General features: G+C 38.5%; 5 protein-coding genes and 4 pseudogenes across 5 annotated transcripts; 5 read left to right on the top strand and 4 right to left on the bottom strand.

Annotated features, from left to right (window-relative positions):
- Positions 1 to 36,935: 36,935 nt before the first annotated feature.
- On the top strand, positions 36,936 to 43,871 carry LOC107795781 (F-box/FBD/LRR-repeat protein At1g13570-like; annotated as a pseudogene).
- LOC107795784 (PHD finger protein MALE MEIOCYTE DEATH 1-like) lies at positions 43,036 to 74,875 on the top strand (annotated as a pseudogene).
- A 375-nt stretch (positions 74,876 to 75,250) lies between these two features.
- On the bottom strand, positions 75,251 to 76,178 carry LOC142168267 (auxin-responsive protein SAUR21-like). Its single transcript, XM_075228926.1, has 2 exons — positions 76,107 to 76,178; positions 75,251 to 75,553 (listed from the first exon to the last, which is right to left on the bottom strand). Exons 1-2 carry the CDS (start codon positions 76,176 to 76,178, stop codon positions 75,251 to 75,253), a joined length of 375 nt encoding a protein of 124 aa, XP_075085027.1.
- Positions 75,617 to 76,998, top strand: LOC142167879 (auxin-responsive protein SAUR66-like; annotated as a pseudogene).
- A 1,242-nt stretch (positions 76,999 to 78,240) lies between these two features.
- Positions 78,241 to 78,519, bottom strand: LOC142168266 (auxin-responsive protein SAUR21-like). Its single transcript, XM_075228925.1, has one exon. The coding sequence runs from the start codon at positions 78,517 to 78,519 to the stop codon at positions 78,241 to 78,243; it is 279 nt and encodes a 92-aa protein (XP_075085026.1).
- A 5,840-nt stretch (positions 78,520 to 84,359) lies between these two features.
- On the bottom strand, positions 84,360 to 86,462 carry LOC107795782 (peroxynitrite isomerase Rv2717c-like). The gene is made up of 4 exons (XM_016618473.2): positions 86,232 to 86,462; positions 85,494 to 85,634; positions 84,886 to 84,954; positions 84,360 to 84,656 (listed from the first exon to the last, which is right to left on the bottom strand). Exons 1-4 carry the CDS (start codon positions 86,403 to 86,405, stop codon positions 84,537 to 84,539), a joined length of 504 nt encoding a protein of 167 aa, XP_016473959.1. The 5' UTR covers positions 86,406 to 86,462; the 3' UTR covers positions 84,360 to 84,536.
- Positions 86,463 to 88,933: 2,471 nt separating this feature from the next.
- LOC107795786 (auxin-responsive protein SAUR68-like) lies at positions 88,934 to 89,380 on the top strand. Its single transcript, XM_016618478.2, has one exon. It carries the CDS (start codon positions 88,934 to 88,936, stop codon positions 89,378 to 89,380), a length of 447 nt encoding a protein of 148 aa, XP_016473964.1.
- A 3,340-nt stretch (positions 89,381 to 92,720) lies between these two features.
- LOC107795787 (auxin-responsive protein SAUR68-like) lies at positions 92,721 to 93,161 on the top strand. The gene has a single exon (XM_016618479.2). The coding sequence runs from the start codon at positions 92,721 to 92,723 to the stop codon at positions 93,159 to 93,161; it is 441 nt and encodes a 146-aa protein (XP_016473965.2).
- A 28,150-nt stretch (positions 93,162 to 121,311) lies between these two features.
- LOC107760869 (uncharacterized) overlaps positions 121,312 to 135,624 on the bottom strand; it is a 14,981-nt pseudogene continuing 668 nt past the window's right edge.

Here is a 135,624-nt window from a genome sequence, read left to right as displayed (position 1 = left end):
CTTTCAGTTAATGACCACGGAATAAGAAGGGAACAAAACTTCAGCTAAACAAATAGAGTAATTAGCAAGAAAATTGGTAAGGCAAATAGAACATGTAAAAATAGAATAATGATGAAGAATATAATATGATAAAATAACTCAATTAATACGTGACAGGAATCTACACAATTAAAGCCAGAATTTTTTACATTTAGCCTGTGTACACACTCGTCACCTTGTGTACATGGCTTTCACATATCACAACTTTCATAACAATACCAAATCCTAATGGGAATTTCCTCTACACAAGGTTAGACAAGTCATTTACCTCAAATCGTGCTATCTCAATCCAATAGTAGGTCTTTTCCTTGATTATCTAACTCTGAATGGATCGAATCTAGCCAAAATAATTTCATACTATAAATATAACCATAGGAAATTAATTCGAATGATAAAATCTACGATATTTATGAAGAAATTAAAAGGTCAACTCAGAAAGTCAACACGGGGCCCACGTCTCAAAATTTTCAAAAGTTATGAAATACGACCCCCATTCAACGACGAGCCTAACCAAACCAAGATTACTAAATTCCAATAACAAGTTGGACCTCAAATCATCAATCTTAACCTGAGGGATTTTTCAGAATTTTTCAACTTAAAATACCAATTAAATATTAAAACTAACAATGGATTCGGGTAATTTAACCCAAATTGAGTTAGAAATTCTTACCCCAATATTTTTCTTGAAAATCTCTCAAAAATCGCTTCACCCGAGCTCCAAAAATCGAAAAATGGAGGAATGAACATTGAACCCCCGACTTGGCTATTTTTCTGCCTAGGCTTTCGCACCTGCGGACAATCTGCCGCACCTGCAGAATTCCCATCACAGGTGCGACTATGTCTTACTCCTCACGCTCCGCTTCTGTGAGCAAATGGGCCGCACCAGCGGCGAAATGCATCTCACTTGCGACCATTGCTGCTCCTATGGTCCTCCCATCGCTGAAGCGAAGCCATTTATGCGAAAAGTATTTTCGCTTCTATGACCTTAGCTGGGCAGCCATTTTCTGCTTCTATGAGTCACAACTCGCTCGTGCGAGTCTGCACCTGCGGTCAATCCCTCCGCAGGTGCGATGACCCTAGAAGCTGGAAATTTCAGAATTTGCCTAAGTCCAAAAATTGATCCGATTTCGATCCGAATCACACTCGGGGTCCTCGGAACCCCGTCCGAATATACCAAATAGTTCCAAAACATATAACGGACTTCCTTGAGGCCAAGAATCACATCAAACAACATTGATTCTATGAATCGCAACCCAAATTCAAGCCTATGAACTTATAAATTTCTAACTTCTACATTCGATGCCGAAATCTATCAAATCAAGTCTAATTGACCTCAAATTTTGCATGCAATTCATAAATGACATTACAGACCTATTCCAACTTTCGAAATCAGATTTTGGCCCCGATATCAATAAAGTCAACTCTCGGTGAAACTTCTAACCTTCCATTTCCAACTTTCGCCAATTTATGTCGAGACGACCTACGGTCCTCCAAATCAACATCCGGTTGCGCTCCTAAGTGTAAAATCACCATACGAAACTATTAAAATCATCAAAACTCTATTTCAGAGTCGTCTATACAAAAGTCAAACTACGATCAACTCTTATAACTTAAACTTTCAACTTAGGAACTTTGTGTCCTATTTCACTCCAAAACCAAAACCAAAACCAAAACCAAACACCCTGCCAAGTTGCATAACCAAATTATAGCATATAGGAAGCATAATTTAGGGGATCGGGGTTAATATACTCAAAACGATCGGCCAGGTCATTATAGTTTTGGAGAAATGTTGAAGGTTTGGACCTTATATTATAATCTCCATGTCTTTTAGTATTTAGTCAGCTCAATATTCAGTCAATGCAGTAGTCAGTCAGTTCAGTATCCCAGTAGTTCAGTAATAATGTATTCATTCAGTTTAGTATGCAAGTGTTCATGAAATTTAACTTTTCACATGTTTCCACCATAACCGTTTAAGGTCCAGAGTTAGCTGTAGTTATAGTGAGGACAATCATTCGAGGACAAATAATCTCAAGGGGGAGATTATGTAACGCTTCGTAAATTTAAACTAGGTGTGAACATGTTAAATGAGTATTAATGTTACATCTTAGACATATGAACTCCAATAGGGATGATTATGGATGGAAATAGTTGTTTTGGAATTAAGACGGAGAGTGAAGTGCATAAGATTCGATAAAATCGACTAAGTTTATAGAATTTCTGTTTTCTAGCAGGATTTCATAACATTCCGTTAGGAATTTGGGAACACATAAAACATAAAAGTCGTAGCCCTTTTAAATACCTTTCGAATGATATATAATGGATCTCGAAAAGAACTCTGTGCAGTAAGTTATATGCAGTTTACTAGACAATGCACAGTATGCGCTCCCAGGTGTGTGCCCAGTTGTTCCCCTGCGCGGCCGCATGCTTGTGGCACTGCTACTTCCCTTGCTGCGTGTTCAGGTGGGCGGTTGGGCCTTCATCTGCATGGGAGAGCACCCGGGAAGCTGTTTTATAAGCCCTACTTCATCCCCCACACCCCAAAAACACAAAAACTTGCTCTAGAAAGTGAATCTCTCAAGAACCTAACTTCCTCCAAGGTCCCTCCATCATCCAATATATTCGATTGGGACATCATTGTTAAGAAAAGAAACCCTAAAACTCGAATTCAAGAGGATTAAATGTCAAAAGACTAAAGTTGAAAGGAGTGACGAATGTTGTATTACGCTCAAGTGCAGGAAGTTAAGGTATGTGAGGCTAACTCTCTATGTTTGCGAATGTTAATGATTCTCCCTACACTACTATATTTTACGATGTTACTAATTGCTCAGAAATATAGTTAAGCTTAGTTCCTTGAATAGTTGCAGAACTTTTATTCTCTAGCTTCATAACTCGTTCATGACTTTAATTCTGAACGTTGTGAGCTCAGTGCGTAATCAATATTGACTTGAGTTTGATGCCATGAGTCTCATTCTAGATTACTCAACATGTCATAAACAGTTCAAGTTTCAGTTTTCATAATCAGTTCATGAATACATGTCTCAGTCTAGTCTTATTCAGTATTCCAGTATCATGTAACTTAATACTTCCTCTGTTTCAATTTAGATGAGGTAGTTTGACTCGGCGCAGAGTTTAAGAAAGAAAAGAAGACTTTTAAAACTTGTGGTCTTAAAAGCTTAAGAGGTAAAGGCTTTGTGGAACCATGTCATTTGTGTGGTTATAAAAACTTCTCATTAAGGATAAAATGGGTAAAATAAAGAGTTTAAAGTTGAATTATTTCTAAATTTAGAAATATGTCATTTATTTTGGAAAAGACTAAAAAGCAAAGTACCTCATCTATTTTAAAACGGAGGTAGTATGATTCAGTATTTTAGCATCACATATTGCAGTATGATTCTCAGTCCCTTAATTTAAATCCCTGAATGTTGAACACATGTATTTGGGCCTGAAGCCGTAGTTTATGCTTTATGCATGCTTGGGCCTAAGGCCGTAGTTTATGCTTTATACATGTTTGGGCCTGAGACCGTAGTTATGTATATGTATACTTGGGCTTGAGGTCGTAGCTTGTCCACATATATATTGCGCCCGAGGCCGTAGTTTATTCAGATAAACAAGTGGTTCATCATTCAGAAGAGGCAGTATTCATATCCTTACTTCCTTTGTTCAGTTATAAGTTATCATTTCAGTTATTAGTTATCGTTTCAATTTCAATTTCAGCAGTTATCATTTCAGTTATCAGTTATCAATTCTCAGTTATAAGCTCAATTTCAGTTTCAGCATTTATAATTCTTTCTTTTAGTTATTTTATATACTAATGCAATTTAAATTTATTGATGTCCCTTTCGCCCGGGGTTTGCATCTCACGATGTAGGTAATTATTTACAGGTTGACGATCCAGAGCGCTAGGATTCTCGTACCAGCTATTTGGTGAGCCCCAGTTCTTTCGGGGCATTATTATTACTTTATAGTCTTCAGTATTTTTAGAGTCGGGGTTTTCAGTACTTCGTTAGAGGCTTCATAGACTAGAGTAACAGTTAGACAGTGTCACAGGCTTTTCAAGTTAAGCAATATTGCTAGAGATATGTTTCAGACTTATATTTGTGTTTTCGCACTTGATTTATATCATTCAAACTTTCAGTGTATTAGCTTGTGTTAGTTTATCTTCTGCATTCAGCATATTATGACATCACATGTTCATGGGGTACTCTGAGAGGGAAAAGGCTATGTGCTTATGGAGTTGGCCTCTAAACAGTTCTTTGTTACCAGGGATGTGGTATTCAGGGAATCAGAGTTCCCTTTTGCTTCCACACCACTAGCTTAATGTTCAATAGTTCCTTACCTGAGTATGTAGGATTCTCAAGACCTGCAATTGGATCCAATCTGTATTAGCAGTGACACAACCAACAATGATCTCATAGAGAATCATAATTGGCTACTGAGAGTCCCATAGAGCAGGTAGAAAAGACAACTTCCGATGGTGAGGGGGTACTGCCTGAAGAGTCATTACATGATCTGCATGCAGTCCTTACAGAGTTATTGCAGGACCAACAATCTCAAGCAACCACTATTCCAACATCAAATATACCTCTCAGAAAAAGTACAAGAGACTTTAAGGAACCTATATGGATGAAGGATTATGTATCTCCAAGTAAGGCATCTAGCAAATATCCCTTGGCTAACTACCTAACATATGAGTACACCACTCCATCTTACCATAACTGCCTAGCTAAATTTCTACTTTGGCAGAGCCACATACCTTCAAACAGGAAGCCAAGGATGAGAGGTGGATCAAAGCCATACAATAGGAGATTCAAGCCTTAGAAGACAACAAAACTTGGGAGGTGGTTGACTTGCCTACAGGAAAGAATATTGTAGGTTCTAAATGGGTATACAACATTAAGTATCAAGTCAATGATTAAGTTGAGAGGTTTAAGTCCAGACTTATTGCAAAAGATTATAGCCAACATGAAGGCCTTGATTATCATGACACATTCTCATCTGTTTCCAAAATGGTAACAGTGAGATGAGTGATTACCTTGGCTGTCTTGAAAAGCTGGACTCTATATCAAATGGATATTTATAATGCCTTCCTACAAGGTGATTTATGTGAGGATGTATACATGGAATTGTCAGAAGACTTTAGGAAGCAAGGAGAGAATAAGGTTTGCAGGCTGCTTAAGTCATTATATGGACTTAATCAAGCATCTAGGCAATGGAACATTAAGTTGACATATGCCTTACTAAAAGCAGGTTTTTCTCAAAGCAGTCATGACTACTCTTTTTTCACTCTGTGAAAATAGGCTGATATTGTGGTGATTTTGGTGTATGTGGATTATTTGATAATTACAGGAAGTAGTGAAAACTTAATTACTGAAGCAAAACAAGTTCTGCATCACAAGTTCAAACTCAAAGATTTGGGTGAGCTCAAATATTTCTTAGGCATTGAGGTCCTGAGGTCTAAGTCTGGAGATATCTTGAAGCAAAGGAAATATGTGCTTGAGCTGGTCTCTGAATTGGGTCTTAGTGGAGCCAAGCCTGCTATTACTCCTATAGAATCCAACTTAAGACTCACAACTGTAGAGCATGACAAGGTAACAGGTGCTAAGGGAGATTCACTGCTACCTGATGCTGGGCTTTATGAGAGGCTTATAGGGAAGCTCATGTATGTTACAATCACCAGACCTGACATCTGCTATGCTATTCAGACACTTAGTCAGTTCATGCAGTAACCAAAGAGGTCTCACTGGGAATCTGCTCTTTGTTGATACCCAATTTTGCCCTCATATTTTTAAACAATACGTATATATACTTTCAAAATATTATTTTGCATCATTATTTAATTTACAAGATTTATACAACCATTTTCTATAATTTTCCATAATTTGTAGAGCTTTAAAATTAATTTTCCTGCTTTCAAATTACTTGAATATTTATTAATTATCCCTTAAATTATTTTATGATTACTTAATCATCCAAAATTATCATTTTCATTCACATATATATTTCATAATATTTTTAATTCATTTATATAATTATATTTGTATCTTTAGGTTATTCGCAATTTTGCAATAATAGCCTATATTCTATACATAATTACATTATTTACACCAAAATAGCATTTTATATTCTTATAATGTTAGGTTATTATTTTCAATAATTTTACTACATAGGTAATATTTCTATTATTTATAAATTATTTTTTATAAATTATTTTATACATTTTCGTGTATTTTATTGTATAACCCAATATAGAGCTAATTTCGGACCAAAACCAGGCCCAAAAATAGCTGGCCCATCCCATTAAACCCTTCAGCAGCCTAAACCAAACAACCCCTTCGTTTAACCCGGTCATGACCCATTTTAAACAACCCGCCCCATTCTTTCTTTTATCCCAGTCGTTGATCTCAGAGATCAACGACCCACAAACCCCCACTCATTTTTAATTAACCCAACCCCAAACCCTAATCTTCATTCCCCACCTAATAGTCGCCCCAAACTTTCTCGGATGTTCTCTCATCTCTGAAAGAAAACATAACAGTCGCCTCTAATTCTCTCCGATTCCAACCTAAACATGGAGTCAATCCATGATTTACTTACCTATTTTGAGGTACTGCGATGGTGTATACGCGCTTGTGGTGTTACTTAAAGTTCTTGCATTATTTTTGGCAAGAACGATCTTCTGAGATTTAGCTTGGTCGACTCTGGTTTTGTGGGGATTTGGACGATGTCTCGTCTATATACATCATATAAGGAAGGATCCTTGATTCTTGGTCTGATTCTCATACGTCTGGACCCAACTAGGGTTCGAGAATTTCCTTTTCCTTTGCTAATTTTGATTGCATGTGATATATTCTTTCCTTTCTTGTGTTTGACTGATAATTTTCCATATTTATCTGCTTAATTTGAACACTATATAAGCCCATCCCCAATTTCCCCTTGGGACGGACCTCATTACTGCGATTACTCTCACTATTCTACTATTTCACTCGATCTGTTACACTCGAATATTTTCTAAAACTGTTGAATTCTTGGCCGGCTGAAAGGCAAGGCCATAATACTACTAAAGGACCTCCTCCAGTGCAAGCACTGCACGGAGCCTTTCTCGAGGCTCTTGTGAACTCTGAAGTACTGGGGGTTTTGAGGTTTTCACTGTCTTCCTTTAATTGATGCTGCTGAATCTGCTGATATTCTAAATTTCTCACTCTTTTGCTCGTTTATCTTTGTAACTGGTTAGTTTTCTTTACCTTTACAACTCAAATTACTCCCATCCTACATGATGATTGTGTGTACCACTATTGTTTGGCTCAGTTTCCCTGTTGTTTATGAGATTTTTAATGTTGTATTATTATCATATGTTCTTCTGACTGTCAGTATCGATGATGTTACTTTTACAATTCTGTGTGTTCTGATATTACCTAAGTCCAAAGCTTCTACATGGGTAGCTTGTTCTCCTCTAGGTGTAATAAAGTTCTGGCCCTCTTACATGTTACTTGAACTTCTGTGATCATTCTACTGTGCTACCTTTGTTTTCAGTCATGTTTGCGATTTAATGCCCTAATTCTATCTAGGTTCTACTCTTAGAATCATGAGTAGTTAACTAAGGTAATTCCTGCTCTTTGTATGTTTGCCTGGATCGAATGTTAAACTTGATCAATGCCTGGTGTGAGTATATCTTCATACTCTGCTTTGGATTCTTGTGTTAAAATTTATTAGTAATTCATATGTATTCTTCCCTCTTCGTGCTAAGTCACTCATATATACAACTCTCAACGTGCTCACTTTCTTAAAAGGATCATGCCTATTGAATATTGAACCTTTTAGACTGTATATTTCTATGCTACTTGCAAGCTTCAATATTTTACTATAGTTACATGTCTTACTACTATTTCGGTTGCCACAACATTATTTTATAGGCCACGCTTGCTAGTGCTAGTTTGTTCAGTTTCATGCTTGTTGTTATCCTTGGTATGTATAATGGAACTTGCTATAGACTTGCATTCTCAAAATTAGATACCTTCCTGCTAATTAGCTATTGTGCAGAATTTTCAATATTGCTGACCTTTAATTTCTTAATAGGTTTTCTCATAAATACTTTTGCTTGTCATAAACTGACCTACAAGTCTTAGTTATGTTTGCCCTACATGCTTATGTTAAGATTTTCTTGTGAAGTTTATTGTTGGTCCTTACCTCTAGAGTATGTCATTGCTACTTGTTAACCTTCTGGAAGATAAGTCATGACTCTGCTTGCTTTGAACTCTCATGCTTAACTCATCTGTTTGTGGATTCTTGTAATCAAATCATATGTATCCAAGAAACATGTTTGTTAATCTTTAAAACCCATGTATATGTCCAATCTATGTGCTTTGCATACTCTCTACATCTTATGTGTGCTTATGTGATGTTCAAGTGTGTATCTTACCCCCGGGACGTGTAAAATTCTTGATTTTGTTAGTTGTGGTATTAGGGTCCAAATGAGCATATGGTCCACCTTAGAATTTGAGCTATCTTAATTGATTTGGGGTTTATATGAGTTGTCATTCGTTGCTTTAATTATCTATAATGAGTAATGGATGGGCAAGAGAATTATTTTATTGTTGGGCCTGGGCTGCTGAACTGATTCTTGGTACTGTTGGTTTTGAGCACGCCAACTGCGCATGGAATATGGGCCTGTCCAAATTTTTTTAAGCCATTTGAAGGCCCAGATGCATCGCTGGGTTATTTTACATTTATGATTAGGCATGTATTTATTCCATTTTTGGGCTGTAATAATTTGTATAACATATTATGGGAAGATTATTAAAAAGGGGCTGGGGTATTATAATATTTGCATGAAAGGCTAGAAAACATGTTTATAGGGTCTCTGTGTCATATCTGTTATTTCAGCATACCTTGTTTGTTATTTTATTTGGTATGTTGCGCACTAATAGAGATCATGCCTATAGGAATTCAAACACTTTACTCACTCAACTTGTCTAATGCCCACACATTATCAGAAGTATGAGTTTAAGTGTTTTACCTGTTCACATGTCTACTCTTATGCGTTATTAGATAGCATGCCTATAGGAATCAAACATCAATAACTATTCGCTCAATTTGTGCAATTGCAGTATGCTTATTAGATAGCATGCCTATATGATCGTATTAATATATGCCTTTGTTAATACTCATCTAGATACCATGTCGAAGAACGTTTTGTTGAAGTTTTCAGAATAAAGTGATAGACAAAAATATTATCCGGAGAATAATAAGAGAGTAAATGAAGCATCATGAGTAAGATGTGATATATGGGTGATAACGGTAAATCAAAATATGACACGATGACAAAGTCTATAGTCAAGGGAAGTAAAAGATAAGAGGAGACATGCCTTGAAACAATAGAAGAGTATAAGCCAGAAAGTCATATCCTTCTTTCGAGAAATAAGTTGGTGACTCCAACGTGATTACCAGAAGGAAACGTTAGACCTCGGAGTAATAGAAATTAGTATGAGCTGGTGAACAAGATAAAATGAATATGAATTAGGGACCAAATGATTTGACAATAGTCGGCATCATGATAATTTTAGAGATCACGTTCCAGCGATAATAGAATGGACAACAGAATAATAACCTTTAAAGGTCATTCAGGAAGACGCTTCCCTAAAGCGAGCACTGTGAGCAAAGTTTAGTTTAAGGGACTAAGTGTGCAAGTTACACTAGGTGTTACCCTAGTGCGTAAGAACGTTAGTTATCCTTGGTACAAAAGGGTTACCGCAAGGCGGTATGATGTCAGTAAAGATGTGAAAATACGCCAAAGATGAAGAGGTAACTATGGAATAGTAAAGAAAGAATATGGTAAAAAGGTAAAAGGAATGAGATCACATTTATTCAGATTCTACAGATATGATACGACTCCAGAACATTATGCAAGCATGACTCCGGGGAGAGTCAGTAAGGATTCCGCACCAGATGATACTGATAAATAAGTGGGAATGAACACTCGATACATAAAGGGCCAGTACGAGAGGTAAGTTAAGACAAAGGACATAACTCAAGATGGGTTACGTAGAATATGGATATGAGAATGGACCAATGAGTAGTTTGTAGTGGATTCAGGAAGAGTCTAGTTATGGATAGACAAGAGGATACAAATAAATCAACAGATCGTGCAAGATAAACATAGTGAACCCCAACATAGGGAATCCAGTCTCGTAGATACGAGATCACAATTGTTGAAAAAATTTCAGATAGGAGTTGGAGTAGTTAAAGGTACTGTATAAGTGTTCCAGAAATAAAAGAGAGTGCCACTGTGGAGACATTCAAAATTTCAGTTCAGAAGCAACCCTACGAGCACAAAGGCGCGGGGGTATGTAACTAAGGATAATTATAGGTGAGTAAGAACATCAAAGATTCCTTCGGGTATGCGATGTAATAAGCTCGTAGCTTTACAGGAGTCAGAGGGTCTCCACTATGTACTAACCCGAAAGACTAGCTGAGGAAATAAGGAAGAAGGCTTCAACCTAAGCATAGTGACATAAAAAAGAGATGGTCTTGTAAAAATAGTCTCACTACAATATTGTATACACTCCATAAGAAAGTGGCACCATTGTGGCTAATGAATGGGAAGTGAAAATCAAAGGTGATATTTGAGATCATATGAGTTACAGGAAATTCCAGTATTCGTGGGCAACAAGATAAGCCAAGTATTCATGCAACATGTGGAAGAACGACCAGGAAAAGTAATTGCTTACATTTAAAGACAACTGAGAAGGAACGAAAGGAAATTTATGGTGCTAGCAATTTAAAGGAAGATTGCGAGTAGTATGAATAGATATGTGTAGGTCGCAAGCTAAAGTATGATAGAGTGGCAAGGTTTTAGGTAGACAAAAGTAAGGTTATGAAAAGGTGACGAGAAGAGGTAAGGCCTCGAGATTAATCCTATCAAAACAAGAGAGCTGATGGTTTTCATAAGTTATAGAAATGTCGGTACAGTCTAAAGGAACTCAGAGGAGTCAAAGAATATAAGCAATTAGAAGAGATGAAATGCTTCCCTGGAAGTATAATAAGGGTGTAATGGTGATAGATAAGAGGATGACGTTTAGGCTTTTGAATGAGTAATGATTTTAAGAAAAGGGATTTCATGAATTGCATAGGATTAGAATGCCCATATAAGATGAATCACGATGGGATGCTATGAAATACGGTTATTGAAGTATAGTATCACCCCTAGGAGGATAAGAAAAATCACTTCAGATGTTCCCCGATGAGACGTGAGTCCTAGTGATAATGTATTACGTAAGAGGTCTCAAGTTATCAGTGGTAGATATAGATCAACATTAAGGTGAATCAACAATAGATGGATAAAAATTCCAAAGTATAAGAGGAGGTTATGATGCCATTCTTTAGATGAACAGTAATAAGGAAGCATTAAAGGACTTAGATTTATACATATGGGATAAGCAGTGAGAGAGTAACCTGGAGTTGGGTAGCAGACCTTGGTAATAATAAATCGAAGCAAGTGTTATAGTACGGTATGACCTACCTAGATGCACTAAAGCCATAAGGACAGATAACCAAGGCTAGGAAGCAAAATATAGCAATAGTGGTACATTCAACAAAGTACCAAGCGAAAAACTTCAGTATACCTATAGATTCCCAGATGGACAACTTATTGTAGTCCTGTATATGTTCAAAAAGTGACGCCTAGAGATTGGCTAAAAGCTGGAAGAAAATGAGAGAAGAGTCGCATTGGCGCACATACAAGGACAAAGTCGTACAGACTGCATGATAAAAGGTAGCAATAGTTACGAGATTGGAAGAATTCTGACCACGAGTCGTGGCGTGAGAAAGAGGCCTAAATGGGGGGAATACCCTGGCCTTTGGATTTATTCATAGAACAGTTGCCTAGATGGCAAAAGACAATATTAAAGTAGTCATAAGAGCCGTAGGTTATGAGAATGATAAGCGCATTAGTCAAAATTCTAGGACGAATGTTCCAAAGTGGGAAATGATGTTACACCCCATGATTTTGTACGTAAAAGTATGTCGTAAGTCAATTGATGTAAGCTTGAAAATGAGATCCTCTTTGAAAGTATATAAAGTGGTTTAATGAAGTTATGTCCCATTTTTGCAAGCCTTTAAGAGTTATCATTCGGGGATAAATTTTTCTAAGGGGACATGTTGTTACACCCCGTACTTCAGACGTCACTGTCATTATAGGATTATCTAATATAAGCTCAAAAAGGATAAAATCCTTCTATAAGGATAAGAAAGGTTTACCGAAGTCTTAAGTAAGTTAAGATGAATACGAGACTTGTTAATCATGATTCAAATGAGTTTAAAGTCATTATATTACTATATATGATGTTTGGATATGAAATATAAAGTTTGCGAAAAATCAGATTTAAGTTGCGGAAAAATCGAGCTACGATTTGCCTTGTAACGAGCCGTTTTGAGAAATTAAATTCGTAAGTTTTATGATGTAATTTTGGGACATATATCATACAAAAATGAAGTTATTTGGACCTAGTTTCCATCGGTCCAAACCATTTATTCATACAATATCGGGGTAGAGAAATATGGATTTTTAAAGTATGGTTGCCAAGTCACGTCGCCACACTTCGGAGAAACTGGCAGGTTTATAGGCCAGGTTGGGAGGCTGTTTTCTCCCAATATATTTATAGTTACAGGGAGATATTTATATTGAATTAAATTTCCATGTATCTAGTTTCTAATGCTGTAAACCTTTCATCGATACGACGTCAGAGTAGATAGATATCCGCATTTTTGCGAGACTGCGCAAGCAGCTCAGTTGGAACCCACTTGAGATGGCCACCGGCCCTATGACTTTTAAAAGATGTTTCAGCCTCATTTCAGGTTATTTCTCACCTAAATTGCGTCCAAAAGCTCTCCAAAACCCTCCCTAACATATCCCAAGATCCCAAGAACCAAACTCAAGGGGAATCAACTCAAATCATCATCAAAGATGTTAAAGACTACAAGAGAATGCTTCTATGATATTGTGGTATGATTGAGGGCTATTGTGAGCTAAGTTGATATAGAGTTTTGAGTTGTAGCTGTTGTCCAAGGTATTTATAACATCTTATTGATTGTGCGTAAGGTTAATCTTGTGTTTGTTGTGTTGTTTGAGTGAAAAACCATAAGATAGCACTTGAAAGAACATGAGATATGATTGTCTTTTTGGTTGGACTGTTTTATGGCTAAATGTATGGTTTGTGGTGGCTGAAAATTGTAAGAAATAATTTGATAATGTTGTGGCTGCTGTTGTTAATCTTTTCTAGGTGTTAATTAAGTTTATTTAAGAAGAAAATATGAAAAACAAGTGATTGACGATAAGATTTAAGGTGCTAGATGTATGGGGCTATTTTGGAAGGCATTTTGTGGATGTTTTGAACTAGAAATAATATAGTACATATAAGTATGATGTTCTGAAGGTTTTAAAATAATTTATGGAATAAGATTTGGAATCAATTTATATCTTGTTATGAGTAAAAATGAGCTTGCCGCTCAATATGATTGTTAAGATAATCGGAGAAACTCATATTAGATTATATTATTGTTGTTGCTATTGTTGGTTATAGTATTTTTTGTTGGGATGTTGATGACCCTTAGTGGTCTTTGGGATGTATTAAAAATAGGGGAGTTGCTGCCCGATTTTCCTTAAGCCATACGACTAGCCAAATACGATGGTACGACACTATATGTTAACGACAATATCGTTTCATTTGTTGTATATGCAATAAGTTGTGTTGATCTTGGGTGAGTAATAAGGAAGAGATCATACAGGTATGTTAAGGCTATCTCTTCTTTCCTTTTGGCATGATCCATATGATACAACGAAACGAGCAATCACACCACTTTCACGAATGATTCTATTCCTAGAAATACTAAGGTTACCTATGTTCTTGATTCCCCATGTCCTATTATCATATCGTTTGTTCATTGGTCTCATGAAATTCTGAGAGATCTTATTGACTTATTTCATTATGCACTGTATTCATTTATACATGTATATTGACTCATGACCAGATGACATTATATACGCGTATATTATATGTATATGGGATGTGATAAAATGTTATGGCATTATATACGCACCACCACATGATCAGCTGGTATACATTGATGATTTCGCCCACAGTGGCTGAGATGATATGATGGGATGCCCTCAGAGGCTTGATGATGTTATGTACGCACTTACCTATGCATGGTATGGCATTTATACACACATGCATGACATTATAAATTTTTCATGATTCACAGAGCTATTCGGAGTTACAGGTTGAGTTATTTACTCCATGTTTCTTTCATGTCTTTTATATACTATTGTCATGCCTTACATAATCGGTACTTTATTTGTACTGACATCCCTTTTACCTGGGGATGCTGCGTTTCATGCCCGCAGGTCCCGATAGACAGGTTGAGAGTCCTCCTAGTAGGCTATCAACTCAGCAGAAGGTGTTGGTGCACTCCACTTGCTCCGGAGTTGCCTATCTGGTCAGTATGATTTGGACATTTATTGATTGGTATGGCGGAGCCATATCGCGAACTTTATGACATTTATGTACTCGTAGAGGCTTGTAGACAGATATCATGTATATGAATATTCGTATGGCCTTGCCGGCCTATGTTTTGAGTATACAAATGATCATGTCGGCCTTATAGGCCCGTATGTCGCATGCATAAGATTCTATATCATGTTTAGCCTATGTCGAGTATTCTCTTATGTTTAATTCTAGTTATCTCATGATGGACTTTCCGGTTCATTTACCCATGATAATATGATAAGAAGGATACGTTACGTTGGTACTCGGTTGAGTTAGGCACCGGGTGCCCGTCGTGGCCCTACGGTTTGGGTCGTGACATTATAAAAGTTTCATGATTCACAAACCTATTCAGACTCACAGGTTGAGTCATTTACTCCTTGTTTCTTTTATGTCTTTTACATACTACTTTCAATGCCTTACATACTCAGTACATTATTCATACTGACGCTCCTATTGCTTGAGGCCTGCATTTCATGTCCGCAGGTGCAGGTAGACAGGTTGATGGTCCCCTTTCTTAGGATCCTTGCTCAGCGAGAGTGGGTGTGCTCAAGTTGATCCGGAGCTACTATTGGGTTTTGGTATGATACTTTTGTATACATATATGAGTATGACTGGGCCCAGTTCTGTCCTTTATACAATTGTATACTCTATTAGAGGTCTATAGATAGTCATGTATAGTTGGATAGTATGGGGCATTGTCGGCTCGCCCTACCGTATAACATATATATATGTACATATGTCTTTTGGGCATATTTTCTCGCGTATGTTATTCACATGATTCAGTAGTTTATTGCCAGATTTTATGCATGACCTACACTTATTCCATGTTTTATCTTAGACCTATGCTTAGGGGTGTTCGACAGGTAGACTCGGGCACTCGTCATGGGCCATCGGTTGGGTCGTGACAAAAGTGGTATCAGAGTAGTTTTGTCCTAGGGTTGTCTACAACGTGTCTAGTAGAGTCTTATTTACGAGTGTGTTGTGCATAGCATTTATAAACATGAGGCTACAGGACATATAGAATGTTACCCTCCCTTCTTATCTTAGATCGTGCGATATAAAGATTCATTTTCCTAACGATATGTTATGTTTTTAGCGATGCCTAAGAAGGCTACAGCCGCCGAGAAGGGCAAGTCCGTGGATGATGAGACTACAAGTCGAGCGCCACTTGTTACCGAGGCTTGGGGAGAGTCATATAGTGAGACTCCATCTCAAACTTCACATACCCTACCCTCTACGGAGGAGATCCGAGGGGCCCCAGCTCCAGCGCCCGCCCTAGAACCTCCAGTTCCTCAGCCAGATGCCTCGGTTCAGAAGATGAGAGATGCTATTCAGCTATTGACTCGATTAATAACTGCACATGTTCAGCGCCAGGAGGCAGGTATTGGTCATGCAGATAGGGCCATCAGTGCGAGGGTTCGCGATTTTATTAATTTGGACCCTCCCGTATTCACTGGAGCAGATCCTAAGGAGGACCCTCAGGTATTTATCGATAGGATGTAGAGAACTTTGAGGGTAATGAAGGCCACTACAACTGAGTTAGTTGAGCTAGCTTCCTATAGGCTTCGAGATGTTGCAGTTAATTGGTACGAGTCTTGGGAGTTGTCCAGAGGTGAGGATGCCCTTCCAACAGTATGGCAGGAGTTTATAGAGGCTTTTCTTCGTCATTATTTGCCACCAGAGCTTAGACGGGCTAGAGTTGATAGATTCTCGACCCTTCGGCATGGTAATATGAGTGTTCGGGAGTGCAACCTTCAGTTTGATTCTTTGACTAGGTATGCTCCCACTATTGTAGCTAAGATGGAGGATCGAGTTCATCGGTTCGTGATGGGGTTGGAGCCGTACCTGCTTAATAATTGTATGTCGGTTTCACTTCAGCTAGGCATTGATATTTCTCGTATTCAGGCATACGCTTAGAGTGTAGAGGAGCGTAAGCAGAAGTAGAGGGCCGGTCGTGAGCATGATAGGGTATAGAGTATGAGAGCGAGATCTTCAGGCCATTCTGATGAGTTCCGAGGTGGTCAGAGACAGCCGAGGTATCCAGCCCAGCTGTCGGCTAGTGCACCCCCTCAGTTTGCCGATAGGAGATTTGATCGTTCCATATATTTAGGTCCTAGTCAGAATTCCAGGGCCTCTAATTCTCAGTATAGGGGTGAGTCGAGTCAGATGAGGCCGCCTTTGCCACGATGTGCTCAGTGTGGTAAGCAGCATGCTGGGCAGTGCCATGTAGGGTTGGATGTTTGTTATACTTGTGGTTATCCAGGCCACGTTATGAGAGATTATCAGACGAGAGGTGGTGCAGGTATAGTTCAGCCAACGAGATCTGTAGCTGGTTCATCATCATCAGTACCCCCCCCCCCCCGAGCAAGGATCAAAGGCACCAGCTGGTCGTGGCAGAGGTAGAAGTGGAGCATCTAGCTAGAGCGGTCCTCAGAACCGTATTTACGCATTAGCGGGTCGACAGGATCAAGAGTCATCACTCGATGTTATTATAGGTATATTATCAGTCTCCTTATATGATGTATATGTATTGATTGATCCAGGTTCCACCTTATCATACGTCACTCTGTTGGTTGCTAGTAAGTTTGGGATAGAACCTGAGTTGATTGAGCCTTTTGAGGTGTCTATACCTGTTGGGCATCCAGTGATAGCTAGACGGGTATATAAAGACTGTATAGTAGTAGTTCATAGTCGTTCTACAGTAGCAGACCTGATCAAGTTAGATATGGTGGAATTTGATGTTATAATGGGTATGGATTGGTTGGTTTCTTCTTATGTTTGCGTTGATTGTAGATCAAAGATGGTTCGGTTCCAGTTTCCAGGGGAGCCAGTTCTGAAGTGGAAAGGTAATATATCGCCGAAAGGTAGATTTATTTCATATATCAAGGAAAGGAAGATGATCAGAAAGAGCTATATTTATCACTTAGTTCGGGTACAAGATGTGAAAGCAGAGTCACCGACCCTTCAGTCTATCCTGGTGCTTAATGAGTTTCCCGATGAACTTCTAGGCCTTCCGCCAGAGCGGGAGATTGAATTTGCTATTGACATATTACCAGATACTCAGCCGATATCTATTCCTCCTTATAGAATGGAACCTGCAGAGCTAAGAGATTTGAAAGAACAACTGAGGGATTTGCTTGAAAAAGGCTTTATCAGACCTAGTACGTCACTGTGGGGAGCACCTATGTTATTTGTGAGAAATAAAGATGGTTCCTTGCGAATGTGTATTGATTATAGACAGTTGAATAAGGAGACGAACAAGAATAAGTACCCGCTCCCGAAGATTGATGATTTATTTGATCAGTTGCAGGGTGCCAGGTATTTCTCAAAGATAGACTTGAGGTGTGGGTACCATCAGGTAAGGGTTAAAAAGAAAGATATTCCGAAGACAACATTCAGGACCAGATACTGGCACTTTGAGTTACGAGTTATGTCGTTCGGGTTGACCAATGCCCCAGCAGTATTCATAGACTTGATGAACCGTGTGTTTAGACCCTTTCTAGATCATTTCGTGATTGTATTTATAGATGATATTTTTGTTTACTCCCATTCAGAGACTGAGCATGCAAATCATTTACGTACTGTGCTCAGAGTTTTACAAGAAATGAAGTTGTACGCAAAATTCTATAAATGTGAATTCTGGTTGAATTTTGTAGCTTTCCTTGGTCATTTTATTTCAGATGAAGGTATTCGGGTTGATACACAGAAGATTGAGGCAGTGAAGACGTGGCCAAGTCCCACAACACCAACGAAGGTTCGTAGCTTCCTGGGTTTGGTAGGTTATTACAGGAGATTTGTAGAGGGCTTTTCTTCTCTTTCAGCACTATTGACAAAGCTGACTCAGAAGGTAACTAAGTTTCAGTTGACTGATGCTTGTGAGCGGAGTTTCCAGGCGTTGAAGGACAAATTGACTTCAGCACCGGTTCTGACACTCCCAGAGGGGACCGATGGTTATGCTATCTATTGTGGCGCTTCGGGCATTGGATTGGGTTGTGTACTGATACATCATGGTAAGGTTGTAGCTTATGCTTCTAGACAACTAAGAAAGCACGAGAAGAATTACCCGACCCACGATTTAGAGGTAGCCGCGATAATTCATGAACTAAAGATGTGGAGGCACTATTTGTATGGCATTCATGTTGATATCTATACGGATAATAAGAGCCTTCAGTATGTCTTCAAGCAAAAGGAATTGAATTTTACGTCAGAGGTGATAGTTGGAGCTACTAAAGGACTATGATGTTGATATTTTATACCATCCGGGGAAGGCGAATGTAGTAGCCGATGCCCTCAGCTGTAGATCAATGGGTAGCCTATCATATTTACAGCCAAAGAAAAGTGAGATAGCCTATGAGATTCATCAGCTAGCCAACCTGGGAGTTTGATTACTAGATTCAGGTGATACCAGAGTTATTATTCAGGACACAACAACATCCTCTTTAGTAACTGAAGTAATTGAACGCCAGTATGAGGATCCTGTGCTAGCTCATTATAGGGATACAACGCCAGTAGACGGTCAGGCTGAGCGTACTATTCAGACACTTGAGGATATGCTATGGAATTATGTGATGGACTTCAGGGGTAGCTGGAATGAGCATCTTCCGCTTATTGAGTTCGCGTATAATAATAACTATCATTCTAGCATTCAGATGGCTCCATACGAAGCTCTTTACGGACGAAAGTGTAGGTCACATATCGAATGGTTCGAAGTTGGGAAAGCCAAGTTAGTAGGACCAAAGTTGGTACAACAGACAGTTTAGAATATTAAGCTTATACGGGAAAGGCTATTAGCAACTCAGAGTCATCAGAAGTCCTTTGCAGATAATCGATGACAAGACTTGGAGTTTCAGGTAGACGACTGGGTATTCCTAAAGGTATCACCGATGAAAGGCGTTATGAGATTCGGTAAGAAAGAAAAGCTTAGCCCTTGGTATATTGGACCTTATAATATTATACACAGAGTAGGCCAAGTAGCATATGAGTTAGACTTGCCTTCCAACTTGGAGTCTGTATATCCAGTCTTTCATGTGTCTATGCTCCATAAGTGTATTGGAGATCCCTCTAAATTCATTCAGTTGACGATGTTCAGGTTACAGAGCAATTATCATATGAGGAAGCTCCCATTGCTATACTAGATAGACAAGTTATGAGATTGAGAACTAAGGATGTAGCATCGGTTAAAGTACTTTGGAGAAACATTAATATGGAGGAGATTACTTGGGAAGCTGAAGAAGACATGAAGACTAGGTATCCTCACTTGTTTCCATTTCCAGAGGAGGATCGAACTGAGACATCACAACCTTTAGGTACGTATATGATACTAGATTCTTATGTTAGTTACTGTCATTGGTCGTGTTAGGCCATTGGTGTTATTGATGATTATGACCCTATGTGGCTTTTTATTTTTGAATTTTCTGCATGACAGGTTGGCACTAGTACCGTTATAGAGAAGACTCTACTAGAATTTCTATAGATCTCTAAGAGTTAACATTAGAGGACGAATATTTCTGGGGGGGGGGGATGTTACATCCCGTGCTTTCGGTCTATGGCTTGAGTGGCTCGACATATATAAATAGACCCGAGCCATGAAAGAATTTTGGTCATATCTAAGTATGCAAAAAAAGAGCACGATGTATAAAAAGATAAAGTCTCAAAACGATTCTAGTGGTTTTATATAGGGAGTGGACAATTCATATTTTTTTATATAGGGGAAGTGGACCCCACGGTCCAAGGGGTTATAATTGTCTTAATATACTACTTGAATTAAATTAGTTTCTTAGTGAGAATAAAGGCAGCAATGAAAGTTAGTTCTTTCTTACAGTATGAAGAGTTCTTTTACTTGAATTGAGGAAGCAAATTTATTAACCATAGCACATTATTCAATTCATATAAACCCTTCAATTCATATAAACCCCATCTCAATCAACTAGAAGACCTTTACAATTGCACCTTACAGACATCTATCTCTAAGGAAATTGTATTGCAATTTTCTTCTTGGTTTGGAAGATTTGTGTGTAAAGGTGTTGGGAAGGCTTATCTCCAGTTCATCTTATCCCCTTTCTTCAAATAATTAAGGTAAGAATTCAACAATCCTTGTAGATAAGTTTATCTTGAACTTAGAGAAATCCGCTTTAATTTCTTATTGATGTAGAAATAAAGGTTCTTGTAGTGTATTTGAGGAGGATTTGGTTGTGTTAAAGGGTTGAAAATATAGTTATAAATATATATATGTGTTGTTATCCTTCTGTTCAAGGTAATATCATATGCTTCTCCATGTATTTGAGGTCATTTGGATCATAGTTTGGTTATTGATGAAGTGTTGTAGTTGTTGAATGGTTTTGAGTGGTTTCTTAAGGTATCCTATGGCTGAAAATTGCGAAGTATAGTTGTTTGTGATGGTGGTTGTATTGTGAGTAGAGGAGAAGATCTAGTAGTGTTGAATTGCCATTGTAGGATGAGATGAAACTTATGCACCCTAAGTGTTCGATAAAATGTCGTAGTGAATCCAATTCTTGGTTTATTGATTCGATTGTGATCCAAATCATTTATACAATGTAGATTATCATTCATAGAGCGTACGGGAACTCCTGAGCTATCGCTATCCAAGCAATAAAGGTATGTTGAGGCTATCCCTTCTTTCCTTTTGGCATGATCCATGCGATACAAACGAAGCAGGCAAACACACAACTTTCATAAATACCTATATTCATAGAAGCACTAGGAATACCTATGTTGTTGATTCCCCATGCGTCTTATTATTATATCTTCTATTCATGGGTCTCAGAAAAATATGTAGTTGATAAAGTTTATCCAAAGGTATATTGATCTTATGACATTCTGAGAGAACTTATTGACTTACTTCATTATGCATTGCATTCATTTATATATGTACATTTACCTATGACCAGATGGTGTTATATACACGTATATTATATGTATATGGGATATGGGAAAAGCTTACGGTGTTATATACGCACCACCACATGATCAGTTTGTATATGTTGGTGATTTTGCCCACAGAGGCCGAGATGATATGATGGGATACCCTCAGAGGCTTGATGATGTTATGTACATATATACCTATGCATGATATGGGATTTATATGCATATGCATGACATTATAAAATTTTCATGATTCACAAAGCTATTCAGACTCACAGGTTGAGTCATTTACTCCTTATTTCTTTATGTCTTTTACATATTATTTTTCATGCCTTACATACTCGGTACATTATTCGTACTGACGCCCCTATTGCTTGGGGCCTACGTTTCATGCCCGCAGGTATAGGTAGACAGGCTGACGGTCCCCCTTCTTAGGATCCTTGCTCAGCGAGAGTTGGTGTGCTCCAATTGATCCGGAGCTGCTATTGGGTTTTGGTATGGTACTTTTGTATACATATATAAGTATGACGGGGCCCAGTTCCGTCCTTTATTCAGTTGTACACTCTATTAGAGGTCTGTAGACAGTCATGTATAGTTGGATAGTATGTGGCCTTGTCGGATCGCACTACCGTATTCCGTATATATATGTACATATGTCTTTTGGGCATATTTTCTCGCGTATATTATTCACATGATTCAGTAGTTTATTGCAAGATGTTATCCATGACCTACACTTATTCCATGTTTTATCTTAGACCTATGCTTAGGGGTATTCGACAGGTAGACTCGGGCACTCGTCATGGACCATCGGTTGGGTCGTTTAACGAGGCAACAATAAATTGTGCTAACTTAGAATTGAAGGCTGGTTGCAAACAGGTATCGGAGATCACGACAACAGTATTCGAGGCCTCTCTATGATCGGCCCTAAACACTAGGGGGCATCACACTCGGATAACGATTTTAGCAAGGAAATAAACTTTTTGATTGAATGGTCTCGGCTCGGTCGATAGGATTTACTGTAAGGGCCAAATGGTCGAATGAACTGTGCCCACATAGACTGCTCAATCCCTGACATAAAGTTTGTACGCATATGTACTCGTATATATTATGCACAGAAATAAAAGGAAGTCTCTACCTTGCGGATAAACATCTTGTCCCTTAAAATTTTTCTTTTCTTTCTGAATTTCCTACATTCGATCCCCTAAAGGTATCAAACCCAAGGGCTGCCTTTATTTGGGTTCAAACAATCACTCCCACTCGGGGACTGCCATCCAGAAACAAACTCTAGACGGCCCGGGCTATCAAAGCCCGGGGGCACAAGACCTATTAGGCAGCGCCCGATCCTTAAAGACTACGGCCATCCCCATTCGGGGACTGTTATCTTAGGCAAGTCCGGATAACTTGAGGTTACAAGCTCACAGGGCAACACCCGAACTAAAAGGCTACGGCCATATTAAAATGGCTCGGAGACGTCCGAGACCCGTAACAAAAAACAATAATGCCTTGAAAAATTTCTTAACCGATCCTAAAGGCTACCCTCGGCAAACTATAATCTAAAAAATCATAAGTACTTTAGGGAAAAGTTATGGTCATAACCCTCACGATGCCTTAAACAAAATAATGTCGAAGGCAAGGCCTGTTCGAACCTCCGAACATGACCTAACTATTTCATGCTAAGACATTTCGATCTTTGCAAACATAAAGAATAAAGCAAAGGATAACAAAACTCAGAAATTATCGAAGGGAAAAGTAAGACTTGTACACATAGTCTTTACAAAGACCAAACGGCCTTGACAAAAAAGTACAAAAGTACAAAAATACAAAAAATAAAGAAAAATGTACAAGGCACTTAAATGGCCCGGTCTTCACCGGAGCCCTCCTCGTCGCTAGGATCTTCGGAGTATCCTCCACCCTCGGATCCGCTCAAACCTTGGGAGCCTTCTTCATCCTCGGGATAAGTCAAATTCTTGGCCTCGACTTCGAGCCCCTTAGCATTCTCGATTTTGGCCGACAAGTCGAAACCCCGAGCATGAATCTCCTCAAGGGCCTCTCTTCGGGATTGCCGCTTTGCATGCTCGAAGATATCCTTCATTCGATCTTGGGCCGCCTCGGCATCGGCCTTGTATTAGGCCACCATCTCATCGGCATCGGCTTTAACCACGAAGACCACCGACTTGGCCGTTTCAAGCTCCTTTGTAAGATTTTCTCGATCAGAGACTGCCGCACTTAGCTCAAACTGGAGCTCCTCAAACTATTTGGCCTGTACCTCGGTCTTTTTCTTTGCTGCTCGAAGCTGGGTCTCGGTCGAAGTCAGCTGCGCCCGAGCAGTCTCTTTTTCCGAGGCCAAACGGTCCATCATGCCTTTCCATTCATCGATCTCGGCCTTGACAACATCTATCTCAGCTCGAAGTTGGGTGATACGGTCGATTTTCTGTTGGACCTGCGGATTCCGACCATTAGTCACCGAATCTAACTCGTCGTCACTAACCTCAAATATTTTTACCTACTCGACCAAGTCGGCATGCTCCTTCCGAGCCACCTCCAGCTTAGCTCGGAGGGTCTTAGCCTCCCCTTCACGCTGCTCTCTAAGAAGTTTGTAAGTATCTCTCTTCTCAGTGAGCCCTCGAAACTCGGCCTCAAGTTGGTTTAGCTCATCCCGATATCAGAGAAAAGTCTCGTGATGAAGCACTGAGGCCTGCAGACACAAAGAAAAATGTTAGGATTATCTACAAATTAGTCTAAGTATGAATTAAAGTCATCAATAGATATTTGAAGTTACCCGGTTTTGTGCCTGTTGTGCTTCATTGAACAGGCAGGGCATATCTACCTCGTTCATCTTAGCTTGGTCTTCCCCGATCATAAAACACCGAAGGTAGATGGACATCCCTACGGGCGTAGAGGGGACCCGGGCATCCTACGGAATGGAGATGACGATCGACCGCTTTCGGTCGGGATCCACAATCGGAGCTAGGAACCAGTTGACTAGTTACGGGCTTGAAGAAGGCCCGCTTGTTCCCGAAGATAGACTCTTCTTCGGCACCTCCAAGTCACCCAACCTGGTGACGTCCTCCGTGGCGGTAGAATCCACGCCATCAAAAAAGCCGCAGAGGGGGTCTTTCACCGTCTGAGTCTCGTTGTACATGGACTCAGTGAACAAAGGCGACTCAATGATGTCTATCACACCAAATGCTTCCTTCAGGGCGTTGCCCACATCCCAAGAAACTTCGGCTACGGCCTCCTCCTCGTCCTCCCTAACTTGAGGTAGATCGGCCTCGCCTCTCTCTGGTTCGGAAGCTCCTTGCCCTTTGAGTCATGATGACACGCGGGCTGTCACGACCCAAAATCCACTGTAGATCGTGATGCCGCCTAACTCCGCCGTCAGGCAAGCCAACGGTAATTTACTAATTTAATTACCTATCTTTATTACCTTTGAAATCAAAGTTTCCATTAACTAATTAGTATAAAATACGATTTACAGAGTGAAACAATGATAGTTATGTGAACTGTCGTACCAAACATCAAGTAGGAACCCCCAAAACTCGGTGTCACAAGTGCATGAGCATCAACTAGGAAAAAGTTGATAAATGCAATATCTGTCTGGAATACAAATTAGACCGGAGTATATAAATAACTTTGATGGAGACTTTGTAGTTGCGGATTCGTAGCATGGAATGCAGCTCACTATAAGTCCCCGCGAAAGCAGCGCCTCTGTGCCCAAAAATCACTAGACATATATGTACCTGCACAAAAATGTGCAGCAAGTGTAGTATGAGTACGTAAACAACATGTACCCAGTAAGTATCAAGTCTAATCTCGAAGAAGTAGTGACGAGAGGTCGACTTTAACACTCACTATGGGTCAATAATATTAAAATAGAAATATTTAACTAGACATGGTTGATGTGAATAACAATAATTTTTCTTAACAAGCAGGAAAAAATAATTCTTTCAAATTCAATAATTTCCAATTAATCAATTATCTTCACAAGCAGCAATAGGATGTCAAGGTATCGTGTAATTATTATTATTAAGCACAATCTTCTGCCGAGGTCGTACGTCCCGATCCAAAGTGTCGTGTACACTGCCGCGGGACGTGCGGCACGATCCATAAATGCATCTATACTGCCAAGGCGTTCGGCCCGCTCCACAAGAAAGGAGGACATTTTTTTATGAACCTCCGGAATGAGAAATTATTAAAAGGCTGACATATAAGGATGTACAATTTCTATTAACAGTCAAGTAATTTGCACAAAAATTCAAGTATGCGAAATTTTGGTCTTTTACTCTTTCCTCTAACAATTTCCAATATAATTCCAATACTTTAATTAAATAAAAGATGCAATTATTACAAGTAATTCATGCTTTGAGTCCTAAAATACCCGGACATAGCATAATTAGTAGCTACGCACGGACTCTCGTCACCTCGTGCGTACATAGACCCCATAATTAGCAACAATTATTAATTTAAATCACCTATGGGGTAAATTTCCTCTTACAAGGTGAGACAAGAGACTTACCTCGCTCCGAAGTTCCATAGTCGGCTCCAACGCCACTCTAACACCTCAAACCGATGCTTGTCGATTCAAAACTATGCAAACAATGTGTAAATCAATCAATAAATGTTCTAATACCCATTACTAATGAATTCAAATAATTTCCAACTCCTCTCGAAAAGTCGATAAAAATTTACCCTTAGGCCTACGTGCCTGGAGTCCGAAATATTTCAAAGATAATTTTTATCCATAACACCACGAACTCGATTATATTATTTATTCCAAATTTCATGTCCAATTTCGTGGTAAAAATTCAAAAATACCAATTTTTAGGTTTTTCTTCAAAATCCTAAATTTCTACAAATTTTCATGAATTTACAAGCCTAAATTCGTATATTTAACTCAGAAGTGGTAGAAATCACTTACCTCATTATTGACAATGAAAATGGTGCTCCAAAATCGCACCAAGGTCGGCTCTCATGGATGAAATTAAATTAAAAATGGCCAAAACCACGTTTTATTAAAAACTTCACTGCCCAGCCACGATTTCCGCTTCTGCGTCCTAGAAGGTCGCTCCTGCAACCGCCGCTTCTGCTGTTCCAAGTCTCGCACCTGCGAGAACCAATGTCCAGGTCGCCCGCCGCTTCTGCGGCCCGTATGCGCATCTGCGCCCCCCGCTTCTGCGATGCCCACTCCGTAGATGTGGTCCCGCTTCTGCGGAGAGATGACCGCATATGTGTTCCCAACATTGCCCCATGAAACCCGCTCCTGCGCTTGCCTAGCCGCTTTTGCGGCATTGCACCTGCTGCCCTTTTTCCGCAGGTGCGATTGCACTAGCAATCAGAAACTTTCCAGCATTACCTTATTTTAAAAATCGATCCGTTAACCTTCCGAAATCCACCCGAGACCCTCGGGATCCCAACCAAATATACCAACAAGTCCTAAAATATCATACGAACTTAGTCGAGCCTTTAGATCACATAAAACAACACTAAAAACATGAATCACCCTCCAATTCAAACTTAATGAACTTTGAAACATCATACTTCTACAATCGATGCCAGATTGACCTCAAATTTTGCACACAAGTCATAATTGATATTACGGAACTACTCCAACTTTTGGAATTGAAATCCGACTCTGATATCAAAAAGTTCACTCACGGTCAAACTTCTCAAAATCATCCAAATTTTCAACTTTCGCCAATTGACGCCGAAATGACCTACGGACCTCCAAATCAACGTCCGGACACGTTCATAAGATCATAATCACCATACAAAACTATTCCCAAGACCGGAATCCCAAACGGACATAGATAACATCAAAATCCATTCCAACCCAAACTTAAGAAATTCTTAAACCTTCAAAATGCCAACCTTCTGTAATAAGCACTGAAATACTCCCTAGCCACCCAATTCTCGACCCGAACATACGCCCAGGTCATAAATCATCATACGAACCTAGTGGAACCTTCAAATCCCGATTCCGAGATCATTTACTAAAAATCCAAACCTTAGTCAATTCTTCCAACGTAAAGTTTCTGAATTTTGTATTTTCTCCCCGAATCAACTCCAAACATCCCGAAATTCGATTCCGACCACGTGTACAAGTCATAATACCTGAAGTGAAGCTACTCAAGGACTCAAACCGCCAAACGACGTGCTAGAGCTCAAAATGACCGGTCGGGTCGTTACATTCTCCCCCGCTTAAACATACGTTCATCCTCGAATGTGTTAGGAATTGCTCCGAAGTTGCCCAAAATCACTGTTTAACACTTTGTGCACCTTCCCGTGCCATCACAATTCTAGTTTGGCACCTCAGCTAGAGCCGGACTTAAGGTCCTCTCTTTTATTCAATCTATAAGCCTTAGACCCAAATTCCAACCTCCGAATTTCTTTACAATACCTTATTCTAACATACGAACACTGTATCAATCACTACACAGTGTGCTAAAACACGATTTTGCATCTATGCAAAAATTACACCACGCACCACATAACTCATTTGCCCAAGGCAACATCCTCCGACCATAATAACTGGAATTTCACGAACCTGATGCTCTCAATACACCTCATAATACAAATAAGCCCGGTTTCAATCCTCATAATACTGCCATGACAGAGAAGATGTGTAAAAATTCATAACCACCTGCTAAATCAATCAAATCATGGAGTCGCTTCTCCTAACAAGGACCATAGCCTCATTCTAAACCGAATAACGTTATTCTCTCTCTAATGTACTTATTTAAATCTGATTGCACTAAATTTCAGGTCCAATAGTCTCGTCTCACCCAGTATAAGTTACACAGGTAATAAGCCATCTCAACCACTGACCAAGATCTCATATGACGCCAAAAATGCACCAATAGGCTACGAACTTGAATGAGATATATAAGGAAAACGAACTTTGAAATGGAGCTTCCCACCCCGTGTGACGAATAAAATGGTCGAACAGATGCTATGAACTCTCCTCAGAGGATGAGAAACAAAAATACACTGAATCAAATATATGTAACCGTACTCAACATCTCACTGTTGCGGCGTGCAACCCGATCCAGCATGACACTCAAGAAGAAAACACACACATCAAGTTGTAACGCTTATTCTTACGAAATACATGAATATCGATCACAAGCATGCCCAGTGCATAGTACAAATCCTTGGAAGGGGAATAGCGCCACACGTTACGAAACTCAAGCACAACTAAGGTGCGATAAATGACCTGTATATCGAGAGCTATCATGCTCATATAACACCGCGAGCTACACGGGACCTCAACACATGTGCGGATAATCAAGCCATTTCACAACCCACATGGCACAATATAGGCTACACAGAATAACTGACGACGGAAATAACATCTAATGCCCGACGACTCCTTCGTATGAAATGTTATGACGAATGAACACGTCCGACCTTACGTAGAGCAGACATTCACCTTAGACCCACAAACAGACCTCAAATCGATTCTGATCATACCATACTGGGCTAACAACCTTTCAAGGATACACAATGGCCCATTTTATGACACACACGAGCAGCCGTACCAATCCGGAACAAACTCCCACACTAACAATAGTACCCAAAATCTATATACTTGGTTTTAATCCTTAGCAATCAAGTGACTAATATAACACACTTATACAGATTTCCCCATGGGCTACGCTCCCATAACCTTCCACTCAGGTAGCAAAGTCCGTACATCCATACCACCTATCATTAAAATTCCGTAAAACAAATTAAGAATCCGCAATTCATTACACAAGGCCTCTTACACAGTACGCCGTCCCCAGGTCACACTAAAGAAAATGCCAACTTACTCTGAACACTTGCTTATCCGAGCTCGTGACATTCTAATCAACACTGAACCGCAACCTTGACCTTCAATGTCCAATTCCCATGCCGCTCACTGCACCTATCATGCTGCTACGCAATAATACACATAATCACCATAACCCTTGAACTACTAGTGGAATAAGTCACTCCATTGACAAGAAACCTTTCACTTAGCTCATTTCCGAAGAACCAATGCAATACATAACTGAATTCCCAGACCGCGAAGATATACCAACCTCAAGTCGCGATCTAAACTTCCATAAATATTTCGGAATATATTTACACAACAAGACCGTTTGAATTAAATACCTCTCGAATCAATCTAGTTATGGTGGCTGTCAAGCCCAGGAGTACAACCACAAATCATATGTATAAATTCACGCTGAAGGAACTGATCACTGCCACAATCATGCTGATTCAACCATTACTAACTGGCCTAAATTCTTCAAATTCACTCTTGACTTGCCTTAGAAATACTAGAAGCTCCATTCAAACATAACAAACTAAATCCACACTCATACTGAGTGACACGCATTACGAGACTACATCATCTCAATACTCATAACTCATCTCATACCTTCCTCATGCGCACAATGACACTCCTAACCGGTATACCTATTCCCGCAAATCTGAAGCTATTTCTTCCTTTCCTCCAATACCGCACTGCATACCTGATGATAACATAAAACACTCCAAGTCCCATTCACAATCCCCTGCAGAAACTTGATCCTTAACCACACAACGGACCCGAAATCCTTATGTACTAGACTTAAATTCTTGAACTCACTAGACCATTGTTAAGAGTCACCCACTCTGACCTGGTCTTGAATATAACCAAACTCCATTGCCCTACTAGTGCATGAATACCCTCACAAAGAAGCAACCGGCTAAATCCTTGCACATTACCTCCACAAGAAGCATAACTCCTAGTCTTCCCAAAATCTGCACCTGAATCGATAAGATGAAATATAGAACACATTTATCAATTTCTCTGCTCGAATTACCCCTGATGTTTCCTTTTTATTAGTCACAAATAATCCACCAATGTGCCGATAATCGGAAGCTACACAAGACGACAACCACGCGATCCAATCGTAGATGGTGGGGCTCCCCCACTTAGCTTTAAGCTACCATCATATAATATAGAGCCTACAACTATCCCTCCTTCTCATTTACCATGATACCGCGCCGTTAACCGCCAAATTTCTCAAAGTCTTTTGTTAAGCTTTTCATGAACATTCCGAATCATTCGCCCATCTCATTTCGACCTCTTACCCATTCCAAATAAAATCCATAGGCCAAATCACCCTCCATCACGATTCCCAAAACTTTCCCAAGGCATGTGGTTATCATTCCACAAAATCCATATGTTAATTTGCCACTCTTACTTCGGTTAAACCATCTCCTATAAGCAACTTCTCAATCTCTTCTTTTCATACTTGACCTACTAGTACTTCAACCACCACGAAACGCTTCCCGCCATGTCCTCCCTCTTACTTTGCTGCCCAAACATTGCATCAAATCAAAATCCATCTCTATAACACCTGAACCAATAAATTGCTACCAACTTTAAGCCTCCTGGAAGGTCATCTTACTCGAGCCATCACATTAGAAATACCAATTCGATTCTAGATCGCTGCACACAACTATCTCTGGCAACCACTTCTCAGGCACCATTTCACAACACCCTGCCCCGAAGGCTAAATCCAAGATGACCGTAACACCGACGAACCGTAATGCGTTCAAACAAGGACGACAACACCGTATCACAATGAAAATTCCACCACGCTCAAAAATATCAAGTCTCGTTACTTTATCAACCAAGCATGGACATATATAGTCTGATTGCCTTTCCTCCGCTGGAATTAAATGTTGAACCCCTTAATCATGCACTGAGAAATCCTCTCTTCAAGCCATTCACTGCCTCAACACATAAACAAGCACCTTACCATTACACCAAAATTGTGCGATAACAACGCATAGACATCGTAGCAACCCGTGCATGGTTTCGAAACTATAGAAAATATCGATACTGAGCTGGAACAAAAGAACATCCTTCCGCAAGGCGACAATAATAACTTGTTTGAGTGTGCATGGAGAAACATCCTGCACCACGTTTGTAGCACCATTACAACTCCTCGATGCCCAATTGACACGAGAGCTTAACATCATATAAGAATGAGTAGGAAGGAAATAAAGGCACAAGCCTAAATGGAATCAAACTGCACGATAAAGGAATCAAGAAGGGAAATGCTCCTAACAGCCCTGTAGCCTCTCGAAGATAAGTAAAGACGTCTATGTATTGATCCGCAAGACTCTACTAGACTTGCTCATGACTCGTGAGACCTAAGTGAACCTAGAGCTCTGATACCATATTGTCACGACCCAAAATCTACTGTAGATCGTGACGGCACCTAACGCCGCCGTCAGACATGCCAATGGTAATTTACTAATTCAATTATCCAACTTTATTACCTTTGAAATCAAAATTTCCATTAACTAATTAGTATAAAATAGTATTTACAAAGTGAAACAATGATAGTTATATGAACTGCCGTACCAAACATCCAGTAGGAATCCCCAAAACCCGGTGTCACAAGTGCATGAGCATCAACTAGGAAAAAGATGATAAATGCAACATCCGTCTGGAATACAAATTAGACAGGGGTATATAAATAACTTTGATAGAGACTCTGTAGCTGTGAATTCGTAGCATGGAATGTAGCTCACCGTAAGTCACCGTGATAGCTGCGCCTCTGCGCCCAAAAGATCACTAGACATATATGTACTTGCACAAAAATGTACAGCAAGTGTAGTATGAGTACGTAAACAATGTGTATCCAATAAGTATCAAGTCTAATCTCGAAGAAGTAGTGACGAGAGGTCGACTTTGATACTCACTATGGGTCAATAATATTAAAATAGAAATATTTAACTAGACATGGTTGATGTGAATAACAATAATTTTTCTTAACAAGCGGGAATAAATAATTCTTTCAAATTCAATAATTTTCAATTAATCAATTATCTTCACAAGCTGCAATAGGATATCAAGGTATCGTGTAATTATTATTATTAAGCACAATTTCTGTCGAGGTCGAACGGCCCGATCCAGAGTGTCGTATACACTACCGAGGGACGTGCGTCACAATCCATAGATGCATCTATACTGCCGAAGCGTTCGGCCCTCTCCACAATAAAGGAGGACATTTTCTTATGAACCTCCGGAATGAGAAGTTATTAAAAGGCTGACACATAAGGATGTACAATTTCTTTTAACAATCAAGTAATTTGCACAAAAATTCAAGTATGCAAAATTTCGGTTTTTTACTCTTTCCTATAACAATTTTCAATATAATTCCAGTACTTTAATTAAACAAAGGATGCAATTATTACAAGTAATTCATGTTTTGATTCCTAAAATACTCGGACATAGCATAATTAGTAGCTACGCATGGACTCTCGTCACCTCGTGCGTACGTAGCCCCCATAATTAGTAATATTTATTAATTTAAATCACCTATGGGGTAAATTCCCTCTTACAAGGTTAGACAAGAGACTTACCTCGCTTCGAAGTTCCATAGCCGGCTCCAACGCCACTCTAACACCTCAAACCGATGCTTGTCGATTCAAAACTATGCAAACAATGTGTAAATCAATCAATATGTGTTCTAATACCCATAACTAATGAATTCAAATAATTTCCAACTCTGCTCGAAAAGTCGATAAAATTCACCCTTAGGCCCACGTGCCCGGATTTCGAAATTTTTCGAAGATAATCTTTACCCATAACACCACGAACTCTATTATATTATTTATTCCAAATTTCTTGTCCAATTTCGTGGTAAAAATATAAAATACCAATTTCTAGGTTTTTCTTCAAAATCCCAAATTTCTACAAATTTTCATGAATTTACAACCCTAAATTCGTATATTTAACTCACAAGTGGTAGAAATCACTTACCTCATTATTGACAGTGCAAATGGTGCTCCAAAATTGCTCCAAGGTCGGCTCTCATGCAGGAAATGAAATGAAAAATGGCCAAAACCCCGTTTTATTAAAAACCTCACTGCCCAGCCACGATTTTCGATTCTGCGTCCCAGAAGGTCGCTCCTGCAACAGTCGCTTCTGTGGCTCCAAGTCTCGCACTTGCGAGAACCCATGTCCAGGTCGCCTGCTGCTTCTGCGGCCTGTATGCACATCTGCGCCCCCCGCTTCTGCGATGCCCACTTCGCAGGTGCGGTCCCGCTTCTGCGGCGAGATGACCGCATCTGCAGTCCCAACACTGCCCAACAAAACCTGCTCCTGCGCTTGCCTAGCCGCTTTTGCGGCGTCGCACCTGTGGCCTTTTTTTCGCAGGAGCGATTGCACCAGCAACCAAAAAATTCCCAGCATTGCCTTAGTTCAAAAATCGATCCGTTAACCCTCCAAAATCCATCCGAGGCCCTCGGGACCCCAATCAAACATACCAACAAGTCCTAAAATATCATACGAACTTAGTCGAGCCTTTAAATCACATCAAACAACGCTGAAAACACGAATCACCCTCCAATTCAAACTTAATGAACTTTGAAACATCAAACTTCTACAATCGATGCCGGAACCTATCAAATCACGTCCGATTGACCTCAAATTTTGCACACAAGTCATAATTGACATTACGGAACTAATCCAACATCCAGAATCGGAATCCGACCCCGATATCAAAAAGTTCACTCCCGGTCAAACTTCTCAAAATCATCCAAATATTCAACTTTCGCAAATTGATGCCGAAATAACCTACGGACCTCCAAATCAATGTCCGGGCACGCTCATAAGATTAGAATCACCATACGAAACTATTCATAGGCTCAGAATCCCAAACAGACATAGATAACATCAAAATCCATTCCAACCCAAACTTAGAAAATTCTTAAACCTTCAAAATACTAACCTTCCGTAATAAGAACTGAAATACTCCCTAGCCACCCGATTCTCGACCTGACATACGCCCAGGTCCAAAATCATCATACGAACCTATTGGAACCTTCAAATCCCAATTCTGAGGTAGTTTACTAAAAATCCAAACCTTAGTCAATTCTTCCAACTTAAAGCTTCTGAATTTAGAATTTTCTTCCCGAATCAACTCTAAACATCCCGAAATTCGATTCCGACCACGCGTACAAGTCATAATACCTGAAGTGAAGCTACTTAAGACCTCAAACTTCCAAACGACGTGCTAGATCTCAAAACGACCGATCGAGTCCTTACATGGGCCATAAGATCGAAGGCTTTATCTTCTTCTTCGGATTCGTCCCTCAACCGATAGAGTGAATCCGAAGATGGTGCTCGAGCACTGGTGCTTTCTTCTCTTCTGCCTGTCTTGGAACAGGGGACTCGGTATGTAAGTCCTCACTACCGGATGAAGGCCTCAGTGTGACGTCCTTGGGTAAACCTGCAAAAGGAAATGAAATAAGTAAGAACTTAATGACACGAGAGGAACCCAGATATTACTTACCCGGGAAAGGAATCTCACCGTGGGAATGGGCCTCCCACCGGCCCTTCGAAAGTTCTCTCCATGAGTGCTCGGAATATGGCCTTTGTAGCACGATGTACTCGACCCACTCCTTGAGTCGAGGGACTGCATTCGGGACCCGAGCGACAGATGCACCACCACAAAGCACTGATAAGAAGCAAGGAAAAAAGCATGAAATAAAATTTTGTAAGCGAAATTTCACTTACGTGATATATTCCACTTCTTGGGGAACGACATGCGATCAGCTGGGATCAAGTCCGATGTCCTCACTCGGACAAAACTGTCTAGCGAGCCTCGATCCCGATCTTCATCAATACTCAAGAACGGGGCTTTACTAGCCCGACGCGCAAGATTGATCAGTCCCCCCCCCCCCCGAATGATTTGGGGACTGTATAGACGCATGAGGTGGTCGACGGTGAACGAGCATCCCTCAATCTTGCTCGCAAAGAATCGAAGAAGGATTACGATCCTCCAGAATGAATGGTGAATTTGACCGAGGCATACCTCGTATCTTTTGCAGAAGTCAATGATCACTGGATCCAATAGGCCCAGTGTAAAGGAATAAGTGTAAACACTTAAGTATCCCTCGACGTGGGTGGTGATGTATTCATCGGGTCCGGGAACCACCACGTGTTTGTCAACCTAATTGTAATCTTTTTTGATCGTAGGGAGGACCTCTTCAGTGATCGAGCATACGTATCTCGAGACCTCCTCACACCAGCCTTGCACGGGGGAAGGTTTTTCAACCTTGAAATCGGCAGTTACTGAGCATCCTCCAGGGATGAACATTCTCAATGGGGGTTCCAGTATTGGTTCCTCGACTGCAGTACGCAAAACGGTTTCCTCGGTAGCCGGCCGCGAGATAGAAGGAGTTTCTTTTTTGGGGAATAGTTTTTGAAGTCTTCGCCATATCTTTAAAAATGTAGGAAAATGAGGAAAAAGAGGAAGTTGAAGGAGTACACTTGATGGCTTGAGATGGAAACGAGCAAGGGTTCTTGCAAAGCATTTCAAGTAACCAAGTATAACTGCTAGAAAGTGTTGAAATTTCGAAGGTACAAGGGTAGAAGGTTTGAATGTAAAGTTGGAATGAACAAAGGAAGAGGTATTTATAGTATTTCAGTGGCGGTTCATATCCAGTAATGGCCGACCGGTGACTGACAGGAATTTAATACCATTAAGACTTGACTGACGAGGCATTTCGTTCGTTTTGTCGTTCTTGTCGCAGGGTATCAAAGTAAGAATCGGAAGCTCATGTTGTTTCTCGTCGTCTACTCTCCGAAAAACGAGGGGACTATCTGTATACAGTCAAAATCGAGCTCGCCTACGACATAATAAGTCAGGCTCGGAACATGGCAATAAAGGACTAAAGATCGACCCTCAATCCCACCGGGCTGGAACCCGGGGTTGGAACGCCTGCCTTCGAGAATATCAAGGTCGTGATTCCGAAATCGATCCTAGCCCCAATGAGCTCGAAGAAACATTGTTAGCATAATAGAAGACCGAAATATCCGCAACTGGTCGGATATTATGGCGGGAATATCGACACGTATCAATAAGGAACCGACAATAAGCAAATCAAGAGATTTTTACCTTTTATAGAATTGTACCTAAAGTAGGATTCCGCTACTATATAAAGGGGAGTCTGATAATTCATTCAACACATTGTAACACACAATCTAAAGCAATACATTATTATTATTATTATTTTCTTTAAGCTCTTATTCTTCTGTGTCTTGATACCGATCGAAGTGCATTCAGCTCGAGTGTGGCTAACCTTCCAAAGCTGAAATTGTCCAATTCGTGTGGTTTGCATTTACTTTATCATTATTTATTTCAATTGCAATCTAATTTATCATTTTGTGTCAAGTTAATACACATATCCTTAAAACCACTTACAAATTCAATTGTTATCTGATTTTGAGGATAAATAGTGAAGTTAAGATTTTTAGTTTAAAATTTCAGGACAAAATAAGTACTAACTAATCTTTAAATAGCAAGAATGGCGATTTGTGCACTTGGCCATATCTTTATAACCACAAGGGTAGATCTAACAATAACCATAAATGGAGGACAACTGTGAACCATTTGCAAAGTTCAGGGCCAATTTGTACCTTTGCCCTTTAAATAAATCCTCTTTCTCTTTGAATTGGCGATGAACCCTAAAGAGTTTAAAGGTCAAATTGAAGTCTTGAAAAGTCCAGAACAGCTGAAGATTTGACATCATCGCTAATCCTACGTCTTGGTAAGATAATTACTTAAAATGTTAATCTCTCCTTTTAATTGGTGTTTAATGCAATTATAGGTTCTGTGTGGTTTGCAAAATTAATACTATTAAAACTACTAATGTGATGTTCCAATCCAGCAAAACACAGCTTCTTAAGCTTAATTTTGAAAAAAGACCAAATCTTGGAAATTATTCTGGTTTTTATTCTTTTGAATTTATTTCTGTTCTTTGCATTTTTCCTTTTGAACCCAAAAATGTATTTATGAATTATTGATAGAAGGTTGTTATTGTCTTGAGCATGCAATTAATGGATATTTAGTAGAGGTGTTAGAAATTATAATAGCCACTCTGTTAGCAAATTAGACGTAACAGCCCAGCCCGCTAGTGATATTATCCGCTCTGCGCCTAGGTCCTCATGGGTTTAAAACGCGTTGCTAGGGTCTAAGACTTGTCTACTTATATACCCAACATCTCTCCCGTGTTTTGTCGATGTGGGATTCGCCTAAGGTGTCACATTATAATATCTGTATCACATTGATACTAAGAGGAGATAGTTGACTGACATGAAGGGTCAAAATTTGATATATAATCTTTGTAAATTTAACTGTAGGGTATAGTTTATCTTTTTTTTGTTTTCCAAAGAGATTCATCAAGCTTCAACTTTATAAGTCTACACCAGTGATACCTCCATTTTTTCGATAAGATGCTTGTCCGCACAGCATCTTTACAAGGCAAACGCATCAGAATGACATTGATTACATTATCAGGAAGGTTGCTAATGACGTCAGGACCTAAACTTCGACGATTCTTTCTTCCTTTAGGAGGCATCATATAAGAATAATCACCAAGAACCTGCAGAAAATAAGCAAAAATACAAAGTAAGGAATGCATCTTTATTTCTTTTGTTGGTTCGACAATGTGAATAGTCGTTCTGTCCAAATAGTTTGGAGATTCCTTACTTTGTATTTTTGCTTATTTTCTACAGGTTCTTGGTGATTATTCTTATATGATGCCTCCTAAAGGAAGAAAGAATCGTCGAAGTTTAGGTCCAGACGTCATTAGCAACCTTCCTGATAATGTAATCGATGTCATTCTGATGCGTTTGCCTTGTAAAGATGCTGTGCGGACAAGCATCTTATCGAAAAAATGGAGGTATCACTGGTGTAGACTTATAAAGTTGAAGCTTGATGAATCTCTTTGGAAAACAAAAAAAAGATAAACTATACCCTACAGTTAAATTTACAAAGATTATATATCAAATTTTGACCCTTCATGAAGGACCCATTACTAAGTTCAAGTTCGACATTGTTGATTCAAAAAGATGTCCTACGATTGACAACTTCATATATTTCCTCTCGAGGAATGACATTCAACATCTTGTTCTTCACTTTCCATGGCATAAGATATACAAAATGCCTTCTTCACTTTTCGAATGTTCGCAGCTGAGGCATTTGACTCTTCATGATTGCTCAATACATCCTCCATCGGGCTTTAAAGGATTTTCAAGTTTAGTTAGCCTGGAACTGTGTAGGGTCACAATTTCTTCTGAGTTGCTGGAAAGTTTAATAAATCATTGCTCGTTGCTTGAGCAATTGGTGTTGCAATTCTCAGAAATTTTAAACATAATTGAAATTAATGCCCCCATGCTGAGATCCTTTGAATTCACAGGCAGTATAAGTTCTCTCTGTCTAAAGAATGTCCCTCTTCTGAAAAAGGCATCTCTGGACTTATGTCAAGGTTCTTCTATGGAGGCGGAGAATTTTTATCTTGCAAAATTTTTCGAGTCTTGTTTTGCTCTCGAGCACCTCCGCTTGTACTTCTTTGGTGATAAGGTAGATGTTGCTTTATGATTTCATTGTTATGCACGTATTAACACATCAAACTTCTTTTGGGCTGAGTCATCTTGAATTTTGATATTCTTTTTCTTAGTTTGATGATGCAGAAGCAGATGAAGCACCAACAAGGCTTCCCTTTGATCATAACCGTGTCAAGCGTTTTTATTTGCCTGGTATGATTATGAGGGAATCATATGAGTTGTCATATTATCTTTGCTTGATAAGAAGCTTCCCATACTTGGAATCATTCGAAACTGAGGTTCTTAGTACTTTGATTCTTTTCTCTCTTTCTTATTTTTTAGTGGCTCTTTCTTCATACTTTTTAGATCCTCAATAATCTGGGAGTTGACTTCTTTTTATGTTTCTTAGGTTCTTAATCGACATGATGATGATGTTGTAGAATCGCTTGAACTCGAACGTTTCTCGGATGTGACATTTAATCACCTCAAGGAAGTTAAGCTAAAAATCTTTTCAGGAATAACACATGAAATGCAGCTTATCAAGCTTTTCTTAGCCAAGTCCCCAGTGTTGGTAAGAGTGCTAATCGATCCATTGGATCTATGTAACATAAATCTCATATCTCTTGACAGTAGATCAGAAATATTCGCTGAATTCTCAAACTTTTTCCGTGCATCACCTAAAGCAGAAGTAGTCTACATATTTTTAGATAACGAAACAAGTTGATTTAATCAGATCATGAACTTTGACTGAAATGTTTTGGAAGCTACAATTGAACAGATTGCAACAAATGTTGATGTAGTAGTATAACACTGTGTTTTGCCTTGGCGTAATAGTTAGAGACGAGTGAATATCTGTTTCGCAACATGAGCATTTTTGGATGAAAGTTTGGAGTAGTTTGTTCTCTAATAACATTGTCAATCATATGTTAAGGATTTATACATTTACTGCCTGCTCATGAATGATTTATGGAATGTGACATACACATGAATTGATACAGGAGTGGTATTTTTTTTTTTTTTTTTTTAATTATGGTGTGGTTCAGGCTAGCTTGCGCACATGTTTGCATATAACAATCTTGAAGCGCCTCGCGTCTATTGCTCGTAAGGTAGAGGCATGGAGATTTGATATTGGTATGAATTTTATAGTTTCACTAGCTAGCACATATGCTTCATTTTCTTTTTGTTGAAAAAATTACTCAATATGTTATATAATACTTAATTATTCATTTAATCTCCTATATTGTTTACTTTTTCCTTACAAAAAATAAATAAATTAATCTCCTATTTTGTGGAGCTTAATCCATTTTCAAGCCGAAGTAAATTGTTCATATTCACTCATTTTCTTAATACTAGTGTTAGAATCCATGCGATACGCAGAATGTCATTTTCCCAAAGGTATACGATATCCATATATTGACGCAAGGCATGCACTAATTACTAAACCACGTCTATGTAAAGTTATTTTTTATTTAATTTTTATACATTGAATCCACCACTATCTTGTTATATATTCCCTATAAATCTGTCCAAAAATTTCATCTGTTGAACGTAAATTGTTTCAGTGTGACTTTCTCAACAACTTTCTTCATAGAAAGTGTATCTGAAAAAGGAAGAAAAGAAGTCCAAGAACGAACCATGAAGACATTATACCTATACCAAAATATATAGTTGAATTTTCCTTCCAAGTGTTTGTGCATTAAACACTAAAATCTTTCAATATTTTTTCAACTTTCCATATATTAAACACATGTTGATTAACTTTAAATACCTCTATGCATTCATTAGAAAGTATTAGTTCGAAAAAGAAAAACATGGATAATCACAAACCTCGTCGAGTTTTGATGTTTCCATGGTTGGGAAATGGACATATTTCTCCATTTTTCGAGTTAGCCAAAAAGCTCAGTACAAGAAACTTCATTATTTACTTGTGTTCTCACCAGTAACCCTAAACTCCATTAAGAAAAAATTTAATTCAGAATTTTCACAATCAATTCAATTTCCCATTAGAAAGATTTGTTAGAGATTGCTTATGGGTTGGAAAATAGTAAGGTGAATCTCATATGGCCTATAAGGTTCCAAAAAAGAGAAGATGTTGAACTTTGAAGAGGCATTACCTAAAGGTTTTCTTAATAAGGTAGGCAAAAGGGGAAAAGTTTTTAACAACTTGTTTGGATGGTTGTTATGTATCGTTTTATAATGTATCATATTGTATTGTATCGTTTTGATATATACAATATTTGGATAAATTTTATTGTTTATCGTCATTTCATGATGTCATACACCAACAATGTGAAGATTAAACTTGCAATATTATAAATTAAGAAAAAGTAAGGTATGAGATAGAATTATTATATTAAAAGGTAGTGTAAAAGATAAAATAGGAATATTTAATAAAAGAAACGGCAAGATGAGAAAAAGAGAAGAAGGAAACGACGCAGCCACACCAAGTCGGTTGTTCAATAAAGTGGCACTTTTCGTCGTTATGTAACGACAGATTTAACGATATCAAAATAAATATTATATTTAAAGTAATAATACTATGTAATACAACAGGTAACATCCATCCAAACAAGATGTAAAGGATGGGGCACCATAAGCTAAAATATTGGAACATTCGAGCGTTGGCAGTTTTGTGAGTCATTGTAAATGGAGTTCTATATATATACATATGGCTTCTAGTATTTTTTTGGGTGTTTAGAAAAGACATTACTATTTTAGTATTTTTTTGTTTTGATGGTTAATGCAGAAGGTTTGTTTTGTGGCTCTACTAGCTTGGATTAATCATACTAGCTAGTCTTGAAGTTTATTTTGTTAATTGTTATTAAAGTATAAATTAGTCTTCTATATTTCCTACTATTTTCCAATAAGCATTTACTAGAATGATCTATGTGCAATGGTGTCAAATCATGAAAACAACTTTGTTATCTCTTCATTATTTTAACCTTTCCAACTCTTGTTTTTTTTGAAAAAAATAATTCAGGATATAAAGATTCCTATCTTTTTAATAAGAGAATAATCTAAAGCTGCCAAGACATAAAAAGCCTGAATAGTTGAATAACATGCGTATCTAATCAGAATAAATTTAGTTGCATTAAATTCGGTAAAAAGATTGATCTGTCAATATATTGACGCAAGACATGCACTAATTAACCCTTGTCTGCGGAACATTTTTTTCAAAAACGGTACTTTCTCAATCACTATTAATTTTTTAATTATTATTATTATTGTTGTCGTCGTTAGCAGCCAGCTGTGGTGCATTTCAGCTAATTTTATAGGTTATTTCCTATCAGTACAGGTATGAGTTAACTTTATCCATCAAATCTTAGACATATTCGAAGAAATTATATAGTATTTTTATTTCTGTTAAAATTTGAACTTGAGACCTCAGTCAGTTGATCACTTGATCCCAACATTAAATACATATAGTATTTCATTTAGAGCTATGAAAAATATATTTTCAATCACCTAAAGATAAATTGTTCAGTGTGACCTTCTCCACTAATTCTATCTTGATAAAAAGTGTATTTGACAGGGCATACTTTTATATTATTTCAGCAAAAGTATCTCCTAAATCTTCTTCTCTTTTAATCTCCTCTTACTAGTGGTATCAAACTTTTATAGTTGGATGTCACTTTCCTCTCTAATCTTACTTATTTTACCATTTACTCATTCATGTTTTAAATCTCACCCATGAATAATTTATTGGATCATTAATTATCATTATTGTTCCTTTTGTGTAACAATCTATCCTCTCGAGCCGAGGTCTTTTGGAAGCAGTCTTTCTGCCATCCACGATAGGGTTAAAAATTAAGATCTGCATATACATTACCTTCCCCAGACCCTACTTATAGAATTTTACTTGATTGTTGTTGTTGTTGTTGTTGTGTAACAATCGAATATTGTTCTGAGCGTAACTCGTGATGTATAGGTGATCGTGATTAGGCGCATGTTACGTGAGTTATGAACCGTATGCCACTAGCCCTCGACCACTACATACTATGTTCTTCCAAAAAGAAAAAACAAAGATGACAAGATGACTAGATATTCGACTTGGGCGCCAAGAAAGTATGATGTTATTTCAAGATCACGGGTCCCACTATTTTCAACTGTAACTTCAGTACCTTCCCTCTATATTTCAAGAAAAACTTGCATTTGTCTCTTGCTTCTTTCCTTATACAGAAACCTAATTCTAAGCATTTCTTATCTACACAAATGAATCTGCAACAAAGTGCAGCTATTTTTTCTGTAATCCCAATTTTAGGCTATGTATTACACACCCTATTCAATGTTCTATGTAATACTGAACACTCCAAAGCTAAAGATGAGATGGAATTGGAGAATGATGCAGCAACCGCTGGTAATATAGCAGCTCAGAAACATTTCAGGCAACTTCAACATTTTCGAGGAGCTTAATATAGAGCTGCTACACAATTGCTTCAGCGGGAGCTCGCTGTCAGTATTGAAAACGTCCTTAGTTCCTCGATTTTTTTTGTGATGCGAAATCTATAAATAGCTAAATAGTTATTTGGTACTTATTCGAGCATAGTTGTAGAAGCAGTGGCGGATCTTTAGTATTGTATATGGGTTTTCGGGAACCCAATAACTTTTGCGTGCATCCTATATTTCTATTAAGTAGGTTAAGGTTTTTACTACTTCCGAAATAAGCTAAGCGGCGTTTGTTAAAATTATTTGATTAAGTTACTCTTTAGATCTCAAATTACTCTTTATTGATCTCTGCTCAAACTTTTTAGAACATTTATTAGAGCTAGGTTAGCTTTGAAACAAATAATTATTGCATTTTTTTTTATAAACACTTATTTTGGACCAAATATATATGAGTAAAATGACACTTTGTTTTGGACTCTTTAATTTGTGCTTGAGTAACTAAAATATTCTTTAGGCACCATCCCAATGATATTACCTTTCATTTATTTCTTCACTATAGAGATGTCTTGAGAATGGTTGCTCGTTGAAAATGAAAAAAACCTAAAAGAATTAAATTGGTGACAAAAATAAAATAAAATTGGACAAACACATGAAAGTAAATTAGTGAGTTTAATAAACCATTTATTTCGAAATAAATTTTTATTTGAAGATTATGCTGGTAAATAGAAGATTACATTGACAATGTATATAATTATATTACTATATCAGTGAAATTAAATTAAATATAGCAAGTTGTCATTTTATTTACCTGACTACCACATCAAACTTATTAAAATATTAAATATTATTATAAGTCAACTAAACCCGATGATATAAAAATCCATTTACCGTAGTACACGAGGCAGCTAGAAGTTCGACTAGGGGTTTAGCCAAACCAATGGCTTTTGCTCAATGGTGTATTGTGTTAAAAAATAATTAAATATATATGTACAAATATTAATTTTAGAACCCAATTATTAGGATTTGAAGTCGTCTTCCTAAAGTTCAAAACTCATAAATTAAGTTGAAGTCCTGACTTCACCTCTGTCAGCACATACAGAGGCGGATCCAGAATTTAATAATTACGGGTGTTACTATCATTAATGCGAACTAACCATTAGTAAAAGAGATTGAATTAGGATGTACATTTAGTCAGTTAGATCGCTCTGAATTAATTCAATTTGATGTACATAATTTTTGGTTCATAAATAAATACGTGATCACCAAATCGAATAGGTTTATCCAATTTAATCTAATTCTCTTGATTCAATGTGATTAAAAAGTATAATTAAAAGTAAGAATTTAAAATTAGCAACTACACACCTTTAATCCACATATAGTTAGATTAATATTATCTCTATTGATCCTATCATCATTCTTAAAAAGTTTTGCAAATCAAGAAATAAAGATAACAGTAGATGGATAAAAAGAGAAAAAATTTAAATCATATTCAAGTAAAATTTTGAAAAACTAGAAAAGAAAAATGAAACAATTTAACAAATAATAAAAATCGGTTCAAAGAGGAGGGAACAAAAAAGATAAAGAAATGGACCAGAAAGAAGGAACAACGATAAATTGGAATGCTAACGTAGGCAATGAGTATCGATCGTGGATCTTGCATATGGGAGTTGGGCACACTAATCACGACCTTCCAGGATTTAGAGATTGCGGGTGCCACTCTTTATATATATATATATATATATATATATATATATATATATATATATATATATATATATATATATATATATATATATATATAGTCTTTTTGTGTAAAATATCAATACACACACAAAATTTTACCCGAGCATCCGGGTGGCTGGGTACCATCAGGTAAGGGTTAAAGAGAAAGATATTCCGAAGACAACATTCAGGACTAGATACATGCACTTTGAGTTTCGAGTTATGTCGTTCGGGTTGACCAGTGCCCCAACGATATTCATGGACTTGATTAACTGTGTGTTCAGACCCTTTCTAGATCAGTTCGTGATTGTATTTATAGATGATATTTTTGTTTACTCCCGTTCAGAGGCTGAGCATGCAGATCATTTACGTACTATACTCAGAGTTCTACAAGAAAGGAAGTTGTATGCAAAATTCTCTAAATGTGAATTATGGTTGAATTCTATAGCCTTCCTTGGTCATATTATTTCGGATGAGGGTATCCGGGTTGATACACAGAAGATTGAGGCAGTGAAGACTTGGCCTAGACCCACAACACCGACGGAGGTTCGTAGCTTCCTGAGTTTGGCAGGTTATTACTGGAGATTTGTAGAGAGTTTTTCTTCTCTTTCAGCACCATTGACAAGTTGACTCAGAAGGCAACTAAGTTTCAGTGGACTGATGCTTGTGAGCGGAGTTTCCAAGCATTGAAGGACAGATTGACTTAAGCACCGGTTCTGACACTTCTAGAAGGGACCGATGGTTATGCTATCTATTGTGACGCTTCAGGCATTGGATTGGGTTGTGTATTGATGCAACATGGAAAGATTGTCGCTTACGCTTCTAGACAACTAAGAAACCATGAGAAGAATTACTCGATCCATGATTTAGAGTTAGCCGCGGTGATTTATACACTAAAGATGTGGATGCACTATTTGTATGGCATTCATGTTGATATTTATACGGACCATAGGAGCCTTCAGTATATATTCAAGCAAAAGGAATTGAATTTACGTCAGAGGCAATGGTTGGAGCTACTGAAAGACTATGATGTTGATATTTTATACCATCCAGGGAAGGCAAATATAGTATCCGATGCCCTCAGCCGTAGATTTATGGGTAGCCTATTATATTTATAGCCAAAGAAGAGTGAGATAGCTCTTGAGATTCATCAGCTAACTAATCTTGGAGTTCGATTACTAGATTCAGGTGGTACCAGAGTTACTATTCAGGACACAACAACATCCTCTCTAACAGAAGTGAAGGAATGCCAGTATGAAGATCCTGTGCTAGCTTACTACAGAGATACAACCCCTAAAAAGGAGAAGACACCATTTGAGATTCAGGAGATGGAGTCCTCATATAACGAGGTCGATTATGTGTTCCTAAAGTGGCAGGGTTGCGCCAGCAAGTTATGGGAGAAGCTCACTATTCTCGTTATTCTATTCATCTAGGAGCGACGAAGATGTATTATGAGATCAGGGGAATATACCGGTGGGACAGAATGAAGAAGGATATAGTAGAGTTTGTTGCTCAGTGCCCTAATTGTCAGTAGGTTAAGATTGAGCATCAAAGACCCGGTGGATTATTGCAGGCTACAGAGATTCCGACTTGGAAATGGGAAGTAATTAATATGGATTTCATCATAGGCTTACCTCGTACTCAGCGTAAGTTCGATTCTATATGGGTTATTGTTGATAGACTTACAAAATCAACCCATTTTCTTCCTATCAGGACTACGTATTCAGCAAAGGTCTATGCAAGGCTTTACATTAAGGAGATAATACGACTTCATGGTGTCCCTATATCTATTATCTCAGATAGAGGTGCTCAGCTTACAACTAATTTCTAGAGGTCCTTCCAAAAAGGATTGCTGACTCAGGTAAGTCTTAGTACAACAATTCATCCTCAGACAAACGGTCAGGCTGAGCTTACTATTCAGACACTAGAGCCTATGCTACGGGCTTGTGTTATGGACTTTAGGGGTAGCTGGGATGATCATCTTCCACTTATTGATTTCGCATATAATAATAGTTATCATTCCAGCATTCAGATGGCTCCATACGAAGCTCTTTACAGATGAAAGTGTAGGTCTCCTATCGGATGGTTCGAGATTGGGGAAACTAAGTTACTAGGACCAGAGTTGGTACAACAGGTAGTTGAGAAGATTAAGCTTATAAAGGAAAGGCTATTAGCAGCTCAGAGTCATCAGAAGCCCTATATAGATAATCGACGACGAGACTTAGAGTTTCAGGTAGACGACTGGGTATTCCTAAAGGTATCACCGATGAAAGGCGTTATGAGATTTGGTAAGAAAGGAAAGCTTAGCCCTTGATATATTGGACCTTATAAGATTATACGTAGAGTAGGCCAAGCAGCATATGAGTTAGACTTGCCTTCCAACTTGGAGTCTGTACATCCAGTCTTTCATGTGTCTATGCTACGTAAGTGTATTGGAGATCCCTCTTAAGTCATTCCGGTTGACGATATTCAGGTTATAGAGCAGCTATCATATGAGGAAGCTCACATTGCTATACTAGATAGACAAGTTCGGAGATTGAAAACTAAGGATGTAGCTTCGGTTAAAGTACTTTGGAGAAACAATAATGTGGAGGAGATGACTTGGGAAGATGAAGAAGAAATGAATACTAGGTATCCTTACTTGTTTCAGCTTCCGAAGGAGGATCGGACTGAGACATCATAGCCTTTAGGCACATATATGATACTTGATTATTATGTTAGTTATTGTTATTGGTCATGTGAGGCCATTGGTGTTATTGATAATTGTGGCCCGGTGTGGCTTTGTATTGTTGGATTTTCTGTGTGACAGGTTGGTAGTAGTACCGCTACAGAGGAGACTCTGCCAAAATTTCTATAGATTTCTCGGAGTTTAACATTCGAGGATGAATATTTCTAAGAGGGGAAGATTGTTACACCCTGAGCGTCCAAAGGTGACGTAATAAATATGAGACTTGTTAATCATGATTTAAATGAGTTTAAAGTCATAATATGGCTATATATGATTTTTTGGATAGAAAATATAAAGTTTGGAAAAAATCAAATTAAAGTTGCGGGAAAACCGACTAAGGATTTGCCTTGTAACAGAGCTTTTTGAGCAATATATTTCGTGTGCTATATGGGGTATTTTTGGGACATATTATATACCAAATTGAAGGGCTTGGAATTTATTTTCTAACGCTCTTAACCGTTCATTCGTACGATATCCGAATAAAAAGATATAAGCATCTAAAAAAGAACCAATGCGAGGATGCCAAGTAGTACCTTTTTGACTTTTAAAAAAAAAGGATATTTACATCCCTTATCTCTCTTTCTTCATTTTTTCAGAGAGCACGACCAAATAACAGCCCTAACCTTACCCCTAAGCTCTCTACAAGGGCTTCAAACAAGCTTATCATCCCGGGCACGAAATCAAGAAGTGATAACATCAAAACGATCCCTACGACGTAAGTATCGCTATATCGCTTCTTTTTTTTTTGCAGTTTGAGTTTTGAAATGCATTTAATAGTTAAGAAAATACCTACTTTCTGTATTTAAGCTTTTAAATATCAAAAAAGGTTGATAAATTTATTTTCTAATAGTTAGAACTGACGGGACGGTGATCGAAAGCCGTGAGTTCGAGTTATTTGACTTGTAGTGGACTGTTTTGTGTTGCTTTTGGGCTGTCTATTTTTCTAATGTTTAATGGAATTTTGAATGATAAATGATGTGGAGAAACACCACATAATGGAAAAATGATGGATTAGTCGTTCTTTATAATATTTTCGGGGTATTTGACACTACTATAGTTGTCGTTTTGGGTATGAAGTGATTGGGGTGTGTTAGGCTGTTTTAAGCTATATATAACATGGATTTCGACTTGAATCCACTGTAGGAGGTAATTGTATTGTGTTCTTTCATGTGCTTAAGGTTATCTTGATGTTGATTAAGTTAAATGGATGGACTAGACATGAACTAGTGAATAAAGTTGCTAATTGAGGATAGTTGGAGTTGTGGATTATTTCTTTATTATAAATATATGGTATAAGACTGGAATCATTAATGAATAACTTCATTATCATGTTAATGATACTGTTAAGTTAAGTTAAGAAGTCTATAAGGGGTGATATGGGGTATACAGGTTTCAATCGGAGCTTGCCGCTCGTCGTGAAGTAGTTGTGACTTTTTGTTATTATATGGTGTCCAATTAGTGATAATTATGTATTGCTGGATTGCTCTGGTCATTGTTGTTGGTATATGGTATTGGAGGAGGCTCTTGTTACAGGGGAGATGCTGCCCAAATTTACATAAATGAACTACTAGTTTAAGTTGCGGACTTAGCCTTTACTCAACACTGATTTTGAATCTCTTTATGCTATGGTTGATTGAGTTGAGTTGTTTGAAGAATTGCTTGGAAGATATTAACGACTCAATGGAATTAAGGTATGTTACATATAAAACTTAAAGTAATAAAATTTCTTGCCTCATCAACTCCTTAATTGAGTGAACTCTATGGTGATGCAAATTGAAGAGGGATTAATAAGGTAATAGTCTAATAGAATAAATGGAGTTATCTTATCTAATTGTTTATGCTATCACTTTTCATCCACAAAATCATAAAGATAATTAACAAGAAATTGTTTAATGTTAGAAATTATAATATGAACAAACTTAAGAAAGTCGCAGCTCAAAATTATTGGCATTTCCAGAAATTTTAAAACTTGAAACTTACAAAAGGGATGAGGAAAAAGGACTGTACGTATTTGTTTCGCAATAAATGCCTTTGATTTATTTCCTCATTCCCATGCTTCTCGTTAGGATGTCAACGGATATTTAAAAACCGATTAAACCAACCGAACCGTATCGTACCGAACTGATTTTTAAGTTTATTTTAATAAAATCATAAGTTTTTATATAAATATATAATCATACCGATAATTATGGTAAATTTTTTATTTTATGAAAATAAATCAAAAAAATACTGAACCGTACCGAATAAACTTACAATGTGAAAAATATATTTATATATTAAGTTTAAAATAATAAAGCATTAAACTTTTTTCTTGGACCTTGGAATTATAAAACAGTTACAAGCCAACAATTAATTAAACTCAAAATCCTAATTCTCAAACCTATTATGCTACTCTTATTGAAACTAAATTATTTTCAGTATATTTACTAGCAAGACACAAGGTATTGTAGCGATTATGAGTAGCAAATTATAATATATTGAATATGTTTCCTTTTGTATGATTTAGATTTTTTTTTTGAATATTCAACCTTCTATAGACTTTATTTTTGAGTCCCAGCTTGGTTAATATCTTTACACTCGTGTGATTTATATATTCACTGTATTTGCTTAATTTCGTTTACGTTATTGTAGAATAGTTGATGGATATATACTCTAGCCATCTTTCATGTTTTCTTAATTCATCACCTTTTAAACTGTAAAAATATCGAGAGAGTTTTCCTAAGTTCTATAAAAGTACGTATGTTATTGCATTCTACTTCTACTAGCGGCTTTTATATGACATTTAAAAAAATTACCGAAAATTAACCGAACCGTACCGATACCGAAGAGAAACCGTCATTATTGGGATGATTTCAAAAAGTTTAATTTTGATTATACATAATAGAATAACCGAAAAATTGGTATGGTATAAATTTTATAAAATAACCAGCCGAACCGAACCATTGACACCCCTACTTCTCATGTTATATGTACAAAAAATGGCCAAATATATTTATGTGCTATAAAATAGTTTTAAAATACTCTTCGTTTGAATATTCGTCGAATTAGATTTCACAACTATACATTTGCACAAATATAGCCCTAATTTATATGGAAAGACACGTGTCATCACATGAAGGTAAAACTCACCCCCAATTTTCATACCCGAATTTCTTTTTCTTTTTGAATCAAAAGAACAACTCCAAACCAGTGGCAGATCTATGTGGTCTCTTATTATTTTTTATCAGATTTAGTAAATTTACATATGCAATTATAAAAGTATTTAGATAATTATTGAGTGAGCACCCACAACTAAATTTCTTTTTCCTCTTTTTTTGAAATTTTTATCGGCGAGTATTTATGACTTTAAAATTCTGGATCCGCCACTGCTCCAAACATATTTCGCAACAACAACTAACTAACAACTGAGGCAACTCGGATTTGAGCTAATAAAACTGCATGGTTAGTAATATAGAAAAAGTCAAGATATATACTCAAATAACAATTTGAAATCCAATTCAGCAAGAAATTAAGAGAAGAATAGTCCAAATTTTGCCATACTCAATAAATACTTACCCGCATGCGTTATTTGCATTACCAAATAATTTAACTTTAGCAGTTAAAAATTGAGGTAAACATGCATATAGTTAATTGATAAATATGTTGAATTCATTACTTTGAAATGTTCAATAAATTTTTACATGTGCTAAATGTCCAACTTATAATATTGATAACAAAAGAAGAGAATAGTATTAACTTCCCGTTATTAAAGCTAAATTTGAAAAGACATGTATATACCTAAAAAAATGCAATTATTTTCGTTTAGTTTTAGATTTTTCTTTACCTAGTTATGCTAATAAGAAACAATCAGAAAATAATATAAAAAACTTGAGAGAGAATTTAGAAAAGACAGAGAAAAGAAAACAAAATAAATTCTCATTTCCCTTTATGCCACGTAAGCAAAAGACAGTAATCTGTTTCGAGTCATCACTTCTCAGTCAAACGAAATCTTAAATCAACGGTTACAAATGCCTTTAATTCCTTATCATTACCGTCCATTTCATTTTCAAATTTTAAATTCCTAAACCCAAGGTTATTCCCGTCATTTCACAACCTCTAACGCGCGCACCTGAAAAAAATACTCAACCGTTTGAAACAACACACAGAGCTATAGCAGTCTTCTTTCTTCAACAAACTTCAACTTCCAAACTGTTACTCACCCCCCCCCCCTCCCCCCTCCCCCCTCCCCCACCCAAATTCAAAACAGAGAAAAAAAAAATCAAACTCAGAAAAATTTTCAGTTCTCAAAAATGTCAACGAAGATTTATCAACATTCAAGAAAAAAAAGGAAAAGTGTGCAAATTGTCAAATATAGTAGGCTTTAGAGAGTGAGGCTTTGGCTATAAAAGAAGAGTTTCAACTCTCATTTCCACACACCAACAAAGAGAGAAAGAAAGAGTGAGGTTTCACAGACAAGGCATAAGAAAATAGTCTGTGAGAAAAATAGAAAGTGAGCAATATTGTAGTGAGGTGAGAATATCAAAAGTGGGTTATTTCTTTTGAGTGTTGTAGTGATCTTTGGAGTATTTTACTCGGACCTACAAAGTGTAAAATTTCTTGCTATAGTGATATCAGTTGCTCGTCTCGGGGCCGTGGTTTTTTCCCTCATTCAAAGGGTTTTTCACGTAAAAATCTTGGTGTCGTTGTCACTCTTTTTCTTGCTAATTACTGTATCTCGGTGCTACGTGATTATTCCGCTTTTATTACTGTGAATATTATTTTGTAGAGGGTTTATTCCTAACAACTCTTATCAGAGCACATGTTCTGCTCGTTCACAGAAATACTATTCACTGTCGGTAGTACTATACTCGGTGAAAAACAAAAATGTCCGGAGTAAAGTATGGGGTAGCAAAATTTAACGGAGATAGGGTTTCTCAACATGACAAAGAAGGATGAGAGATCTGCTCATCCAACAAGGATTACACAAGGTACTAGATGCTGATGCCAAAATGCCTGATATCATGAAAGCTGAGGATTGGGCTGACTTAGATGAAAGGGCTGCTAGTGCAATCATGTTATACTTATCAGATGATGTGGTAAATAACATCATTGATGAAGACACCGCACGTGGCATTTGGGCAAGGTTGGAAAGCCTATACATGTCCAAAATGCTAACAAATAAATTGTACCTGAAGAAGCAGCTATACGCCCTACACATGGGTGAATGTACGAATTTTTTGTCACATTTAAATGTGTTTAACGGACTAATCACACAGCTCGCCAATCTCGGAGTAAAAATCGAGGAAGAAGATAAAGCCATCTTGTTGTTGAACTCGTTTCCATCTTCGTACGATAATCTGGCAACAACCATCCTGCACGGTAAAACTAACATTGAGTTGAAAGATGTCACATCGACTCTTTAACTCAATGAGAATATGAGAAAGAAGCCTGAAAGTCAAGGACATGCTCTCATCACAGAAGGTAGAGGCAGGAGTTATCAAAGGAGTTCGAGCAACTATGGTAGATCCGGAGCTCGTGGGAAGTCTAAGAACCGATCCAAATCAAGATCTAGAAATTGCTATAATTGTGATCAACCAGGTCACTTCAAAAGAGATTGCCCAAATCCAAGGAAGGGCAAAGGTGAAACTAGTGGCCAGAAGAATGACGACAACACAATCGCCATGGTGCAAAACAATGATAATGTTGTCCTCTGTATAAACGAGGAAGAGGAATGCATGCATTTATCAGGTCCAGAGTCGGAATGGGTGGTTGATACATCAACATCTTACCATGCCATACCGGTAAGAGATCTTTTTTGCAGATATGTAGTAGGTGATTTCGGCCTTGTGAGAATGGATAACACAAGTTACTCAAAGATTGCGGGGATTTGTGACATTTGTATCAAGACAAATGTCGGATGCACATTGGTTCTGAAGGATGTGCAACATGTACCTGATTTGCGGATGAACTTGATCTCGGGAATTGCTTTAGACCGAGATAGATACGAGAACTATTTTGCAAATCAAAAGTGGAGACTCGCCAAGGGATCATTGGTGATTGCAAAGGGAGTTGCTCATGGCACGTTGTACAGGACAAATGCATAAATATGCCAAGGTGAATTGAACGCGGCACAAGATGAGATTTCTGCAGATTTGTGGCACAAAAGAATGGGTCATATGAGCGAGAAGGGATTGCATCTTCTTGCCAAGAAATCACTCATTTCTTATGCCAAAAGTACAATGGTAAAACCCTGTGACTACTGTTTATTTGGTAAGCAGCATAGAGTCTCATTTCAAACATGGTCTGAAAGAAAATTGAAAATACTTGATTTGGTATATTCTGATATTTGTGGTCCAATGAAAATTGAATCGATAGGCGGTAACAAATATTTTATTACTTTTATTGATGATGCTTCACGAAAATTATGGATTTATATTTTGAAAACCAAAGATCGGGTGTTTCAAGTTTTCCAGAAGTTTCATGCTATGGTGAAAAGGGAGACATGCCAAAAGCTAAAGCGTCTCCGAAGTGACAATAGAGGTGAGTACACTTCAAGGGAATTTGAAGAGTACTATTCGAACCATGGGATCAGACATGAAAAGACAGTTCCTGGAACCCCACAATACGAAAGGATGAACCGCACCATTGTGAAGAAGGTGAGAAGCATGCTCAGAATGGCTAAACTACCTAAGTCATTCTGGGGTGAAGCGGTTCAGACAACTTGTTACCTGATCAATTGGAGTCCATCAGTTCTGTTGGCGTTTGACATCCCAGAGAGAGTTTGGACCAACAAGGAGGTGTCCTACTCGCATATGAAGGTGTTCGGCTGCAAATCTTTTGCACATGTACCAAAGGAGCAGAGAACAAAGCTGTATGATAAATCCGTTCCTTGCATATTCATCGGATATGGAGATGAAGAATTCGGATATAGATTGTGGGATCCCGTAAAGAAGAAGGTCATCAAAAGCAGAGATGTAGTCTTCCGAGAAAGTAAAGTTGGAACTGCTGATGATATGTCAGAGAAGGCCAAGAATGGTATTATTCCTAACCTTGTTACTATTCCTTCTACTTCTAACAATCTCACAAGTACAAAAAGTACGATCGACGAGGTTGCCGTGCAGGGGGAGCAACCTGTTGAGGTTATTGAGGAGGGGGAGCAACTTGATGATGATGTCGAACAAGTGGATCACCCCACTCAGGGAGAAGAACAACCTCAACCTCTGAGGAGATCAGAAAGGCCAAGGATAGAGTCATGCAGATACCCTTCCACTGAGTATGTCCTCATCAGTGATGAGGGGAGCCAGAAAGTCTTAAGGAGGTGATGTCCCATCCAGAAAAGAACCAGTGGATAAAATCCATGCAAGAGGAGATGGAATCTTTGCAGAAAAATGGCACGTACAAGCTGGTTGAACTTTCAAAGGGTAAAAGACCACTCAAATGTAAGTGGGTCTTTAAACTCAAGAAAGATGGAAATGCCAAGCTGGTCAGATACAAAGCTCGATTGGTGGTAAAAGGCTTCGAGCGGAAGAAAGGTATTGATTTTGACGAAATTTTCTCACCTGTTGTCAAAATGACTTCTATTCGAACAATCTTGAGCTTAGAAACTAGCCTAGATCTTGAAGTGGAGCAGTTGGACGTGAAAACTGCATTTCTTCACAGAGATTTAGAAGATATCTATATGGAGAAGCCAGAAGGATTTGAAGTAGATGAAAGGAAACACATGGTGTGCATATTGAATAAGAGTATTTATGGGTTGAAGCAGGCACCAAGGCAGTGGTACAAAAAGTTTGACTCATTCATGAAAAGTCAAACTTACACAAAGACATATTCTGATCCATGTGTATACTTCAAAAGATTTTCTGAAAATAACTTTATTATATTGTTGTTGTATGTGGATGACATGTTAATTGTAGGAAAAGACAAGGGGTTGATCGCAAAGTTGAAGGGAGATTTGTCCAAGTCTTTTGATTTGAAGGACTTGGGCCCAGCACAACAAATTCTGGGTATGAAGATAGTTCGAGAGCGAACAAGTAGAAAGTTGTGACTGTCTCGGGAGAAGTACATTGAACGTGTACTAGAACGCTTCAACATGAAGAATGCTAAGCCAGTCAGCACACCTCTTGCTGGTCATCTAAAGTTGAGTAAGAAGATGTGTCCTACAACAGTGGAGGAGAAAGGAAACATGGCTAAAGTTCCTTATTCTTCAGCAGTCGGAAGCTTAATGTATGCAATGGTATGTACTAGACCTGATATTGCTCACGCAGTTGGTGTTGTCAGCAGGTTTCTTGAAAATCCTGGAAAGGAACATTGGGAAGCAGTCAAGTGGATACTCAGGTACCTGAGAGGTACCACAGGAGATTGTTTGTGCTTTGGAGGATCTGATCCAATCTTGAAGGGCTATACAGATGCTGATATGGCAGGTGACATTGATAATAGAAAATCCACTACTGGATATTTGTTTACATTTTCAGGGGGAGCTATATCATGGCAGTCGAGGTTGCAGAAGTGTGTTGCACTCTCTACAACTGAAGCAGAGTACATTGCCGCTACAGAAGCTGACAAGGAGATGGTATGGCTCAAGCGGTTTCTTCAAGAGCTGGAATTGCATCAAAAAGAGTATGTCGTCTATTGTGACAGTCAAAGTGCAATAGACTTGAGCAAGAACTCCATGTACCATGCAAGAACAAAGCATATAGATGTAAGATATTATTGGATTCGTGAGCAGGTGGAGAACGAATCTTTACAGGTCAAAAAGATTCACACAAGTGAAAATCCTGCTGATATGTTGACCAAGGTGGTACCAAGAGAAGTTCGAGCTATGCAAAGAACTTGTCGGCATGCACTCAAACTAGAAGACAGTGCTACCTCCTCTAGATGAATGAGACTGGAGGGGAAGATTGATGGGTTCCATCTCATTTAATAGCTAATTTAATAGGCATGTGCCTAAGGAAAGTTTTTTTGGTTTGGTAGTCAACTTTGTTGAATTTTTTTGGTTTGGTAGCCAACTTTGTTGAATTTATTTGGGTTGGTAGCCAACTTTGTTGAATTGTTAACATTGAAGAAAAAGAAGAAAAAGTGTGTGAAAATTGTCAAATATAGTAGTCTTTAGAGAGTGAGGCTTTGGCTATAAAAGGAGAGCTTCAACTCTCATTTTCACACACCAACAAAGAGAAAAAGAAAGAGTGAGGTTTCACAGACAACGTATAAGAAAATAGTCTGTGAGAAAAATAGAGAGTGAGCGATATTGTAGTGAGGTGAGAATATCAAAAAGGGGTTCTTTCTTTTGAGTGTTGTAGTGATCTTTGGAGTATTTTACTCGGACCTACAAAGTGTAAAATTTCTTGCTATAGCGATATCAGTTGCTCGTCTCGGGGCCGTGGTATTTTTCCTTATTCAAAGGGTTTTTCACGTAAAAATCTTGGTGTTGTTGTCACTCTTTTTCTTGATAATTACCGTATCTCGGTGCTACATGATTATTCCACTTTTATTATTGTGAATATTATTTTGGTAGGGGGTTTATTCCCAACATTTTTTAGGTTTGAATTTTGGTACGTTCAGTTTGAATTTGAACACCCTTTTGGTCGTTCTATTTATTTGTGAATTGGGTTTTGGGAATTTCCTATTTTTTACTTTGGGTTTTTTCTTTTATTTCTGGTTTTTTTTGAGTATTTTGTGATTTTTCAGGTTGGAGTCATCATTTTGTTTCAAAGAGGAAGTACCATTTGATTATACCAGCTGATTGTAAATGGAACCAGCATCTTAATGATGGTGTTTTTGATGATCAAACTCACATTTTGCATGGTTTGATTCATTGTAATAGATTTGGGCATTTGATTTGCATTAATGGAAATTGTTAGATTGCTGAATTGAGAAGAAGGATTTAAGAACAAAGATGAACTCAGAGAGAGAAAAAGAAGCTCCTCGATGTTTTCTCATTCATTGCAAACTCTGTACAGTGCACGTGTAGATATCCAACTGACTAATGTGACAGTTGTCAACTAACTAACTATGTCTAACTCTAGTTAACTAATAAAAGCCTACTAACTATAGTTAACTTAAGTAACTTCATATATAATCTCATTACCCCTCCTCAAGCTAGGTGACATGAAGTTGTTTTTCATGCCGAGCTTGGATAACTAATGAGTATACTGAGGTCTCCTAAGGCCCTTAGTGATAAGGTCTGCTTGTTGATCAGCAGTGGCAAGATATAGCGTACTAATGAGACCATTTTGCACCTTTTCCCGAATGAAGTGGCAATCAATGTCGATGTGTTTGGTGCGCTCGTGAAAGTCAGGGTTAGCAGCTATCTGAATAGCAGATTTAGTGTCACTGAATATGGGAACATGCCAAGGAAATAGTGACCCGTAACTACTTGAACAATCCAAGTAACTAAACCAATTCAGCTACTGTGGAAGCGAGACTCCTGTATTCAGCTTCTGCAGAGCTCCTAGAAATGGTGGCCTGCTTCTTGGACTTCTAAGAAATCAGGAAGAACCAAACTTGACCAAATAGCCAGTGATTGACCTCCTAGTATTAGGACAGGATGCCCAATCAGTATCACAAAACGCAGTGAGAGTCTCAGAACAATCAGCTGAAAATAAAACTCCCAGACCAGGACAAGACTTAACATATTTGACCACTCTGAGTGCAGCCTCCCAGTGAGAAGGTTTTGGAGAATGCATGAACTGACTGAAGCAATGGACAACAAAGGAAATATCAGGTCGAGTGATGGCGAGGTATAATAATGGCCCAAGTAATCTTTGATAAGGCCCTGGATCATCTAAGGCCTTGTCCTCAACAGAACCAACATGAGTGTCAAATTCAACAGTAGTGAGTTTGACATGCAACTTCATGGGTGTGGCAACAGGCTTGGAACCAGAAAGACCCAAATCAGCAAAGAGCTCCAAGGTATACTTCCTCTGGTACATGAGGATCCCTTCAGCACTTCTAGCAAATTTAATCCCTAAAAAATACTTGAGTTCCCCTAAATTCTTGATTTTAAAAGACGATTGTAGCACATCTTTGATGTCTTGTATTAACTGAAAGTCATCACCAGTGATGAGCAAATCGTCAACATAAACCAAAACTACCACTATCTTCCCTGCCACTTTCTTAATGAAAAGAGAGTAATCGAGATGACTTTGTTGAAAGCCAGAAGAAACTAGAGCAGTGGTCAACTTAATGTTCCACTGTCGTGAAGCCTGCTAAAGTCCATAAATTGACTTGAGCAGTTTGCAAACTAATGACTTATCTGAAGAACCAGAGAAGCCTTGAGGCACAGTCATGTATACTTCCTCAGAAAGATCTCCTTGTAAAAATGCATTGTAAACATCCATCTGATGCACAGTCCAATGCTTGGATGCTGCTAGGGATAGAACACTTCTGATAGTGACCATCTTAACAACAAGTGAGAAGGTTTCTTGATAATCTAGCCATTCCTTCTGATTATAACCCTTGGCAACGAGACGATCTTTAAATCTCTCCACTTTACCATTGGCCTTATATTTGATCTTGTAAACCCATTTGCAACCTATGGCCTTCTTGCCCTTGGGTAAAGGAACAAGAGCCCAAGTTTTATTGTCCTCCAAAGCTTGAATTTCTGCCTACATTGCCTCCACCCACCTCCAATCCTTAGTAGCTTCATGGTAGGATTGTGGCTCCTCTACAACAGTGAAATTTGAGAGATAACTCTGATATTTAGAAGATAACCCCTCATAATTGATAACATCTGATAGAGGGTACTGGAAATAGCTAGCTTTGTTGCCCTTATCTGGTCTAACATAATCCTTGAGCCATATAGGTGGCCTTGAAACTCTGATGGATTTCCTGATATCCTCATGTGTTGGAGAGGAAGCTGGAGCAACAGGTGTTCCCATGTCACAAGCAAGCTCTATGGAGGCTGTTTATTTAGTGTTGGAGGAAATATCATCAAGAATTCCATGCTCAAGTGATCTACATGGCATAGGAGCAACAGGTTGAGCAGCAACAACTGAAGCTCCTGGTGTAGACATTCGTTGCACCATTTTCTCTGATGAGAAGACACTGCTGGTGGGAAACATACTATCACCTACATGAGGTGATGAAGCAGCATAATCTTCCATGAGAATGTTGTCAGAGTCAGTTGCGAGATTTTGGAGAGGAAATGCATCTTCTTGAAAAATTACATCCCTGCTGATGAATAATTCAGCAGTTTCCACGTTCAACAAGTAATAATCCTTTTGATTAGAAGCATAACCAAGTAAGACAGACTTCACAACCCTGGGAAGAAACTTGTCTGATCTAGGCAGGTAAGTGGCAAAACACAAACACCCAATGACTCTCATGTGAGATAAAGAAGGTGGCTTGTTGTAAAGCATCTCATAAGGTGACTTGTATCCAAGTACAGAAGAAGGAACTCTATTGATTATATAAACTGCTGTCTCCACACAATGTCCCTAATATTGGATTGGTATATGCCCTTGAAACTTGATAGCTCTGGCTGTTTCTAAAATGTGTCGATGCCTCATTTCCACCACTCCATTTTGCTGTGGAGTGTATGGAAAAGATATTTGATGTATTATCCCATTGGATTGAAATAGCTCCTTATAACTATTCTTAAAAAATTCACTCTCATTATCGGACCTAACAACTTTAACTGTTTTGTCAAATTGTGCCTTAGCCATAATCAGGAAATTTTTGAGCAAGAAAACAACATCAGATTTAAGTCTCATTAAGAACACCCAAGTCCATCTTGTACAATCATCAACCGAAGTAAAGAAATATTTCATCCCATTGTGAGTAGGAACTCTGTAGGGACCCCAGACATCCATATGAATCAATTGAAAACTATCTATGCTTCTATTGTGACTTATTGGAAATGGCATCCTGGTTTGTCTAGCTAATGGACAAACTACACATTTATTTAGTTGAGGACTTTTACAACTCTTTAGACTATCAATTCTCCTGAGTATCTGCATAGGCACATGTCCCATCCGTTTGTGTCACATAGCTGCATTCTCTGTGTTAGCTACTACAAATGAGTGATGAATCTTCTGTGGTTGATATCCCTATGTTGTAGAAAAATGTATAAGCCATCTTCCTCCCTACCAATCTCCTTCACCCTCTCAAACAAGAGATCTTGGAAGACACAGAATGTAAGAAAGAAGCCCACAAAACAATTCAATTCTTTTGTCACTTTAGACACAGACAAAAGATTGAATCTAAAGGCTGGTACACAAAGAACATGCTGAAGTAAATCACCTCCGCTAAGTTGGCTGGTCCCTATATGTGTCACTGAGGTTGAGTCACCTGTAGGCAATTGCACTTGTCCTGCATTTCCTACTAGTGTTTCATTATGTAACAAATCCTTATTGCCAGTCATATGATTCGTAGCCCCTCTATCGATGATCCACTCAAAGTTTTTGATGTTATGAACACTATTACAAAAAGTAGTTACCTGCCATGTGTGCACTGGCATCATTTCCAATAGTTGTTCTATTCAACATTTGTAAAATTTGTGCAACTTGTTCCTGAGTAAACATTTGAGTAGGTGTTGTAGGTGTGTTCGCAGTCATTCTATTCCCCTCTAGTTGAGCTACATTTGCTTTGCGTTTGGCCTTGAAATCTACCGGATAACCAACGATCTGATAGCAATTTTCCTTAAGTGTCCCATTTTGCCGCAATGATCACATTTCATTAGCTTGTAACATCCTTCCTTGGTATGCCCTTTCTGGTGAAAAAAATCACATTCCAGATTATAGGTCCTCCTTGGTTTATTGCGTGATTGAGCTGTAAACATGGATGTTGGCTCATTGTATCCAGAATTCCCCAGAAAGTTGCTCCCAAACGATCTCCTACTTTCATCTTGAATAATCATTGCATATGTTTGATAATGGTTGGAACATTAGGAATCACTAGGATCTGTCCTCTAGCTTGCTCAAAACTATCATTCAGACCCATTAGAAATTGCAATAGACGTTGAAACTCTAATTGATTAACATACTCTTTGGAAGATGGTGGTGGGAGGATTGAATCATACTCTGCCCACAAATCCTTCAACTTTGTAAAATATACGGACACAGAGGATGATTCATGCACTTATGTGAAAATCTTTTTATGCAAATAGTAGAGTCTCGACGTATTTACCTTGTCAAACATCTCTCACAATTCAGCCCAAACCGTCTGTGCATTCGAAGAAAACAGTACACCAATATGTAATTCCTTGCTCACATTACTCATTAGCCATGAAGTAACAATGTCATTGCATCTCTCCCATTGATTCTCCAATTCCACACCAAAATCAGCTTTGCATGTGGATCCATCAACGAGATAGAGTTTATTTTTTCCTAATAATGCCATTTTCATCGCACGACTCCAGATTATATAGTTTTCCATACCTATCAGCAGCAGTCCGACAAACATTGATCCTGGTCCATTACATGGATGTAGGTAAAGTGGATGATTGTGGTCAAGATTCATTATTCCTCCTCCAGTTGCGACACCAATATCACTGTTCACGGTGGTTCCGTCGAGCTCAGAACTGCTTGAATCTTCTCCAATCGCCATCACTCCCGCATAATTAGGGTTCAGCAAAAACAATAAGAAATTGAACTAATTCTCTCGATTTTTCTTCAATTCTGTGAAACATCCCTAGAATCATTCAATCAGAGCTCTGATACAATCAACCACTGCTCTGATACCATGTTAGATTGCTGAATTGAGAAGAAGGATTGAAGAACAAAGATGAACTCAGAGAGAGAAAAAGAAGCTTCTCGATGTTTTCTCATTCATTGCAAAATGTGTACAGTGCACATGTATATATCCAACCTACTAATGTGACAGTTGTCAACTAATTTATTATGTCTAACTCTAGTTAACTAATAAAAGCCTACTAACTATAGTTAACTTAAGTAACTTCACATATAATCTCATTAGAAGGTGGATCAAAATTTCTCTATGGCCGCGAAGTTATGGACCTTTGGGATCATATTTGCATTAATCTTAGAGCTCGGCAATAAACATTTCTCTTAAGTATTTGATGTATCAGATTCTGGTTTTGAATGTATTAGTTGAGTTCTTGAAATATTTTCATCTATTTTTTAAATTAAAATCACTGTTGAAGATGTATCGAAGAAGCATTCGATGGATTTACATTTGTTGTATGGGGTTGCCTATGGGAATACGTGGTTTGGGCGATGGGATTACATAATTTATCCATGGAAGTTTTGGGATAATGGAGCACAATTATGAAAGAGCTATTGAAATGCTCAGCTCAATTGAAGTTGATCAGGTGACTGATGATTTCACATACAACAGCAGATCTAATGTAATGAAATAGATGGTTGTTTGCTATAGAGGTTTGAGTGACACTCTGTTTACCCAAAAAATGGATAACAATTGAATTTATACGCGGTTCTAAGAAAATATTGTATTATTCGGTAGAAATTGAGAAAATATATAAATAAATATTGAAATTAATTGTGAAAGAAATGCAAACCGACTGGATTAATTAGCCTAAGTCTTCAAGTTTTATCACCCTCAAACTGAATGGAGAGTAACTGATAGAAGAATAAAATGACTAAATATCAAAACCAGAAGAAAGATAGTATATTGCTTTATGTTCTATGAATCTGTCCCATACAAATAATCAGACCCCCTTTATATAGTAGGAAAGTCCTATTCTTAATATAATTTCTAAATACAGTAAGGAATCCCATGATAGATTAATTAATTGGCCCCTCCTTGATATGCGCTGGTATTTTTGCCGAGATTATCGCCCAATTGCGGATATTTCGGTTTTTTATTTTTTGGCTCGATAAGCTCTCCTGAATTTTGGCCGATCTCGATCTTGATCGGTCTCTAACTTGCTCGATCTCGATCTTGGCCGATCTCGATCGTAACCGGTCTCGATCTTGCTCGATCTCGATCTTGATCGGTCTCTAGATCACGAGCTTGGCGACCCAACTTCGCATTATCGCTCAATTCTACACGAGGCCGAGCCTTGGTCTATCATGTCCCAAACTCGATTAGTCATACGAAGGGCAAACTCGGTTTTGACCGTATACAGATAGTCCACTCGTTTCTCGGAAAGAAGATAACGAGAAACGATATGAATTTCCGAACTCCGACTCGGTGGGCGACGACGTCAGCGACGAGCCCGATTATGACATATGTGACAAACATCCTGTCGGTCCAGTTACCAAGGCATTAAATGCCTGTCAATCATTGGTCGGCCACTACCAGTTCTGAACCGTCATTACCAGGCTATAAGTATTCAAACTTTCATGCTCATTCAAACTTTTCACTCAACAACTTCTTCTCTACTCTTGCATCTTCTTCAGAAAATCTCTTTGCTTCATAATTTTCACACTGCATATAACCCTAATTCTCTTTTCCTTTGATCATCAATGGCGAAAACCTCCAAAACAGTGCCGCAAAAAGAGACCGCTTCTTCATCACGACCCGTCGGTGGTGAGGATGCTGCGGAGCCTCACCCTGAGGAATTCATTCCGGTAGGGTGCTCAACCGTCATCGACTTTAAGGTCGAAAAGCCCTCTTCAGTACGGGCCGATGTGAGACGATCTCGAGGTACCAGTGCACAATCACCGAGAAAATCCTCGACAAAGTAAAAAAGGAATGCAACTGGGCCAAAAAGCATGTGGTAGTCCCATCGCCTGAAGAATCGATTACTACCCACGTGGAGGGGTTCATAAGTGTTTATACTTATCCTTTCACTTTGGGTCCCTTAGACCCAGTCATCATCGCCTTTTGCAAGAGATATGACATGACCCTCGACCAGATCCACCCTTCTTTTTGGAGAATAGTGATTCTCCTGCGATTCTTCTCGAGCAAAATCGAGGGGTATATTTTCACCCTCGATCACCTCATGCGCCTTTACAGTCCCCGACTCTATCAAGGAGGGCTAATCAAACTTGCTCGCCGAGCCACCAAAGCCTCGTTCTCGAGCATAGACGAGACTCATGACCGAGGTTGGATGAGCCGATTTGTTCGAATCAGAACTTCGGACCCGATCCCTGCTGACGACATGTCATTTCCTGAGAAATGGAACATGAATCGTGAGTACTATTCTCCTACAAATGTTTAATTTTATGGCTCTGCTTTTTATTTTCTTGATCCACTTTTTCTATGCTTGCTACAGCTGTGGCCCGGATAACGGAACCGATTCTGGAACTTAAGCAATGGGTTGAAGGTCTGGTGCTGTAGAGACCGTACTCTGAGCGTGCTTGGATGGAATTATCAAAGGGTCAATGGGAGGCCCGCAGTCATGGTAAGTATCTTTCTTAGAACGATTATCATTTGATCTTCTTCTCTTGCTTATTCCCATTTTTTATTCCTTGAGAGGCCTTGGGAAAGATGTGGCCATGAGGCCCTCATCTGGTGACGAAGAAGTCCCTGCTCCGAAGAAGGTCAAAAAGAAGAAAAGGAAAGGGGCTCCGAGTTCCCCGGTCTCGGAAAAGAAAAAATCGACGAATAAATCTCACAAGCCCAAGGGGGGCTCCGATATTATGCCTTCGTACTTGATCCGCCGATTAAGGGATGAGCCCGAAGAAAGAGAAGAGGAGGTAGTCTGTGTGAGGGATAATGTTATGATACATCAATCCTCCAAATCGGTGGAGGTCGATAAAGGAGCTCTGGCCATAATTCTTGAACAAGGAAAAGCTGAGGCCATTCCGTCCCGGGCTGAGATGGTCGAAGGAGAGACCGGGGGAAAGGCTTCACGGGCAGCAGAAGATATCTCGAGGGATGATCTCGGGATAGTCAACATTAGTAGATCCTCTCAGATTTTGGATGCTATGATCTGTGAGGCTAACATGTTGGAAAGTCAATCTTACGAGGGTATTCGGAGCCGACTAATATCCATGGCTTTCTGGATGGGCTCGAGTCCGCTGCCTCGGAGGATATTATCGGCTTCGGTGGATTATCGGTACCGAAGAAAGCAACATGGTCGAGCGCTATCAGGTTTTCATCGAGCCCAAAACTGGTGGACCGACTCCCGACCCCGAGTGTTAATCCCAATCGTAGGCAGAAAATAGTGCTCTCCATCCCGGAGGATGCCCGAGTTTTCTCTCCCCCATTGGGGATTGCTAGTTACCTTAGGTCCTTGGTGACCGAAGAGGATCAGGGCGTGATGAATGCGGTAGGAGCCGCTTGCCTTTTTAACGAGGACCAGCATGCTCTGAATCAGATAACTTCGAGGGTATATCTACTGTTTCTTTTGTACTTAGAGTTGTAGATAATTCTAACATCATGAGGCTTTCCTCCAAATCCGGGAGGAGCATGAGGCTGAGGTTCGGAATCTCAGTGAGAAGAGTGACACCTACAAACTTCTTAGTGAGAAGCTTCAGGCATATTTGGCAATGGCTCGGGATGAGCATGTCGAGATGGCTGAGCAGGTATTTCGAGTGATTCACGATAGTGAAGATGAATCGGAGATAACTACTAATGATCCGATTCTGCAAGCCTGACAGAGGTTAGAATAAATTGGATGGCTCCAAATGCAGGTGGATGCGATACAAGCCGAGGCGGAAGAGTTTAAAAAGAACATCGACATTCAGCATCGGTTGGATTTGGCCATTACTTATAAGGCAAGCTTGGCCGATGAACTCGAATTGGCCAGATCCGAGGTGGCCGAGGCTAACAAAAGAGTTGATGCTAAAGTGGCCCAGTTCAGGGTCAATGTTGAGGTCAACCAGGCCAAGGCCATCGACATGGTCAAACATGCGAAATGGCAGGTTCGAAGGGAAGATCTCGAGGGGTCAGTGCCCAGGGCTTTGATATTGTGGCCGAAATTGAAAATGCCAAAGTGAAGGAAGACAGGGACCGAAGGCTGGCCTTCCTTGAGGAAAACTCTGATATCTTGAGTGAATCTGAAGATGGAGAAAATCCCGAGGATGCAACCTCCGATGAAGACCAAGCCACTTAGGACATTAGGTTTCTTGTTTTTCTTTTGCATTTTTTTTGAGGCCATTTTTTGACCGTTGTAAATTTAGGCCGATTTGACCTTTGTAAAAAACTATTGTGTATAAATATATGACTTTTCTTGCCCTTTCGGCTCACGTATTTTTCCTTTGCTTTATTTGTACTTACAAAGGTTAAAAATGCCTTAGTACGAAACAATAAGGTTGTGCTCGAGGGTTCGAACAAATCTTGCCTTTATTTCCTTTCTTAAGTTTGAGATTTTGCCGAGAGTAGCCTTTAGAACTGGTTGTGAAATTATTTTTATTTTTCGGAGGCCTATTTTTTGTTACGAATTTCGGACGTCTCCGAGCCGTGTTAAATTGGCCGTAGCCTTTTAGTTTGGGAGTTACCCATTGGGCTTGTTCTCCCGTTTTATCTGGTCTTTGCTCGAGATAATAGTTTCCTAGTGGGGTGGCTGTGATTTTTAAAAATCGGGGCGTTGCCTATTAGGTATTTTGCTCCCGAGGCCCGATGACTTGGGCTGTTTGAGTCGGATGGCAGTCCCCGAGTGAGGGAGAGATCGTTCATATTTCGGTTAAGTATTGCCCTTGGGCTTGTTTATATTTGGAAGTACGAAGCTCTTTGCAAAGAAGGAAGATAAAAGAAATTTTGCTAATTTTAAAGCATAAGATGTTTGTAAGGGACATATTTCTCTTTATTCTCGATCAAAACAGGGTTCGAGCAATCTATATGGGCATAGTTTGATTTGATCGTTTGACCCTTACAATAAATCCTATTTATCGAGATCCTCCATTTGTGAAGTAGTTTCCTTTCTAGAGTTGATAATCGATGATAATGCATATCCGAGGGTAGCCCCCCAGTATTCGAGGTTGATTGCAAAGGAACCTCGTATAATGTCGAATGGATCTCCGATGCCGATTCATATTCGGGCTTGATTCTAAGTTAGCACGATTCATCGTTGCCGCGTTAAAAACCTTGCCGAAAAAACTCATTTGGGACAAAACTCGGTCTGAGGAAAAAAGAGTGCAGCACATACTTTCAGACCTAAAGACTTCGTTTGCTAAAAATTCAGTCGTCGTTTCTTGTCGACTACCTGCATGTGTTAATCTGAAAATAGAAAAGGAATGAAAAAAGAGTGCACCTTAGCAATAGTACCATTTTAGTAGTTGTTCCCCATTCATTGTTCCGAGCTTGTAAGACCCTTTTATGGTAATCTCGAGAATTTGGTACGGTCCTTCCCAATTCGGGCTTAATTTTCCTTCATTAGGATTTCGGGTGTTAAGGATGACTTTTCTTAGCACTAATTCCCCTACATTACCAAAGATTAGTTCTTCGATTGTAGTATCTCTCGATTCGTTGCTTTTGGGTAGCTAATCGGATGAGGGCGGTTTCACACCTTTCGTCCAATAGTTCCAGGCTCGTATTCATGGACTCGTTATTTGATTCCTTTGTTGCATCTCGGAATCGGATACTCGGCTCTCCGACTTCGACCGGTATTAGAGCTTCGGCGCCATAAACTAATGAGAATGGGGTAGCCCCAGTAATGGATTTCAAGGTTTTGCGATATGCCCAAAGAACTTCGGGTAGAATTTCCTTCCACTTTCCTTTGGCATCGGTTAACATCTTCTTAAGATTTTGGATGATGGTTTTGTTGGTTGATTCGGCTTGCTCGTTCCCGCTAGGATGATAAGGTATTGATAGGATTCTTTTGATCTTATGATCTTCGAGAAATTTGGTTACTTTGCTGCCGATGAACTGTTTCCCGTTATCACACACAATTTCGGATGGCATCCCGAATCGACATATGATGTGATCCCAAATGAAGTCGATGACTTCCTTCTCCCTAACTTTCTCGAAATCTTGCGCTTCAACCCACATAGAAAAATAGTCAGTCATAAACAAAATAAATTGAGCTTTACCTGGTGCCAATGGAAGGGGGCAGACGATGTCCATTTCCCATTTCATAAATGGCCATGGTGACAAGACTGAATGGAGCAGTTCCTCGAGTTGGTGAATCATTAGCGCATGCTTTTGAAATTCGTCACATTTTCGAACAAACTCTTTTGTGTCTTTTTCCATATTGATCCAGTAATAGTCGGCTCTGATTACCTTTTGAGCCAATGATTCAGCACCGGACTCGGTGTCTCCCGGTCCCATACATATCGCTAATGGACCATTGAAAATTCCCCTAAACAAGGTTCCATCTTCGGTCAAAGTGAACTGTGCTGCCTTCATGCGTAGGGCCCTAGATTCTTTCGGATCTGAGGGAAGATTTTCGGTCTTCAAATACTCTATGTACTTATTTCTCCAATCCCAGGTCAAACTTGTGAAATTTATCTCGGAGTGACCTTCTTCGATTACTGATCTCATGAGTTGCACGACTGCCCCTGAATCGAGCTCGTTATTTGATGACCCTAAGTTTGCGAGAGCATCGGCCTCACTATTATGATCTCGAGGCACATGTTGCAAAGTCCACTCCTTAAATCGGTGCAAAGTTACTTGTAACTTATCTAGGTATCTTTGCATTCGTTCTTCTCTAACTTCGAAGGTTCCGTTAACATGATTCACTACGAGGAGGGAGTCACATTTGGCCTCGATCACCTCTGCTCCCAAGCCTTTGGTTAGTTCGAGACCTGCAATCATGGCCTCATATACGGCCTCATTGTTAGTCAATTTTACAGTTCTAATAGATTGTCTAACCACATTACCCGTCGGTGGCTTCAACACGATGCCAAGCCCGGACCCCTTTGCGTTCAATGCACCGTCCGTGAAGAGGGTCCATTTTTCTGAGGATGTACCCGAATTTGTCAATAGTTCTTTTTTGACCTCGGGTACTAGGGCTGGTGTGAAGTCAGCTATGAAGTCTGCCAAAATTTGAGACTTAATTGTTGTTCGGGGTCGATATTCGATATTATACCCGCTGATTTCTATGGCCTATTTGGCCAACCGTCCCGAAAGCTCAGGTTTATGCAAAATATTTCGAAGTGGATAAGTTGTTACAACACATATGGGGTGATATTGAAAGTTTGATTTTAGTTTCCTAGAGGCGCTTATCAGAGCGAGCGCAAATCTTTCTAGGTGGGGATATCTAGTTTCGGCCTCACCTAAGGTCCGGCTAACATAATAAATGGAAATTTGTGTACCTCGTTCTTCCCGGACTAGGAATCCACTTACCGTTACCTCCGATACTTCCAAATATAAGTAAAGTTGTTCGTCTGCCCTCGGTGTGTGAAGCAGCGGTGGGTTCAATAAGTACCGTTTAAGCTCTTCCAAGGCATGCTGGCATTCCGAGGTCCATGTGAAATTATTTTTCTTTTTTAGTAACGAGAAAAAATGGTGGCCTTTATCGGAGGATCTTGAGATGAATCGCCCCAGGGTGGCCATGCGCCCGGTTAACCTCTATACGGCCTTTACGCTATCTATCACCATGATGCCATCGATAGTTTTGATCTTGTCAGGATTAATCTCGGTTTCTCGGTTAGATACCATGAACCTGAGAAATTTGCCTGACCCGACCCCGAATGCACATTTTCCGAGTTTAGCTTCATGTTGTACTTCTTCAATATACTGATAGTTTCCTACAAGTGCTTTAAATGGTCCTCTGCTCGCAGGTGCTTAACTAGCATGTTATCAATGTAAACTTTCATAGATTTTCCTATTTATTCTTCGAACATCCGATTTACTAGGCGTTGATAAGCGACACTAGCATTTGTTAATCCAAATGGCATTACATTGTAGCAGTAGGTACTATACTTAGTGATGAACGAGGTCTTTTCTTGATCATCCAGGCTCGTTTGTATTTGATTGTACCCGGAATAGGCATCGAGAAAACTGAGGATCTCGTGGCTGGCTGTGGCATCGATCATGCGATTGATATTAGGCAAATGAAAAGAATCCTTGGGGCATGCTTTATTTAGATCCTTGTAATCTACACACATTCTAAGCCTGTTTTCTTTTTTAGGGACTACTACTTTTGCTAACCATTCGGGTTATTTTACTTCACGGATGGACCCTACTTTTAGAAGCTTGGTTACCACATCTTTGACGAAAGCATGCTTGACCTCGGACTGTGGTCTTCTTTTTGCTTCACCGGATGGAACTTCGGATCCAAGCTTAGTCTATGGGTGGTGATTTCCGGTAGGATCCGTGTCATGTCAAGATGGGACCAAGCGAAACAATCCATGTTAGCTATAAGAAATTGAATAAGCTTTTTCTTGAGCTCGGGATTTAACCTCGTGCCTAGGTATACCTTTCGTTTGGGTAGTTGTTCGATTAGTGTGATTTGCTCCAATTCTTCGACCGTTGATTTGGTAGCGTCGGAATCATCAGGGACTATGAAGGATCGAGGGATCCCATAATCATCATCTTCGTCAGACTCCTGCTTTTCTAGTTGGGTCGAGGCCGGCGTTTGTGATTGCTAATTGGTCTCCTTTGTCGATGAGAGTGACGATATCGGAATCACTTCGTCGACAGCAAACATTTCCTTTGTGGCGGGTTGCTCCCCGTAGATTGTTCTGATTCCCTATGGTGTTGGGAATTTTAGAACCTGGTGAAGGGTCGAGGGTACTGCTCTCATGTTATGGATCCATGGTCTCCCGAACAAGGCATTATACCTCATGTCACCCTCGATCACGTGGAATTTCGTTTCTTGGATGGTCCCAACCACGTTTACTGGAAACGTTATCTCGTCCTTAGTAGTTTCACATGCCATGTTGAATTTGTTTAGTACTAGGGTCGCGGGCACAACTTGGTCCTGTAGACTAAGTTGCTCTACGACCTTCGATCGAATGATGTTGGCCGAACTATCTGGATCAATTAACATACGCTTCACTTAAGTCTTATTCATGAGTACAGATATTACTAGTGCATAGTTATGGGGGGATGATTCCTTCTGCGTCTTCATCGTTGAAGGACAGGGTTCCTTTCGGTATGTAATCCTGAGCCCGAGATCGCTTCTCTCTTACGATCGAGACATTAGTGCGTTTAAACACTGGCCCTTGGGGAACATCGATACCTACGATAATCATGTGAATAATGTGTTGCGGTTCTTCTTGCTTATTTTGTCTATTGAACTCTCTGTTTTTGAAGTGATTCTTGGCCCGATCACATAAAAACTCCCGAAGGTGCCCTTCATTGAATAACCGGGCTACTTCTTCTCTCAACTGCCTGCAATCTTCCGTTCTGTGGCCATGGGTGCCACGATACTTGCATACTTGATTGGGATTTCTTTGGGCTGGATCGGTCTGCAGAGGTTGGGGCCATTTAGTATCTTTGATGCGTCCGATATCCGATACGATGGCGGATGCATCAACATTGAAGTTATACTCCGACAATCGCGGTGCTTCCTTAGGTCCGGTATGCCTGTCTAAACCATTCTTGTTGATCAGTCCTCGAGAGCCTTGGCCTCGATCGCTTCTTCTCTCACATCGTACGGAGTTGTGCCCATGCTCGTTGCCCCTACGATCTCTATTATATGGTTGGTATCGATCCATGTTCATCCTCGGTTCTCGATTGGTGTCTCTTTTGGTAGAGGATCCAGAAGGAGCCCCCAGCCGGTCGTCTTCGACTCTAATCTTTGATTGATATCAATTATGTATATCAGCATAGGTAACAGTCGGGTACTCAATCAAGTTCTGCTTCAACTGCTGTGAATCCACTAAGCTTCGTTCATTTAGTCCTTGGGTGAAAGCTTGAACGACCCAATCGTCTGTGACCGGTGGTATATCCATTCGTTCCATTTGGAAACGAGATACAAACTCTCTTAGCATCTCGTTCTCTTTTTTCTTTACCTTGAAAAGGTCCGACTTCCTAGTCTCGACCTTTATGGCTCCGGCGTGTGCTTTTATAAAATAATCTGCAAGCATGACAAAAGAATCGATAAAGTTAGGTGGTAAATTATGATACCATATCATTGCTCCCTTTGACAGGGTTTCCCCGAATTTCTTTAGTAATACAGACATCAATCGGATCCACGACCCGAGTTTCAACAGGTTCAGCGGGTGGCCTTCCATCCTCGGGCGTTCTGTAGTTATTCTCCCCTTGATGGCCAGATTCGTTGTAGATATGTAGGGGTATTAATTGAGAGTTCGTCATTTTTAGCCTGAAATCAAAGATACTTACAAGAGCAAATGTAAAATAGTGTGTTTTACAGAGATTTGTATCAAATAACCACTACTATCCTTAGCCCCACGGTGGGCGCCAAACTGTTTACCCAAAAAATGGATAACGATTGAATTTATACGCGGTTCTAAGGATATGTGGTATAATTCGGTACAAATTGAGAAAATTATATAAATGAATATCGAAATTAATTGTGAAAGAAATGAATGCAAACCGAATGGATTAATTAGCCTAAGCCTTCAAGTTTTGTCACCCTCAAACTGAATGGAGAGTAACTGATAGAAGAACAAAATGACTAAATATCAAAACCAGAAGAAAGATAGTATATTGCTTTATGTTCTATGAATCTGAATGAATCTGTCCCTTACAAATAATCAGACCCCCTTTATATAGTAGGGAAGTTCTATTCTTAATATAATTTCTAAATACAGTAAGGAATCTCATGATAGATTAATTAATTGGCCCCTCCTTGATATGCGCCGGGATTTTCCGAGATTCTCGCCCAATTGCGGATATTCTGGTTTTTTGTTTTTTGACTCGATAAGCTCTCCTGAATTTTGGCCGATCTCGATCTTGATCGATCTCTAACTTGCTCGATCTCGATCTTGGCCGACCTCGATCGTGACCGGTTTCGATCTTGCTCGATCTCGATCTTGGCCGATCTCGATCTTGATCGGTCTCTGGATCATGAGCTCGGCGACCCAACTTCGCATTATGGCTCGATTCTACACGAGGCCGAGCCTTGGTCTATCATGTCCCAATCTCGATTAGTCATACGAAGGGCAAACTCGGTTTTGACCGTATACACACTCCTTTAACTACGATCCGTGATCTCTTCAGATTCATGCTTGCTGTGAAGTCCTGCAACTCAATTAAGGAGAAGCCAAATGTTGCTCCTGTTGTAAGAGCATGTTCTTCGTCGAGATATTTGATAAGAAATGCTGCACCAAGCAAGTCTGAGGGGAAGGAAAAATCAGTGAGGTATAGAAAGTTTTCGAATATAGCAGCATCTCTTGACAGTAGATGGCCAGTGAGAAGACTTGAGTTCACTGCAGATGTGATTGTTGATGCATTGAAAGAAAAGAAAGCAACAAACAGATTTGGGAGTTGTGGTATGAGTAGGCAGGAGGCGCGTGAGGCTGCTCGTCTCCACATTGGCAATACGGGGTTGATTGATTATATTCTGAAATCGATGAATAATGTGATTGTTGGAGGCTATGTTGTTCGTCGTGCAGTGAATCGAGCTACCAGGGTGTTGGAGTACACGATTCAGGAGCTTCGGAATTGTGATCAACCTGAACAAGAAAAGCACCCGGAGCCAGTTCAGAACTATGCTGTTAATCCTGGAACTGATGTTTACAGTGATGTTTTATGCTTGTATAATAATCTGCTATTGAGCTTTGCAGAATCTAATGTGCTAAAGCTAGCTGTTAGGACAGTTTTGGATAGTAAGCATTTTGTGAAGGAATGGCCATTTAGGGATGATCCAGATGATATATTGCTGAGGTTCATTTGTTGCATTTTGCCGAGTTCTAGTGGTTTGGAAGCTGTACTTAGAAAGGGATATCCCCTCGGAGAACTGGTTGAAGTTCCGCTACATTCCACAATTGGTGATCTGAAAATAGCTATTGAGTCTGCAACGAGGGACACTTATTGTATTATGGACAATTTTATGGTAACAGATATTGTAGGGATGGAAAAAATGGGAGATTGTGAAGTGCTCTTTGGCATTGTCGAGTCTGGCTCAGAACTTTGTGTGAGGGGTTTTGGGTTGGATTTGGAGAGTGAGTTAAAAAATGAAGGAGGGGCTAATAATTGGACAGTTAACTGTAGGTGTGGGGCTCGAGACGATGATGGTGAAAGGATGGTTTCATGTGATATATGTGAGATATGGCAGCACACTCGCTGCTGTGGGATCGAGGATTCTGAGGTTGTGCCACTGTTGTTTGTGTGTGAGGCTTGTTGCACTTCACTTGCACCACCAAGAGCACAGAACAACCTTGAGTTTGGTCATTATGCGACATCACTAGTGCCTTGTGATTCTGAATTTGGCATGGACCTGATATACTGATGTTAGGGACAGAGAGAGAAAATTGACTTGGGACAAAATTTGTATAGTCATAACAAGATAATCATCATATAGTCAGTCATATACTTGTGCAGTTTTTCTGTGTTTTTTTTTCTGTTGTTACACGTGTTACTCGATTCTTTCAAGGACAAACTCAATAGTCAATGATGATTCATATATCCTGCGCGTCCCCTGCTTGTTTACACATTTCTTTCTGCACTTTAAGTCCATTTACTTGTTTGATAGAAAGGAATAAGAATGAAAAACAGCAGGCTATAAAGCAGACTGAATATCTAAAAACTGAAAGACTGAAAGAATAAGAGTTGTGTAGGTAAATGTGACTAAAGTGATTAATAAGAACTAGAACTTCTGTTAGTCATAAATTTTACCCTCCAAAGGTTCTTGTGGTTCTGAACTATACAATGAACTCTACAATCTCCTCTTTCTCATCTCTAGTCCTACTTTACAAAATTTCATAGGCAAAAGAATTTGCACCACGGTCCTACTCATGATCTCCTCAAGCGGGAAGTGAGATCAATGAACACATCCTCTTCGATAGGTATTGTGAGACCGCCCATTGGATGATCAAATCCAAACTCTTCTTCGGCTTGAGCTAACAAATCTTGGAATAAAGGTTGGCTCATGTATGATATTGGCACGACGAATCTCTTCTTCTGGCTCTCTCCTATATATACTGCACAATGTCCTTTTGGAACACCTCCACATGTTGTAGGCCTCTTTAGGATTCGATTAGCCTGAATAAATGGAGTCATTTTAATACCCATTGTCTCAAGGAGTATTTGGTAACTCTAAATAGTGAAGGAAAAGAAAGAACAAGAATTTGAGAATTGTACAGAAAATGGAAGGGTTTTTTTTTGTAATCTGGATTCTTGTGTTTTGCTCAAATCCTTTGTTGTTTTGAGTATTTATATAAGTTAATGGCAAGTCTCATAACCAACTAGTGATAGACAATAGCACACGAAGTTTCACATGGTTTTGCTCACTCTGTTATTGTCAAAGTATTCAGACCATAAATTTGTTGAACAACAACACTAGGCCCTACTGCTTCTAAGATTAGGAACAGAAAGACACCCTTAAAAGAAAAGCCACAAGAATGGATGAAGTTTATGACTAAGTATCACATGGTATTGCCTTCTAACTCCTTGACAAGAACTTAGAATTTTAGGCCAGTGGAATAACATCAGGTTTCTCATACTCTGCTTAACCTAAACTATTCTCCAGTGTCCTCTAAAACTCAGCTTTAATGCATCTGTTTTTATAGCACAACTAGCCAAGATGACAATTCAAAGGTCCCCTATCTACATGACCAAGAAGGGAGAAGCACATGGTTTTGCTTCTAACCTGCAATTGCTCATCTAATGGTTTCAAATTATTGGCATTGGTGAGAAGTAACCAAGTATGAGCTGATATCATTACTAATAGGCGCCTGTTGTCAAAGTAAAAAAGACGAAACTTAGCTTCATCCACAAATTTAAGGCCCCATAGCAACATAGCCAACAGGCATCAGCACATGGCTTAGCCTTTGGTTGTTAGTAACAAAACTTCATCTCCAACTCAAAGCCTGTCTACAACCTCTTGTATAAATATAACCCCCTTTTCTATGGACATTTTTCATCGTCAAGTAAAAGAATTATCTATTCAGCCATCAAAAGTTTCTAAATTTCTAGTTTACTTTCTTGCTTCCTAACTTTCAAGAAAAAGAAAAATGGAAAGAAAGACAATGGTCAGTACTAAGAAGCTCATCAAAATGGCAAGGAGATGGCAAAAGTTCGCGGTCAAGCAGAGGAAGCAGATTTCACTTCCAAGAAATGGTAGTGATGCAGACAGTTTTAGTACATCTTCATCCTCTATTGCCGGAAAAGGCCATTTTGTAGTCTATACAATTGATCAAAGGTGCTTAAACATGTCTGAAGAAGAGTTTGGACTACCAAGTGGTGATCCTATTACATTACCCTGTGATTCGGCGTTCATGGACTACATCATGTCACTGATCAAGAAAGGTGTAACTGTTGGAGATCTTCACAAAGCATTGCTCCTCTCAATTCCCTCATGTTGCTGTTCAACTTCTTCCTTTCACCAAGAAAGTGGAAATCAACAAATTCTTGTTTATTGAGTCATGACATCATGTTTTGTAAATAATAGCTCAACATAGACTTCATAGCTGTAGAAAAATAGGCAACTGAAAGCTTGTATCATTGCAGACTGGAATAGAGCTTTATCTTGAAATTAACCAGATCTATAACTCACTTTGCAATTTGACAATTGAGAAGCTTTAACATTCTCATCTTGGAGTAGCACTATTATTTTATTGCAGGCAATCAACTTTGTCCATTGAAACTTACATTTACAGACATATGATCACACCAATGCAAGGGATTATCCACCCCACCTCCTATATGGAATAACTAATACCACCATTTTGGTATAAAATTTATACCAGTACTAGATAATACCCACAAGCAAACATGGGATAATTATAATCCCAAATTTTATACCGGGATTAATATTCTTATCCCGGTAACCAAACGACCCTGGAGTGTTCCTCTTTCAGACTTTCTTTCTAGTTAAATTTCATACTGGATCATTATATATTGAAAACTGAAAAGGAAGCTGCAAATTACAGCAACAATTTTAGAGTGTAATAATAAAGCTCAGTGGTTCCTCTTATAGGACACTAACCGGGCCACCACTTCATATCTTATTTCTAGTAACAGGTCATTCATGATTCATATCCAAATATACAAATGGAACCTGCAAGTTTTCCTCAGGCCATAATAACAAAGCCCATCTCTTAAGAGATGGTGACATAATCACAGATATATCAAGATATTTACATGTGTATTTTCAATTAGCTTAAAGCATCAAATTCTGCACTTTCCCTAGCTTCCAGATATTCAAGTCAAGAAACTAAGCTGAACATGCCCTTTTCTCACACTGCACTCACAATCATGTGATTTAATACGTCGTTTTCGCTACCACTAGACAAGATGTGGAGTTCATCTGCTCAGAAGCATCTTCAGATTTATTATATATCTGGAGATCTGGAGAATGTAAATTTAAGAATTTTATCATACAACCACACAAAGTAGGTCGGAGAGCTGTAAATAGTGATAGTAGTGCAAAATGTCACGCACATCCGTCTACTGAATTAGGAAACATGAACATATAAAAGTATTGAGTCTTCTAATCAAGTGACTTGAAAATTTTTGCTTATATAAAAACTGGCTATATCCATTTGACAGGAGGTTAGACATTTTAACTAACTTTACAAGCAGAAAATCCTTGTTTTCTACTACTACTACTACTACTACTACTACTATACAAAATGGTTCAGAAAAAACAAGGAATTTGTTTCCCTCATTGTCAAGTCCCACTTAAATGGAAGTGACATCTCTACTATCTCTCATCTTTCTCATTTCTAAAACTATTGCTTTACAAAATTCCATGGGCAGAAGAATCTGCACCATGGTCCTACTCATAATCTCCTCAAGCGGGAAGTGAGATCAATGAACACATCCTCTTTGAAAGGTATTGTGAGACCGCCCATTGGATGATCAAATCCAAACTTTTCCTCAGCTTGAGCTAACAAGTCTTGAAATAAAGGCTGGCTCAGGTATGATATTGGCATGACGAATCGCTTCTTCTGGCTCTCTCCTACATATACTGCGCAATGTCCTTTGGGAACACCTCCAGTTGTTGAAGGCCTACTTAGGATTCTGCTAGCCTGAATAAATGGAGTCACTTTGATACCCATTGTCTCAAGGAATATGATGTAACTGTAAATGATGAAGGAAAATACAGAACAAAAATGAAAGTTTTTTGAGTGTCAGGATACTTGTGTTTTTCTGAAATGTTTGGGTCTGATTATATATAAGTTTATGACAAGTATCATATCCAAAAGTTTAGTGGTTAAGAGAAATTGGTGGCTACTGGTGAGAGACAATGGCACATGAAGTTTCACATGGTTTTGCCTACTCTGCTATTGTCAAATAACTTGGACCATAAATTTTGTTGAACAACAACACTAGGCCCTACTGTTTCTTATGATTTGGAGCAGGAAAAGACACCCTTAAAATAACATCCACAAGAATGGATAAATTTGATGATTTAGTCCAGGACCACCTGGTTTAGAGGTGAGTGACAGAATGCCAGATAGGAATAGCAACAGAAATACCACAAGAGAAAGAAAGATAACATGACATGAAATATATATCACATGCCATTGCCTTCTAACTCTTTGACAAGCACTTGGAAAAAAATGTCATATTTGTGGAATAACAACAAAATTCTCATAATCCAATTAAATGAACTTGTCTGCTATTTTCATCAATTCAATAAGAAAGAAAAATTATATGACTCATTCTTTTCTAGTCCCTTTCGATATGTCTGCGATGTTTTTTTAAAGTTCGACTTTAGCTTAGCCCATTTGTTGTTATTCTGCACATAAAATGGAAGAAATACATTAATTTCTTTTCTTCAGTTGGAAAACTAGACAACCAGCCATATCCATAATTCATTAGGTCCCATATTCAACAGCAGCACATGATTCTGCCTTGCCTACCTAACTCAGGTTGACAACTTTAGCTACAATTAAAATTCATTCTCTAGCCTCAACTATAAATGAACTGCTTCCATGAGCCATTTTGATCATCAAGCAGATAGCAATTACTCAAACCTTTTAAAAAGTAACTAACCTTTTTTTCTTTCCTATCTTCCAAAGAAATCAATATGATTAGTGTTAAGAAACTCATCAAGATGGCATGGAAATGGCAGAAGTTTGCAGCCAACCAGAGGAAGAAAATTTCTTTTCCAAGATCCGATTACAATGATGCAGAAAGCTGTAGCACATCATCTTCTATAGTTGGCAAAGGGCATTTTGTGGTCTATACAACTGATCAGAAGCGATTTGTGGTTCCTTTGGCTTATCTACAACATGAGGTAATCAGACAAGTGTTGCACATGTCTGAAGAAGAATTTGAACTTTCAAGTGATGGCCCTATCACTTTACCATGTGATGCCTTATTCTTGAATTACATCATATCACTCATCAGAAGAGGTGTTACTGTAGATCTTCAGAATGCTTTGCTTGTATCAGTCGTTTCCTCCCGATGCTCATCAGCTTCATACCTTCAAGAACCAAGTCACCGACAATTCCTAGTTTGTTGAGCTAACTTCAACAAGTTTTGTAATGGATACATGATACTCAACAAGTGTACAGAATGTTAACATCTAATTGTTCATGAAAACTCCATATTCTTATCCAAACTGTTTTATTCTTTATAAATTGGGAAAATCTGGTTGCATATTGTTGCTCTCTAGTAGTCTTGCACCAAGAATATATAGCTGTTGGCTTTCACAATCACTGGGTAAGCTGATAAGCTCAATTCAAAGAACGTAATGTCAAAGGCTTCATTAAATCATTCTTTCCAGCAAGAAGTAAAAAAAGACTATTGACTTAATTGTAAAAGTATGCACCAGGGCTTCCGCAGAAGACTAATTTCAACCAAGATGATTTAGTTTCCTTGTTGTTAGTGTTGTCTTCTAAGTAAATTGTAAACAATTTTTGACTAGCCATTTTCAATTTACAAACAATTACATGAACAATAGCAGTAGGTATTAAAGCCCAAGAAAAAATAGCACATTCTGGACATTGAAAAGGGCAGTTGATCCTTTCCTTTTGCACATAGGAAGACTTGATATCACAACTAATAAGTCAAAAGAAGATTAGAGAAGGTAGGAAGAAGTCTAATACTCGATGTGAAGGTCCCCTACCTACATGACAAGGCAGCACATGGTTCAGCAAACTTAATCTAAAACAACAACTATGCTTCAATCTCAAACAAGTTGGGATCGGCAATATGAATCCTCATTCTTTCATTAAACTCAACTCATATCATTATCATTACCAAAAAAATAAAAGTGCAAGTAAATTATGAGGATTCATCATGAATTGGCAAGTATTACGCTGGTTGCTAACCTAACGCAACCTTCCTCCTTTATTCGGGCTTGGGACTGGCAATGTAAGTGAGCTCACACTGGCAGAGTTGTTAAGGGAACTTAATCTATCACCAAGAGAACTAGTCTTTATCCAAAGGTCTCAAAGTCTTCAAATTGGCGAGAAGTCCTAAAGTGTGACTTGATAGGTCCATTCTGTTGTCGACCAAAGTAAAGATTTAAGCGTATCTTACTCCCATGATATTTTCTGGTCATAGAAGCAGTAAAATGCTACTGCCAAATTTCACACCAAGAGAAGCGGATGAAACAATGAATTGCAGAAGTTCTTATTTTTCAAGTCAAAATGAAAACGTTTGATAGTAAAAGAATGTGCTGGCATCTCTTCGACCAAAAACCCCGGAATAAAATTCCTTCTCTTGGATAAAGTTTCTTCATTCATTTTCGGTATTAACATGCCTTCCCTTTACTAAGCTTAACAAATATCTCTAACTCCTCAACTTACAAGCTATAATTCCTGCTTTACTAGTGTACAAATTGTTTAAGGGAAAATTGGGAATTGATTCCCTCTCAATTCCTTCTCAACAAAGAAGTGAGATCAGTGGAATCCTCTTTGCAGGGGATTTGTGTTTTGTGAGACGACCATAATGATCAAAACCAAACTGTTCCTCAGCTTCTAACGAGCTTTGTCAACGTTCTTATATAAATTGATGGTAAAGTCTCACATCCAAGAGTTTACTAGTAAGACAATTTTAGTGGTGGCTATTGAGAGACAATCCACATGAAGTTTCACATGGTTTTGCATACTCTATTACTATCTTAGTAAACCCTTAAAATTAAAAGCCACTAGAATGGATATAGCTCATGAAATAATTCTGGACCACTTGGCTTAAAGATATGGTGACACAGACTCAGCAAAGAAGGATAACCAGATAGGCATATCAACACAAATACCACAATTCTTACGATGTCTGTTACATTTTATTAGTCCTACTTAAGCTTGGCTGTGTTTGTTCTTATACTACAGAGCAAAATGGTAGAACTGAAAAATTAGACAACCAGTGATATCCACAATGCAGTAGGTCCCATATTCAACAGCAGCACATGATTCTGCCTAGCACACCTAACTAAGGTTGATAACCACAGCTTATAATTGAAATTTATTCTATAGCCTCAACTATAAATAAACTGCTACCATGAGCCACATTTTGATCATCAAGCAGATAGCATAAGCAAACCTTCAAAAATATCCTCAAGTTTTTTCATTCCTATATTCCAGAAATCAATATGATCAATGTTAAGAAACTGATCAAGCTGGCAAGGAAATGGCAAAATTTTGCAGCCAAACAGAGGAAGAGAATTTCTTTTCCAAGATCCAATAACCATAACACAGAGTGTTGTAGTACATCTTATTCTATAGCTGGCAAAGGGCATTTTGTGGTGTATACAACTGATGAGAAGCGATTTGTAGTTCCATTGGCTTATCTACAACATGAGGTAATTAGACAACTGTTGCACATGTCTGAAGAAGAGTTTGGGCTTCCAAGTGATGGACCTATTACATTACCATGTGATGCCCTCTTCATGAGCTACATCATATCACTCATCAGAAGAGGTGTACCTGCAGAACTTCAGAATGCTTTGCTTGTATCAGTTGCTTCGAGCCGATGCTCATCCGTTCTAGAACAAAGAAACCCCCTAGTGCTAGTTTATTGACCTATGATAAGTTTTGTAGTATTCTAGTAGATACAAAATAGTCCACTAGTGTACAGCATATTAAAATCTCAATTATTCATCAGAAATATTTTCTTGTCCCCAAACGGTTTAATTCTCTGATCATTTAGAAGAATCTGATTCTTCTATTTGCTTTCTAGTAGTCCTATAATTTGAATTGAACTCCACTAATTATGACAACATTAAGTGACAATGAATGAACAGACAACATGATGTGGATTACAAAATTTTATGTGGTCAATTTTGGGAACAGCCTAGAAAATTTTCACAAAACAAGCAGTGAACAATAAAGCAGGGATCAAATCTTTTGATTTTGGAATATTACATGACAAGGACTATAACATTATAGAACTTTCATATTCTAACCAATAGGGTTATAGATCTCTGTAGGTCGCTGGTCGCACACCCTTAATATCAGATTGTTGCATAATCAAACGGAAAGTTGTGTCAAGAGCTGAATAAAGCCATCTTTTCAAGTAATATAGAGAGCAAACTTCTACTGAAAACAAAAGTCAAGAACCATTCGTACATCTATGTTGCAGTGGCTTTATCACATTTATTTTTTCTCAAGGGAACAATATCCCTTCAATTATTACATCCTTCACTTTCTTCTAAATAAACCACACTATTTTGTAAGATATCATCTTTTGATCTTCTTCATATGCACACCTCTCCCTCCACCAAAGAAAAGAAAAAGAACAAGAAAAAGACTTATTGAATTAATTGATAAAGTTGATTTTTCTTTGGTTGCTATCCCCTCCATTTGTTTCGACACTATCAACTAAAGATTGGGTTTTCTTACTGTTAAATGTGTCTTTGAGTAAAATTTGTGAGCAGTGTTAACTCACCAAATTTTGAATTTACAAAACTTTACACTAATATACTTGTGTCCCTATCTAACAACTTTAATGCAGTGGTTTTTCCAGCACAACCAGCCAAGACGACAATATAAATGTCCCCCATCTACATGATCAAGAAGGGAGTAGCACATGGTTTTGCCTTCAACCAACAATTCAACATCTAATTGTATCAAATTATTGTCATTGGTGAGAAGTCTCAAGCATGAGCTGATAACATAACTAATAGGCCTAATCAGTTGTCAACCAAAGTGAAGAACAGAGGAAACTTATCATCTTTTATACTTTCAAGCTAACTTCATCCACAAATTTAAGGCTCCATATCAACCTGGCCAAAAGGCATCAGCACATGGCTTTGCCTTTTGTTGTTAGTAACATAACTTCAGCTCCAACTCAAAGCCCGTCTACAGCCTCTTGTATAAATAATCCTCCTTTCATGAGCCTTTTCATCATAAAACAAGCATTATCAGTTCATTCATCAAAGATCCCTAAGGTTCTAATTTACTTTCTTGATTCTAGTTTTCCAGAGAAATGAAGATGCTCAGTACTAAGAAACTCATCAATATGGCCAAGAGATGGCAGAAGTTCGAGGCAAAACAGAGGAAGAGGATTTCATTTCCAAGAAATGGCAGTGATACAGACAGTTGTAGTACATCCTCATCTTCTATAGTTGAAAAGGGTCATTTTGTAGTATATACAGCTGACCAAGCACGGTTTGTCATTCTCTTGGCTTACCTTGAAAATGAGGTCATTAGGCAACTTTTAAGCATGGCTGAAGAAGAGTTTGGGCTACCGAGGGGTGGCCCTATTACATTACCGTGCGATTCAGACTTCATGGACTACATTATTTCACTAATCAAGAAAGGTGTATCTGCTGGAGATCTTCACAAAGCATTGCTCCTCTCAATTACTTCATGTTGCTGTTCAACTTCTTATTTGCACCAAGAAAGTGGAAATCAACAGATTCTTGTTTATTGAGTCATAACATCATGTTTTGTAAATGATAGCACAAAATAGATTGTATAGAAAAATAGGCAACTGAAAGCTTGTATTATTGGAATAGAGCCTTATCTTGAAATTAACATTCAATATTATGATTATGGTAAGATAAGATAAAATGTCAATACGGTTATCAAAAGATAAAATGCCAATACACACAAAACACTAGTGAACAAGTTCAACAGGGTTATAGTATAGATACTGATATCTCTTGTCATTAGCTGGTTGCCTAGAGCTTCTTAAGAGAGGCTCTGAGATGGGGCTGAAGACCAATTAGACTGGTCGCCATTTCCACAACATAAGACAGTTCACAATTCTCCACTTTAAAAACTCGACTGATCTCCTTGACCTGTCCATTAGGTAAGTGAAGGATCACATTAGTCAAAATTTCAGCAGCCTCCAAGGGTTTCTTTTCCAAACTTTGATACAACAGGCCAAGTCAATCCTGATTGAAAAAAGAAAACTTATTGCAACTACCAAAATGCTTTCTCATTAGCCTAGAAATTTTTTTAATGTAAGGACTCTTCTTCTCTTATGAAATTTCTAGTTAGATGAGCACTGCTGCAAGAGGAGGTTACCTTTGAAGCATTGCCAACCAGTTCGCTGTTAAGCTTCACAACTCCCTCTTCCATGTCATATGTTCCTTTCTGTAGAATCAAAGTACAAAGATTATAATTTTATGGTTGACCAAATGGATAAACAACCCGAACACGCTGACATATACAATTGACCTCCTGGATTGTCAATGAGTCTTGTTTCTTAACATCAAAAGTCACTTCTACCAGCTCAGAGCTCACTATTAGTACTGCTCGCCGAATCATGGAAAAAATGTCCTTAGCACATCTCAAAAATCTGATAACATGAAATTCTGAGGCATGATCATGAATCACAGAAATGAATTTAAGTTACATACACTCGACAATTTACATTTTTTTTACACTATCAATGAAACTTTACCTTCGATAGTAGGTTAATAACTGTTTTATCAGGTTACCAATTAATGTTTGTTATATATATTTAGCTATAATTACCTTATAAGTAACTTGATTTTGTAAAATATGCCCATGCGCATAACTTAAACTCCGCAGAAATAGTCTCTCAAATTTGGGTTATCTTTGCAAAGTTTTTATGTAAAATGTCTATGAATGCAATAAATTGCATGTGATTCATAAGTAAATTAAATCACCTGGACTTCAACAAGGCCAGTGCTCTGAGCAATGACGACTTCAATAGTCCCGTCGAGTTTAGGTCTCCAATATCCACTCTCAGAATGCATAGGTTGTCCGGATTTCAAGTTCCATGTCTTTTGAGAATAAGCTATCACAGGCTGATAATAAAGAAGTAAATTTTAGGCACAATATATCACATGTACAGTCTGGAGTTCTATTAAAAGAATTTAAGAAAATGTTATGCATGCTTTCTATGAGCCGAGGTTCTATTGGAAACAACATTTCTATCTGCACAAGGTATGGGGTTTTAGCTTACGTGTTCAAATAAGTGTTGCATTCTTGCATGTGTATAAAGTCAACAACAACAACCTACCCAGTGTAATGTCACAAGTGGCGTATGGGGAGGTTAGAGAGTAGCTGCCTTACCCCTACTTGCACATTACTCCTCCCATTTTATGTAGCACCGTTTGACCAGACACAAAGTTTTAAGCAAAAAAAGAAACTTTTTTGAAACATGAGATTGAAACAAGCAAAAAAAGAATTTGTGTGGCTATAAATATCTAATTCATTAAGGTAAAATGAAAAAATTAAAGTTAAACTATTTCTAAATATAAAAAGGTAATATTATGTTGAAAACAGACTAAAACGGGAAGTGTATTACATAAATTGGGACAAAAGGAGTCCAATTTTTTGAGGAATAGGATTCAATTGAACCTCCTTAATTGCATTTAGCTCCGAGATAAAAGGAAGCTAACCTTGTTGGGAGAGTGTGAAAATTGGAGCTCTTCGGAGTAATTGAAGGAAGAAATAGTTGGGAAAAATCCCTCCCCTTCACCTCTCCAAGTTCCGAGCAGAAAAGAGAAAGGTTTTACTACCGGATGCACCGGCAACGTTTCCGATTGATTTGATACAGTTCCCTCCTCCATCATTATCCTCTACTTCTCTCTGTTTTTTTTTTCTTTTCAGCACACACAACTGTTGAATTCCCATACTTAATAAGAATATATTTGAAGAACTAATTTGAAGAATTAACCCAATATATTTCTTTGACCAAGTAAATGCTATTACTACTATTTGGACGCTTGCGTATTAAGTGGGCGTTTGGAGATAACAATTGTAAAATTTTAAAAAAAAAAATAATTTTTTTTTCAACTGATATTTAAAAATTAGAGTTGTGTTTTGATATTAATATAATTTTGGGCTATTTTTAAAATTTTATGAGTGGTCTGAGTGAAAATTTTGAAAAATAACTTTTTGGAGTTTTTTAAATTTTCGAAAAATTTCAAAAATTCATTAAAAATTGAAAATTTTATGACCAAACATTAATTTTGAAAAAAAAGTAATTTTTCGAAAAAAAAAATGAAAAAATTCTAATGTCCAAAACGGACACTAAGACTACATAGCTTTGACCAAGTAAAATAGCCCCTTAGTTTTAATTTGTGTGACATAATTTGTCATGCCTCCAACCCCCGGTTAAGCTTTTTTGAACATAGACACATTAGATTGGTTTACACTAAATCCACACTATGCTAAGGAGGCTAAGATTTATGTCGTCCACGGTGTAATTATAATTTTTGCTATATACAGGTTGGAGCCGTGCCTAATTCCTCCATCATAATGATGGACCTTTGATTAAAAAAAAGTACACTTTCCTTTTTAATTTGTCACAAAATAATATCAACTTTCTATATTTAGAAACAATTTAATTTCGTAAACTTTTCATTTTATACTTAATGAAGTAAATTATAGTTATACACATGTTTACAGGTTTTTTTAAGATCGCAAGTTTTATATATATATATATATATATATATATATATATATATATATATATATATATATATATATATATATATATATATTTCTTTTTAAATAAATTGGAGTTCAGGCAAACCATGCCATATAAATTGGGACGGAGAGAGTAAAACCGTTGAAACTTTTGGTTTTTAAACATATCATAAATATATGTGTGACAATAAAGTTGTTGAAACTTGTGGTTTAAGCATATCATTAAGGATTACTATAAAATTGAGGGGAAGAAAGCTTTCCATTAAGAATAAATAAAAAGCTTAAAATAAAATTATTTCAAAATATAGAAATATATGGAACTAATTAATAAGAAACCGAGGGATTACTATAAAATTGACGAGAAGGAAAAGTTAACCATATGACCTTCTTCTATGCTTAGATGAGTTACAAGGCTGCATCTGCCATGATGACCTTCTATAAATAGAAAGAGTAATAGTAGTAGAGAATTCAAGCGTTTTGTGCTTTTTGTTTTGGCTTTCAAAAATCAAATGTATAGGGAAGAATTCCTAATTCAAAAGAAACTTACGTCAAATGCTGCATTTTTTACAAATAAGATATAAAGAAAACTTTGTTCAAAGGTTGACTTCTGTACTGTTATCATTCTGCTATCCTGAAACAAAAGTCAAGAACCATGATTCTTCAAATAGAAGACTTTAGGCTGTAATTCCTGTCTAACAGAACTAAAGGTCAAAACTACTAGTTCTTCTGCTTTTATTGAATTCAACTTCTTCTAAATCCTACTATCCAATAGCTAGAAGTGAATGATCAGCAAGCGCAAAAAAAAAGCAGAATATCTCACCATGATCTTTCCTGTCTCACGCTATGATTCAAATATGTTGCACTGGTTTTAATCTCATTTAATGCAGTAGTTTTTGTAAAAACAACCCGCCAATTAGGAGGGTGTGAAGGTCGAGGATTAAGGTAGTAGGGTAATAGACAGTCAAGTATCTTTTATCTCATTTAAGTAGCAGTAGCGTTATCCACATACGTTCATATTCCTATATTTCTATTACTACTTAGATGCTTTTGTTCTGATTATTCTATTATCTTGTTGGTATATATTACTGTTTCTTTGACTTTTTTACTATTGCGTTTCTCTCTATTCCGTTGTGATTGATTATGCATGCTTGCTTGAGTCGAGGGTCTATCAGAAATCGTCTTTCTGCCTGCACAAGGTAGGGATAAGGCTGCGTACACACTACCCTCCCCAGACCCCACTTGTGAGATTATACTTGGTTTGTTGTTGTTGTAACCAGCCAATATGACAATTTAAAGACCCCTTAGCACATGGTTTGTTCTTCTACCAGCAATTCTTCATTTATTAATGGTGTCGAAATTACTGGCATTTTGCGAGAAGCCCCATGTTTAAGCTGATAGCCTAACTAATAGGTCCAAGTTGTTGTCTACCAAAATGAAGAGAGGAGTTTTTCACCAATTTAAGGCCCCATATATACATGACCAGCAGGCATCAGCACATGGCATTGCCTTCACAAAACTTCAGCTTCCAACTCAAAGCCTGTCTACAGCCTCTCTTGTGTATATATATTCCCTTTTCCATGAGCCTTTTCATCATAAAAACAAGCAATATCAATTAAGTCATCAAAGGTGTCTATAGAGTTTGCTTTCTTGTTTCCTACCTTCCAGAGAAATGACGATGATCAGTACTAAGAAACTCATCAAGATGGCCAGGAGATGGCAAAAGTTCGTGGCCAAGCAGAGGAAGAGGATTTCATTACCAAGAAATGACAGTGATACAGACAGTCGTAGTACATTTTCATCTTCTATAGTTGAGAAAGGCCATTTTGTAGTATATACAGCTGATCAAGCTCGCTTCGTCATACCATTGGCTTACCTTGAAAATGAGGTTATTAGGCAACTTTTAAACATGTCCGAAGAAGAGTTTGGGCTACAGAGTGGCGGACCTATTACATTACCCTTTGATTCAGACTTCATGGACTACATCATTTCACTAATCAAGAAAAGCGTAGCTGCTTCAGAGCTTCACAAAGCATTGCTCCTTTCAATTACTTCATGTTGTTGTACAAATTCTAATTTGCACCAAGAAAGTAGAAACCAACAACTTCTTGTTTATTGAGTCATGACATCATATTTTGTAAATGATAGCTCAAAATAGACTATATGGCAGTTGAAAAATAGGCAAGTGAAAGCTTGTATTATTACAGATGGAATAGAGCTTTATCTTGAAATTAACCAGATCTATAGCATTCATTATCTTGAAATAGTCCCAAACTATGAGTTTAAGTTCTATGTACTAAAATCATAAAATTTAAAAGGTAGTTGCAGATAACTCTATTTAATAGCATTGATTGGTAATCTAGAATAAACCGTAAGTAATCTGCTTCAACATGTTAAATTATACAGATCGTGTAAAAAATCCATTACATATACATAATTTAATTCTTAAAATCATATTAGTAGGCAATTTCCTATTGTATTGGAGATAGTGGCTAAATTTTAAAGTTGATGAAATCCAATTAGTAGACATAGAATTTTTTTCTTCTTCATTCATTTTCTTTTTTTACGACATAACTCCATAAAAAGTAGGGGAAACTTTACACATTGCACTGTATATTTAAGGGATCTTTACACAAATAGCCAGTCATTTTTTCTAGCCATATACATTGATTATATACATGTAAAACATAAATTATGCATATATTATACATTCACCGGCTATTTTTAGTATAAGTGGTAGGGTGAGCGGCTATTTGGGTTAATTCTTCTATAATTAACACTAACAAAAAAGAGTCAAATAAAATATATCGCTTTCTTAAAAATAAGACAGGAGACACTTGAAAATAACAAAAAAAGAGCTCATGAATCTACGAAAATTACCTAAAACTGAGCTTAACGGTAGGAAATTTCTAAACGCGCAACCAAACAGAGCATAATAAAACACTTACTACTATTAAATCTTCGCAAAATAACGAAAATGATTGAACAGTCCGTAAAGAATCTATGCGTAAATCGCAATACTAAATGTGATCTATAAGTCGCATTGTCAAAAAACAACAACAACCGAGTATAATCCCACTAGTGGGGTTTGGGGAGGGTAGTGTGTATGCAGACCTTACCCCTGCCCTGGGCAGAGAGGCTGTTTCAAATAGACCCTCGGCTCCCTCCCTCCAAGAACTCCCCACCTTGCTTTTGGGGTGACTCGAACTCACAACCTCTTGGTTGGAAGTGGAGGGTGCTCACCACTAGATCAACCCACGCATCGTCAAAAAAGCTATTTATAAATCACATTCGCTAAATGCGATTTACAAAGTCCATTTACTTGTTTGATGGAAAGACTGAAAAAAGAAGAGGCTATACATCGCCCCGTCTTGAAAGAAATTTACATTGGGAATCTTGTGTACAATGAAAATGACCTCTCTACAATCTACTCTTTCTCATTTCTAATCCTACTCTACAAAATCTCATGTGCAGAAGAATTTGCATTCATAATCTCCTCAAGCGGGAAGTTAGATCAATGAACAAATCCTCTTTGCAAGGTATTGTGAGACCACCCATTGGCTTGAGTTAGCAAGTTTTGAAATATAGGATGGCTTAAGTATGATATTGGCACCACGAATCGCTTCTCCTACATATATACTGCACAATGTCCTTTGGAACACCTCCACATGTCGAACACCTTCTTACGAATCGATTAGCCTGAATAACTCAAACAATATTTTCTTTACTATAAACCAAAGAAATCAACATGATCAGTGCTAAGAAACTCATCAAGATAGCAAGAAAATGGCAGAAGTTTGCAGCCAAGCAAAGGAAGAGAATTTCTTTTCCATGATTCAGAAAATTGTAGCACATCATCTTCTGTGGTTGGGAAAAGGGAATTTTGTGGTCTATATATACTTCCGATCAGAAGCGATTTGTAGTTCCTTTGAATTATCTACAACACGAGATAATCAGACAAAAGAGTTTGGACTTCCGAGTGATGGCCCTATTACATTACCATGTGATGCACTATTCATGAACTACATCATATCATGACTCATTAGAACAAAAGGTGCAGATATCGATCTTCAGAATGCGTTGCTTGTATCAGTAGCTTCCAGTCGATGCTCCTCACCTTTATACCTTTAAGAACTACGAAACTGGGAATTGACCTTACTGTGATAAGTTTTGTAATGGATACATGATACTAAACAAGTGTACAGAACATTCAACATCTAATTATTCATCAAAACTCCATATTCTTGTCAACACTCTCTAACTTTGTGATTATCTCTGATTTCTTTCAGTTGATTTCTAGTAGTCCTATGGATTCAAATTGAACTCCATTAACAATGAGAATATAATAACAGAGAAGCATGATCATATTTTATGTTGTCAATTTTGGGATTGGCCTCTAAAGTATTCACAGAACAATCAGTAAGCAAAAATAGACTCGGGCTTCAGTCTTTTTATTTTTGACTGATAGATAAACTACCATAATAGGGTTCTAAATTATGTAGGTTGGACCTCCAGAATATCCAAATATATGTAGTCCTTATTCATAAGAAAGTTATGTCAAAAGCTGCATTAAACTAATTTTTCAAATAAGATAAAAAGCAAAGTTTGAAGCAAAAGTCAAGAAGCATAACAAGAAGTATAATACTTCAAATAGAAGACATTAAGCTGTATTTCCCGTCTAAAAGCCTTATCTTTCCTGTCATTGATCAATATCCTTCATTTTCTTACACATAAACTACAGTATTTTGTAATAAATGATCTTTTTATCTTTCTTTCCATGTACAGCGGTCCACCAAAAAGAAAAAAACAAAGAAAAAAGACTTACTGAATTAATTGCAAACGACTAATTTCTTTGGTTGCTGAATCGCTTAGTTTGTTTTGATACTATTAACCAAACAATGGTTCAGTTTTCTTATTGTTAATGTATCTTGTGTGTAAAATTTGTCAACAGTGTTACTCAACCCCAAAAGATTTTGCTATAACAAAAGCAGAATAGAACTAGACAAGATTACAATTTAAAAGATCCCTTATCTACATGACAAAGAAAGGAGTAGCACATGGTTTTGCCTTCTACCAGCTATTCTTCATTCATAGGTTTCAACTTATTGTCATTGGTGAGAAGTCCCATGTATGAGCTGATATCATAACTAATAGGTCCAATCTGTTGTCAACCAAAGTGAAGAAATGAAGAAACTTACTATTATTTTCCATCCTTTCAAATTTAAGGCCCCATATCAACATGACCAACAGGCATCAGCACATGGCTTTGCCTTTTGTTAGTAACAAAAACTTCAGCTCCAACTAAAGATTAGTCGTCTCCAGTTTTTTGTATAAATAATCCCCCTTTCATGAACCTTTTCATTACCAATCCAGGACAAGCATTAACAATTCAACCCTCAAAAAGTGTCTAAATTTCTTGTTTACTTTCTTGTTTTAATCTTCCGGAAAAAAAAAAGACAATGATCAGTGCCAAGAAACTCATCAAAATGGCTAGGAGATGGCAGAAGTTCGCAGCCAAGCAGAGGAAGAGGCTTTCATTTCCAAGAAATGGTAGTGATTCAGACAGTTGTAGTACATCTTCATCCTCTATAGTTGAAAAGGGCCATTTTGTAGTCTATACAATTGATCAAAGGCGATTTGTCATTCCCTTGGCATACCATGAAAATGAGGTCGTTAGGCAACTCTTAAACATGTCGGAAGAAGAGTTTGGGCTGCCGAGTGCTGGCCCTATTAAATTACCCTGTGATTCAGCGTTCATGGATTACATCATTTCACTAATCAAGAAAGGTGTGGCCGCTGGAGATCTTCACAAAGCATTGCTCCTCTCAATTCCTTCATGTTTCTGTTCAGCTTATTCTTTGCACCAAGAAAGTGAAAATCAGCAGCTTCTTGTTTGTTGAGTCATGACATAGTGTTTTGTAAATGATAGCTCAAAATAGATTGTAAAGTAGGAAACTAAAAGAATGTGTTACAACAGATGAAATGGAGCTTTCAATTTTCAATTTTGAAACTAAGAAGTTCTTAACATTATCATCATGGAATGGCAATACTATCTTATCCCGGGCAATTAACTTGGTTGATCAAAACTTATAAATATATGAATCATTCTGACTAAAAAAGTGGAAGCCATATTACATTAGAGTTTTTGTAACGACTCGACTTATAATTTTGAGAATTAGCGTTCCGTTCGGTGGCTTAAGATCTTGAGCAGCTTTGAAATGTATATTATGACTTGCGAGGGTTGTCAAATTTGGTTTTCGGATGATTCGGAATTTAATTGAAAGAACAATTCTTTGTTTTGGAAGCTTAAATTGAAATAATTGACCGGATGGTGAATTATGTGTAAACTGTTGGAATTTGGACTTGCGTTGATTGGTTATAGTCTGAAAGGATAGTGACGTGACCCAAGTGGTGGATAAATAATATGCCTAATATTAAATATTATATGTGTGGATAAGTGAAGCCCAACAACAATTGACATGTGATGAATAAACACTCTTTATAAATAGAGGCCAACCCCCCTTTCCCTAGCTATTAGAAAACCCTAGCATATTTTGCCTCTTGAATACATGATAACTGTAGACGTCCCATCAGTCAAGTTCTCCGGGCTGTGAGAGCGCGTATCTAGTGGATCGTGGAAATTGGTCTCAGGCTTAATAGACGTTTACTGTCACTGCTGAATCCATTGAGTTTAACGGTACGCTTTCTTAAACTCTAACTCTAGATTGATTGTGTAATTGTGTGTTAATCTCTGCTATGACTACGAATTAATTATCTTACAGTTAGTATCAGAGCCACCTAGTTAGAGATTAAGATCGTTGTTTAATCTTGAGTTTATACATATGAACTACCGTTAGTTTTGACACTGGATCATGGAAGCAGTTTTCATGACACCCGGTTGCTCTAACTCACTGATTCATTGAGTTCGAGAATAGAGACACGATTTTATTTAATTTGTTGTGTTATTTTGTTTAATTAAAGAATGAAATTGGCCGACACGGTGTTTGATGCCAACGATAACAGAAAGTGGTGTAGTAGGGTTTAAACAGATGCACTTAATTAAATCCACCGATTTCTTGCATGATATGCCAATTGACTCTATTCTAATACTTACTGTTTGGAGGCTTTGGCTCGCAAATCAATTTGAGGAATAATCTTTCACTGTAGTTTAGTGATTAGCTAATCTAGATTGGTTGATACCCCAAGGAAATTGTCCTTAATGGATTATTCTATATTATTCAAATGCAGGGATTAGGAGTAATCTGAAGTTTGAATATAGCCACTAGGAGCTGAAACAGAGAAAGCTCGAAGCTCGGCTACGGTGATGAAGAAGAATATAGGAAGAGAGAAGAAAGAAATAGAGATTATTATAGGAAGAACTGTAATTCTTATTATGATCTCCAAAATGTAATACAATCCCTATATGTAATGAATTGAGCTGTAATGAGAGATTCTCTTTAACAACTTCTCAACTAACACAACTAACTCTAACTAACTTTTGGCTCCTAACTAACTTCTGTAACTGACCACTAACTACCTTAACTGCCATCTTCTTTATTAAAACCAGCTCCCTTATATTAATTGCATCACTAATTACAATTTGTATAACAGTACATCCCCTCCCCCCAAAGAGATCCTTGTCCTCAAGGATCAAAGTAAGGAAATCGAATTTTAAGCTCATTGTAGTACTCCCATGTAGCATCATGGGCTGGTATTCCTTGCCATTTAACAAGCACTTGTGCCACTACCTTATTTCCCCTTTTCACCATTCTTCTTTGCAAGACCAACTCTGGTTCTGGGCATTGAGGATAGCAATGTCGACTACTGGAGGATAAGAAATATGATCAGGAATAACATGGCACTTTTTCAACAAGGACACATGGACTGTTGGATGAATTTTAACTGATGCCAGAAGCAAGAGTGTGTAGGCTACAGAACCTATCCTCTTGGTCACTTGAAAAGGTCCATAGAACTTGGCAGCTAGCTTGTGGTATGGCTGAGAAGATATGGTTGTCCGCTTATAAGGTTGCACCTTCAAATACACCCAATCTCCAACTTGAAAGGATCTGTCACTCCTGGGTTTGTCAGCTTGATTCTTCATCCTTAGATGTGCTCTGGACAAATGATGCTTGAGAAGTTGAAGTTTGAATTCCCTAGTAGTGAGAATGATATCCACTTCACTTGCATCTGATACACCAGGAATGTATGGTAGGTAAATAGGAGGAGGCCTGCCATATAAAGCTTCATAGAGAGTGGTATGGATGGCTGAATGATAATTGGTATTGTACCAATATTCAGCCATAGGAAGACAAGCTAACCAACCAGTAGGATCTTCTGCAAAAGCATCTGAGATAAGTTTCAAGACATCTGTTCACCACTTCTGTTTGACCATCAGATTGTGGGTGGTAAGCTGAGGACATATTGAGTTATACTCCAATTAGAGCAAAGACCTTTTTGCCAAAAATTGCACAAGAATACTGTATCTCTGTCACTGGTTGTGGCTTCAGGGAAACCATGTAATTTCACGATGTTGTCTAAGAAAGTCTGGGCCACTGTTTGTGCAGTATAAGGATGTTTTAAGGCAAGGAAGTGAGCATACTAGCTCAATCTGTCTACAACTACCATGATAACTTCATACCCTTTAACCTTTGGTAAATCATCAATAAAATCCAAGCTAATTTGAGACCATACCCACTAGCATCAGTCTCAACCACAAAAGTTTTAGTGAAGTCGGGTAAAGCTAAAATAGGAGCTTGAGTTAATGCTTTCTTAAGCTCATTAAAAGCCTCAGTAGCTTCTAGTGACCATTTGGAGCCTTCTTTCTTTAGGAGATCAGTTAGTGGTCGACTGATGATGCCAAAACTTCTAATGAACCTTCTGTAATAGCCTACTAATCCCAAGAACCATCTTAACTATTTAATGGTAGTAGGAATGGGCCAAATTTTTATAGCCATGATCTTCTGAGGGTCTATAGAGACACCTTCAGCATTAATGAAATTCCCCAGATATTCAATCCTTTGAACTCCAAAAGAACACTTGCTTCTCTTAGAAAATAATTGATGCCTCCTCATTTCTTCAAATACCACTTGTAAGTGTTATAGATGATCTTGTATACACTTGTTGTATATCAAGATATCATCAAAGAAAATCAGAACAAACTTCCTCAAGAACTGATGGAATACAGAATTCATAAGACCTTGGAAGGTAGCTGGTGTATTAGATAAGCCAAAGGGCATAACAAGGTACTCATAATGCCCTGAATGAGTCCTAAAAGTTATTTTAGGAATGTCATCAACAGCCATTATTAGCTGATGATAACTTGATCTGAGATCTATCTTAGAAAAAACTACTGAACCTCCCAATTCATCCAACAAATCTTCCACAATAGGAATTGAGAATTTGTTCTTGATAGCCTGTTTGTTTAGATCTCTGTAGTCTACACAAACCTCCAAGTACCATCCTTCTTACCTACCAAAACTACAGGAGAAGTAAAGGGACTTCTACTAGGCTGAATTATGCCTTGATCTAATATTTGTTTCACTAGACCTTCGATAATATCCTTCTTTACTACAGGATATCTGTAAGGTCTTTTGTTTACAGGTTCTGTTCCATTTGGAAGGATAATTTGGTGATCAAATATCCCTCTAGATGGTGGTAATGTAGTAGGTTCAACAAACAAATCCTTATACTTTTCTAGCAATGCTGTCAAATCAGATACTAGTCTCCAAAGAATACCACTGCATACTCCTATATTATACACATGGAATAACCTGAATCATTGCAAATTGAGGTTGATTACGTGACAACTTAGCTATCTTTCCAGCATTGGCAGACTTGATTTGATTCCCAGCACCTCTGAGCACATGCTTTCTTCCCTTGTAGAAGAACTCCATAGTAAGCTTCTTGAAATTTATCTTGATATCTCCAAGAGTAACCAACCATTCCACACCTAATACCACATCATAGTTTGCCAGAGGTAATAACATGAAATTGGCTTCAAACTCAGCACCCTGCAATAGCCAAGACAATCTGCAAGCCGTATCTACCTTCATGCCACTACCATTTGCAGCAGCCACTACCTGAGAGCAGGTAGTTGTTACAAGACACCTTAGTTGTTTTACTAATTCAGAATTGATGAAGTTGTGTGTACTCCCGGTATCTATGAGAATGTGTAGAGGTTTCTTGGCATTATAGCCAGTAACTCTCAAGCATTTGAACCCCATGGATCCATTCAATGTATGAACTGAGATCTCCATATGTTCTGTTTGTTAAGCTAATTTCACTATCTGTTCTGAATCCTTAGAACTCTCAGCATCTTCAGAGTACTCAGGACTCGGCAGTTCTTCAACTTCTAATGCATAAACCTGCTTAAGGTTCTTGCATTTTTGACCTTGTACATATTTCTCATTGCGAAAATAGCACAATCCTTTGGCCTTTTTTTCATTGGCTTCCTCAACACTTAGCCTTTTTTCTGTTGAATCCTCCACTAGAGTTTGGTTGTGGATCCTTCTTGGGAGCAGGTAAGGCCAGTAATGGCTTGTTCTGGAATCTTTGATCCACATTCCTTTTAAAATTGGTAGTTTGAGCTGGAGGTAATGATATTCTTTGCACGATCTCTTTCGAATGAGCATCTATGTAGGCTTCTTGCATCCTGGCTACCTTGGATGCTTGAGCAAGTAATCTGGAATTAGTCATTTTCATAGCTATACTAAGCTGCTCCTTCAGTCCTCCTCTGAAACAGCTGATTGTATTTTCCTGTGACAAGTTCACCCTTGTAAGACTCCTTTCAAAAGCTATCTGATAAACCTTCGCATTACCAGTTTGAACAATCTTTTTCAATTCCTCCATAGAATCATCATAATTCTCCCCAAAATTTTCAATCAGAGCCATAACATACTCAGTCCACGTAGGTGGTTGAGTGTAACTGATAAGTAGGGATTTTAACCTATTATTTGCTCTCTTTTACTGGTGTTTTAGGCCAAAAATACTTGGAGGTATTCCCGGAAACTAATGAAATATGCTTGATTCCAGGAATTGTTCAAAATGAGCCAAAGGAATCAAAATCAACTCACAAAGGAGTCAAAAGTTGAACAAAAACCAAGGCTGAGCAAAGAAGTCCGAAGCGCGGACCGCACAAATATTGTGCGGCCGCGAAAGCCATGATGCGGCCGCGATCAAAATTACACGGTCCGCGAGAGGGAGAAGTGCGGACCGCACCAGAATTGTGCGGCCGCGATCGAAATTATGCGATCCGCGAAATGAAGAATCAGAGAGTTGATTTCAAGCCAAACTCAAGCAAGTGCGGACCGCACCACTTTTATGGAGCCGCATAATCTAGAGCGCGGCCGCACTTAAAATTATGCGGTCTGCGAAAGTTCAACTCAACCCAAATCCAAAATAGAAGAACGCGGACCGCATCAGAATTATGCGGCCGCGAAAGCAAGAGTGCGGTCGTACTCAAAATTACGCGGCCGCACAACCTCCGCAAGGGAATTTTTGTCAAATATTTTCAGCTTAGTATAAATAGAACTTTTTGTCATTTTTACGGGAGGTCAGTTTATATCAGGTTTTGTTATGTTTTGTATACGGCTGACTTTTCTGTTTTCGGATATTTTGTACTAGACTCACTTCTTAACATTTGATTTTCATTCCATAAATTAATATTATGGATTTTATCTTTATTTCATCTTTAATTTCTGTTATTTCCATGAGAAGCTAAACCCATAGGTAGAGTTGTGACCCAACCCTAGTGTGGGTATTTAATTTTAGGACTTGAATGTGAATGAGTTAGTGATATTTAGCCTAGTTCTTGCTAGAACTCAAGAATTAATGGTTGCAAACATTGATTCATGCCTTTATGACTTAGTCTCTACTCGAGAAAAAAGGACTAAGTCTAGGAAAACTAGGCTAACAAGGAATTGGGGTGAATTCAAGAAATTGATAGCCCCAATTAAAGAGTTAAACCTGGAGATAATAATACCCAACTTGAGCCAATATCACTTGATTTGCATGAATACCCATTTAGACTTGAGAAAGCCAAATTGGGTAAAATCACTCAAACTACCGAGAGGTATAGAGTGAGTATCTGGGTGTGATAGCTATATTACAATCCCAACTAAGCAAGCTTGCCCTAGATTTTGCCACCCGTTAGATATCCACCTAGGTAGAAGTCACTGCCCTAGTCTCTTTAAATATTTGACAAACAACAACAAAAATATTGTCCTTAGTTTCAATTATTGCAATCTTTAGAGTAAAGTTAGAAATAGAAGAACCAATCAAGTTTGTGGAAGTGCAATTAAAGCCAAAACTTGCAATTAACTTAGATATACACCTAATCCCATATTCTAACTCCCTGTGGATTCGATCCCGACCTTTGTTGGTTTGTTATTGCATCGACCGCCTCGCTACTCAATTGTGGTGTAGGTTTGGCATAGATCAATTTTTGGCGCCGTTGCTAGGGAGTTAAACAGATTTAGCTATATATCTAGGTATTTGTATGTTTTGTCTTTCTTTCCTTCCGAGTCACTAATTTTATTTGTGAATTGCTTTTAGGTACAAAATGGCCCTTAACAATGAGCCCCTCGAAAATTTACCATTGGGAGAGAAGGTAGATGACGATCAAGTGGATGAGGTTCATCCCGAGCCTCAAGTAAACAGGCGAGGCTGACCGCCTTCACCAAGAGCAGCACACAGGGTATTACCGAATGAGGGCTATGCAAGTGTAATAGTCCCACCCCGAATTAGGGCAGGCAACTCCCAAATTACCAACGTAATGCTTACACTTCTTGAGCAGCGGGGTTTCTTCACCGGAGCTTCACACAAAAATGCCTACAAGCACCTCAAAGGGTTCGTTGATACTTGTTGGGGAGCAACCAAAAACATTTCACCGAGGATGCACTACGGTTAAGGTTGTTTCCCTTTTCTCTACGGGGAAAGGCTTTGGACTGGTTAGAGAGATTGCCCAATCATTCCATCCACACTTGGGATGAGTTGACCGAGAAGTTCATTGCCAAATTCTTCTCTCCGGGGCATATGGCTACATTAAGGGATAAAATTTTAGCTTTCAAACAAGATCCCAATGAGCCATTGCACGGGATTTGGGAAAGATATCGCACCATGGTCAAAGAATGCCCGAACAATGATATGACCGAGTCCATGATCCAACAGACCTTCTACAGGGGGATTAACACAATAAATCAGTGTATGGTAAATTAACTCACTGGGGGTAACTTCATGAACACGCCTTATTCTGAAGCTTGTGAAATCTTGGATGAAATGGCGGACACCTCTTCGGCGTGGCAAAGTAGAGCAAATGTTCCTCACGGTGACCCAAATGTTATTCACCTGCACAAGGAGCTACATGATCATGGGCAAGCTATTGCGGAGTTGACAACCACCATGAACCAATTGGCCAAGGCTCAGCTTCAACAGGTTCAAGGGTCGAGACAGGTGAATGCTATGGAAGGGGTGAACATGATGGTAAACAAGAGACGGCAATGAGGTCAACAAGTACAAAACCATCCGGAACAATTTGAGCAAAGTAATAGTGGGTATAATAAAGATGATTTATATGATGAGCAAGATGAAGAGGTTCAATATGTCAACAATTATCAAGGTCAAAGAAGCAATGCTCCAAATCAACAACAATGGAGATCACAAGGAAACCAAGGAAATTGGAACAACCAAGGACACCAAGGAAAATGGAGTGGTGGAAACAACAATAATAAAAGCAATTGGGGTAATCAAGGAAATTAGGGAGGAAATAATCAAGGTAATTGGGGTGGCAACAATCAAAACAATTGGGGGAACAACAATAATCAAGGGGGTTGGAACAATAACAATTAAGAAAATCGGGGGTCGGGCTTTCAGAGGCCCCCGATGTATCAACAATCAAACAACCCGCCTCCATATCCGTCGCAAGGTCCTAGTTCTTCCAATAGTGAAATAGGACGGATTAAAAACATGTTTAAGCAAATGATGGAGAAAAATGCCGACTCCGATGCCCAATTAGCCTCCTACAACACTTCTATCCGCAACTTGGAGGTTTAACTTGGCCAAATTTCTCAAGCTTTAAATACTCGCCAAAAGGGGGCACTACCTAGTGATGCAATGGTGAACTCGAAAGGTGGGAATACAAGACATGCAATGGCCGTGACAACATGAAGTGGGAGAGGTGGAGTTGCTAGTACCTCAAACCAAAGAAAACATATGGGAGATGATGTGTTGATGCAAGATGATGATGAGCCAAGCAATGATGTTCAAGCTAATAAAGAAGCGAGGAATGATATTGATGAAAATGTGGAGGAGACGCAAGAAGAAGTGAACCTGTCTAGGGAGCACGTGACTGACATACCGGAACCGGTAGTGCCAAAAGCTAAGGTACAAATTCCAAGTCCTCCTCCTCCTCCATACCCTCAGAGACTTGCAAAGAAAAACAATGAGAATCAATTCAAGAAATTCATTGATATAATGAAAAGTTTGTCCATAAATGTGCCGTTGGTTGAATCCTTAGAACAAATGCTGGGATATGCCAAGTTCATGAAGGATTTGGTAACAAAGAAGAGATCAATGAACTGTGAAATGATCAAAATGACACATCAAGTGAGTGCTATGGTGCACTCCATGGCTCCAAAGTTGGAAGACCCTGGTGCTTTCACAATCCCGTGTACTATTGGGAGTGCCAATTTTGCCAAAGCTCTATGTGATTTGGGGGCAAGCATTAACTTAATGCCCTATTCTGTGTTCAAAACATTGGGGATTGGGCAACCAAGACCCACATCCATGAGGTTGCAACTAGCGGATCGGACAATGAAAAGGCCATTGGGGATAACTGATGATGTGTTAGTTAGGGTCGACAAGTTCATCCTTCCCGCAGATTTTGTGATACTTGACTGTGAGGTTGATTATGAGGTGCCAATCATTATGGGGAGACCTATCCTTGCTACAGGGAAGGCCTTAGTAGATGTGGAAGCTGGAGATCTCACCTTCCGGGTGGGCGATAAAAAAGTGGTGTTCCATGTTTGTAAATCAATAAGGCAGCCAAATAGCAACGAAGTGTGTTCGTTCGTGGATCTTGTGACCAAAGTAATTGTTGATGACACAAGTGCTGTGATAAATGTGGAATATACCTTGGAAATTGTGTTGTTGAATCATGATGAGGATGAGAAGGAAGGCTTTGTATAATGTGTCAATGCTTTGCATGGAATGGGATCATATACTTATAAGCCCCGGAAACTTTCCTTGAATCTCGAAAATCGGAAGACTCCACCAACAAAGCCCTCAATCAAGGAGCCTCCCACCTTGGAGTTAAAGCCTTTTCCTTCACACCTTAGGTATGAGTATCTAGGCCCTTGTTCCACTTTACCTGTTATTCTTTCCTCGTGCTTAACTAACGTGTAGGTAGATGCCACCCTTGCGGTGCTTCAAAGAAGGAAGAAAGCAATAGGTTGGACATTGGCGGATATTCGGGGTATAAGCCCCACGTTTTGCATGCACAAAATCATTTTGGAGGAGGATACCAAACCTTCCATGGAACATCAAAGATGATTGAATGAGGCCATGCAAGAGGTATTAAAGAAAGAAATCATCAAGTGGTTGGATGCCGGGGTAGTTTATCCCATTTCCGATAGTTCGTGGACCTCGCCGGTGCAATGTGTCCCAAAGAAAGAGGGCATGATTCTGATCACAAATGAAAAAAATGAATTGATCCCCACAAGAACTGTCACCGGGTAGAGAGTGTGCATGGACTATAGAAAGCTCAACAAAGTTACGCAGAAAGACCATTTCCACTTTCATTTCTTGATCAAATGTTGGATGGTTAGCTGGACATGCTTATTATTGCTTTTTGGATGGATATTCCGGATATAACCAGATTCTTATTGCACCTGAAGACCAAGAGAAGACCACCTTCACTTGTCCATATGGCACTTTTGCATTCTCGCGGATGCCATTCGGGTTATGCAATGCACTGGCAACTTTTCAGCAGTGTATGATGTCCATCTTCACTGATATGGTGGAGGACTTTCTCGAGGTTTTCATGGATGATTTTTCTGTCGCGGGGGATTTTTTTGAAGAGTGATTGGATAACTTGGATAAGGTATTGGCACGTTGTGAAGACACTAACTTGGTGCTGAATTGGGAGAAGTGTTACTTTATGGTCAACGAGGACATTGTCCTCAGTCACATGATTTCCAAGAATGGTATTGAGGTTGATAAAGCAAAAATTGAAGTGATATACAAACTCTCTCCCCCAAATTCCGTAAAGGGAGTGAGAAGCTTTTTAGGTCATGCGGGGTTTTACCGTCGATTCATCAAGGACTTTTCTAAGGTGGTAAACCCCTTGTGCAAACTCTTGGAGAAAGATGCCAAGTTCCTTTTCAATGAAGATTGTTTGAAGGCATTTGAACTACTCAAGTATAAGTTGACTACCACTCCTATTATTACAAATTGGAGCTTACTATTTGAGCTCATGTGTGATGCAAGCGATGTGGCATTTGGTGAGGTATGGGGGAAACGAATTAATAAGATCATTCATCCGATCTACTATGCTAGCAAGACCATTAACGAGGCCCAAGTCAACTATAAGGTGACCGAGAAAGAACTCCTAGCCATTGTCTTTGCTATGGAGAAGTTCCGCCCGTACCTAGTGGGTACAAAGGTGATTGTTCACACCGACCATGTGGTACTTCATTATTTGATGAGCAAGAAAGACTCTAAGGCAAGGTTGATGCGGTGGGTGCTTCTATTGCAAGAGTTTGATCTAGAGATTCAAGACCGAAAGGGTAGTGGAAATCAAGTGGCGGACCACTTATCCCGATTGGAGGAGGAGGGGAGGCCATATGATGGCCTTGAGATCAATGATTCATTTCCTGAAGAACAACTCCTTTCTATTTCTATGACTGGGATGCCATGGTTTGCCGATATATCCAACTATCTTGTGAGTGGCATTGTTCTAAATGAGTTCTCCTCAAACCAAAGGAAGAAGCTCAAACGGGACTACCTGGACTACTATTGGGATGAATCTCTTCAAAATTTGCACTGATGGTGTTATCCGGAGATGTGTTCCAGAAGAAGAGAATTTGGGTATTCTTGAAGCTTTCCATTCTTCACCCTATGGTGGTCACCATGGTGGGGCGAGAACTGCTACAAAGGTCTTAAGCTGTGAATTCTATTGGCCTACCTTGTACAAAGACGCTAGCGAGCTCGTTAAGCGTTGTGATGATTGTCAATGGGCCGGTGGGATCTCCAATAAAAATAAGATGTCTCTCACCGCCATTCTGGAGATTGATATTTTTGATGTTTGGGGCATTGACTTTATGGGTCCGTTTGTGAGCTCATATGGGAACACCTAATATTGGTAGTTGTGGATTACGTGTCCAAATGGGTTTAAGCCGTGGCTTTGCCCAACAATGAAGCTCGGAGTGTGTTAGTTTTCTTGAAGAAGAACATATTCTCAAGGTTTGGTACCCCAAGGCCCATCATTAGTGATGGGGGTTCACATTTTTGCAACAAAGCCTTTGACAGTTTACTCTCCAAGTATGGTGTCACTCACAAGGTGTCAACCCCCTATCACCCCCAGGCAAGTGGACAAGTTGAAGTCTCCAACAGGGAGATCAAGAGTATTCTATCCAAGACTGTTAATGCAAATCGGACTGATTGGTCAAGTAAACTTGACGATGCTCTTTGGGCCTATAGAACAGCTTACAAGACTCCAATTGGTATGTCTCTGTATCGGTTGGTGTTTGGGAAAGCATGTCACCTTCCGGTGGAATTAGAGCATAAGGCCATGTGGGCATTGAAAAAATTGAACCTTGAGTGGGATGTAGCTGCCAATCTTCGGGTGGAGCAGTTGAATGAACTTGATGAGTTCCGGTTCCATACTTACTCCAGTTCGTCCTTGTATAAGGACAAGATGAAGTACCTACATGATAAGTATATCTGAAACAAAGAATTTAAATAAGGTGACCTCGTTCTTTTATTCAACTCTCGGTTACGGATGTTTCCGGTAAAGCTTAAATCAAAGTGGAGTGGTCCTTTTGAAGTGGTACATGTGACTCATTTTGGTGCTCTTGATTTGAAAAAAAAGAATGGTGAGATCTTTAGAGTCAATGGGCACCAGGTGAAGCACTACCTTGGTAAGGTGGATGATGGCCATGTTGTGGCATTGCTCCATTTCAAATGAATGATGGTAACATGCGTCATGTCGCAACGTTAAATCAAGCGCTTCTTGGGAGGCAACCCATGTGTTTTTCTTTCTTTTGGTTTTCTTGTTAGATTAGGTATTGTTTTGGACTAACTGGTTGTGAAGTGTATGTAGGAATTGGGTGTGCAGTGTAGAAACTTGACAAGACAAAAATTGGCCAAGTGGTGAAATTGTGCGGACCGCGCCAGAATTATGCGGCCGCACAAGCCCTTCGCGACCACACAATTCTGTGTGCGGTCGCACATCTGGAAGATGGAAAATTCCAACTCTCTGAAGTTTAGCCTGACAAAATCTCTTAAGGATTCGCGGTCGCAGTCAAAATTTCGCGGACTGCACAGATTGTGCGGCCGCAACCATTTTTATGTGGATCGCATCACTTAATCATCTGCTGAGTTAGGAAAGGTAAAGAGTGCGGACAGCGCCAAAATCTCGCGGCCGCACTCAGGTAAGTTGGAGGGCCAAAGTATAAATAGGACGTTTTGAGACTATTTACACTTTACACACTCTGACCTCTCAAGCATAGTGCACTCTTTCTTGTGTTCAATCTCATCCCATAATCATCAATTATTGATTTCCTACTACATTGCATTACTGGTATGTTAATTTCAATGAATCAATTTCATCTTTTTCTTTTCTTTTCTCTTTGTTGTAGTTTTCTTTTTATCTATGGTTAAATTATTACCAAAAAAGTGAATTGATGCTTAATTCTTGTTTAGAAACATATGGGTAGTGTTTGAATGCATAATGGGGTATGGGGTTAGTAACCGTTATTGTTCAATTGCCATAAATCATGCCTAATTAGTGGAAACCCTAGTATTAATCGTACTTAAGTGCCACTCTGATTTGGATTTTGCGACCGCACACAATTTTGTGCGGTCCGCGCTAGGGTTGGCGGCCGCATACAAAATTGTGCGGTCCGCGATACCCTAAGTTGAAAGCACTTGTCATTGCTAAATTTTTGTGACCACACTCAATTTTGTGAGGTCCGCGGTTGGTTTTCACGGCCGCACTCAATTTTGTGCGGTCCGTGCTGAGGTAACTTCAGAGAACCAGTAGTCTGAACTTGGGATTTTCGCAGCCGCACTCAATTTTGTACAGTCTGTGCTGCCCTATTCTGAGAAGCACTGTCTTTCTTTCCAACTGTAATTCAATATCACATGTTGAACCCCAATTCTAACTGACTTTCACTACTTGTTTGTTATAGACAATGGTGCGTTCACGTGGTCTAGGTGATACTTCCAAAGGGAGGGCAGAATCCTCCCGAGGCCGGGTAGAGGAAAACCTAACATGCCACTATCAGTCCAGAAAGTTGTGGGAAAAAAGACTACTCTCAGTAGACCACCTTTGGAATCCTCAGACACCAGTGAATACCTCCCATCCCGGGAAACGTCTGAGGGGGATTCTGTACAACCACAACCGGGGGCACAATCATAACAATTCCCCGACAGATTTCGTTTAGTCGATGAACCTACCTCCTCCTCTAGTTCTTCTGATGGCTCAGAGGGAAGTAGTCAGGCATCCGGACCATCTTCCCCACCTGCTACAACACCTGCCCCAACAGCTACCCCAATCATTTTAGATGAGGATGATGAGGTCCCGGATAACGGGAGAGGGGGTGATACAATTGTGGAAGGCATGGCTAGATCAAAGAAGGCAGAGGTGTGGGCTGATAGGTTTGTAAGTGAGAAGGCGTATGGAAAATTTTGGGAATGGTGGCCCCAAAGGTCGCTCACTCTTGAGCAACAATTCATAACCAAAGACCTAAGCCAGCACAATCCGAATGTCCTAAGGCAATTTACGGAGAGAAAATGGTGGAAATGGTTCACCGTTCGGTGGAAAGATGCCAATGAATACCTCGTCAAGGAATTTTATGCCAATGTTGCCCACATCAAAAAGGGTACAAAGGTGACGAAGGTACGGAACTTGAAAATCCGGTTTGATGGCCATGCACTGACCACATATGTAGGGTTTGAGGATGTCGAGGCAGTGCAATACCTGGAGAAGCTAGCCTTGAGTGATGTAGTTCGCCCATGGCTAGCTGAGATACTCACTATTCCGGGGACCACACATGCATGGCTCATATCAGGAGTTCAAATTATTAGAGCCACCCTTAACTTTGAAGCATAAGGGTGGACAACATTCGTGTGCAGCCGTCTTGACCCGTGCCAACATGAGAATGTCCTTCCACTCCCCCGAGTAGTATTGGTAGCTTCCATCATGGTAGGCTATCCTATTAATGTAGGAAACTTGATGTCTTACAACATCTCCAATACAGTCCAGAAAGAAGAAAGATAGTATCCATACCCCAACTTTCTCACAGAGTATTTCCAAGAACAAGGGGTAAAGCCGAGACATTTTGATGTGGAGGTGAAGGCTAAAAAGCTTTTCTCATGGTACCACCTCCAGGGAGCGGACAACCCTAAATTCAAGGGTAAAGCCACTGGCCAGTCTGAAGAGCTAGGGGTAGTGGCCACCGGGTCAGTTGCCGAGCCCTCTACAGCAATTGGTACTTCTGCCGGAGCAGTAACCATGCCTTCTCATTCCTTCGGACCTTCCCTCTCAGTGCCACTGTCATTGCCCACATCTTTTACCTATCCTCAGACTGCACTGCGGGTTTCACAGACACTATCCAGTCTCAACAACTGGATGCAGGCAACTACCATAAAGCTGACTGCCATATCCAGTGCAGTGGCAGCACCATCTTCAGCCCCATCAGAGCTTCAGGTACCTCCATCAGTGGAGGACTCTTTGAAGAAGATTCTGGATGACCAGAAGAAGATCCGGGAGACTCCTAATACACATGAGAGGATTATCAAGGATTTGGGCAAGAAGGTGAAGAAGATGCGTAAGACTCAGGCATCTAAGGAGTCGGTGAAGAATTTGAGCAAAGAGGATGAGAAGATTGCTTTTGCTGGTGACATTCCACTAGACCTGCTCATGGAGGAGACAGTCCCGGTAGCACATGCAGCAGTGCCCGCAGCATCGGATGCAGCGGCCGGCCAGTCTGAGGAGCCGGCTACCATTACACACACTGCTGCGGAGCTGATTCAGATGCTCAACAACCCCGTAGTCCCCCAGTCAAAGGATGCGGAGATCCAGTTAGAGGATAAAGAGGGTGCTAAGAACCCGATGCAGATAGAGACCACATAGGGAGTTTTCTCTACTCTCTACCCCTTTTTCATGTTCTTATTTGTTATGAGCATTGAGGACAATGCTATTTTTATTTGGGGGGTGGTCCATTTGGATTTTATGATATTTGGTATGTAATAACCATTATACTATTTTTCTTTATTTTTATTTATGTTTATTTTCACTTTTGGTATGTATATTTATTTCTATTATGTATATATTTGCTTTACTTCATTTTATACATATTCAGTCTACTTTCCGTAGTTTACTTCATAACTTCTTTCGTCGTTTTTCCTTAGTAGCACAACTTCTTATTTACTTTAGTAGCTTCTTTTTAAGTTGTTAGCTTCTTTTTATGTTTTGTGTGAACAATAAGTCTTTGGTTTTCTTAATACCACGGTTCTTACCAAAGGTGGATGTTGTGTGAACCGGGTGGCTCTTCCCAACGATGGATAGCGTGACAACCTTCTTAAGGGATTGAGTCCATTTTCTTTATGTTTTTGTATATATAGTAGTAATGAATAAAAGTGTCTCAAGTAGGCTTCACTTGGTACTAATACATTTACCTTCGACCTTATGGTTAGAAACAAGTTGATTGGCAAAGAATAACTCTAGTTGTGACCTTTAGACTCTTGTGTTGACTAAAATAATCATCGAGTGGTTTCTTTGAGCCATTTGTGATTTTCAATCTTAGCTAGGGTTGTTGTGGGCCCTCGAATCTTTTCTCTTTAACAATCCAGCAGCTTGAGAGGTGAGGTATTGAATTACAAGTCCAAGTTCCGTGCCAATAAGTCTAGAACTTGCCCTGAATGTTTTTCTAGGCGAAATTCTAAGTGTAGCTCGACTTGAGAAATGATTGCAGGCTCTCCTTGATCCAATTGGAAACTTGAAAGCTTCCATTGCCTACCAATGTGACATCCCTAGTCAATCCCTTTGAGCCGAAGCCCTTTTTATTCAATAGCCATGTTACAAGCCTTTATCCGTTTTATAATGACCCTCTCTTGGCACCCGATCTTTCCTTAGCATTCTTGATACAATTGGCAAAAACATTAGTTTGGGGGAGAGACAAGGAATGTGAAAGTGATAAAAGGTACAAAGATGAAAGGGATTCAAAGTAAGCAATGATGAAAGGCATGGAGTGATTAGAGGAGAAAAATGATTGTCATGAGCAAGAAAGAGTGACATACGTCTCTCTAGTTCCCCTAAGGAAGAAGAAAATGACTCAAAGAGTTAAGAAAGTATGAGCCAAAAAGAGGAAATGGAGTGCTTAAGGAAAGATGAAACCATCATATGCCGATAAGTCCTACCTTGGTCCAAAATCCTTCATTAAATTCCCGCAAAAAGCCCTATATGATTTCAAGTTGAGTGAGCTTACATTCGTGGTAATTTACATAAGAGGCAAGCTTATGGTACTTAGAGCCGAACTTGTGACATTTCTTTTGAGAGAGATGAGCGCACTTCTTCACAATCCTTCTTTTGAGTGTTACATTCTAAAGTGAGATTTGCTCATGGAGAGTAGAGGAGGAGGAGTTTGGGTTCTACAATGACCTACGTGATAGAGCGGGCTTCCTTGGTGAATTAAGTCAACTCTTGATGCTCTAGTGTCACATTAAAACTATGGTACTCAAAAGGTCATAACATGGTGTTGTTGATAACTCATTTGTGTTAAGGGTAATTGTTAGTCCCAATTGATGCATGATTGCTTCACCTTAGGCCAGCTGAAATACCCTTTTTTTTCTAGTGGAGGTGAGAATTACCTTATTTGCTTGAGGACAAGCAAAAGCTTAAGTTTAGGGGAGTTGATAAGTAGGGATTTTAACCTATTATTTGCTCTCTTTTACTTGTATTTTAGGCCAAAAATACTTGGAGGTATTCTCGAAAACTAATGAAATATGCTTGCTTGCAGGAATTGTTCAAAATGAGCCAAAGGAATAAAAATTAACTCACAAAAGAGTCAAAAGTTGATCAAAAACCAAGGCTGAGCAAAGAAGTCCGAAGCGCGGACCGCACAAATATTGTGCGGCCGCAAAAGCCATGATGCGGTCTCGATCAAAATTACGTGGTCCGTGAGAGGGAGATCTAAAGAGCTGACAACTTGAGCAAAAGAGAGAAGTGCGTACCGCACCATAATTGTGCGGTCGCAGAATCCCATATGTAAGAGATACCATGTAAATTAATATGTAACTTGTATTTTGGCACATCTTGATTAGTTTCTTTTTCTTCTCAATGGTGGTATTAGCATCTTGTTGTGCTCATTCCATAGGGGGGAGGAAGACTAAGAAAGATATTGCCATGATTTTTTAATGCTATAATAAAATTATAACGCATTGCTTTGAATATCTCTTTAAAATATTTTTGTCTTTTTATATATCTTAAGCTGTATATATAGTATAATATAGTATATACTATACTATACTATACTATACTATACTATATATATATATATATATATATATATATATATATATATATATATATATATATATATATATACTATACTATACTATATATACATCTTAAGATATACTATATATACATGTATATCTACTATATATATATATATATATCTAGTATGTTCACAATTCTATAATATAATTTACAAGGAATTGCCTTAGATATTTTTATTACCATTTGTTTTCTCTAACTTTTATAAAAGTTTTTAAAAAATAGAAAGTATCTGTTGGGCCCATTTAGACCCGCTTGGGCCCGGGACCGGCCCACTTAAACTCGGGACCGTTAGTTCGTAGTTCCGATCCCGGGCCGGTTCCAACAAGAAGCCCGCGAAGCCCGGGACCGCTTAGGACCGGCCCACTTAGGACCGGGCCCGTGAAGCTCACTTAGGACCGGGCCCGGTCCACATGCCACCCCTATTCGGCGCGTTCGGAGTAATTTTGAAAATTTTAAAATTTCTAAGTTGAATCAATTTGGTTTGAGGTATGATTCTTAGTGTTGATGTTGTTTTACATGTTCCGAGGATTCTAGCGAGTTCGTTTTATGATTTCAAACTTGTTGGTATGTTTGGGCGGGGCCCCGGGGGCCTTGGGTGTTAACCATATGAAGCTCGGATCAATTTTGGACTTTGGTGCAGCAGCTTCTGCTGCAACCGCACCTGCGCTTGGCCAGCCGCAGGTGCGAGCTAGCATAAGCGAGCCACGAGCCGCAGAAGCGGACAAGCCAAGCACACCCAGGGATCGCAGAAGCGAGATTTTTGGCGTACCTGCGAGCGCGTAGGTGCGATGCAATATAGCGCAGGAGCGGCTAGAGCCGTATGTGCGGAAGAAGCACCGCAGAAGCGGACGCGCAGGTGCGGTCCTTTGGGTGCAGATGCGAAGCTTGGCCAGGTGAGAGAAACTCGCACCTGCGAGGCTTTTTCCGCAGGTGTGTCTAGCCCTCCGCTGGTGCGAAAACACTGCTTGGCAGAATGTATTAAAAACCAGGGCTCTGCCATTTTTGAGCCCATTTTCTCCATTCTTGGACGATTTTGGAGCTTTTTGAGAGGGGATTTCAACTAGCAACTTGAAGGTAAGTTAATTCTACACACTTTGAGTTAAATACATAGATTATGGGGAGATTATAACCTATAAATCATGAAAATTAAGGGTTTAGATGAAAAACCTAAGTTTTGATAAAAATGAGATTTTAACCACAAAAATTATTATGAAATTGGATGAAAATTGTATATTTGAGTTCTTGAGATTACGGGTAACGTTTTCCTCCAAAACTTTTCGGAATTCGGGCCCGGGGGCCCTGAGTAATATTTAAGAATTTTACCATTTTGGGTTGGGTAATTTATATAATAGTCTAATTTCGAATTATTGATCATGTATTAATTATTTTATATAACTTTTGGATAATTTCGATTTTTTCGGCATCGAATTGAGATTTTTACGCGACATTGTGATCGGGATGTAGGCTTTGAGATAAGGTAAGTCTCTTGTCTAACCTTGTAAGAGGGAATTTACCCCATAGGTGATTTAAATATATAATTGTTGCTAATTATGGGGGCTACGTATGCACGAGGTGACGAGAGTCCGTGCGTAGCTACTAATTATGTCATGTCCGGGTAGTTTAGGACTCAAATCATGAATTTCTTATGATAAACGTATTCTTTATTTGATTAAAATATTTGATTTATATTGTGAATCGTTGGAGGAAATAGTAAAAGACCGAAATTTCACATACTTGAATTTTGTGTAAATTATTTAATTGTTAATAGAAATTGTACATCCTTATGTGTTGGACTTATTATAACTTCTCATTCCAGAGGTTTATAAGAAAATGTTCTCCTTTCTTGTGGAGCGGGCCGAACGCCTCGGCAGTATAGATGCATCTATGGATCGTGCCACACGTCCCTCGGCAGTGTACATGACACTCTGGATCAGGTCGTACGACCTTTGCAGAAATCGTGCCTAATAATAATAATTATACGATACTTTGACATTTTATTGTAGCTTGTGAAACTAATGGATAAATTGAAAATTATTGAAATTGAAGAATTAATTATTTCTGCTTATTAAGGAAATTATTATTGTTCATATAAATCATGTTTAATTAAATGTTTTTATTTTTAAAATTTATTGACCCATAATGAGTGTCAACATTGGCTTCCCGTCACTACTTCTTCGAGATTAGGCTTGATACTTACTGGGTACACATTGTTTACGGACTCATGCTACGCTTGCTGCACTTTTTGTGCAGGATTCGAGACATGTGCTATAGGAGGACCTACCAGTGCGTACCCACGTTACCTAGAGGCTTAGTGGTGAGCTACCTTTCTGAGCCGTTCTGCACCAACTAGTGCCTCTTCTTGTATTTGTATTCTGTCTATTTTATTTCAGACAATATTTAGAAATTTTTGTATAATCTACTAGATGCTCATACACTTGTGACACCAGGTCTTGGCACATACACTAGTAGAATGTTGGACTTAATTATTTTTCTTGGTTTTAATTTATTAGATCTTTCATATTTTCTTAATTCTTGCAAGTAAGGAGAGTTTAATTACTCGGATAATTTTTAAAGAAATAAATATATATTTAAATCACTAGTTGGCTTGCCTAGCTGTGATGTTGGGCGCCATCAAGACCTATAGAAAATTGGGTCGTGACAATATATTTACTATATATTGACTTTCCTTAACTTTTTGGTGTATCCAATTTTTTTATATTTTGATACCCCTTAGTAAGAATTCTGACTCCGCCATTGTGTACAACCCCTAGGATGATATTCATATGGATCTAATCTTACTATGAGAAATAATTGAATGAATTCTTAAATTGAGCTTCTTAGTTAAAATGATGATGGGGAAAATTTGGGGAAAAAAGGACATAAAGATCTTACAATAATATCGAGAACAAGCCTAAAAAATATATAATGCAATAATTTCTTTTGAGATGGAAATGCATTAATTTGAGCTTATTAATTAATACTCCCTCAGGTCCATAATAAGTGACATTTTGGCCCTTGGCACACCCTTTAAGTAAATAATAATTCCTAAAAAAAGGTATTTTGACTAAATTATCCTTACTTAAAATTAGCATATTGTTAACTTAACATATTGGTATTTGTAAACAAGGGCAAAGTTTGAAAAAATAAAATTAATTTCTTCTTGATTATGTAAAAGGTCACTTATTTTAGACCAAAATAAAAAGGCAAAAAAATCACTTACAATGGACCGGAGGGAGTAACTTCTGTTCATTTAAAGACATGCATCATAATTCTAGCTAAAAAAAGGAAGTACCTCAAATAATACATGACAAAAGGAATAATATTTGTTCATTATCACTAAATGAAAGGACAAAGATAGGTAGAGTGAAATAAATGGCAATAAAATAGAACTCAACTATTGTACCTTTGTTTCCATCCATAAATAACGCAGTGAACTGCTCCGGAGTTGAAGGTGAACAAGCATTTTGGATTCAAATGTAAATGGCAATGACTTCCAAGGATACTTAGTCCAGACAAAACAACGTAAGTTGTTGGGCAGATACTCAACGGAACCATCATGGCTAATATTGGAATCATCATAGGGCCTCCTCTCTATGCATAATATTCTAAGCCTTTTCATATTTTTCATGGCCTCATTGTTAAAGCGTAGTTGTAACGACCCGACTGTTCGTTTTGAGCATTTGCACTTCGCTCGGTAGTTTACAGGCGTGAGTAGCTCCGTATGATGTATTTTGACTTGTGTGAATCATCGGTTTTAGTTTTCAGGTTATTCGGGACTAATTTGGAAGAATGATTCTCAACTAGAGAGCTTTAAATTTGAAAGAGTTGACCAAATTTGACTTTTTAGCATTTGACCTCAGATTTGAATTTTGATGGTTCCATTAGCTTTGTTAGATGATTTTGGACTTAGGAGCGCGTCCGGATTGTTATTTGGAGGTCCGTGGTTAAATTTGGCTTGAAATGGAAAAAGTTGAAATTTTGAAAAGTTTGACCGGGAGTGGACTTTTTGATATCGGGGTCGGATTCCAATTCCGGAAGTTGGAGCAGGTTCGTAATGTTGAATGTGACTTGTGTGCAAAATTGTAGGTCAATCGGACGTAATTTGATAGGTTTCAGCATCGATTGTAGAAGTTTGAAGTTTCAAAGTTCATTAATTTCGAGTTGAGGTGTGATTCATCGTTTTGTTGTTGTTATGTGTGCTTTGAGGCCTCGAGTAGGTCCATATTGTGTTATGAAACTGTTGGCATGCTCGGACAGGGTCCAGAGGGGCTCGGGGTGAGTTTCGGATGAGGTTTAGATCATTTCTTTGCATTTTTTGGATTTTTGCTAAGCTACTGGTTCTGGTGTGATCGCACCTGCAGCTGGTTTGCGCAGGTGCGATGGTCGTAGAAGTGATAGAGGAGTCGCAGAATCGTGAAGGGGAGCTGGGCGTGAGGATCGCAGGTGCGTGTGCTTGGACGCACCTGCGCAACCGCATATGCGTTTCAAGTGCGCAGAAGTGCGATCGTAGAAACAGCTTAAACACCGCAGGTGTGAGGGATTGCTGGGTCAATTGTTTTCGCAGAAGCGAAGTTTTACCGCAAAAGAGGTGGTCGCAGATGCGACGAATTATCCGCAAATGCGCAATCGCTGGGCAGAAGCTATATTATCGAGGGTTTTGGTTCTTTCTTTATTTTGGGAGCTATGGAGCTCGCATTGAGGTGATTCTTGAAGTAATTTTTACCATATGAATTGGGGTAAGTGTTCTCTACTCGATTTTGGTTATATTTCATGAATCTATCTTCGTTTTTTGGTTATTGGATTGTGAAATTTAAAGAGGATATTAGGGTATTTGGCCTAAAGTTTCATAATGTGAATTTTGAGTTTTGAACATTGATTCGAAGTCGGATTTGAGTGAAACTAGTATGGTTGGACTCGTAATTGAATGGATTGTCGGATTTTGTGAGTTTTATCGGGTTCAGAGGTGCGGGCCCAGGTGTGATTTTTGCCGATTTTGGGTTTTGATTAAAGTTTCGATCTTTATCATTTGGAATTATTTCCTTGGGCTTTATTTAATGTATTTGAGTTACTTTTGGCTAGTTTTGAGCCGTTCGAAGGTTGCTATGCGCGTGATGGCATCTTTGGAGCATCGCTTGGCTTGCTCAGCATTGGTATTAGCTTGTTCGAGGTAAGTAACTCTTCTAATCTTGAAGCTGAGGGTATGAAACCCCAAAATATGTGTTATGTGATTAGTGTTGAGGTGACACACATGCTAGATGACGGGCGTGTGGGCATGCACCATGTGAATTGAGACTTTGCTATTCCCATGGCACTGTATAGTGGTCGTACTTTGTTGTTATTCGTATTTTCACCATGTGATAAATTAGTTAAGCTGTCAATCATGCTAGATATCATGTTTAGGCAATATGCCTGAGTGAGTGATATTTTGGGATCGGGCTACACGCCGCAGCATATTATATTGATTATATTTTATGGGATCGGGCTGCACGCCGCAGCGATATAGTGATTACATTCTATGGGATCGGGCTTCACGCCGCAGCGATATAGCGCTTGGGCTGAAAGGAGCCCCTCCGGAGTCTGCACACCCCCAGTGAACGCAGTCGACTATAAATATGGATCAGGATGCGCACCGCAACAGGTATTGATGTAGAAACTCATAAACATAAAACCCTGAATCCGTCCTTAACTCTCCCTGCACCAAAATTTCACTGTAATATGTACACAAGCGACAACTAAAAGTACAAGTCAGATATATGAATCTACAACGAAAGCGCAGGATACCGAGTAATTTTCTTAGTCACAAACAACAATTGCACTAATCAAAAGCAGTACTACGATCCTATTTTTCTTTGCGCAGATAGAAAATGACAACAAATGTAGGTCCATAAATGAAAAAGCAATGTCACTTTTCGCAATTTTTTTTTTTTATAGAAGAATCAAAAACTGTAATTAATTAAAAAAAAAATAGACGAAGAGTAAGCAATTTTGATATATGCATTATTTCCTTTGTCGCTTGTTGCAGAATTGCAGTGCGTTTTCCTCTAGCTATGCTGCCCATTTTCCGAAATCCCAATAGATTATGACTGTTAAATACAATTGAATCAGTAATTAAATTCATTAAGAATACATTACTACCTCCTGTTCACTTTTTTGATTTTTTGTTGTTTTTACGGAATCCATCTTTTAGCATAAATTAACAATGAAATTGACCATATTAAACGTAATTTATTTATTAAAAATATAACAAATAATCCTAGGCTCTTGACTCCAAGGACAACTTTGGAAAAAAAAAGTTAAAACCTTCTTGATATCCGAATAAATCAAATATTATGGACCGCAAAAAAAATGCCAAAAAATCAATTAAAGTGAATCGAATGAAGAAGTATTAAGTAGTAGCTGTAATTTACTAAATCAACCTTATTTATTTCCTTGACTATTAAATGCTAATATTGGAAAGCGAGTACCTAATATTGAAAAGAGAAAAATTGAAAGAAAAAATAATAATTTTGTTAATTTTTTTTAAGCGACAGATATTTATTTTTTTGGGCAAAAACGACACTTAGAGCCTGTTTGGCTAAAGCTTCTAGGAGGCCAAAAATATTTTTTTTTTTTGTCAAAAAAGTACTTTTTGAAAAATTTAAGACGTTTGGCCAAAATGAAAAAGTACTTTTGAGCAGCAGAAGCAGTTTTTCTGCTTTTGAGGAGAAGCCACAAATTCTGGCTTATTCCAAGAGACAGAAGTAGAAATTAGTTTGTTCAAGACAAAAATAACCTTACAATAAATTTATATTTTCCAAATTATCCCTCATTACTTTAACATTTTTATTTTCCTTTTCCTTTTCCTTTTCCTTTTCATTTTTATTTTTATTTCTACTATACATTTCTTCTCTTTTTTACTTTAATCATATTTTTATTCTTGTTCTCCTATTCCTACTTGACATATTTAAATTATCATGCAAACAATAAGTAATACCAAATACTCAATGTTATTGCATTGAAATAACTATATTTTATATTGATTAAAAAAAATTATTTATATTTTTACTTTACGTTTTATATTTTAATTGAATTCTTTTATAATAAATATTTAAATTTATTTTTTTTTCTAAATAATACTAATCGCAAATTGAACATTTAACTTACTGTCCTTTTTCGTAATTTGATATTTAAAAATACTTTTTTAAAAGATTGGCCAAACACAATGAGCTTGCAAAAAATAATACTCAAACGAATTGGCCAAACACAAACTGTTATTTTGCAAAATTACTTTTCCAAAAAGCACTACTTTTTAAAATAAACAGTTTTTGGCAGCTTGGCCATACGAGATCCTAAAATTGGATAGAGGGAGTATCACTTTTTTTTTCCATCACATCCATAACAATATTCCTCAATTTCATGTTTTTTATACCTTTCCTACCAACAAATGGTGGAATTTATTCAAACTCTATATAAATGTTCAGCATCCAAATTCCCAAATTCATGAACCTAAGCTAAATTCTCAATTCTAGTTCATAATGTGTTCAACGGGGAAAGGAACTCAAACTCATAATTTAGAAATAGTCCAAACCCAAGCTAAATTTGGTATACAACAAATTCAACTTTACCCATATTAACATTTGGATATACAACTTGACGGACCTAAATTTAGTAATTTGGTCTAGGCAGTCTTCTATTTCATCAAATTAGATCGCAATGAGTTATAATTCAATCATGTCTCTCAAAAGACTAAGCGAAACATGAGATAGGTGGACCAATTTAGTAGATATAAAAGAATTATTCGACCAGTGGCATACGCATGATCTTGCATAAATTGTGTAGCCACGTTAAGAAGCAGTAAACCAACGGATACTTGTAAGTCAAAACTCGAAGAGCAGGGTGACAAGCTCCCAACAAAGGGAGTGGTCAAATCAGGTATGTCTCTGCTTATTCCCGACATGCTATAGTACCCCGAAGTGGCTAGGAGCGGGTCATGTCTTATCGAATCTACTCAACTAGGAGCGGTACATGCGTAGGTGATATTATGACGACCCCTTTTTTCGTACCGCTAGATTACTTGCCTTCTATCATAGTGAACAATATTCCACTGATTAGGCTGGGACAACATTCGAGCATGTAATCTTCGGGTCATGAGCCTGATGAATTGATCAATTCCTCTACCCCACATTCTCTTTCTTTGCAGTAAGGTGGATGTGGTTTCGAACCACACAAGAATTTTCAGTTCAGCTGAGTTACGTGAACCACTTTGAAATAATTCTCCCTTCTTTATGTAAATTTTGACTGCAGCCTGAGTTTTCTTTTGCATGTACACATACTTATTCAAAAGTGATTCACCTGCACTTGTCAGTCAAAAATCGAAACAGCCCGAGTTTTCTTGCAGCTACTAAAGAATCGCCCTACCGAACCCCAGTAAATTAAAATTAACTGATGAAATGCAACCATCTGGAACTGTTTTCCCTGCATATTTAGATAACATTGCAAATGGAAAAAACAACTCGGATCAGGTCTCTGTACGTTTATCAGTTTAGGAGTGAGACAAGGATACCCGAGATCTGTTTCTATCTCTGAGCCTGAACTTGCATTTTCAACAAAGGTGTTGAACTTTGCATAAGGTCATCTTTGAATGTCACACAGCTGAAACTTACTCATGTTCTGTTTGTAATTTCCATTGCTCATGACAGATCCTCGAGGCTGAAAAAAGATATACTTTCTTCCTCTAGTAAGTTTTTAGGCATTTTCTCAAATTGCAGAGAAACAGATCGCCTTTCATCACTGGTATATGAACACTGCAATTTTGATGGACTGGTTTAAGAATATATATGTGTGAGACACCTTTCACATGTCCCGAGGGAAGCGAACTGACATGTTGAGATTGCAATTCAAAAATTCCTCAACGAATGAAAGGTAATACACTGCAAAACGACAGAAAAGGTAATAAGATAATAGACAATAAAGACGCTGAAACAAGAAAAGATCAAGGCACAGGATCCATTTTTTAAAGAATCCACACACACAGAAAAAAGTTTAATCAGAGGGAGGGCAACAAAGAGGTGAAAGAGCAAAATTGCAAGTTTAGAAACTTGGGCTTATACACACATATCTTACAATTGATACTTGAGTTGAACAATCCCAAAAGTAGCTTAACTAACAATGAAACCAACTTCGTTTATGAAAAACTACACAGAATGAATAGAACAAGCAAAACAAACCAAAATATGTTGTATTTTGGTAATGTTGCTTTTGTCGGATCGCCATGCGGGCTTGGTTGAATTCACAATGTTCTGGAAATCGGGTCAGTGTAATAATGGTCTGGACTGGGATTGTTAAGTCAAAAGTTCAAAGCTCTTTGGTTAGGTTCCATTAAGTGTCAAGATAATGTAAGTACAGCACCTTAATCTATATGCATAAGAAAAACAGCACCTTAATCTTTATCCATAAGAAAAACAGCACCTTAATCTTTATGACAAAATGAAAAAAAAAAAAAAGAGAGAAAAAAATGAAATTTGACATCCTATTACGGGACTTGATTAATTATGATCTCTACTTGGTGAAGTAATAACTTGTTATGTTTCCTCTCATTTATCTTTTTTTAGAAAGATTTGGAGTACTGACTTTTGTAAACAAAAAACCATTTTAGGCTAGTTACGGTCTGAAAGAGGTACAAAATTCTCACAAGTCACACACACACACACACACACACATATATATATATATATATATATATATATATATATATATGTGTGTTAAATAAGAAATCATCTATCTATTGTGGAGTAATATCAATCAACAATCAAGGAGATTATTCGAATGCATATAGGAGATTCTTCGAATGCATACAGGAGATTCACTGTAAAATGAAGCATCCTTGTTCACAAATACTTGTATGCACACAACGGTTCATATAAACTATTGACTTATTCTCTTTTGATATTATTAGACAAAGAATGGTATAACAAGAAGAAGAAATAAAGGAAATTACTCTTTTCTAGCAGTTTTGTGAGGTAATGAAAATATACTTGGATACCATGGGACATCACAAGCCATCAAAATCTAACTTCATCTCAATGTATACCAAGATCGCATTACTTGGAAATCCATCTTACAACATCATTCACAAGCCAGGAAAAACTTCTGTCGATCCATTCAATACTATGTGGATAACATCTTGCATCACTCCAATGACCATTATTCACAGGGTAATTAACTTATGGAATGAAGTCCACCTACTAAAAGGCAGTTACAGATGGTAGTCTTTGGTTCTCTGAATAAATACATCACTTCCTGGCCTGACGTTTCGAGCTCCTACTTAAGCTACCAACTAGCGAAGTATAAGTAGCATAGTCATGAACAAGCCCCATTTCACCACGTAGCTTATCATAATCATCAGGATTTCCATACTTGCCCATCCAATAGTATGTTATAGGTAAGTTATAACATTAGGCGCATGTCCATTACTTTGAATCTGCCTTAGCAACTTAAAACCCATCTTAACATCTCCCTTCTTGCAAAAACCATCGATTACCACAGTATAAACAGGGTCATCAGGCTTCAACATTTCCATTAAAATCCTTTGTGCATCAACTACTCGCCCTTGCAGACATAAACCTGTAATAAGATCTGTATATGCTACATCATCTAGTTCAATGTCATTATCAAACATCATTTTCTTGATCTCAAATTTTCACGACCCAATTTCTCCTCCGTTGGGTATCATGATGGCACCAAGTCTTAGGAACTACGTAAGCCTAACATTTATTAAATAACAACAATAATTAAATAACATCTAACAATCTTTGAAATGAAAACCTCTATAAAATTTACAATTCTCAAAACCGATAGTACAAGTCATAAGCTCTACAGAGTTTGCTATAATTTACTAAGTACAATTGTTTGAAATAAAGTAAACAGTGTGAATACAAATAAGAAGGTGACTCCGAAGCCTGCGGACGCAGCAACAGGTTTACCTTAAGTCTCCACAATAACAATCCGCACAACTAGCTAATGATCAACTGACTTCGAAATACCTGGATCTGCACAAAAAATATATAAAAGTATAGTATGAGTACACTACGGCGGCACCGAGCAAGTATCAAGACTAACCTCAGTGGGTAGTGACGAGGAACAGTCAAGACACTCACTAGTCAAATAACCTGTGCAGTATAGCATACAAAAATAATAGAAAATAAATAGCAGTGATAGCAACACCAATTAACTAGTGATTTAAACAGCAAGGCAGCAGGAATACCATAAATATTGCTCAAACGAATAATAAACACAGGTACAACCAATTAATCAAGTCCTTCAAAATATACATCTTTTATCTATAAGTTTTTCAATAAAAGTCTCTAGAATATAATCCTTTCCAATAAATATATTTCGAATATAATTCTTTCAAGTAAAAGTCACCATGTGACACCTCATTTAACTATCCTGGTGTGAGAAATATATTCAACATATCATATCAAATGGCACGGCAATACCTTCGTGTATTTATCTCTTTCTCACCGTGCAAACATATAACAATACCAACTAGGTGGGAAAAAAGTCAATAACAATAAAAGAAATAAAGTGGGAGACACACAGTAAACAACAACGACTACAAGTCACATAGAAAATATAGGTGCACAATAATATCTCAAGCTAAATGCATGAATGTATACACAACAAAACGATATCACAATATAATATATGTATCCCGTCCTCGCCTGCACGGAAATACTCTTCGTGCCATGAATATATGATAACATAAAAATAATAGCATGGCATCACCCTTTGTGCTTTCACTCTCATCCTCGCCTGATAATATAAATGAAATGGTACGGCATCACCCTTCGTGCTTTTATCCTCTCAATGGCACGGCATCACCCTTCTTGCTTTACACTCTCAAATGGCATGGCATCATCCTTCGTGCTTTACACTCTCAAATGGCACGACATCACCCTTCGTGCTTTACACTCTCAAATGGCACATCACCCTTTGTGCTTTACACTCTCCCTCACATGATAATATAATTCAAATGTCACGGCATCACCCTTCGTGCTTCACCACAATAAGTACAATAGCAACAATGACAATAATACAAAGTAGTACGACAAATAAATCAACTCAGAAATTTCAGAACTCAAAGAAACGGAGGAACTAATTCACAACAATAGATAAGGCTAGTCATAATAAGAATAGCTCAACAAGGGAGAAACTAATATGTAACAACGGTCCCACAAAGTACAGTTCAACAACGAGGGAGATATCATGAGTCAATAATTCCAATAAGAATAAGTTAACTAAGATATAGGATATCTAAACTTCTTTTAAGGTTGGGCAAGTACGAAAGAGACACAACAACTTCAATTAAGGATAAGCAGTATAAATATTATCATAGCCTCAATTAAGGATGAACAATTACAGAAGAGATAAATATAAATTCAAATAAAGATAAGTAGTTAGGGGAAAGATAACATGGCAGTAGAAGAGAAACCAATTTCAGTTAAGGCACAGATGAATCAAATGAACAACAAGAGTGGATCATGAAGTAATTAATTCTAATTAAAACATGTAGATGTGAAACTAGTAATTTAGAAATGTAAGCATAACGAGAACAACTGCATATTCGGTGAATACAATGACCTAAGAACCCTAAAAGGCCAATTTTCCACAAATAAGTCTGAGCACGTACTCGTCACCTCGCATACACGGACTACAAATAGCATAGAAGACTCAAATCCTAAGGGGTAGTTCCCCCACACGAAGTTAGGCAAGATACTTACCTCAAGAAAGACAAACCGATACTCTCAAATAAACTTCTCGGGTGAAATGACCCCCGGACGGCTCAAATCTAATCAAAATAACTTCAAAGCACAAATAAAACTCATAAGAAACTTTTTCGGGTCATAAAGCCTCAATCTTTATCAAAATCTAAAAATCGACCCCCGAGCCCGCACCTCGGAACCCAACAAATTTCACAAAACCCGAACACCCATTCCAATATGAGTTCAACCATACTAAAATTATCAAATTCCGATATCAATTCATCTCTCAAATCATGATTTTTCATTTTGAAAGTTTTCTTCGAAAATCCCTATTTTCCTCAACTCAAAATATAAATTAAATGATAAAAATAAAAATAAAATCATGAAATATAATAAATTCTAGGTGAAGAACACTTATCCAATCGATTTGCTTGAAAAATCCACAAAGAATTGCTCAAAACCGAGCTCCAGAAGTCAAGATATGATAAAAATGGCCTAACCCTCGATTTGGAAAATATATTCTGCTGCCCAGGTGTTAAAGCATCACGAACGTGGAAGACTACTCACGTTCGCGGAGAAGGAAAAATGAAGCTGGACGGATATGCTTCGCGAATGCGAAAGATGGCTCGCGAACGCGGGGAGGAAAATTTGAGGTCTGTAACTGATTTAGGCTTGAAATGGCGAAAGTCGAATTTTCGGAGATTTTGACCGGAAGTGAACTTTTTGATATCGCAGTCGGAATGCGATTCCGAGAGTTGAAATAGCTCCGTTATGTTATTTGGGACTTGCCTGCAAAATTTGACGTCATTCCGGGTTGATTTGATATGATTCGGCACGGGTTTTAGAAGTTGGAAGATTTGGAAGTTCATAAGTTCGATTCATGGTGCAATTCATAATTTTGATGTTGTTTGATATGATTTGAGACTTCGAGCGAGTCCGTGTTAAGTTATGGAACTTGTTGGTATGTTTAGACGGGGTCCCGGGGGCCTCGGGTGTATTTCGGATGGGCTACGGGCCATTTTCTTATATTTTTTGAACTGTTGAATCTGTCATCTGGTTTTCGCTTTTGCGTTCGCGTCTCTCTTCACGCGTTCGCGAAGGTATGACACCCTACAAGAAAATAACAATAACAACTAAACATGTACTATTGGGAGGGGGACATGCTAAAGGGGCACATGATATAGGAGATACAGCGGAAATGATAACCAGAACAGTCAACATGCTTTTAACCAGTGAGAACCAACTAAACACAATGAAGAAAATTTGCACGACAGAGAAGAATAGAAGTGAAATGATTCCTAAACTTCATAGCCTCTGGAAGATAAGCACAGACGTCTCCGTACTGATCCTTCAGACTCTACTAAGCCTGCTCGTGAATTGTGACTCTAGATCCGGGTGGTAGCAGTTAATGAAGTTTTTATATTATTCCGCACTCACTGTATTCCATTTTAGCTTATTAGCTGTTATTTATTGAATTGAATAAGGATTGGCTTAATAATTCTCTAATGTCGGCTTTCCTAGCAAGTGAAATGTTAGGCGCCATCATGGTCCCGATGGTGGAAATTCCGGGTCGTGACATAAATGCTCCATCTAAATCTCCCTCTGCACAACATCCATCAATAATCGTCGTGTATGTGATCTTATCAGGATTCAAACCCTTTTCAATCATTACATTAATGAGCTTCCTCGCTTCCCCTAAATCCCCACTCTTACAAAGTCCATTGACAAGTGTGTTATACGTAATCAAATCCGGTTCCACCCCTTGCGTCAGCATATGTTGATAAGCGTCAATGGCTAAAACAATGCTACCATCTTTGCAATGGCCATTAATCAAAGTCGTGAATATAAAAACATTTGGAACCAAACCTTTTACACACATCTCATTAAACAACTCGTTCGTGTCCCTCATCCAAAAGCTCTTGCAAAGCCCGTTGATCAGAGCACTATACGTATAAATATCGGGCAAAATTTCTCTTTCCTCCATTTCTCTTTTTACCCTATACCCTGCATCCATATCACCTAATCTACAATACCCATTTATCAAAATATTGAAACTAACAACACTTGTTCTCAAATTCCTCTTCCTCATCTCCGTAAACACCGACCGTGATTCCACCATTTTACCTTCCTTACACAACTTACTCATCAAAACATTAAAAAAATACAAACTTGGAGGATACCCATAATCCAAAATCTCCTCATAAAAATCAAAAGCTACCATTGGTGAATTAAGCTTCATTAAATATTCAAGAACCTTAGTACAACCTTGAAATGGGAACCTAATTTTATGTTTTTGGATAAGCCTAAAGCACTGAATAGCATCAGAAACAAACCCCAAATCCAAATAAGAGGCAATAAATTCATTTAAAACATTCACAAAATGATAGAATTCGAGGGTCCACCAAACTCTATAGAGAACCAGGTTCTCTATAAGTTCCCACAGATATAAGTTCGCACAGAAACCATGCACACTGCAGTATTTAAATGACAAGATGAATTTTACGTGGAAAATTCTCAGCTCAACGGGATTAAAAACCACGACCTACCCTTGTAGGATTTCAACTTCACTATGAGCAACTTTCAGATTACACCTATGTAGCCTAGGAATTAACCTCTTAATCTCTCACTAACTTATAACAACTCTATTACAAGCCACTTTGTAATAACTATATTACAAAAACTTAATCTCTCGCTAACTTGTAACAATTCTATTACAAGCCACTTTGTAATGACTCTATTACAAAGACTTCCAACTCGACTAAACTAGCCAAGACACAAACACAAGGGTTTATGATTTACAAAGATTTCCCACACAATGCTTCTAACTAAGCGAAGTAGGAATTACAAGTAAAGAACTTTAACAAAGGTGCAATACAACTAAGGACATGTGATGACTCAATGTCCTTCGTTATGTTGCTCTTTGTTCTTGATGCTTTGAAGGTCACTTGCAGGTTGGCAATACACTTGAGAGAGAGCTTGATTGATTCTGAAGTATGCAAGTGTTGTTTTGCCTTTCCTTCATGTTAATATTGCATAAGTGACCTCACTTGAATGATGTAAGCATGTTTGGTACAAAGGCATTCCCCATAAAGTTGACTGCTCCACTGTTTACATTGTTGCGTGTTTGCAGAGGAACAATTACAGTCACTTTATAGCTGTGGGGAGTTGACTGGTACTGTCAGTAAGGGAACTGATGTCGATCTGTTCCCTCTATTATTTCTAGGACTCTGAAGAATTGAACCACGTCCCCAAACTGAGACTTGTTGTTCTTTAAGTATTTGAGGATGTGTATCAGGTTCTTGTCATTAAGTCCCTGTTGTTTCTTGGACTCTGAAGAATTGAACCACGTCCCCAAACTGAGACTTTTTATTTTTTAAGTACTTGAGGATATGTATTGGATTCCTATCTGGTTCTTGTTATTAAGTTTGTTAGATCATCAAAACATAACAAGGTATATATAACCTATCAATTTCCCCCTTTTGATGATGACAAACTTATAATTGAAATTCCTCCTAAGAACCAGAATGACATACACATAACCTGTATTCCCCCCTAATCTGTTCCCTAGCTTGTTCCCCCTCAATTATTCTTTCCCCTTTTGGCATCATAAAAAGATCAGTAGCAAGTAATAAGCAAGAAGAAGTCTAGCTTGGTTAACTCATGCCACATGTGTGCACGCAGTCATGACTAAAAACAGAGCAGAAGAACAAGATATGCACAACAAAAGGATGAGAAATTCATTAATTTTGGAAATAAAGAGGGACTAGTTCCATTGATACACAATCACCACACAATAAAAACAACAAAAAGGTGTCAGTCATCAAACATAAAACACAGGAAGCAAAAACAACTTGAACTTGAACTGACACTGGAAGGGAATGACTCTAAGGAGCACTAGAAGGGGAAGGCTTAGATGAAGAGGCAAGGGTGTTAAGAAGGATGTCCATTCGAGCATTAGCTGACATCTACTCATTGAGCAGTTTCTCCTTCAGGTCCTCAACCTGTTTACTGAGGTCGACATTTTCTTTGGTCAAACGGGCAACTTCTGTGCTGTGAGAGCTGCTGGAACCAGGTGCCTCCTGAAGCTAACTTAGCTTACCTTCAAGAATGGCATTCCTTGCCTTCAGCTTGCTTGTCTCATCAGTGGCACTGTTTTGGGCGTTGGTCAACTGGGAGATAGTAGAAGTGCTGCTAACCTCTCCAACCTTATCAATGCACTCACATTCCTCGAGGGTGGTCTTGGAGAAGGTTTTATTACAAGTACCCAATTTAGCTTTTCCCAAAGGGACTTTGAAGAATTCAAAAACCTTAGTGAGGAGTAACCCGTAAGGTAGCCCATGACTTCCATCCTTGAACTCTGCCATCTTTTGCATGTGTTCTATCATGATGCCAGGCAGGTTGATAGTTGTGTAGCCATCCAGTGCTTCCATGAGAACCAGGTCTTCTCGAGATGTAATTGACATTCTCTAAGCATGAGGGAGCAAGTCCTTGTTCACTAACTCAAACAACAATTGGTACACTGGAAGGAGGGCCTTCTTGTGTACCCGTTCCCCTTGCTGAACTGCCTTATCCTTCACAATAGCATTTCTAAAGTTTGAATAATAGGAGCCTTGAACATAAGACAACCCCTCAGCAGGCACACCCAGAATAGATCCCAGCACAACAGAGTCCATCACAAAATCGACCCCATTCACCATCATGAAAATATGATCATCCTTAACTGTGAAGAAGTCAACATAGAAACTGCGCACTTCTTCCTCATACACTTTGGGAGTGTCACCTGTGAACAAGTGCGTCCACTATTGAAATTCATAAATCTCCGCCAATTGTCGCATGCCAGCCATATCCAGAATATCAGGGGCAAAGGTTCTACCCCAAAGCAACTTATGTTTCCTCAGGTTTTCCCTTCTAACATCCTTGGTCACATTGACCTTGGCCTTTTTCAAGGAACCGGGTCCTTCACTAGCACTATCCTTCCTCTTCACATGATTTCTTTACACTGTTTCTTTTCTCAGCAGGTTTCCCAGACACCTTCTTAGACACGTTCTTACCAGACCCCTTAGCTACTTTTTCTCTAGAATTTTAAATCGCAGGTTTCTTGGAGGATTTACGGATTAAGGGACTGGGTTCGTCATCCACCTCGTCATCAATGTCCACAACAAGAGATGTAGGCACCACCTCTAACTTTCTACCCTTTACTAACCTTCTCCTCTTCTTTTCTTTCTTGCTTTTCTTTAGAGCTGACTCAAGCACCTCCTTCTGTCGCAGCCTTGTAGTAGGTCTTTTAGGAGTGGGTGTTTTGGGAGTTGCCATGCTATTCCTAGCACTAATAAAGCTTGCAATTGCCACATTATCATAGTCCTTTTCACTACCGTCATTCTCATCCTCAGACAGAGATCTCATCTCGGGAGCAATAATGGCCAATGGCTCAGCATAGAAGTGATGAGAGAGAGCGAGATCAGTACTGACCTGGGATTCTTTAGAAGAATAGGGAGTTTCATCCCAAGTAGGAGCATAGGGCTCCTCTTGTGTGAAGGGATCAGGTCCCTCAGTAGGTTCCCCAGTAGTACTTTCTGGTGCCAGATTTTTTACAGTCACCAGTTTCCTTCCTTCTTTCAGTAGACAGTCACCTTCCCCTTAAGACCCATTCGTTTCAGACACACCTTCATAACCACTATCTACACAACTCTCAACAGTGATTGACAACATATTCTCTATGTCTCTTGTTCTTGCAAACCTAAAGTGAACTCATAAGCCATAGGAAAATCATTACCTGTAGAATCGGTGACATACAAATCAACCCCTGGGGTAGTTCTTGTTGATTCATCATTATTACGACCCATGCCTTGCTGTATCTCAGAACTTTCTTCCACTGGTAGACTAGAAATTTCCTGATTTTCTTCTCCCTCAACAGTATTTTCTTCAACCATCTTTTTCGGCGAGGTAGAAGTAGAGGTCACAACCACAAATTTATTGGGAGTCGATGGTTTGCGACTCCGATGAGAACCAGAACTCGACTGGGCTGGAGAGGAAGAAGAGGGTGGTTGTGACTCTAGCTTAGAGTTTGGACTAGTTAGAACAGGGAGTGTGGGCTCTATCACTGGTGTTTCAACGGATGAGGACACAGTGGGGACAATGCTTGGAACATTCTGTGTTTCTTGATTGTTAGACATGGTGGTGTGTAGTCAGTTGAAGAAGAAAGTTTGAAGAAGGAAAAGGGTAATTTTGGATTCTTGATGTGAACAGTTCTGAAATGTATTTATTTAAGAGGGGTGAGAGACCGGTTGGGTATCAATTTTGGGTAGTCGGGTCGCTTCATAAAGGGTGAGACGCTTGGATTCAAGAAGCAACAAAAAGGGAACTGATAATTTTAATGATGTGGCACCATTTCAGTCGTTTAAAACATTGTGCATGATAGTACAGAGGAACTACTAACCTATGTCAAAGGAACCAGGTTCCCTGACAGAGTTTGAAAATGTAAGCCTCATCCTTTGACCAATCGTGCAATGCATTAGCTACTTGTCTGCTCTGTAATCGTCATGCGTGTCTACCTGTAATGGTATAGAGGTGAGTTAGACTGCGCCAGAAAACACTTTTTAGCTATTTTACATGTACATTTCTGTCGTAGACAATCATCGAGGGACCAGGTTCTCAGCTTGATTTTATCATTCATAGGGCCATGCAATTCTTTTCAAAGAGCTCTCTGCTTAGTGCTTTGGTGAAGATATTTGCAATTTGATCTTCTGTGCTGTAAAACTTCACGCAGATGAGCCATATCACAACATTGTCTCGAAATCTTCTAGCTGCTGCTTGATCCACAACAGTTGAGTACAGCAAGAGGCAGCTGCCACATACTCAGTTTCAACAGTTGAAAAGACCACTGAGTTTTGTTTTCTTGTGCCCCATGAGATTAGACACAAACCCAGAAAATATGCCATATCCGAAGTGTTTTTCCTATCCACTATATAACCAGCATAGTCAGCATCAGCATACCCTATCAAGTCAAAGTTATCTCCTGAGGGATAATAGAGAACCAAGTCATGCGTTCCTTTGAGATACCTTATAATTCTCTTTTCAACCTTCAGATGAGACTCTTTTGGATTGGATAGAAACCTGGCACAGAGTCCCATACTGAAAACAATGTCTGGTCTACTTCCTGTGAATACAGAAGTGACCCAATAATGCCTCTATACATAGTCTCGTTTACAGGAGAACTAGGTTAATCCATATCCAGGCGAGTGGCACTAGCAACAGGTGTATCAATGATCTTTGAACTTTCCATCTCAAATCTCTTCAGAAGCTCTTTGATGTACTTTTGCTAATTTATTATTGTGCCCTGAGGAGTTTGTCTGATTTGTATACCCAAGAAGAAATTCAACTCTCCCATCATACTCATCTCGAACTTACTTCCCATGAGTTTTACAAATTTCTCACACAATGAGTCGTTTGTTTCTCCGAAGATGATGTCATCAACATAGACTTGCACAATGAGCACGTTCCTCCCTCGTTTCAAGCGCATATCTTGCATTTGATCTTGTTGTGAGATGGTCCAGATATTTTTGAATGTGATTCTCTCTCTGTATGTGGGGTCCCTTGATCTGCATCAGCAACTCTGTTTTCAGCTTTAGTTGTAGTGATTGAAGAACTGGGTTCCTCTATGTCAGCTGGAGATTCAGATGTGCCATTGTCATCTGAATCCTTGACCTGACTCATCATGTTAGTGTTTTCCATTTGCCATGTCAATAACTTCACCAGGGACAGTTGACCGTTCTCCCTCTTGATCAATTTTATCATGTGAATCCTTCCCACATGAGTGGTGAGATTCATCAAAAATTACATGTATACTTTCCTCAACACATTGCATCGCACACCTTGTGATACTTGAAGCTTGAGTTGGGCAGGCCATGAACCAGGTTTTTATTGACCAGCAACGTGAAACTTGCATGACCCAGCCTTCTGTGCCATAGTTCAGCATCATCCTCAACAGCACTCAGACATCTGAGATCACCACTCTTGTTTCATATGTCACAGATTTGGGAGACACTTAACAAGCTGTACTTCAACCCATTCACGTAGTACATATTTTCAATTGAGTGAGAAGGAAACTTCTCAATTCTTCCAATTCCCAGAATGTATCCCTTTTTGCCATTTCCAAAGGATACACTCCCTCCTTGCAGGGCTTTGAGTGAAAGGAAATCATTTGTGCTTTCAGTCATGTGCTTCGAGCAACCACTAACTATGTACCCTTATTGGCTGCTCCCTTTCACTGCTCCTTGCACAAGGAAATCAAGGGTTAGACTTAGGAACCCAAACAAGTTTGGATCCCTTGTAGTGAGGAAAAGGTCAAATTAAACTTCTTTTTATCCAAGCAGGCAGTATATAATTTTTAACGGAGGGACCAGGTTCCTTAGCAGTAGTTACTTTCTTAGCAAAAACTTTATTTTTCTGTTGAGACTGAACCCTAGCCTTGCAGTTTTCCTTAAGGTGCCCATTGTTACCACAGTGAATACAAAGCTAATTAGCGGGTATAGTAACATACTTGCTATGAGGGTTGTAGGGAGTTTTTTCCCTTTGAAACCCAATTACCTGCTTGTATCCCCCATTGTTTATGTACATGGCAGTGATAGCATCAGAGGACCAGGTCCATTTGAGTGATTTTTCAAGATCACTCTTGACTCTTCCTAGTTCTTCCTGAAGTTGCTTGTTCTTTTCAAGTTCAATACATAGTCTAGACTTCACTGTCTTCATCTCATCTTCAAGCCTAAGATGTGGTTCATTAGCAACTTCCTTACCTTTGTGAAGAGTCTCATGCCTACCCTCTCCTTTCAGTTCCTTAATTGTGTCATTCAGATCAACTACTACTGCTAGTAAGTCATCTCTCTCAAGCTCAGTGTTAGCGACTCTTTTGGTCAAGACTCTACTACTAGAGTCTCAATAGTTTCCTTCAAATCAACCACCACTACTACTAGATCATCTCTCTCAAGTTCTAAGTTAGCAGCTTTTTCAATTAAAACTTCTTCCTCTTTCTTAGCACACTCCATAGTTTCTTTCAAATCTACCACAACGACTACTAGGTCATCTCTAGATTGTTCTGCTTCTCCTAATTCTACAATTAGAGTATTTTTATCATTTATAAGACGGTGGTATGCATCTATTAAAATATTTGCCAAAGACATGAGTTTGTTTGAAGAATAAGATTTCAGATTTCTCTGAACATCCAGAAAATTTACCTCATCATCGTCGTCGTCATCTTCATCATCATCAGACTGAGCCCTCAAGGCAAAAATGGAGTCATACTCAGTTGCTTCACTTTCTACTGCCATCATTGAACTGTCACCATGATCATTATCTTCTTCAGATTCGCTGGAGGAGTCTCCCCATGCAACAAGAGCTTGTTTTACAACATTGTCAGCGACATTCTTTCTATTGAGGCGTTTATCAGGAACCGGGTTCCTCTTGGCTGCTTTGTCAAAGTTATTTTTATACTGATCTTGCTTTAGGAGAGGGCAATCCTTGATGAAGTGCCCTGGCTTGACACATTTATGACAAAGGTCATAATGTTTTGGCTTGCTAGAACTTCCCCTTTTTGGAATGCCTCCATTCCTACGAACCATCTTCTGGAATATTCTTGTCAAATATACCATATCACCATCCTCACCACTTGAATCATTACTGCCTATTTTGAGAACCATGTTCTTCTCTCTTTGGGGATCTCCTCTCTTATTGTCCTTCTTCTTCTTCTTCTTCTTCTTCTTCTTCTTCTTCTTCTTCTTCTTCTTCTTCTTCTTCTTCTTCTTCTTCATTTCATAAGTTTTTAGATTACCAATGAGTTCATCAATGGTTAGCTTCTGCAAATCCTTTGCCTCTATGATGGTGTTTACCTTGCTTTCCCAGGAACCAGGTAATACACTAAGTATTTTCCTGATAAGTTTGTTTCTGGGAATGATTTCTCCCAATGAGTGAAGCTCATTGATGATAGAGGTGAAGCGAGTGTGCATGTCCTAAATGGACTCATCGTCCTTCATCCTGAATAGCTCATACTTAGTGGTTAGCATATCAATCTTCGACTGTTTGACTTGAGTAGTCCCTTCGTGTGCTGTTTGGAGAGCCTCCCAAATCTCCTTGGCAGATTGGCAGGCAGAAATCCGATTATATTCGTCTGGTCCAATACCACAGACGAGGATCTTTTTGGCTCGGAAGTTCTTTTCTACAGCCTTTCTGTCAGCATCGTTGTATTCTTTCCTAGTCTTAGGAACTGACACTTCTGGTTCTTCAATGGTCTTCATAGGAACAAAATGACCATCGCAGATGACATCCCAAAGTTCTGAGTCTTCAGTCATGATAAAATCATGCATCCTTGTCTTCCACCATCCATAGTATTGTCCATTAAATCGTGGTGGTCTGTAGGTTGATTGACCTTCTTCAAAGTTTGGTGGAGCAGCCATGAGGATCCTTTCTAGGTGTTAGCCTGATAGAAAGAACCTGCTCTGATACCAATTGATAGAATTCGAGGGTCCACCAAACTTTATAGAGAACCAGGTTCTCTATAAGTTTCCACAGATATAAGTTCGCACAGAAACCACGCACATTGCAGTAGGTAAATGATAAGAGGAATTTTACGTGAAAAATTCTCAGCTCAACGGGATTAAAAACCACGACCTACCCTTGTAGGATTTCAACTTCACTATGAGCAACCTTCAGATTACACCTATGTAACCTAGGAATTAACCTCTTAATTTCTCACTAACTTGTAACAACTCTATTACAAGCCACTTTGTAATAACTCTATTACAAAGATTTAATCTGTTACTAACTTATAACAACTCTATTACAAGCCACTTTATAATGACTCTATTTCAAAGACTTCCAACTCGACTAAACTAGCCAAGACACAAACATAAGGGTTTATGATTTATAAAGGTTTCTCACACAATGCTTCTAACTAAGCGAAGTAGGAATTACAAGTAAAGAACTTTAACAAATGTGCAATACAACTAAGGACATGTGATGACTCAATGTCCTTCATTATGTTGCTCTTTGTTCTTGACGCCTTGAAGGTCACTTGCAGGTTGGCAATACACTTTAGAGAGAGCTTGATTGATTCTGAAGTATACAAGTGTTGTTTTGCCTTTTCTTCATGTTAATATTGCATAAGTGACCTCACTTGAATGATGTACGCATGTTTGGTACAAAGGCATTTCCCATAAAGTTGACTGCTCTACTGTTTACACTGTTACGTGTGTGCATAGGAACAGTTGTAGCCACTTTACAGCTCTGGGGAGTTGACTGGTACTGTCAACAAGAGAACTGATGTCGATCTGTTCCCTCTGTTGTTTCTTGGACTCTGAAGAATTGAACCACGTCCCCGAACTAAGACTTGTTGTTCTTTAAGTATTTGAGGATGTGTATCACGTTCCTTATCTGGTTCTTGTCATTAAGTCCCTGTTATTTCTTGGACTCTGAAGAATTGAACCACGTTCCCGAACTGAGACTTGTTGTTCTTTAAGTACTTGAGGATGTGTATCAGATTCCTTATCTGATTTTTGTTATTAAATTTGTTAGATTATCAAAACATAACAAGGTATATATAACCTATCACAAAAGATGTAAAGTTGTTACCTTTAACTTTCAAAATTGCTTGAAAAACTGTAAAGGCGGAGTCTTTACATCTTCTTGAAACAATAGTGTGGATAAAAGAGTAAGCTTGTGAATTCATTTTCTGGGTGTAAAGAAAAAGGGTCATAGTGCAATAAGTGTGAAGTGTATGGCAATATTTTGAATTGTGAGAAGTAGAAGAAAGCCATGTGAAGAAAGAGAGGAGAGAAGAACGGGTTAAAGAAT

The sequence above is a fragment of the Nicotiana tabacum genome, chromosome 13, assembly GCF_000715075.1.
Source record: "Nicotiana tabacum cultivar K326 chromosome 13, ASM71507v2, whole genome shotgun sequence".
In the NCBI taxonomy this organism is placed as follows: Eukaryota; Viridiplantae; Streptophyta; class Magnoliopsida; order Solanales; family Solanaceae; genus Nicotiana; species Nicotiana tabacum.
Note: the sequence above shows the minus strand (reverse complement) of the source record. Positions and strands in the feature narration are given on the sequence as shown.

Excerpts from the sequence above, each read along its gene's own strand:
- LOC142168267 (XM_075228926.1), bottom strand. The coding sequence starts at position 76,178 with ATGATATCAGCTCATACTTGGTTACTTCTCACCAATGCCAATAATTTG. Across the intron at positions 75,554-76,106 it reads CATTAGATGAGCAATTGCAG|AGTTACCAAATACTCCTTGA; the intron begins GTTAGAAGCAAA and ends TTCACTATTTAG.
- LOC107795786 (XM_016618478.2), top strand. The coding sequence starts at position 88,934 with ATGACGATGATCAGTACTAAGAAACTCATCAAGATGGCCAGGAGATGG.
- LOC142168266 (XM_075228925.1), bottom strand. The coding sequence starts at position 78,519 with ATGGGTATCAAAGTGACTCCATTTATTCAGGCTAGCAGAATCCTAAGT.
- LOC107795782 (XM_016618473.2), bottom strand. The coding sequence starts at position 86,405 with ATGATGGAGGAGGGAACTGTATCAAATCAATCGGAAACGTTGCCGGTG. Across the intron at positions 85,635-86,231 it reads TTTCACACTCTCCCAACAAG|CCTGTGATAGCTTATTCTCA; the intron begins GTTAGCTTCCTT and ends CTTTATTATCAG. Across the intron at positions 84,657-84,885 it reads TGGTTGGCAATGCTTCAAAG|GTCAAGGAGATCAGTCGAGT; the intron begins GTAACCTCCTCT and ends CCTAATGGACAG.
- LOC107795787 (XM_016618479.2), top strand. The coding sequence starts at position 92,721 with ATGATCAGTGCCAAGAAACTCATCAAAATGGCTAGGAGATGGCAGAAG.